Genomic DNA, 135,454 nt, shown 5'->3' with positions numbered 1-135,454 from the left:
TATTTCGATGGAGGTGTTATTTGCAGGTTGCTGAGAGAAATGAAGGGAGTTCACCTACACCGGGCCATCTGCAGGGTCTGCAAGAGGAAAAGAGAGGACGCATTGGCTGGATCCATATGTCCATTTTGCAGATAAGAATACTGAAGCTTATGGTACTTATTGGCACTAAAGCCTTAAGTATCAATAAGAGACAGAGTTGGCATTCATGCCCCTTGGGAGACCCATTTTCTTTTCACCCCCTTAGCAACACCCCCCCCAACACACCCACACACTTACCAGTAGGGGCTGCTGTATGTCTTTGCTGCCGCAAGGGGAAGGTAATGTAGGCATCATAGCCAAAGAGGCATGCAGCGATTAGGCCCAGCACCTGGGGATGGGGATGGGAGTGAGGTGGGAGTGGACTAGGCTAGTCAGCCTATTCGGCCTCCTTGTATCCACCACCTCCAGTGACTACCCCATGCAGGGATGGTAGCTAAAGCCCCAGGTTGGCAAGCCAGAGAGCCCCAGGGAAAGGCCAGAGACTGGACTCTACCCCACCCTCCCTCTTCCTAGTACCTTTCAACACAGTGCAGCCACACAGTGGCCCCACATATAGGGGACGCCATTCATACTGTACATTGAGACAAAGCTCTAGCAGATGGTATAGTCTAGTGTATCGACAAAGGGGCCACCTCTCTGTGCTTCCCACAAAAGTCCCTGTGTCGGACAAGGGATGGCCCTTTACAGCAAATGATTTGGGGAGGACAACCAGGGCCTGGGTCAGACTTTCCTGCAGGCCCTGAGGACAAGTGTGACCTACTGTGGGTCACACACTTTCTGGCAGAAGCGGAGGCAGAAATGACCCCAGGATCCTCAAACCCCTCTCTCTGTGCTTTGGAGCTGACTCCACAGCCTTTACCCCTGCAACGATTTTGGAGTGGTTTCCTCTCTCAACAAGCACAACAATGGAGGTGATCAGGTAGAGGATGACCGCTACAAGGGTTCGGAAGAAATCCTGTGAGGTGTAGGGAGAAGAGGGAAGTCAGTGTCCAGAATTCCCCCCACAATCCCAACTTCCCGAGCCCCTCCCTAGCCTTGCCATTGTGGCCCCTTTCTCACACTCCAAGGCCAGTTGATGAACTGTATCTTGGTGTGCAGGTCACACATGTAGACGACAAAGAAGATAGCAGCAAAGATCATCTCTATCACCGACAAGAAGGAGTATCCTGATGTCGAGGCACCGAAGCAGATCAGAATCACCAGGCACAATATCTGGAAGGATATGTGAAAGGGGGCCTCGATCAACTCCCAGGGCTGAGGGGACTGGTTTAAATTGGGGGCCTCAAACTCAGATGCATACCAGGACTGTAAAAATGACAAATAATAATAGCTAAACACTTATTGTGTGCACACTGTGTTGCAAATGTTGTTCTAAGAGCTGTACAAGTATCAATTCACTCAATCGTCACATCAACCTAATGAGCTGGGTACTATCATTAGTATCTTCATTTTATAGATGAGAAAAGTGAGGCACAGAGACATGAAGTGACTTATCCAGGATCACCCAGCTAATAAGGAGTAGATTTAGGTGCCTCAGTTTCCCCTCTTTTCCCTTCTAGGATGGCCTGCCGGGAGTGGTGCCTTCAGGTGTTTTTTAGTGAGCACTCGCGGCGCCAGCTTCAGGGCTTTGACAGGGCGGGACGTGCGGTTCTCCCAGCAACCCCTTTGGGAAACGGTGAGAGCGATACCAGAGGGGCAGGGCTCCATTAAAGGCGCCGCACCCCTTTTACAAGTGACTCAAAGGAGGCGCCCACTTTGAGAGGGACGGGAAACCAAGGCTCCCAAATAGCTGAGGACCTCCCACCCCACCACAGAGAGGCGAGGAAGAACTGGGGGAGGGCTGGTCACCCTACCCCGCGGGACTAGCGCGCGGGGGCTCCACCCCAACAGGTCCCGCCCCTGGGCGCTCTGCCAACCCTCCCGCCAGTGCCCAGGCCGCGCCACGCCCTGCCACGGGATGCACCCCAACACCCAGCCCCTGGGGACCCCTCCGATGAGTCCACCGATAAGTCTATGGGGTCTCTCTCCATGGGGGCCCCCATATGCCCCTATGGGCCTCTTGCCTGACCCCGTGGGCCAGCAGCTCCCGACCACCTTCTCCAAACTTCACTGACTCGTCCTCCGTGCGCCCCTGGTTTCGGGCCTGCGCCACCAACCCACGCACCCCTCGCTCCACTGCCAAGAAGCCCGGGCCACGCGCCTGCCTCCCCCGGAGCTGCCCCACTCCGCGTAGTCCAGCCACCCTACCCCGCCTTTGCCCACCCGCCAGTCCCGGGACGCTCACAATCTCAGCAAACAGGAGAATTCCCTTTCGGGTGCGTGAGAAGTTGGTGCAGGCGGCCCAGCAGCCGGGGGCCGAGAGGCGCTCGGAATCCGCCATGGCGTGGACCGGAGTCCCGAGAGGCGCGGAGAATCTGCTCGCTTGCTCGTGGGTTCGAGGACGGTACACACCCAGCCGTCTTGCCCGCCGTCTGGCCGGGAAGGGGGCCCCGGGGCGAAGGAGGGAGTGAATCACCGCGCGGAGCAGAAGCGGGCGGGGCCGGAGCGGGCCGGGCCAGGTGGCCGCCGCCCCGGAAGCCCCCTTGCCCCTCCCGCCAAGGATTCTACCCGCCCGGCGCACAGCCCCCAGGGCGTCCCATCTACGGGGTCGCCAGCCTCTGAGGCTTGGCAGTTCTGCGAGCCATGTGTTGCACTGGAGAGGCCCTTCACGCTTTTAGAATACCAATGCGCCTAGGGCTGCCTCAACTCAGAACCATGGGGATTTGGCTTTGGAAGGGAATGCCTCAGTTTCCTTAGCTGTAAAAACGGCTGAGGCCAGGGTTAAACTCAGGTATGTTTCCAGAATTCGGAATATCTTGGATTTTAGAAAGTTTTCTCAATACGTATAAGGCATATTATTTAACACTCTCAGCGGGGTCTGAGACTGTCCCGTTAAAAAACCAAACAAACAAAAACACGTTAATATTTCCTCAAGGAATGGTGTGGACATTCACAGTAAGAGGGATAGGCCAGGACCAAAAATCTTTCCTGGTTAAGTCAGGTCAAGTTTTGTAACCAAATTGTGCCCAACTTGTGGGAAAACTGTTGGTTTCCAAAGCTTTTTGGATTTTGGAATTGTGGATAAAAGATCGTGGACCATGGAATTAACCTCTTAGCAGTGATGGAATGAGACCTCGCCAGTGCACAGGCTGAGAGAGAACAAAGCCTGTTGAGCATCAAACTGCTCGGTAAATGAAGGGTGGACGTTATTAATAGTGTCAGGGCTCAGGGTCTGTTTCTCTGTTCTGCAATTCTAGGGAGGCCCTGGCCCCAAATGTTGGGCTTCCATTTCCTGGTTCTAAGTAGAGGGGCTGTCAGCCCAGTCTTAGATGAAGAATGGGGAAGGAGCACAGCTTTATTTATTGCCGTGAGCTTGGCAAGATGAGGGGAAGGCTGCTGGGTGCCAGACTGGGTGAAAAGGCTGATGACATCTGAAGAGTGTGTTATCCTGAGCGAGTAATTTCTCCTGACTCAGCCTCAAGTTCTGCGTCTGAGACATGCACCTGGTCATGGAATCAGGATCTCCCCCAAGATCTGCTGAGGGGCACACTCTCTCCAGAGTGAGTGTTGGTTTCATTCTCATCTCATCTGAGGAGAGGAGAGCCATGGCTGGAAGGCCAGGATGGTTCAACCCAAGGGCCTGCCTGCTTCCCCCCCACCCCCGAACCTGGGGTCCCACAAAACTAAGGGGCTCCCCTCTTTCAGCCCAGGTTGCTGAAAGAGGGATTGGATAGTGGAAGGCATGAAGCATACCTTTCCCAAGGCTGAGTGTTTGCTTTCCAACTCTGTGAGGCCATGCCAGAGTTTCTAGAACAGAACAAACTCTGCTCTGTATCAGGGCCTTTGAACTTGCTGTTCTTACTGCTGTCAATGCCCTTCCCCCAGTTCTACAAACATCTAGCTTCTGGTCACTCAGGTCCCAGATCAAATATTATGTCTTCAAAGAGGCCAGCAGCCCACCATCATTACCTCCCCCACCATAACCTTTTGCTATCTTCCTAACTCTCACTTCTCTCTGAAATTATCTTTTATTTATTCATCTTCTTGTGTATTTTCTTTTCTGACATCTGTCTACCCCCCCCACTACCTCAGCTACACAATCGTTAGAAATCTTTATATTTCATTCCTCCAGCATCTCACCAGTGCCTATCACAGTGCAAGGTAGACAGTTGGGGCTCAATTAATACTTGTCAAATGCAGGTGAGATTAAGAGGACAGGCTTGGGAATCGGGCAATATTAAATACTGCCTCAATCCCCAACTTCCTCAAGCTATTTATACTCACTGGGCCTCATTTCTCTCTGTGAAATGGTCACATCGGGATTGTTGAGTCGATGTGTAACTAGATGGAAACAGATAGTGCCAGTAAAGCCGGTAGCCAGGATAAGACCAAGTAAATGGTGGCTGGCAGTACTATCGATATTATTAGTCTCCTGGGTGTGACTGCTTTTATAGGACTGGGGCTCTGGAGCCCTTTCCTGACTTCCCTAGAGCCACACTTCTACCAGGCTCTGAGTTAGGGTCAACTAGAAGCCCCAGTGCACTCCCCCACAGTGCCTACAGCGCTAATCATTCAAGGGTTCACCTCTTCACCTCTTTATACGCCAACTCCCAGCCTAGTTTTACAGTCCCTCTCTCCTCCCCAGCGCCACCTTGGACACTCACACTCCGGCCCTTTCCCTCCCTCACCTCCCCAGCCCCTCCCCATAGGGGGTAGAGTTGCCCATTCCCTCCAGACCACAGCTTCCTTCGTTGGGGGGATGGGACGAAGTGTTCAGGATGTGGTGACAGCGGAGGTGACTGGACATTTCTGGCCTCGGTCAGCGCCCGCACTGGGGCTACACCGGAGTCCAGCTGGCCATATAAGCCCCGGCTTTGGGGCTCTGTTCCCAGGACGGAGGAAACTCGGGCCTCTCCCAGGACCGGGAACGCCCAGCGTGTAGCGTGTGCACACAAGCCCAGCTGCGGTTCCTCACCATCTATGGAAGAGGGGGGCGCGGCCCAAGGGTTCTAAAAGCCTTTTTTAGCCCGGCCCGCTGACTCACACCTTCCTGGCTCCGCCCCGAAGGGGGCTTCGGGGCCCCAGCCAGTGCCGTAAGGGTGGCAGTCTACAGCCAGCCAAAGCTGGCAGACCAGGCTGGAAGTGAGAGACCGCAGGTTCTCGGCGAAGGAAGCCGCCCCGGTTCTAGCCTTGCTATCCAGCCCAGCTGAGGGTCTGGACGACTCTTGGCCGGGGTTGTGGGTACACTGGTGCACTCCCCGCCACAATAGGCCCACCTCTGCATTCCCCACGCCACGCGCAATAATTAACTTTGAGCCCTGCACACGTCCAAAACAGTGAAATGAATAAATGGGGAGAGAAGCAGGAGTTGGCGAAGGGGAACGGCGTGGGGCTATGCCGGCAGAAGCGAAGACCTCTCTAGAGGCATTAAAGAAACAGCAGGAAGTAAGCTTGACAATGGTTGCTAGAAGAGGCCCTCCTCACAACCAGGTCGACCCACCCGCTGCTTTACGGGTAGGACTCGGGAGCCCCACCCAGCCTAGAGCACCTGGCAAGTTAAGACCGGATCGAACCATTTTATTACCTCCCCCGCCCGAAGCAAGTTGCGCAGGGCTGGCCGGTCCGGGAGGGCCGTACCACTGACGCCTCGAGGGGAGCAAGGGCTGGTCGACTGCGAAGCAGGAGGGGGGAGAAGGCCAAGGAAGCTCTCCCCATGATGCTAGTGAGCGGCGGGCGGGGCACACCAGATCCAGGTTGGGCAGTACCAAGTGACCCGTCTGCTACACGCTCAGTGCCTCCGCCTTCCGGCTGCCATCTCCAGGGCTAGCTGCGCGGACCCCGGGACCCCTAGGGCTCGCGAGAGCCGTTCCTCGCTCGGCACCAGCCAGGGTCCAGGGGAATCCGGGGTGTGGTCGTTGGGGTCCTCTGTGCGGCCCTCAGGAGGAGGAACCGCGGGGTCGTCCGCCACTCCTGGGCTAGACTCCGGGCTGCCCCGGGTTTGGGGCGTCGTACGGGGTCGAGGGTGCTGAAGTGGGGAAGTGCTGGAGCTTCGAGACCTCGTCACCTCTGGTCCCCCAGGATCTGCACTGCGATCTGGGGATGGCAAGACTGCAGATTAGATTAGGCGATAGGGTGGGGAACGGAGATGGGGCCCCTTGGCTGAGGGTGGCCGGCAGACTCGAAGGGCTGCGGGAGACAGAGACCCCAGTACTCAGAGAAATCTCCGTCAATGAATGGACACGCCCTTCGGGAACCCGAGCCACTCCTCAAGACCCGACACCTCCTTTCCCGAGTCCCCTCCCTTCCTGGATGCAGAACACTCCCCTCAGGAATCAATTCCCACAACTCCCAAAGGAAGTCAAATCCCTCCCATACAGGATCCCAGACTCTCTCCCTTGCTCATCCCACCTTCCTCAACTCCCAATCCTTTCCCTAATGGATCCCTCGTCTTTTGGGACCAGACCCCCTACCCTCTGGATCCCCATTCCATCCCCTCTCCACTGAGACCCACTCTGCTTTCCCATCTGAGGACCATGACCCTTCTTTCTGAACAACCACTTTTGCCCCAAACCCCTCTTTTCTCTTCCCTCACAGTACCTCAAAAGCCTCCCCTCTGAAATCCACCCTTATTCCTATCCTGGGACCCTGGTCTTCCCATCCCCACTTTTGAAAATATCATGACCCTCACAAACACCAAGCCCTGATCCTCCCCATTGTGACCACCAAACCCTTCTCACCCAGGTCCCCAGCCTCTCCACTCTGCGACCCTCTTCCTCTCACAGATCCCTGACCCCAATCCTCTGAGAAACCCACCATCTTCTTTCCAGGGCCCTCCCACCCGCTCAGGCTTGCCGGGGTGGGTCTCAGGAGGCCTGCTTAGCACAAGGCAGAGCCGGGGACCTCCTGTGCGAATCCGATCCATGACCTCAGCATGCGTGAGGCCCTGAGTTGACTCTCCATTGATGTGGAGCACGAGGTCGCCAGGCTGCAAGAGTGCAAGGCAAGGGGTGTTGTAGAAAGGTCAAAACGGAGAGCACATCGACAACAGGATAGGACAGGGCTGGCACCGTCGAATGGAGGGTGCTTTATGCTTCACCTGCAAGCGACCGCAGCGCTGTGCTGGCCCGTCCTTCAGCAGCCCGCGAACTGCCAGCGGAGCGTCCCCGTCTGCATCTCGGCCTCCACTTAATGTGAAGCCAAAGCCCACGGAACTGCGAACGAGTTCCACACAGAACTGACCAGAGGCCTGGGGCGGCTTCGAAGCACGACGTGCCTTACCCTCGGTCACTTGGGGTGGCGCGGTACGTGTACCCAAGGTCTCTGACCGACGATGCTGGAGTAAGGACACAAGTATACATACACTGCCGGTCTCGAGGCAGGTGGCCTCGAAGGAGGACAAGGTGGTACCTGGGGCCGGTGTTCCACGAAAGTGGCATGAGGAAGGCGACTGTCTGTGACCTCTATGTCTGCAGAATCCAGCACGCTATTGTCTGGGGGATGAAAAAGGCAGTCGGAAGGGTACTATAAAGAAACTATCTAGGACCAGCCTACTGAGTTAATGTTTCTAGCCTCATCTCATCTCCTTGCCTCTAGGATGCAGAGACAGACATGCTCATCCATTTAACTAGGCTCCGCCCACACGAATAACTATCCTGATCCCGCCTTCTTAGCTAATAACCCTGGGACCAGCTATTTGAATAATCCTAAACACCTTCCTACCTCCCTCTAATAACACGCAGATCCCGCCCCTCATATTAAACCCTTAGGCTCACCTTGCAGGGTGCTACTCCAGGATTCCGCTGCTGAAGATTCCAGGCCCCGCCCTCCAATCAGCCTATAAACTTTAACCTACTCCTAACCTTTCGAGCCGCTTCCCCAGGGCGCTTATAGACTCCACCTCCTTGACTAACATTCCAGGCCCGCCCTTTAGCCTAATGCCTGCCCCCAACCCTCTCCAGGCCCCACCTCCTCCACTCGAAACCCCGCTGACAAAAGTAAAGATCAAGCTCCGCACCCACAACTAACCTTGCAACGTTCACCTACTGCAGTAACCCTCTGTGTCACCTCCTAGAGGAATAGTCTAGGCTAACCCCAGCACCCTCGAATCACCGCCGAGGCCCGTCCTCCTAACTCACACCCATTGGCCCCACCCAGGGGAGTAACTAACACTCCTGGGCCCGCCCCCCCAGAACCCCGCTCCACTCCGACCACGCCCCCTGGAGGCCCCGCCCCCATCACGCACCCTCCTTGGGGCGCAGGCGCAATGTGGCGCCGGCCCGGCGTACCAGCGCCGCCACGTCGGCCGCAGCTCGGGCCGCCAGGGGGCGCGCGTCCAGCCGCGCCAGGAGCTGCCGGGCTCTGGGGCCCGCGGGCGGGGGAAGGCCACGGCCTGCGCGAGTGAAAAAAACAGATCAGGGCCCACCCTGAGTCTCAGCGACCACCTACAGCCCCCCCCCCGCCACGACCGAAGACCTAGAATGCCCCTCAAGATCCCGGAGACCCGAGACCACTCCCTCGATAGTTCTGAAAGTCACCGACTGCCCCTCTCATCTCCCGCGACCCCCGACCATCGCGGGTATGCCCGTGGACCCAAAACTGCACCCACCCTGGACAGCTATTTAACCCCAATATTCCTGGACACCTCCGAACACCCTGTGAATAACTCTGAAGGTCTCTCACTGCTCCCCTATAACTCCAGTTTCCAGACTCTTCCCCCGAACATCGAGAAGTATCCCGATTCCCCCAGATGTCCCAACACAATACGGTCTGCCCCCTGTGGCCCAGGCACCCCCGATTCCCCTCCAGTTATCCTAGGCAGCCCTGCTGGCCCACATATCCCCGGAGCCCCCAGCCTAACCCCCCACAATTCACCAAAGACCCCGAGTGCCCAGGTGTCCCCAGTGACCCCGGGCAGACCCCTCCGGCACACCTCCCCGGAGAGACCCCCGGGTCTGGTGCGCCGCCCCACAGCGCGGGTGCGGGTAGGGCGCCTCGAGCCCAGCCCGGGTCGCTGGGCCCCTGCCCTCCCCCGCCGCCGCCCGCAGCCGCTAGGGCGCCAGGGCTGCTTTGTTTACCACCTGTCAGAAGGAAAAGGTGAGAAGCAGACAGGCGGGGCGAGGGCTGGCAGGGACGCGCCCACTACCCTCCCACCCCGCGCCCCGTACCTCCTCTGCTCCCCTTAGGGTCCGTGGCGCCCCCCGCGCGTGGCTCCATGACCCGTACTTGGCCTGGTGGACGCACTGCCGCCAGCGACGCGTTTGGAGCGCCCGGGAGCGCTCACCTGGCGGCCCGCCCGGGCTTGGACGCGGCTGAGGCCGGCCGGTCCCGTGCTTGGCGCCCCAACCAGCGCGGTGACCTACCTGGCGGCCGCCAAGGAGGCCTGGCCCTGGGAGCCAGCGCGAGCTCTTGGCCTTGCTCTGCCTCAGGCGCTGCCTCTCTTTCCCAGCATCATGGGAAAACTCTTTCCGCCCAGGGGATGTTGTTATTCCACCTGTGAGAGGGGGAAGTCGAGGCCCAGAGAAGTTAAGGGCCCCACCCGAGCTCTGATGACTAAAAACGGGGTGAGAACCGGAACCCACGTTTACCAGGGTATTCTGCAGCCTCCACCAGAGCTTTGCACATCGTAGGCACTCAGTAAATTTGCAGTGAATGTTTCCCTACTGGGGGACTGGAAGAGTACGGTGGGCTGGGGAGGAGGGTGCCCTTGGAGCCTTTGGGAGCTCCGGGAGGTTTCAGGGGCCTGAGCATGATAGGGTTGGGGGACTCAAAAAGTAGGGGAGGGCAGGTCTCCTGGAGAGTGGGGAGGCAGTAGGAGCCTGGACTTGAGGAGCCTTTGAAGGCACATGGTGGGGGAGGGGACACTAGCCAATGAGAGGGGAGAAATGAGGCCCTTCCTAGGTTTGAAAAGGGGTGGGGCGTGTCTGGAGACAAAGCCCCCAAGGGTGGAGCACTTGGGCAGAGTGCTACTGAAGTGGAAGGAGGAATGGGGAGCTGTGAGAGAAGGCCTGTGGCCACCACTTTGTCGAGGAAGAAACAGGCAAAAGATTTGAACACAAACTTTACCAGAGAACATATACACATGGCAAATAAGCGTGTAAACAATGCTTAATATTATTAGTCTTTTGGGTAATGCAAGTTAAAATCATGATGAAATACCATTACACACGTATTAGAATGGCTAAAGTTAATTAAAAATCTGACCATACCAACTGTTTGTGAAGATGTGGAGGAAATGGAACTCTCATATACTGTTTACTTTTTTTTGGTTGTGCCGTGGGACTTGTGGGATCTTATTTCCCCAACCAGTGATTGAACCCAGACCCCAGACAGTGAGAGCACCGAGTCCCTAACCAATGAACCCCCGGGGAATTCTCTCATATACTGTTGATGGAAATGTAAAATGATCTATAGCATCTTTAGAAAACAGTTTGGCAGTATCGGGTTTTTTTTTTGGTTTTTTGTTTTTGGCTGCACCTCACAGCATGTGGGATCTTAGTTTCCAAACCAGGGATCAAACCCACATCCCCAGCATTGGAAGCACTGAGTCTTAACCGCTGGACCACCAGGGAAGTCCGGCAGTATCTTTGAAAAGTTAAAGTTACATGTATGATCCAGCCTTCCACTCCTACGTATTTACCTAAAAGAGATGAAAGCATATGTCTACACAAATATTTGTAAATGAATGTTCATAGAAGCTTTATTTGTTGTCTAAGTCATCTCAGGCTGCCATAACAAAATACCATGTGACAACAGAAATTTATCTCTCACGGTTCTGGAGGCTGGGACATCGAAGACCAAGGTGCTAGCCAGTTTAGTTCCTGGTAAGGCTCTCTTCCCAGCTTGCAAATGGCCACCTTCACTCTGTATCCTCACATGGAAGAGAGAGAGAGAGATCTTCCTCTTCTTATCAGGCCACATCTTATCAGATTAGGACCCCACTCTTATGACACCATTTTTTAAAATTTTGGCCATGTCCTGTGGCTTGCGGGATCTTAGTTCCTTGACCAGAGGTTGAACTCGGGCCAGCCACAGCAGTGAAAGCGTCAAATCCTAACCACTAGACCACCAGGGAACTCCCGTCTTATGACATCATTTTACCTTATTTTCCTCCTAAAGACTCTATCTCCAGATACAATCACATCGGGGGTTAGAGATTTAATATATGAATTTTGGGGAGACATGAGTCCATAGCATATGTTAATAGCCCCGAACTGAAAACAACCCAAATGTCCATCAACAGGTGAATGGATCAACAAACTGGAATATTCATGCAATGGAATACTACACTGCAATAAAAATGGATGTAAAATTTGGATGGATCTCAAAATAATTCTGTTAAGTGAAAGAAGCAAGACCTACCTCCCCACGCAAAGAGTACATTCTGTATGATTCTGTTTATATAAAAATCTAGTAAAATGCAAACTAATGTACAGTGAAAGAAAGTAGATTGGTGACGACGGGGAGGGACCAGCAGGCAGGAAAGAGGAATCACACAGGGGCAGGAGAAAACTTTTGGCAGTGAGGATTGTGTTCCCTAACTTGATTGTAGTGATAGTCTCACAGTTGTAAACAGTTTGAAACCATGCCCCATAGGGTTAGTGTTTCTGTTCAGGTGCCTAACAGAAATTCTTGAGCTTGTCTTACAGAACAGCAGGTAAGGGAACAGCTTGTTAAAAACCCCTCTGCTTGTAACCTGCCTTCACTGACCAAACTCGCCTTAATTATTTTTGACTCCTTTACCACCCCCTATAGATAACACCTCTGACATATGGGTTGCTATAGTAATGGGGCTTACCACTGTTTTCCAGGAACTTGGAGTCAGCTCTTGTCCCATTCGAGCCAGCTAAGACTGGTTGGGACCACCGACCCCAAAACTGGGCCTGCACAGGTGTTTGATGAATGACCTTTTGACATCAGAGGGCCGAAAACTCCACCCTCAGATCATGCTAAGCACCTCCATTTTTGAACATGCATTCCATGAAGAAGCATGTAACTCATATACACCTGTGCAGAACATCGATTGCCTCACCTTTTCCCTGCCTCCAAACACTTTACCCTGGGCCTGAGACCACCCTGCTTCTTTATCCCATAAGTATCTCAAGCCCTGTGCCTTTGGGGAGGTGGTGAATAAACCCTTTCTCTGCTGCAGACCTTGCTGTCTCAGCGTTTGGCTTGCTGAGTGTTGAGCAAATGAACCTCGTTCAGTAACAAGTTCAAAACCTATCAAATTTTATGTCAATTAAACCTCAATCCCCTTAAAAGGGATCTATTTCTTAAAAAGAAGAAATATTTGATTAAATCAATAAGAACTGGTGGGGTTGTGAGAGGGACTGACTTAAATCCATGAATTAGGTGACGCTAAAAGGGGCAAAAGGCTTATTTTCATGAATGGATGAGGCTAAGAATGCATTGGTTTAAACCCACAATGGAGAGGACTAAGAGGGGGTTTGGCCTGTCCAGCTGATTGTAATCAATATTGATTAAAGATAAGCACCAGAGCTGCTACCACAGTTTGGCTGGGCACAATGCAGGTGGTTTGGAAGGTTTATTCCTAATCCTTTGGCAATTTTACCATGCACACTTCATTACCACCACTTCCCAGAGGGGTACACTGAGGGTCCAGACAAAGCAGTAGCTAGGATTCCACATTCTGTAGCTAGGGTTTGCCTTTTGTCTGGCCCCCCCAACCCTGCCAGCTGCCTTGGTGACCTGAGCATGGCTTCCTCAACCCCAATCCTTGCCCCTATCCCCAGATTTGTGGCCCTGCTGGTATCAGCTCTCAGCAAACTCTCACCCAGGGTCCCGTCCCTACCATTCATCCCTGAGGCCATCCTTGGACACCCCATTCCTTTGCAAACTCCCCTAAGACTGAGCATCTCCCAGTCTCAAACAATCCCCCATCTCCAAATACTTGAGCCCCCATCCAGTTGGTAAGCTCTTTGCCCCATTTCTGAAACATCCAGGCTGCCGGATACTTGGAAACCTCCCTTCACCATCCACCATCCCGAACTTTCGACAATGCTCCTCTGCAAGGCCCTCCCATCAAGCAATCTATAGAACCTCAGGCACCCATTCCTCAATCTTTAAGCACCCCTCTACCACAATCACTGGTTCCCCAAGACCCAAACCCCAGATTGGAAGCTGCCATCTCCATTTTCAGTGCTTGAAGTCTCAGTAAGAACAGGGCCAGATGATGGTAAGTTGCTTACACTCTCTGGGCCTCCTTCTAATTTATAAAACTGGGGTAATAATTGTGCCTTGTGTTGCCTTATTTCTCATTCCACAAGCCATACGTAAGAGGTTTACACAGCATTATACAAAGAGAGCATCTTGGCTTCTCTGAAGAGAAGGTGGGCAGATGTAGCCATCTTATGCTGGGGACTGCTGGGGACCCCTGGGAGCGCACACATCAGCTGGACTCCCAGGGGTGGCCAAGAGGGACAGAGCGGATCCCAGTTCAGGCAGGCAGATGCCCAGAGAAGCCAGTGATCCTGGTGACCAGCACTGCCCTGCAGGATTGGGGAGGTCCCTGGGGGAGGGAAAGGGGACTGGGCCCTGGAGGAGAGAGTGGAAAGGCTTCCCAGTGGAGGAGAGGATATGGATTCCTGGGGCTCAGCCTTGGTTTTTCTCCTCAACCCAGTTCTCTTGGGAAGACTCAGGAAAAGAAAGCAGCTTGGACTCATCCCCACAGACAGAAGCACTTTGGTTTACAATTCTGCAGGGACAACCATCCATCGTCTGCATATAAACATGTGTTCTTTCTTTTCAGAAATAGAAGAACGCAGGGTTGAAGACTTTGAATTGGGCCTTGATAACATGCAGTCACCTTCCAGGTAGACAAAAGGCTGGGAAAGGCCGCCTAGAAAGAGGGAACAGCATAGGCAAAAGCAGGGAGATGGGAAGAACAGTGGGCATATTTAGGGAGTTGTGAAAGCCCCATTCGGTCACAAGAACAGGGCAGAGCAGTGAAGGAGGTCCAGTGTGTTCCCCCACAGACAAGGTCAGGTCAGAGATGGGAGGGGCATGGGACTACAGGAGGAAGGAAAGTAGGGAGCATTCAGCCCTTTCAACTACAACAAAACCAGGACCCTGAAAGGTGGATGAGAGAGGTTGCACAGCCTGCCAGAAGGGACATCAGGACACAGTGTGTTCACATCCCATAATGAAACAGTCATGGACCAGATGACTGTTGGGGGTAAGCTACCTGAGACCCCCACTGTTGCTGGCTGACTGTGCAACCCTGGGCCCCTCCCATCCTCAGTTTCTTCTTCCACAAAGTGGTGGCCACAGGCCTTCTCTCACAGCTCCCCATTCCTCCTTCCACTTCAGTAGCACTCTGCCCAAGTGCTCCACCCTTGGGGGCTTTGTCTCCAGACACGCCCCACCCCTTTTCAAACCTAGGAAGGGCCTCATTTCTCCCCTCTCATTGGCTAGTGTCCCCTCCCCCACCATGTGCCTTCAAAGGCTCCTCAAGTCCAGGCTCCTACTGCCTCCCCACTCTCCAGGAGACCTGCCCTCCCCTACTTTTTGAGTCCCCCAACCCTATCATGCTCAGGCCCCTGAAACCTCCCGGAGCTCCCAAAGGCTCCAAGGGCACCCTCCTCCCCAGCCCACCGTACTCTTCCAGTCCCCCAGTAGGGAAACATTCACTGCAAATTTACTGAGTGCCTACGATGTGCAAAGCTCTGGTGGAGGCTGCAGAATACCCTGGTAAACGTGGGTTCCGGTTCTCACCCCGTTTTTAGTCATCAGAGCTCGGGTGGGGCCCTTAACTTCTCTGGGCCTCGACTTCCCCCTCTCACAGGTGGAATAACAACATCCCCTGGGCGGAAAGAGTTTTCCCATGATGCTGGGAAAGAGAGGCAGCGCCTGAGGCAGAGCAAGGCCAAGAGCTCGCGCTGGCTCCCAGGGCCAGGCCTCCTTGGCGGCCGCCAGGTAGGTCACCGCGCTGGTTGGGGCGCCAAGCACGGGACCGGCCGGCCTCAGCCGCGTCCAAGCCCGGGCGGGCCGCCAGGTGAGCGCTCCCTGGCGCTCCAAACGCGTCGCTGGCGGCAGTGCGTCCACCAGGCCAAGTACGGGTCATGGAGCCACGCGCGGGGGGCGCCACGGACCCTAAGGGGAGCAGAGGAGGTACGGGGCGCGGGGTGGGAGGGTAGTGGGCGCGTCCCTGCCAGCCCTCGCCCCGCCTGTCTGCTTCTCACCTTTTCCTTCTGACAGGTGGTAAACAAAGCAGCCCTGGCGCCCTAGCGGCTGCGGGCGGCGGCGGGGGAGGGCAGGGGCCCAGCGACCCGGGCTGGGCTTGAGGCGCCCTACCCGCACCCGCGCTGTGGGGCGGCGCACCAGACCCGGGGGTCTCTCCGGAGTCTCCGGGGAGGTGTGCCGGAGGGGTCTGCCCGGGGTCACTGGGGACACCTGGGCACTCGGGGTCTTTGGTGAATTGTGGGGGGTTAAGCTGGGGGCTCTGGGGATATGTGGGCCAGCAGGGCTGCCTAGGATAATTGGAGGGGAATCGGGGGTGCCTGGGCCACAGGGGGCAGACCGTGTTGTGTTGGGACATCTGGGGGAATCGGGATACTTCTCGATGTTCGGGGGAAGAGTCTGGAAACTGGAGTTATAGGGGAGCAGTGAGAGACCTTCAGAGTTATTCACAGGGTGTTCGGAGGTGTCCAGGAATATTGGGGTTAAATAGCTGTCCAGGGATATCGTGGGTGCAGTTTTGGGTCCACGGGCATACCCGCGATGGTCGGGGGTCGCGGGAGATGAGAGGGGCAGTCGGTGACTTTCAGAACTATCGAGGGAGTGGTCTCGGGTCTCCGGGATCTTGAGGGGCATTCTAGGTCTTCGGTCGTGGCGGGGGGGGGGGCTGTAGGGGGTCGCTGAGACTCAGGGTGGGCCCTGATCTGTTCTTTTCACTCGCGCAGGCCGTATCCTTCCCCCGCCCGCGGGCCCCAGAGCCCGGCAGCTCCTGGCGCGGCTGGACGCGCGCCTCCTGGCGGCCTGAGCTGCGGCCGACGTGCTGGCGCTTGTACGCCGGGCCGGCGCCACATTGCGCCTGCGCCCCAAGGAGGGTGCGTGATGGGGGCGGGGCCTCCAGGGAGCGCGGTCGGAGTGGAGCGGGGTTCTGGGGGGGCGGGCCCAGGAGTGTTAGTTACTCCCCTGGGTGGGGCCAATGGGTGTGAGTTAGGAGGATGGGCCTCGGCGGTGATTCGAGGGTGCTGGGGTTAGCCTAGATTATTCCTCTAGGAGCTGACACAGAGAGGGTTACTGCAGTAGGTGAACGTTGCAAGATTAGTTGTGGGTGCGGAGCTTGATCTTTACTTTTGTCAGCGGGGTTTCGAGTGGCATTTCTGAGGAGGCGGGGCCTGGAGAGGGTTGGGGGCGGGCATTTGGCTAAGGGGCGGGCCTGGAATGTTAGTCAAGGAGGTGGAGTCTATAAGCGCACTGGGGTAGCGGCTCGAAAGGTCAGGAAAAGGTTGAAATTTTTAGGCTGATTGGAGGGCGGGGCCTGGAATCTTCAGCAGCGGAATCCTGGAGTAGCACCCTGCAGGGTGAGCCTAAGGGTTTAATATGAGGGGCGGGATCTGCGTGTTATTAGAGGGAGGTAGGAAGGTGTTTAGGATTATTCAAATAGCTGGTCCCAGGGTTATTAGCTAAGAAGGCGGGATCAGGATGGTCATTCTGGTGGCCGGAGCCTGAATGATTACTTGAGGGGCACTGCCTAAGTAGTAAATGGTGAGTGAGGCCCGGATGAGTTCAACGAGATGAGGCTAGAATGTTTATATAGGGGGAATGGCCTATGCTGTTTCATTGGAGGGTCATTAACGGTTTTCTTAGCCTCTTTCATCCTTCAGCCCTTCAGTGTTGGAATGTAAGGACAATAACATCATGGATAGTCACTTGTTCCAACATCCCCTTGCCTCCCAGCCAGAGTTCTTAGCATGGCAAATGAAGTCGGTTTTTAAAACCTTGTGTACTTTTGGGAAGCTTGAACAGTCCATCCTGCCAAGACTTCCTTAATGAATCTTGGGTTCCTGGATGTGGAGAGAGGGTGGTAGAGAAGGATGGGTGCTGCAGGAGAGCAATGGACAGGGCCAGCTGAGAATCCAGCACAAGCCTTGAGTCAATATTGGATGTCTCTCCATTTATTTGGTCGTCTTTAATTTCTTTCAACATTGTTTTGTAGTTTCCAGAGTACAGTTTTTACGCCTCTTTTGTTAAATTTGTTCCAAAGTATTTTATTGTTTCGAGGCTGTTGTAAATGGAATTATTTTCTTAATTTCTTTTTTTTTTTTTTTTTTTTTGCGGTACGCGGGCCTCTCACTGTTGCGGCCTCTCCCGTTGCGGAGCACAGTCTCCGGACGTGCAGGCTCAGCGGCCATGGCTCACGGGCCCAGCCGCTCCGTGGCATGTGGGATCCTCCCGGACCGGGGCACAAACCCGTGTCCCCTGAATCGGCAGGCGGACTCTCAACCACTGCGCCACCGGGGAAGCCCCTTAATTTCATTTTTGTCTATAGAAATACAGTTGATTTTTGTATATTGATCTTCTATCCTGTAACCTTGCCAAACTTGTTTATTAGTTCTAATTGTTTTTTTAGTGGATTCCTTAACATTAGTTTGCAAATAGAGATGGTTTTACATCTTCCTTTTGTTAAAAAGAAAAAAGTAGCCCAAAATGGAGTGACTTGTGCTAAGCCCCACTGATACTTAATAACTAACCTAACTGTAGTTTCAGGCTATCCTACATTTGAATTTTAAGCCAATCAGTCTGTGATTTTTCCTGGTCTGCACTAGTGAGGTAATCTGCCTAAAACACTCTCCCTTGTCTTCCCCCTAAGTGAGGGTGACCTTGCCAGAAATAATTCACTCTTTTAACTTCCTTGTCCTTCCTTTCTTAACACTTTCCAATCTGGACGCCTTTTATTTCTTTTTCTTCCCTACTTTTCCTGGCTAGATCTTCAAGTACAATATTGAATAGAAGTAGCAAGAGCAGACATTGTTTTTTTCCAGATCGTGGGTGCAGAGTATACAGACTGTCACTATTAAATAGGATCTTAGCTATTTTCTGGACCCACTGTTTCTGATAAGAAGCCTGCTTGTAATCTTATTGGGGTTACCTTGTATAATAGATGATCAGTCATTTTTCTCTTTGTTCTTTCAAGTTTTCTCTTGGGGTTTTAATATTTTTGATTATGATGTGCCTAGGTATCTATCTCTTTGTATTTTATCCTGCTTGGAGTCGGTTAAGCTTCTTGGACATGTAGATTAAAGTTTTTTTCATGAAATTTAGAATGGTTTTAGCTGTTACTTCCTTGGATATTTTTCTCTGCTCCTCTCCCTGTCTCTACTTCTTCTGCTACCCCTGTTACACATATGTTGGTGCACCTAATGGTGTCCCATACTTGTCTGATGCTCTGTTCATTTTTTCTTGATTCCTTTTACTGTCTGTTCTGCAAATTGCATAATCTGTATTGCCCTCTCTCCTAGTTCACTGCTTCTTTCTTCTGCTAGCCCATATCTACTTTTAGCCCCTCTGGTTAGTTTTTCATTTTGGTTATTGTACTGTGGATGAAAAACTAATCAATCAATCTAAGAAAGAAATTGAAATTTTTATTCAAGCCAAATTTGAGGATTATAACCCAGGAAGAGCATCTCAAAGCTCTGAGAACTGCTCCACCCCTTAGAAGTCAAGGCACAGTTATATGTTTTTTGAGAAAGAGGGCTGTACATCAAATGGTGTATTATTGATGGTTTACATAATCCATATCTAAGCATCATCATGGTAGGTCATGTTACAAGATCAAGAAGGAATATTATCTTTTAAGGAGTTGTCTTGTTGATGCTGAAACCTGCACACCTGGTCTGATTAGATTAGAACACAATCGCACCTCATATGGGATTCAAACCCAGCCAAAACTCAGATTCAGACTTGAACCCATGGGCTAGGACTCAAACCCACTGTCTTTTAATTAAAGTCACTCACCTCGTGTCAAGACTTACTGAAGCTCAGGTTCTTTATGTCTCAGCACAGAAGGAATTCAGCAAGAGTCAAAGCAATAGGCAAGAAGTAGACTTATTAATATTGGACTCTTGTGAGGGATACAAGTGGGCAGGCAAGGGGGCTCTGCCCCAAGAAGGAAAGTAGGTTTATTTAGGGAGATACATACACAGTCCATAGACTCCATACACACTCCACATAGAGTGTGGTCCCAAAACATGGGGTGGTTAGTTTTAATGGGCTTGGTAATTTTATAGGCTAACAACTGGGAGGATTATTCCAACTCTTTGGGGAAGGAGTGGAATTTTCCAGGAATTGGGCCACCGCTCACTTTTTGCCCTTTCTTAGTCAGCCTCAGAACTGTCATGGTGCCTGTGGGTGTGTCATTTAGCATGCTAATATATTACAATGAGCATATAATGAGGCTCAAGGTCTACTGGAAGTCAAATCTTCTGCCATCTCCAGCCTAATTGGTTCTACTTTTTGTCCTATCCACAATGGCTATATCATTCTTTTTTTTTTTTTTTGGTTGTGTTGGGTCTTTGTTGCTGCGTGTGGGCTTTCTCTACTTGAGTCGAGTGGGGGCTACTCTTCATTGCGGTGCATGCGGGCTTCTCATTGTGGTGGCTTCTCTTGTTGTGGAGCACGGGCTCTAGGCATGTGGGCCACAGTAGTCGCAACACACAGGCTCAGTAGTTGTGGCTCGCAGGCTCTAGAGTGCAGCCTCAGCAGCTGTGGCACCCAGGCCTAAGTTGCTCCATGGCATGTGGGATCTTCCCAGACCAGGGATTGAACCAGTGTCCCCAGCATTGACAGGGGGATTCCCAACCACTGCGCCACCAGGGAAGTCCCTGTTGTTCTTTTAAAGTTTGTGCCCTGCCCACTTCCCTCCTGTTTCAATGCTAGGAGAATGCTGCTCTTTATGGCTGAGCAGGTATTCCTGCTGACGGGACAGGTTTGGTCAATGCATAACGAAGATACAGAATGCACAGTGCAGGGAGAGAGGAGGCCAAAGGACAGAGAAGAATTTTTATGTTTAAATTTTTCTTGTCTTGCCATGAAATATGAATTTTATTTCACAGTACTTTTCAGCTCCTGGAATTCCACTTGGTCCTTTTGTAACTTTACTTCTTTATTGATGACCTCTATTTTTGAGATACTCTTATCATACTTTCCCTTACGTCTATTTTTTTTGAATTTAATTTTATTCTTTTTTTTAAACAGCAGGTCTTTATTAGTCATCAATTTTATACACATCAGTATATACATGTCAATCCCAATCACCCAATTCATCACACGACCACCAATTTCCCCCCTTGGTGTCCATATGTTTGTTCTCTACATCTGTGTCTCAATTTCTGCCCTGCAAACCAGTTCATCTGTACCATTTTTCTACATTCTACATACATCCATTAATATATGATATTTGTTTTGCTCTTTCTGACTTACTTCTCTCTGTATGACAGTCTCTAGATCCATCCACGTTTCAACAAATGACTCAATTTCGTTCCTTTTTATGGCTGAGTAATATTCCATTGTATATATGTACCACTTCTTCTTTATCCATTCGTCTGTCAATGGGCATTTAGGTTGCTTCCCTGACCTGGCTATTGTAAATAATGCTGCAATGAACATTGGGGTGCATGTGTCTTTTTGAATTATGGTTTTCTCTGGGTATATGCCCAGTAGTGGGATTGCTGGGTCATATGGTAATTCTCTTTTTAGTTTTTTAAGGAACCTCCATACTGTTCTCCATAGTGGCTGTATCAAGTTACATTCCCACCAACAGTGCAAGAGGGTACCCTTTTCTCCACGCCCCCTCCAGCATTTGTTGTTTGTAGATTTTCTGATGATGCCCATTCTAACTGGTGTGAGGTGATACCTCACTGAAGTTTTGATTTGCATTTCTCTAATAATTAGTGATGTTGAGCAGCTTTTCATGTGCTTCTTGGCCATGTGTATGTCTTCTTTGGAGAAATGTCTATTTAGGTCTTCTGCCCATTTTTGGACTGGGTTGTTTGTTTCTTTAATATTGAGCTGCATGAGCTGTTTATATATTTTGGAGATTAATCCTTTGTCTGTTGGTTCATTTGCAAATATTTTCTCCCATTCTGAGGGTTGTCTTTTGGTCTTGTTTATGATTTCCTTTGCTGTGCAAAAGCTTTTAAGTTTCATTAGGTCCCATTTGTTTATTACTCTAGGAGGTGGATCAAAAAAGATCTTGCTGTGATTTATGTCAAAGACTGTTCTTCCTATGTTATCCTCTAAGAGTTTTATAGTGTCCAGTCTTACATTTAGGTCTTTTTTTTTTTTTTTTTTACATTTAGGTCTTGAATCCATTTTGAGTTTATTTTTGTGTATGGTGTTAGGGAGTGTTCTACTTTCATTCTTTTACATGTAGCTGTCCAGTTTTCCCAGCACCACTTATTGAAGAGACTGTCTTTTCTCCACTGTATATCCTTGCCTCCTTTGTGATTGATTACTTGAGCATAGGTGCGAGGATTTATCTCTGGGCTTTCTATCTTCTTCCCTTGATCTATGTTTCTGTTTTTGTGCCAGTACCATATTGTCTTGATTACTGTAGCTTTGTAGTATAGTCTGAAGTCAGGGAGTCTGATTCCTCCAGCTCCGTTTTTTTTCACTCAAGACTGCTTTGGCTATTCGGGGTCTTTTGTGTCTCCATACAAATTTTAAGATTTTTTGTTCTAGTTCCATAAAAAATGCCATTGGTAGTTTGATAGGGATTGCATTGAATCTGTAGATTGCTTTGAGTAATATACTCATTTTCACAATATTGATTCTTCCAATCCAAGTACATGGTATATCTCTCCATCTGTTTGTATCATCTTTAATTTCTTGTATCAGTGTCTTATACTTTTCTGCATACAGGTCTTTTGTCTCCCTAGGTAGGTTTATTCCTAGGCAATTTATTATTTTTGTTGCAATGGTAAATGAGAGTGTTTCCTTAATTTCTGTTTCAGATTGTTCATAATTAGTGTATAGGAATGCAAGAGATTTCTGTGCACTAATTTTGTATCCTGCAACTTTACCAAATTCATTGATTAGCTCTAGTAGTTTTCTGGTGGCATTTTTAGGATTCTCTATGTATAGCATCATGTCATCTGCAAACAGTGACAGTTTTACTTCTTCTTTTCCAATTTGTATGCCTTTTATTTCCTTTTCTTCTCTGACTGCCGTGGCTAGGACTTCCAAAACTATGTTGAAAAACAGTGGTGAGAGTGGACATCCTTGTCTTGTTCCTGATCGTAGAGGAAATGCTTTCAGTTTTTCACCATTGAGAATGATGTTTGCTGTGAGTTTGTCGTATATGGCCTTTATTATGTTGAGGTAGGTTCCCTCTATGCCCACTTTCTGGAGAGTTTTTCTCATAAATGGGTGTTGAATTTTGTCAAAAGCTTTTTCTGCGTCTATTGAGATGATCATGTGGTTTTTATTCTTCAATTTGTTAATATGGTGTATCACATTGATTGATTTGTGTATATTGAAGAATCCTTGCATCCCTGGGATAAATCCCACTTGATCATGGTGTATGATCCTTTTAATGTGTTGTTGGATTCTGTTTGCTAGTATTTTGTTAAGGACTTTTGCATCTATATTCATCAGTGATATTGGTCTGTAATTTTCTTTTCTTGTAGTATCTTTGTCTGGTTTTGGTATCAGGGTGATGGTGGCCTCATAGAATGAGTTTGGGAGTGTTCCTTCCTCTGCAATTTTTTGAAAGAGTTTGAGAAGGATGGGTGTTAGATCTTCTTTAGATGTTTGATACAATTCACCTGTGAAGCCATCTGGTCCTGGACTTATGTTTGTTGGAACATTTTTAATCACAGTTTCAATTTCATTTTTTGTGATTGGTCTGTTCATATTTTCTATTTCTTCGTGTTTCAGACTTGGAAGGTTATACCTTTCTAAGAATTTGTCCATTTCTTCCAGGTTGTCCATTTTATTGGCATAGAGTTGCTTGTAGTAGTCTCTTAGGATGCTTTGTATTTCTGCGGTGTCTGTTGTAACTTCCCCTTTTTCATTTCTAATTTTATTGATTTGAGTCCTCTCCCTCTTTTTCTTGATGAGTCTGGCTAATGGTTTATCAATTTAGTTTATCTTCTCAAAGAACCAGCTTTTAGTTTTATTGATCTCTGCTATTGTTTTCTTTGGTTCTATTTCATTTATTTCTGCTCTGATCTTTATGATTTCTTTCCTTCTGCTAACTTTGGGTTTTGTTTGTTCTTCTTTCTCCAGTTCCTTTAGGTATAAGGTTAGATTGTTTACTTGAGATTTTTCTTGTTTCTTGAGGTAGGCTTGTATAGCTATAAACTTCCCTCTTAGAACTGCTTTTGCTACGTCCCATAGGTTTTGGATCATCGTGTTTTCATTGTCATTTGTCTCTAGGTATTTTTTGATTTCCTCTTTGATTTCTTCAGTGATCTCTTGGTTATTTAGTAACATATTGTTTAGCCTCCATGTGTTTGTGTTTTTTACATTTTTTCCCCTGTAATTCATTTCTAATCTCATAGGGTTGTGGTCAGAAAAGATGCTTGATATGATTTCAATTTTCTTAAATTTACTGAGGCTTGATTTGTGACCCAAGATGTGATCTATCCTGGAGGATGTTCCGTGCGCACTTGAGAAGAAAATGTAATCTGCTGTTTTTGGATGGAATGTACTATAAATATCAAATCTATCTGGTCTATTGTGTCATTTAAAGCTTCTGTTTCCTTATTTATTTTCATTTTGGATGATCTGTCTATTGGTGTAAGTGAGGTGTTAAAGTCCCCCACTATTATTTTGTTACTGTCGATTTCCTCTTTTATAACTGTTAGCAGTTGCCTTATGTATTGAGGTGCTCCTATGTTGGGTGCATATATATTAATAATTGTTATATCTTCTTCTTGGATTGATCCCTTGATCATTATGTAGTGTCCTTCCTTGTCTCTTTTTTTTAAAGTCTATTTTATCTGATGTGAGTATTGCTACTCCAACTTTCTTTTGATTTCCATTTGTATGGAATATCTTTTTCCATCCCCTCACTTTCAGTCTGTATGTGTCCCTAGGTCTGAAGTGGGTCTCTTGTAGACAGCACATAGATGGGTCTTGTTTTTGTATCCATTCAGCAAGCCTCTGTCTTTTGGTTGGAGCATTTAATCCATTCACGTTTAAGGTAATTATCGATATGTATGTTCCTATTACCATTTTCTTAATTGTTCTGGGTTTCTTTTTGTAGGTCCTTTTCGTCTCTTGTGTTTCCCACTTAGAGAAGTTCCTTTAGCATTTGTTGTAGGGCTGGTTTGATGGTGCTGAATTCTGTTAGCTTTTGCTTGTCTGTAAAGCTTTTGATTTCTCCATCGAATCTGAATGAGATCCTTGCCAGGTAGAGTAATATTGGTTGTAGGTTCTTCCCTTTCATCACTTTAAGTACATCCTGCCACTCCCTTCTGGCTTGTAGATTTTCTGCTGAGAAATCAGCTGTTAACCTTATGGGAGTTCCCTTGTATATTATTTGTCATTTTTTCCTTGCTGCTTTCAATAATTTTTCTTTGTCTTTAATTTTTGCCAGTTTGATTACTATGTGTCTCAGCGTGTTTGTCTGTGGGTTTATCCTGTATGGGACCCTCTGTGCTTCCTGGACTTGGGAAGGAAGATGGTCCTAGGCCGTCTTCATTTCTTTTCATTCTTTTTTCTTTATTCTGTTCCACAGCAGTGAATTCCAGCATTCTGTTTTCCAGGTCACTTACCCGTTCTTCTGCCTCAATTATTCTGCTGTTGATTCCTTCTAGTGTAGTTTTCATTTCAGTTATTGTATTGTTCATCTCTGTTTGTTTGTTCTTTAATTCTTCTATGTCTTTGTTAAACATTTCTTGCCTTTTCTCCATCTTTGCCTCCATTCTTTTTCTGAGGTCCTGGATCATCTTCACTATCATTATTCTGAATTCTTTTTCTGGAAGGTTGCCTATCTCCACTTCATTTAGTTGTTTTTCTGGGGTTTTATCTTGTTCCTTCATCTGGTACATAGCCCTCTGCCTTTTCATCTTGTATATCTTTCTGTGAATGTGTTTTTTATTCCACAGGCTGTAGGGTTGTAGTCTTCTTGCTTCTGCTGTCTGCCCTCTGGTGAATGAGGCTATCTCAGAGGCTCGTGCAAGTTTCCTGATGGGAGGGACTGGTGGTGGGTAGAGCTGACTGTTGCTCTGGTAGGCAGAGCTCAGTAAAACTTTAATCCACTGACTGCTGATGGGTTGGGCTGGGTTCCCTCCCTGTTGGTTGTTTGGCCTGAGGCAACCCAACACTGAAGCCCCCCTGGGCTCCTTGGTGGGGCCAATGGCGGACTCTGGGAGGGCTCACCCCAAGGAGCACTTCCCAGAACTTCTGCTGCCAGTGTCCCCGTACCCACAGTGAGCCACAGCCACCTCCCACCTCTGCAGGAGACCCTCCAACACTAGCAGGTAGGTCTGGTTCAGTCTCCCCTGGGGTCACTGCTCCTTCCCCTGGATCCCGATGCACACACTACTTTTTGTGTGCCCTCCAAGGGTGGAGTCTCTTTTTCCCCCAGTCCTGTCGAAGTCCTGCAATCAAATCCCACTAGCCTTCAAAGTCTGATTCTCTAGGAATTTCTCCTCCCATTGCCAGACCCCCAGGTTGGCAACCTGACGTGGGGCTCAGAACCTTCACTCCAGTGGGTGGACTTCTGTGGTATAAGTGTTCTCCAGCCTGTGAGTCACCTACCCAGCAGTTATGGGATTTGATTTTACTGTGATTGCGCCACTCCTACCGTCTCATTTTGGCTTCTCCTTCGTCTTTGGATGTGGGTTGTCTTTTCTGGTGAGTTCCAGTTTCTTCCTGTCGATGATTGTCCAGCAGCTAGTTGTGATTCTGGTGTTCTCGCCAGAGGGAGTGAGAGAACGTCCTTCTACTCCGCCATCTTGGTTCAGTTCTGGAGGTCAGAGTTCCTAAATTCGAGGTGTTGTTAGGGCTAAATTCCTCCCGGAGGCGCTAGGGGAGAATCAGTTTCCTTGCTTTTTCTGGTTTCTAGTGGCCGCCTATATCCCTTGGCTTGTGGCCCCTTTTTCTATCTTCAAAGCCAGAAGCATAGCGTCTTCCAATCTCTTTATCTTTGCTCGTGTCATCACATCACTTTTTCCTCTCATGTCTTTATACATGATTTCTTACTTCTTTGAACAAATTTAATAGCTGTTTTTGAAACCGTACACCTCAGACTGGAACTCAAGTCCAGCTGAAACCCAGATTGGGACTTAAACCCACTGTCTTTTAATTGAAATCACACACCTGGTCTCAGGACTTAATGAAGCTCTAGTTCTTTATGTCTCATCACAGAAAGAATTCAGTGAGAGACAAAGTGATAGGTAAAAAGTGGATTTATTTAGAGAGATACACATTCCATAGACAGAATGCACTCTGTCTCAAAAGGTGAGAGTGGCCCTGGGAGAAATACACTCCACAGACAGGGTGTGGACCAGCTCAGAAGGCGAGAGGCCCTGAAATATGCGGTATTTAGTTTTTATGGGCTGGGTAATTTTGTAGACTAATGAGTGGGAAGATTATTCCAACTATTTTGGAGAAGGGGCAAGGATTTCCAGGATTTGGCTACCACCTACTTTTTGGCCTTCTATGTTTAGCCTCGGAACTGTCATGGTGCCTATGGGTGTGTCATTTAGCTTATGCTAATATATTAAAATGAGCATATAATGAGGCTCCAGGTCTCTTGGAAGTTGAATCTTCTGCCATCTTGGACCTAGTTGGTTCTAACCAGTTTATGTCTTATCCTCAACTGGTGTGTCATTCTTTTAAAGATTGTACCCTGCCCCCTTCCTTCCTGTTTCTCTTTGAAGTCTTTATCTGTTAGGTCCTACATTTGGGCCCTCTAACAGTTTCTGTTTCCTGTTCTGCCTGCTCCTGCCATGTATGGGTCACATTTTCTTGTTTCTCTGCATATTTCACTGAACATTTTAGATAATATATTATAGCAACTCTAGATACTGATCTGCCCATTTTTGTTTTCATTTGCTTGTTTATTTGTTTAGTGACTTGACTGGACTAATTTAGTCATATCTATTTCCACCTGATGTCCTTCTTCAAAGGGTTCAGGCTTGGGCATGAGCACAGTCACCCTGGAATGACCTTGCTTTTATCCAGGCTCTCTTTGTTTCTTTCCCTGATCTCCTGGTTTAATTTCTGGCTGGTCTGCCTGTATTGATACCATACCTAGCTTAACCGGTACTAATTTTTTACAGTACCCTGGTGCATAATTTTTTCCAGTTAACCAATTAAAGTCTTATTCAATTAAAGTCAGGCCCCTTTTTCAATTAAAATATGGGGTGGTCTTTTTTTTTTAATATATATTTATTTATTTATGGCTGTGTTTGGTCTTCGTTTCTGTGCGAGGGCTTTCTCTAGTTGCGGCAAGCGGTGATCACCCTTCATCGTGGAGCGCGGGCCTCTCACTATCACGGCCTCTCTTGTTGTGGAGCACAGGCTCCAGACGCGCAGGCTCAGTAGTTGTGGCTCACGGGCCTAGTTGCTCCGCGGCATGTGGGATCTTCCCAGACCAGGGCTCGAACCCGTGTCCCCTGCATTGGCAGGCAGATTCTCAACCACTGCGCCACCAGGGAAGCCCGGGGTGGTCTTTTTTTTAATCTTTTTTTTAAATTGAAGAATAGTTGATTTACAGTGTTTCAGGTATAAGTATGGTGTAGTCTTTGAGAGCAGTCTTTGTGGCTTGCTCTGACCCTAGAAGGATTCTTCTTAGCTGTTTCTCTCTGTTTTGCTTGTTGCTATCTTGGAGATACCAGCCGCCTCTTAATTGCTCATAAAGCCCTTATTCTTTAACTTCTTGACTTTCTGTCCAAGTAAATCAGTCCCCTTAAGGAGAGCTATTAAACTCTCTGTTCTTTGCACTCCCCCTCAAGAGCTGGGGGTGGATCAGAAGCCCACTTCTCTTGGAGTGACTGACACTCGATCTTCTATGAGCAGGGCGCTGGGGAGGTTATATCCCTTGGTATTATCTGCTTGTCTTTCCCAGTGTGGAACCCCCACTCTAACAGTAAGCTGTGGAGTGGGCAATTGGGGCCCAGTATGCTTGGTCTGCCACACTGGGGTAAAGCTTCCACCCTAAGAATGGGGTCTGGGTGGTAGAAGAGAGCCCCAGACCTATTAGTCATGCATTCCCAGAATAGAGCTTCTGTAACATGGGGCTGGAGGAGATGAGACAAGCTGGTAGCCTACCCCTCATGAGGAGAAACCACTGCTGTAGACTGGGAACTGGAGGGAGAGAGAGCCCCATGTTCTTGGCCACACTGTCCTGGAGTAGAGCTTCTTTTTGTCACACTGCTCTGGGGTTCAAGGAGGGAGCAAGTCATGGCTCAAGTGCCAGACTCTTGGTGTTCTTACAGTGATTTATTGGAGTTTCTTGAACAAATGTTTCGCCATTTCCTGTATGCCCTTACGCAATTCCCAGAGACTTTAAAGTGTTGTTTTAAAAAATAATTTTCAGTAGTTAGGGTTGCTTTGTTGAGGACAAGGTCTACCAAGCTCCTAGTGCTACTATTCTGGAAGTGCTTCTCTATTTTTTAAAAAAGTGAAATATACCTAATAGAGAAGAACATGCATACAACATACATGAACAGTTTGACAAATTGTAAAATCAGTACAGTACCTGTGTGACTCTCACCAGGTTAAATAAGAGAATGTTATTAATTTCCCAGAAATCCCCTACATATTCCTCAAATTGCTTTCTCCATTTAACAAAATATTGTAGCTATTGTTCCTTGTCAAGCCATGAAGAATTTTTAAACCTTTTTAGTAAAAGTATGACATACATTCACTCATTAGCATACAGAACATCCTGCCCCAATTTTCCATTCTTTCCTTCAGATCTAGTCTTAGAAATGGAGTCATTGAGTCAGGAAAGGCATAGATATTATTATACTGCCCCTGATAAATGTTGAATCAATTTGTGCCCTTATCAGCAGTGTATGAACGTGCCCATTTTCTTCCATCTTTAGTAACTCTGGGCATCATCCATAGTACTTACTATTTTGTGATCTTGGCCAACTCAGTTACCCTCTCTGTGCTGCAGTTCTCTTATATGTAAAATGGATTTTTAAAATAGTTCCTACATCACAGAATCCTTTGGAGGACTAAATGAGTGCTTAGTTGGGCAATTGGCATAGAGAACTTACCACAGAAGTAGTTGTCATTTTTACTTTTGGTCTTTACCAATGAGTTAAATGAAGAACAACATTTTATTATTTATTTATTTGCATTGCTTTGAGTATTAGTGAGGTTGAGAATCTTTACATGTGCTTCATGGCTATTTGTATTTCCCATTTCGTGAACCACCTAGTTATGTCCACTGCCCATTTTTCAGTTGGGGGTTGCTTGCCTTTTATAGTTATTGAACTACAGGAGTTCTTTGTGTATTGAGTACATTGTCCCTATACCTTTGATATACATTACTTTTTTATTTTTATTTATTTATTTAAATTTTTGGCCACACGGCCTGGCATGCGGGATCTCCCCGACCAGGGATTGAACCCATGCCCCCTGCAGTGGAAGCCAGAGTCTTAACCACTGGAGTAACCACTGGAGTACCAGGGAAGTCCCTATATTGCTTTTTTTTTTTTAATTTATTTTAGCTGCATTGGGTCTTCGTTGCTGCACGTGGGCTTTCTCTAGTTGTGGCGAGTGGGGCCTATTCTTCGTTGCGGTATGTGAGCTTCTCACTGCGGTGGCTTCTCTTGTTGTGGAGCACAAGAGAAAAAATTTCCTGATTTTGTTTTCAGAATGAAGGAAAGATAGGAAAAAAAGTGTCTTTTCTCCCATTACATTTTCACCACAAAGTTTTGCATCAGGACTTGGCATGAGCTCTGTGGCACATGTCAGGAGTGAGTCAGAGACCAGGTGTGAACCAACCCAGAAGGCAAGACCCTCAGGGACCTCTGGCCCTAGCCTGTGTAAGCCTGTATTGTGCACACTATCTCAGGTGGCTGCTTCAGGAAATGGGTATCACTTCAGCCATGGACAGTTCACCTCCCAGGCAATGTTCACATCATTAGTAATAAGATATAATATTGTGAACCCTCTGATATGATGTGATGAGAAGGGCACATTACCTTTGTGTCATTCTTGCCAGGAACCCATAACCTCAGCCTAATTGTAAGAACTCATCAGAGAAGCCCAAACTGAGGGACATTCTACAAAATAACTGAACTGTACTTTTCAAAAATGTTACGGTCATGAAAGACAAGGAAAGAACAGGAATTTTCACAGATTGGAGGAGACTTAAAAAGGCATTACCGGGGCTTCCCTGGTGGTGCAGTGGTTAAGAGTCGTACTGCCAATGCAGAGGACACGGGTTTGATCCCTGGCCCGGGAAGATCCCACATGCCGCAGAGCAACTAAGCCCGTGCGCCACAACTACTGAGCCTGCGCTCCAGAGCCCACGAGCCACAACTACTGAGCCTGCGTGCCACAACTACTGAAGCCCACACGCCAAGAGCCCGTGCTCCACAACAAGAGAAGCCTGCGCACCTCAACGAAGAGTAGCCCCCGTTCGCCACAACCAGAGAAAAGCCCGTGCATAGCAACAAAGACCCAACGCAGCCAAAAATAAATAAAATAAAATAAAAATTTTAAAAAAGGCATTAGCATTATATGCAAAGTATGATCCCAGATTGAATCCTGGAACAGAAAATTATCATTTAGTTAATTGTATTGCATCAATGTTAATTTCCGGATTATGATAATTATACTATTGTTATATAAAATGTTTAGGGGGGATCTAGATACACAGGGACTCTCTGTACTATTTTTTCAACATTTCTTTTAGTCTAAAAGTATTTCAAAATAAAAATTTAAAGTTTTTTTTGTTGTTGTATATTTTGAAAACCAAAATGGCTTCTCCCTTGAGATACCAGGGCCCATCCCAGGATGCCCAGGGCTTGTAAGCCTCAAAACATGGCCACAAAATTGATTGAATATTGGGCTTCCTGTTTTCAAGAGCAACCTCTGACCCACCATACTATTCTACTTTCCAAACATTGTGACTATGTCCCCATTTCATTTAATTATATGTATAGCTTCACATTTAAAGGCTCTAGTATATTCATTCCACCCAAACCACGTGCTATAATTCATTTAGCCCATCCCCTTTTGTTGTTCATTTAAGTGGTCTTCAAGCTTTTGTTACAATAAATAATACTCTGATGAATCTCATATAAAAATACTTTTACACATCTTGGATGATTTCCTTGGGATGAATTTTTAGCGGATTTGTAGTATTCTTTCTTGTGACTATTTGTTTAAGTATCACTCTTCTACTTCACAAACTCTTAAGGTCCTACTCAGAGGCGTCTGTCTCATTAATCTTCTGAGGGCTTAGGACCTGGCTCTCACAACATATTTAAAGTTGGTAGGAACTATTTTTTTTTAAATCTGTTTTGAGTGTCATTGTTCCCCACTAGACTTGGAACCTCTAGAGAGGAGGCCAGACTATTTTATTAATACAGTTGACCCTTGAACAATGTAGGCATTAGGGGCACTGACCCAGCGCAGTCTAAAATCCCTATATAATTTTTTTTTTTTTGGCTGTGTTGGGTCTTCGTTGCTGTGCACAGGCTTTCTCTAGTTGCGGCCAGTGGGGGCTACTCTTCATTGCAGTGCGTGTGCTTTTCATTACGGTGGCTTCTCTTGTTGCAGGGCACTGGCTCTAGGCACGCAGGCTTCAGTAGCTGTGGCACGTGGGCTCTGTAGTTGTGGCTCGCGGGCTCTAGAGTGCAGGCTCAATAGTTGCGGCGCTTGCGGCATGTGGGGTCTTCACGGACCAGGGCTCGAACCCGTGTCCCCTGCATTGGCAAGTAGATTCTTTTTTTTTGAATTTTATTTTTTTATACATCAGGTTCTTATTATCCATTTTATACATATTAGTGTATATATGTCATTCCCAATCTCCCAATTCATCACACCACACAACCCCCCAGGTGGATTCTTAACCACTAGGCCACCAAGGAAGTCCCTAAAATCCCCGTATAATTTTACAGTCTGCTCTCCATGTTCTGCATCCTCGTATTCAACCAATCTTGCACCATGTAGTACTGTAGTAGGTTATTTAGTGAAAAATATCCACGTATAAGTGGACCCTCGCAGTTCAAACCTGTGTTATCTAAAGGTCAACTGTATTTGAATCTAGAGTTTGTCCACTATTAAATCTGTCATCTTGTAGGTACCACTTACATGTCTATTATTTATTATTGTACACAACTGGCACTCACAGATTTTTTTCTTTCTTTTTTTTTTAATAAATCTATTTAATTTTATTTATTTATTTTTGGCTGCGTTGGGTCTTTGTTGCTGCACGCGGGCTTTTCTCTGGTTGTTGCAAGCGGGGGGCGGGGGTGGCTACTCTTCGTTGTGGTAAGTGGGCTTCTCATTGTGGTGGCTTCTCTTGTTGGGAGCATGGGCTCTAGGTGGGTGGGCTCAGTAGTTGTGTCTCGCGGGCTGTAGAGCGCAAGCTCAGTAGCTGTGGCGCACAGGCTTAGTTGCTCCGCGGCATGTGGTAATTCTCCTGAACCAGGACTCGAACCCGTGTCTCTCGCGTTGGCAGGCGGATTCTTAACCACTGCACCACCAGGGAAGCCATATTTTTTTTTAAATGATTTATTTTACCTACATTTCCCACACCAGTAGGGCACAGTAACGTGCACACTGTAGGCGACCAATAAACGCCTACACGAAGGAGTGACGAGTTAGCAAGAAGGAAGCCACCTTCCACCACGCCTACCTTCCCCAAGAACTACATTTCCCTGTACGCCACGCGCTCTTGTGAAGTAAAAGGAGCGGCAATTACTTCCTACTGCCCCTATCCGCCTTCGCCTGGCGGTGCCACAGTGTTTCCTGGGAAAGGTAGTTGTAGCGCTGGTGGTCAAGCCCCAGCAAAGCGAGCGCAAACTAAACTTCCCAGCAAGCAGCGCGCCGGCCTGGGACGAGGGGAAGATGGCGGACGCCAAAGATGGTGTTTTGTGGCCTGCGGGAGCCTCCAGTGCCCCAATTTCATTCACCTTCAGTCGCACGTCCGCCCGGAGATGGCTGGCGGGAGACGCGGCTCCGGAGAAGGATTTCTTGAAGACCGAGAAACGGAGGGAGCTGCAGAGGTGAAGCGCTGGGTGTTTCATCCCTTGGCAAGCGGTGCGGTGGGTGCCTGCGGGAGGGTGGAATCTTGAGTTGATTTTCTTGGTGACAGTGGCCTGGGAAGTCTGAAGCACAGCCGGAGAAGATCCGTGGAGGTCAGAAGGCGGGAGTTAGTGGGGGAGGTGGGGAAATTGGACCTGTTGGCCGAGGGGATTGAGAGGAGAGAATGTATTCCTGAGAGGGTGTGTCTTTAGGACTTGGGGACCCTGAGGAGCGTGCGTTCTGAAAGAAGGAAAGGAGGGGAGAATGACAGGACTCCTAGTGTCCCAGGTGAAGCGTTGGGGCTTCTCCCATACGGGGAGCAGGATGGAGTGGCAGATTCAGGTTCGGGGAGGCTATCGTCAGCTTAATTCGGAAAGGAAAGTCTGAGGGAGGGACTTCCAGAAGAGAATCAACCATCTAGGAGGCTGGTGTGGAGCCCGGAGCTGGGGAGAGTCTGGGCTGAAGATGGTGATTTTTAGGTCATAGTGGAAGCCACAGAAGTGGGTCTTGAGATGAACAGAGGGTCCAGAACTGAGGACTGAGTCCTCGAAGGCACTGACATTTAAGAGTTGGGGGTGGGGGAGAGAATCAAAAGAAAGCACCACCAGAGGTATAACAGGAGAGCCAGACAGGAGAAGGGAGGGTGTAGTCAATGGGGCTGGGGGTGTGTTTGGCTCTTGTGTTTCTTCTGAATGAAGGGTTGTGGCTCAGAACTCACTGATTGTGCTACTCTCCCAACTTCACCCCTCTGTGTCCACATCAGTGTGCAGCCCTCAGAAGCCCCCAAGGAACTTGTCATCCCTTTGATCCAGCATGGCCACCTGAGGCAGCCACCGACCCAGGCCCCTGGGCCATCCACACATACTGAGGTCTTGGTGGATGGGATGCTGTCCCAGGCTGTGAAGGAGCTCATTGAGGGTGAGTGCTCCCTCCTTTGCCTTGCCCTAGTGAAGGAAGAAGGGGAGGAAAATGGAAGGATAGGGTGGAACCTCATTGCTCCCTCCCATTCTTCTTTAGAATCCACGAAGTCTCTGGAGGAGAGAGAGAATGCGGGTGTCGACCCCACGCTCGCTATCCCCATGATCCGGAAAGGATGCACCCCCATCGGGGAAGGGGCAGACAGCGAACCCCGGGCTGAGACAGTGAGCTGGCCCCTGGCCTCCCTCCTTCTCCAGTCTCTCACTGCCCTGTCTGCTAGGACTTGTGTCCCTGCACATAGCAGGCAAAGTCTGTGTGTGTACTAAAGGCCTGCTGCCTCGCCCTGCCTCCTTCCATCCTTTTTGGAAGCATTAACAAATGAATCCAGATATTGGGGTGTGAAAAGATACTTGGATTCTGGGATTATCTGAAGGAGCTGAGCAAAGGGAACAGGAAATATAAAGATCCTGAGGGTAGACTCTTCCTGGAGTACTTGAGGAACATCAAGGAGACCAACGTAGCTGGAGTGGAATGAGTGACAGGGAAGAGTAGTAGGTTAGGTCAGAAGTGGGCCATGGTGAGGACTTTGGCTTTTACTCTGAGTGAGGTGAGAGCCATGGGAGGGCTCTGAGCAGAGAAGGGACAAGACTTATGATTTGACAGGCTCTCTCTGGCTGCTACAAGCAGAACAGACTAGTAAGCAGAGGTGGAGGCAAGGAGAGCAGCAGTCCAGGCTAGAGGTGATGGAGACTCAGATCAGAGTGGTAGGAGCGAGGCCGGGAAGACAGGTAGGGTTTAGTGAGAGGGAAGAGGAGGGTGAGTGCTCCTAATGGCAGCAACCACCCAGACAGTGGCATGGTGGCAGAAAATCGGTGTGGTGTGTGTCCATCAGTGACAATCTGTGGTGTGTCTAGAGCGAATATAAAGAATTGAGGGAGTGATGATGGGAGGTGATAACAGGAGAGGTGAGGGGTGTGTCCACAGAAGTAACCAAGTCTGTCTTTCATACCCATGGACCCTACTTTTCACCTCTTCGTTCACAATTTTTTGGCAATGCTTGTTTGGGTCCTAGTTCTCCTATAGCCCCAAACCAGAGAGACTCTTTCGACTGAATGGTTCTCATCAGCCTTCAGACATCCTCTGGTATCTTTCATCTTAAAAAAACCTTCACTTCACTCTCCTTCCTGTTCCAGCTTTGGCCTCCTTTCTCTAATTTTCCCTCTTCTCAGAGCCTTCTGCATCTCAGTTGATCACAGTTCCATCCATCCTTCCTCTCCAAAATACAACCAGAATCTGACCACTTCTCACCATCACCACTACCACTTCTCTGGTCTGAGCCACCAGCATTTCTCATCTGGACTATTGCAGTAACTTCCTCACTGGTCCCCTTGTGGCTGCCACCCTATCGTGGCTCCTGCCCAGCTCTCCTGATTAATCCCTTACCACCCCTCTTTGCCTCCACATCTGTTTCAGTCAGATTGACTTTTATAATGCTCTCCACACATAGCAGATCTTGTCCTGCCTCAGGGCCTTTGCTCTTACTGTTCTCTCTGGAGGACTCTTATCTTCAGGGTTCCCTCTGTCTCTCCTTCTGGTCTCTGCTCAAATATGAACTCAGTGACACTCCTTTCTTCAGCCCTCTGCATCCCCTTAGCCTGCTTTATTTTTCTTCATATGACTTACCACTACCTGGCATATCATGTTTTATGAATTTTATTTATTCTGTCTCTACAACTAGAATGTAAGCCACACAAAGGGCAGGAGTTTTTGTCTACTTTGTTCACTGTTTTATCCCCAGCACCTAGAACGGTAGCTGGCACAGAATAGGTGCTTTATAAAGATTTGTCCAAGGACTAAACATGGAGGAATAAAGTGAGGGATGGCAAGAGGAAATAAAAATTCACCCTTGAGCTGACTGGAAAAGAAGTCTCGAAGGTCACCCAGTGGGTGATAGCAAGTACACTTCAGAGGGCCCACTGTAAGCCAAGCCTGACCGTCCTTCCTCTGCCTAAACCCATAGGTGCCGGAGGAGGCTGATTATGAGGCAGTCCCTGTAGAGGCCTATGGGCTGGCCATGCTGCGGGGCATGGGCTGGAAACCTGGCGAGGGCATCGGCCGTACCTTCAATCAGTGAGTTTCTAGGGTCGGGGCAGGGGACAGCAGACGGGCCAGGGAACAGACCCCCATGGTTACCGCCCACCCAGAAACATCCAGGCAGGGAGAGGGCACATTACCACCCTATGTATTTCAGTAGCCCCTTCCACTACTCTTTAAGCCTCCTATTTGCCCTTTGAAACTCCATTAAGAGATCCTATTCTGTAAAGATTGCCTCTCTGGGCATCAGCTTCCTTATCTGAAAAATGGGGATAATAACAGTACTGACTTCCCAGGGCTGTTGTGAGAGTTAAGTGAAATGATACACATAAAGCACTTACAGTAGGCCCTGGCCCCAGATAAGCATAGGCTAAACACTTGCTATTATCATGATCATACAGATTACAATCCGTTCTCCACAGTTCCAAACTCTAAAGAATTCTGAAAACCAAACTTTTTTTTTCATAAACTATTTGGCAGCCAAATGGGAACTGAATTGACATTGAGCTTTTTACAATCTGTTTCTCTTGCTTGGTATGAATAGTCATGGTTTCCCCTGTAGAAAAATTAGTATATTTGGTTGTTGGGATCTGCCTCATATCCCACTGTAAATACTGTGTCATAGATGTTATACACCGTAGGTTATTAGGTTGAACCAAATAAAATTGCCATTTTTGCAGGTCAGAAATAGTCCCTAATATGAGATTGGGAAAGATACTCTCAAACATATTGATAGGTTGGGATTTGGGTGGTGGTTGGGGGTAGGGGTGGGGAACGGAGCGCTGAAGACCCATGCATCCCCCCAACAAGCCCATATTCTGTGTTTCCTGCAGAGTGGTGAAGCCCCGTGTCAACTCACTGAGGCCCAAGGGGTTAGGGCTGGGCGCCAACATGACTGAGTTCCAGGCCCTGGCCCCCACTGGCCCCCACCACCTGCTGAGGCCAGATGAGGAGCAAGAGAAGGATAAGGAAGACCAGCCTCAAGGACTGGTGCCTGGAGGAGCTGTGGTGGTTCTTTCTGGCCCTCACCGAGGCCTCTATGGGAAGGTAAGGAACCAAGATGTGCCTGGAGCCCAAGACAGGCAGCACGGGAAATTGACATGAGGGTCAGAGGGAGGCAGAAGTGGGTTTGGGGTATGAAGGCTGGAAGTCCTTGTCTTTCAGGACTGCCTGGCCTGCCACCTCATTCAATAACTCAGGACTACTTGCTGGGCCTTTCTGAGCCTCAGTTTTCAGCTAAAAGGGAGAGAATGCCATATGCCACAAGTCCCTGAGGATTACATACTTAAAGTGTATCCAAGCCCCACAGTCTGCCGGGAGAGGCACAGGGGTCAGGCCTATTAGAAGTAAGGGTGGACAGCGTGGTCCTAGGAACGTGGGTCAGGTCCACTCACTTCTTGCCCCCCAACACTTTAGGTGGAAGGCCTCGACCCTGACAATGCTCGGGCCATGGTCCGTCTGGCTGTGGGGAGCCGCGTGGTGACTGTTAGTGAGTACTGCCTGCGGCCTGTCTCCCAGCAGGAGTTTGACAAGAACTCCTTGGATCTGAGTGAGTGAGCCTCTTAACCTAGCTGGGGGAGTTGGAGAAGTATTCCTGGGGCGAGGGTTAAATCTGCAGAGGGGCAGGACAGTGGTCTGCCTGGCAAGAGTGACTTCTGGTCAGAGTTAAGAGGTGAGAATGAACATAGTGGTTTATTCAGTTTGATTGAAGAGAGGTTGATCTAGTACCCTTGGGTCTTTAGCCTCTTTCTGAGGAAGAAGGAACAAGTGTGGAAACCAGTTCCTACCCTTGGGATGTCTTTGTCTCTTTGGGGTGGTGAACCTCTCTTTTGCTAGGGACTGACAGCAGCTAGGACTAGGGCATGATGGGGAGGAAGGCATTCTAGGCACGTCAGTAGGATGGATCCGTTTGGCACATAGGAGATGGGAGCCGACAGCCCTCCAGGAGTCCCTAGCCCACCCTAGGCAGATGACTCAGGTAAGCACTGACAGGACGGGCTAAGGTGGTTGAGCAAGGCTTCCTGAAGGAGGCTGAGACAGTTGAAAGGAAGGGGAGAGCATTCTAATAGCCCAGACAAAGGCTTGATGGTGAGACGGGCACTTTGGCAGTTGGGAGGTGGCCTGAGGCTGAGGTGTGGCCTGGAAGGGAAGAGAGGGAGACATTGAGGTTGTTTCCTGGTTCTCCCCACACCCCCTTGAACAGGCCAGGTGAGCAAAACTTCCCCAAGGCAACAGAATGGAACAGCCTCGTCATGGAAGGCCCTTCAGGATCAGGACCTCCACGTCCGGCAGGAGGACTCAGCGAGGAAGCGGAAACACCATCCAGACCGGTGGGACCCTGAGCATCTCAGATGGAGGTAGGGGTCAGGGCTGTGGGGAGGCTCCAGCGGTCAGAGAAGGCTTCTAGGGCAAGGCACGTGCCTAGAAGGAACTAGGAATGGCATTATGAGTGGGTTTTAAGACATCGGCAAAGGTGGGATGACCAGAATGTGCCTCTGATAAAGAACTAAGCCTGGTGTTGGCCCCGCTCCACAGACAGGATGAGCCTGCAGCCAAGAGTGAGAAAGCAGCTCCCAGGAGTCAGCACTGGCTGCACAGGGACCTGCGTGTGCGGTTTGTGGACAAGCTGCACAAGGGTGGCCAGTATTACAACACCAAGGTGGGAGCCCTGCACCTGGGTCCGCTTCCTCCCCAGGGACTGGGCCCACTTAGCTCTCTAACATTCTCATATCCCCTGGCCCTTTCCCCAGATGACAGTCGAAGATGTCCTGAGCCCAGATACCTGTGTGTGTCGGACAGATGAAGGCCAGGTCCTGGAAGGTGAGTCTGAGGGATGGCCATTGGGTCATTATCATCCTGGAGGCTGATCGAGAGGGCTGTCTTGGGCCAAGAGCCTGGCTAAAGGCGGGAGGTTGGACAGAGTTAGGTTTTTTGCAAGGCCCAGCATCCTCTAACAGATCATTAGACGCTTCCATGATGGTGAATATCTGAGCCTCACTTTCCTCTTCTGCAAAATTAGCATGGAGATAACCTATTTCTCCCTCTTATAACTGGTCCCTTGTAGGGATGTGTGTAAGCTCCCCGTGCAGGGCCGGGCATACAGCATGCCCACAATAAATGGTATCTGTTATCACCCCCACCCATCATCATCATACATAAATGCTCCCTTTATTACAACTATTGCCAGGAACCGCTCCTTAGGTTTCCTCCTCTGTGAAATGGATGTGGGGGCCTCGCATCTGTCAACAGGCACAGAGTGGCACCAGAAAATACAGGAAAGGCCCTTCTGACAGGACCCTGACTGGGCTGACCCTTGCTGCGGGCCTCACTCCCCTCTCCTTGTCCACAGGCCTGAGGGAAGACATGCTGGAGACCCTGGTCCCTAAGGTCCAGGGCAACCGGGTGATGGTGGTGCTGGGGCCATGGGCTGGAAGGGTGAGTCCAAGACCTGGGAATGGGCATGGGAGCACTCAGGGAATGTCCCTGAATCTGGGTTGGCCTTGCTGACTCCACCCGCCCCTACTCTAGGTGGGCCGTCTGCTGGACCGGGACAGAGAGCAGAGCCGGGCTCTTGTGCAGCTGCAGAGAGAGAATCAGGTGGTGGAGCTTCACTATGATGCCATCTGCCAGTACATGGGCCCCAGCGACTCGGAGGACTGACCTGTGGACACACTCCCATCCCCCAGGTTGTTACCAATCCCGTACAGTGTGAAAAGCCTGCCTTCACGAAGGTGGGGGGGCGGTCGTGGTTCCGCCCTCCACTTGCAGTGCAGCCCTGGGACAGGATGGACCAGAAGGGAGGCTAGAAACAAACCCAGTATTTACCAGAACTTAGTATATAATAAAAACCAGTTTTGGGCTTTCCTGGTGGCGCAGCGGTTGAGAGTCCGCCTACCGATGCAGGGGACACGGGTTCGTGCCCCGGTCTGGGAAGATCCCACATGCCGCGGAGCGGCTGCGCCCGTGAGCCATGGCCGCTGAGCCTGCGCGTCCGGAGCCTGTGCTCCCCAACAGGAGAGGCCACACAGTGAGAGGCCCGCGAACCGCAAAAAAAAAACCAACAAGAGATCATAAATGGTGTGCTGAGCTGTGAGTGGAGATGGGAGCTGCGCTGATTGAGGTGGGAACCAGTCCTTTTTTCAGCCCCACCGCCCAGCTTGGGCTGCTCACCAAGTGGAAGGATCCATCCGCTCCCGAGCTCACTGTCGGAGTCCAGAAGCTCTGAACACTGTCCCCGAGCAGAGACTAGGGATTCTGGAACACCACATCTCTGGACAACTTTCTGAGCGAGAATCTAGCAGGCTCTGCTTTTACTTTTGGTCCAGAGCAGATGCCCAGAGGATATCTTGAGCCTGTGACAGGAGTCAAGTGGAAGGGAGGCTTCTCCCCACCAATGGGACGTGTTAGCACTATTTCCAGAGGAGTCAGTTAATCTCGGCGCCCCCGTTTTAGTCCCAAAACTTTGAAGGTGAAAAAATTTTGTCTATCTCGGGTAGAATTTCTCTGGTTGCTCCAGGTAACTGGGTTCTCAAAAAGGTTATCGTTTTTCCATTAAAGGGTTCCAGAGAATCCTTTTTCCTGTTTAATGGCCTAAGATACAAAATCAACAAGGGAAGAAAAAAAAATCAGGGGAAGTCAGAACTTTAGGCCCAAGTGTTTCTAAATCATCCCCAGTCACTAAGTCATTGATGTAATTAATGGTATTTGAGTTAGATCTAGGCTTCTGGTATAAACTCCTGATGCTTCAGAACACGGCACAGCTGTGGAGAATTTAAACACTTCCCCCTCAAGCAGGATAATAAAGGTGAGCTTCTGTCCTTGCCAAGCAGAGGCAGACTACCCTTTTGAGCCAAAATGAGCAGGTATAGAAAGACAGTGAGTTGGCCAGATCAGTGTGCCTAGTAAGGCAAGGGATGATTAGAAAACCTTCCAGTATAGTAACCCCAATATGAGGGACACTTACACAGACCGATTTACTTTTTTTTTAATCGTCCCTGCTTAATTCCAGAACTCTGTTTTCAAGATTAGCCAAACAGGGTTGTTAAGACAGATACCAGAGAACAAACCCCCACCCCCAGTTGCTCGTTCTCAAGTCATCATCGTGATTGCACATGCTGCCCTGGTATTCCAGGCTGAGTTGTATTTTTAATCTTGGGAAGGGTTAGGGGACTTCCCTGGTGGTCCAGTGGATAGGACTCCACGCTCCCAGTGTAGGGGGCCCGCGTTGGATCCATGGTCGGGGAACTAGATCCCACATGAGTGCTGCAACTAAGAAGCCCGCATGCTACAACTAAAAGATCCCACGTGGGGCTTCCCTGGTGGTGCAGTGGTTAAGAATCCACTTGCCAATGCAGGGGACACGGGTTCGAGCCCTGCTCCAGGAAGATCCCACATGCTGCGGAGCACTAAGCCCGTGCACCACAACTACTGAGCCCGCGCTCTAGAGCCCGCGCGCCACAACTACTGAAGCCCACGTGCCACAACTACTGAAGCCTGCACACCTAGAGTCCGTGCTCTGCAACAAGAGAAGCCACCCAATGAGAAGCCCACACACCGCAATGAAGAGTAGCCCCCGCTCGCTGCAACTGGAGAAAAGCCCGCGCGCAGCAACTAAGACCTAACGTGGCCAAAAATAAAAATAAATAAATAACTTTATTTAAAAAGATCCCACGTGCTGCAACTAAAGACCTGGAGTGAGCCAAAAATAAATATTTTTTAAAAATCTTGGGAAGGGTTGGGAGTTCTAGAGGTTCCCAATTTGGCACACCCAGAAATCACTTTCCTATGCTGTTATGTGCTTCACCCAGTCAAGAAGGCCGCCTCCTTTCTCCAAATCATAATAAATCCATCTTGGTAATGCCCTTGAGAAGGACAGAAAGCTCCTCGGGGAATGGCCCTGGTCCCATGTGTCTGCCCTGCAACGTGGCATAACCTGGCAGTTTCAGACAAATCCCTCCATCTCCTCTGTGCGCCATGACACTTAAAACAGATCTTTCACCAGATCTGATTTCCTAGAGTTAATGTTTCTCCCGAGCCTGCCTTTGGAAATGGGGCCTGAAGTTCTTGAATACAGCCCTGTGTCCAGAAGGCCTAGCCCTCGGCAGAGCGCCTGGTCCCCCCGGGGCAGATCATCGGTGCTTTACATGCTTGCCCTGAGAGGATCCCTCCTGATCCCGCAGTTTGAGGACAGGGCTGCTTACATTCCTGGAAGCGTAGACAGTATCAGGAAGCTTTCCCAATCTGCCCCTTGTTCATTGTGTACAAATACCCTTTGAGTCTGTGCAGTTTTCTCGGCTGCTGTGCTTGCTGCCAGTGTTGCCCCTTAGGCAGTGGTTACTGCAATGACAGCTTCTGTGAGCCCATGAACTCTCCACAGACCACTCACAAGCTGGGGACCGTGACCTGTACAATTTGTCCAGACTGGCTTCTTCCACATCACAGGGTCTGAGCAAGATGGGGGTGAAAAAGCATCTGCCTCTTCTGCCAAGTCTCCAGAAGTTTCCCTGGCAGGGTGCAACCTCTGTTAAAAAACTGTCCAGACACTGAACCAGGAATGTGTGGCAGCAGACTCAAGAAGCAGCTTCTCTGCCTTTTGAGAGAGAAGTGAAGTATTTGGGTGATTGGGACTACTGCGTGGGGCTGAGCTTGGTGGAGAAATATACAGGTAGGCCCTTCGTTTCTGACGTTGCTTCCTCAGCCGGGGGATGTGCCCCTCCACTCCCACACTGGGACCTCTTAATCTCCATGTTTGTAGCATCAAGCAGAGAGAGAAAGTATCCAACAACTTGGAAAGCTACATCCTCACCAGGTTACCCCTATTTCTCCAATTCATTCATCAGGCATCTGTGGGGAACCCCTACTGTATGCCAGATACTATTCTGCATGCTAGGGATACAGTAAAGGGTAAATCATTCATTCAACAAGTATTGAGTCTCCACTCGACGCCAGACATGATTCTAGCTACTGAAGATTTAAACACCATGAACAAAACAAAGATCCTTGCCCTTGTGGAGCTGACATTCCAGTGGGGCTGAGAGGCAATAAGCATAAGAAGTAAATGATCCAGTATGTTAGAAGATGCTAACAGCCATGGGGCTGGGTGGGGGGGAGCGGGGAGAAAGTACAGCAGGATAAAGGGGATCCAGAGTGGGCAATATTCATAGGATGGCCAGGGAAGGCTTTACTACAAAGGTGACATTTGAGAAAATATATGAAGAAGTGAGGGAGAGTCATGCAGCTATCTGGAGAGTGGTCTGAGTCAGGAAACAGAAAGTGCAAAGGCCCTGTGGTGTCACCATTGCTGGTGTGTTTGAGGAATAGTGAGGTCAGTGTGGCTGCAGGGGAGTAAATGAGGGAGAGGGGATGTAGGAGGTCAGGTCCGAGAGGTACTATGGTGCTTTGAGGGCCACATGCAATGTTCTGACTGAGGTGACAATCATAAACCTTCATGCAGCCACTGCCAGAGACTGCCTGTTGATGCCACCCCCACCCCCACAGCCACATTAAATACAGCTGCCCGCCAAGTGCTTTGGTCAGTCTGGCTGATTTCCACTGTCAGGAACTGACTCTCCCACTGGCTGCCCAGTGGGGCTGCTGGAACTTCCTGGAAGGCTTACTTCTCTGTCAGTGCCAGTGGGGTACTTTGAGGCATTGCCTCAAACTTGGGAAGCAAGTTCCTTCCCAGGCCTCGGAGGAATCCTCAGCACTTCCACACCCCACCCCACCCCACCCCACCCCACCCCACCCCCATCTTTAACCGCTTCTCTGGAAGAGTTATTGTCTGAAAACAGACACCACCAGCTAAAGAGGAGAAGCACTAAATGTATCCTGTTTCCCCACAGCCTCTCAAAAGAGGACTAAATGCCACAACGTTGCTCACTAATCTTTTGGTAGTACTGATTTTCCTTATAACCTCATCCCATCCTTGTCTTCAAAAGTGCTTTAAGTCCTTGGGGAATTGCAAATTAAAAACAACAATGAAAAAAATAAAACAACAATGAGCTACCACTACACACCTATGAGAATGGCAAACATCCAACACACTGACAATACCAAATACTGGTGAGGATGTGGAACAACAGGAACTTTCATTCATTACTGGTAGGAATGCAAAATGGTACAGCCACTCTGGAAGACCGTCTGGACATTTCTTAAAAAACTAAACATACTCTTACCATATGATCCAGCAATCACACTCCTTGATATTTACCCAAAGGAGCTGAAAACATATCCACACAAAAACGTGCACATGGATATTTATAGCAGCTTTATTCATAAGTGCCAAAACTTGGAAGCAACCACAATTGTCCTTCAGTAGGTGAATGGATAAAGGAACTGTGGTACATCCAGACAATAGAATATTATTCAGTGCTAAAAAGAAATGAGCTATATAGCCATGAAAGGAAACTTAAATGCATATTACTAAGTGAAAGAAATCAATCTGAAAACGCTACATACTGAATGTTTCCAACAATATGACATTCTGGAAAGGTCAATACCATGGTGACAGTAAAAAGTGGTTGCCAGGAGTTAGAGAGTAAGGGAGGGATGAATAGGCAGAGCACAGAGGATTTTACTGCAATGAAACTACTTTGTATGCTACTCTAATGGTCGATATGTGCCATACATTTGTGAAAACCCACAGAATGTGCAACACAAAGCGTGAACCCTAATGTAAACTAGGGACTTTTGGTGACAATGATGTACTATTGTCAATAAATGTAGGTTCATTGATTGTAATAAATGTACCACTGTGGTGCAAGATGTCAATAGTGGGGGAAGATGTGCATGGAGGTAGGGGCAGGGGTGTATTTTCTACTCAGTTTTGCTATGAATCTAAAACTGCTCTAAAAAATAAAGCTGATTCTTTTAAAAAAGCGATTTAAGAATCTTTATGAAAATTAGAGATACACCACCCCTTTTGTCTTTGCCATATCCTATTAATAAACTGTTTTCAAAAAGCAGTTCTTATTTTTTATTTTTTTTTATTATTATTATTTTGCGGTACGCGGGCCTCTCACTGTTGTGGCCTCTCCCACTGCGGAGCACAGGCTCCGGACGCGCAGGCTCAGCGGCCATGGCTCACGGGCCCAGCCGCTCCGCGGCATGTGGGATCTTCCCGGACCGGGACACGAACCCGTGTCCCCTGCACCGGCAGGCAGACTCTCAATCACTGCACCACCAGGGAAGCCCAAAAAGCAGTTCTTATATATTCTAGATACAGATACTTTATCAGATACATGCTTTGCAAGTATTTTCTCCCAGTCTCTGGTTTGTCTTTTCATTCTCTTAATGTCTTTTGAAAAGCAGAAATGTTCAATTTTGATGAAGTCAAATTTATCAATTTGTTCTTTCTGGATTGCCCTTTTGATGTCATATCTAAGAAATCTTCACCTAATCCAAGATCACAAAGGTTTTCTAGAAGTTTTATAGTTCTAGATTATATGTTTAGGTCTTTAATCCATGTTGAATTAATTTTTGTGTGTGGTGGGAGGTATGGATCCAGGCTCATTCTTTTGGGTATGGATATCCAACTGTTCCAGCACCATTTGTTGAAAAGACTACCCTTCCTCCACTGCATTGCTTTCCGCTTTTTCAAAAATCAGTTATCCACCACAAAGGAAAGAAAAAGATCAGTTGTCCACATATTTTTGGATTGATTTCTGGACTCTGTTTTGTTCTATTGGTATATTTATCTATCTGTATGCCAGTATCATGCTGTATTGATAACTATAGCTTTATAATGATTCTTTTTTTTAATTTAATTTATTTTCAGCTGTGTTGGGTCTTCGTTGCTGTGCGCGGGCTTTCTCTAGTTGCGGAGAGCAGGGGCTACTCTTCACTGCGGTGCACGGGCTTCTCATTGTGGTGGCTTCCCTTGTTGCGAAGCACAGGCTCCAGGCCTGCGGGCTCAGTAGTTGTGGCTCGTGTGCTCTAGAGCGCAGGCTCAGTAGTTGTGGTGCACGGACTTAATTGCTCTGTGGCATGTGGGATCTTCCTGGACCAGGGCTTGAACCTGTGTCTCCTGCATTGGCAGGTGGATTCTTAACCACTGCACCACCAGGGGAGTCCTATAATGATTCTTGAAATCAGGTAAGATTAGCCCTGCAACTTTGTTATTCTTTTGCAGAGTTGCGTCGGCTATTCTAGGTCTTTTACATTTCTATATGAATTTTAGAATCTTTTTGTCAATTTCTACTACAAAAGAGCCTACTGGGATTGGATCAAATCTATAGATCAATTTGGGAAGAATTAACATGTTAATAATATTTAGCCTTCCAACCCATGAACAAGGTCCATTTATACATGTCTTTAATTTGTCTCAGCAGTTTTTGTAGTCTTCGGTGTATAAGTATTGTACTGAAGAAAAAAAGGATAAATGTCTTGTCAGATTTATCCCTAAGTATTTAATACTTCTTGATATTATTGTACATATTATTTTTTGAATTTTATTTTTTTTTATACAGCAGGTCCTTATTAGTCATCAATTTTATACACATCACTGTATACATATCAATTCAAATCGCCCAATTCAGCACACCACCATCCCCCCCCGCGGCTTTCCCCCCTTGGTGTCCATACGTTTGTTCTCTACATCTGTGTCTCAACTTCTGCCCTGCAAACCAGTTCATCCATACCATTTTTCTAGGTTCCACATACATCCGTTAAAACACAATATTTGTTTTGCTTTCTGACTTACTGCACTCTGTATGACAGTCTCTAGATCCATCCACGTTTCAACAAATGACTCAATTTCGTTCCTTTTTATGGCTGAGTAATATTCCATTGTATATATGTACCACTTCTTCTTTATCCATTCGTCTGTCGATGGGCATTTAGGTTGCTTCCATGACCTGGCTATTGTAAATAGTGCTGCAATGAACATTGGGGTGCATGTGTCTTTTTGAATTATGGTTTTCTCTGGGTATATGCCCAGGAGTGGGATTGCTGGATCATATGGTAATTCTATTTTTAGTTTTTTAAGGAACCTCCATACTGTTTTCCATAGTGGCTGTATCAATTTACATTCCCACCAACAGTGCAAGAGGGTTCCCTTTTCTCCACACCCTCTCCAGCATTTGTTGTTTGTAGATTTTCTGATGATGGCCATTCTAACTGGTGTGAGGTGATACCTCACTGTAGTTCTGATTTGCATTTCTCTAATAATTAGTGATGTTGAGCAGCTTTTCATGTGCTTCTTGGCCATGTGTATGTCTTCTTTGGAGAAATGTCTATTTAGGTCTTCTGCCCATTTTTGGACTGGGTTGTTTGTTTCTTTAATATTGACCTGCATGAGCTGTTTATATATTTTGGAGATTAATCCTTTGTCCATTGATTCGTTTGCAAATATTTTCTCCCATTCTGAGGGTTGTCTTTTGGTCTTGTTTATGGTTTCCTTTGCTGTGCAAAAGCTTTTAAGTTTCATTAGGTCCCATTTGTTTATTTTTGTTTTTATTTCCATTACTCTAGGAGGTGGATCAAAAAAGATCTTGCTGTGATTTTTGTCAAAGAGTGTTCTTTCTATGTTTTCCTCTAAGAATTTCATAGTGTCCCATCTTACACTTAGGTCTAGAATCCATTTTGAGTTGATTTTTGTGTACGGTGTTAGGGAGTGTTCTAATTTCATTCTTTTACATGTAGCTGTCCAGTTTTCCCCACACCACTTATTGAAGAGGCTGTCTTTCTCCATTGTATATCCTTGCCTACTTTGTCATAGATTAGTTGACCATAGGTGCGTGGGTTTATCTCTGGGCTTTCTATCTTGTTCCATTGATCTATGTTTCTGTTTTTGTGCCAGTACCATGTTGTCTTGATTACTGTAGCTTTGTAGTATAGTCTGAAGTCAGGGAGTCTGATTCCTCCAGCTCCTTTTTTTCACTCAAGACTGCTTTGGCTCTTCAGAGTCTTTTGTGTCTCCATACAAATTTTAAGATTTTTTGTTCTAGTTCTGTAAAAAATGCCATTGGTAGTTTGATAGGGATTGTATAGAATCTGTAGATTGCTTTGGGTAGTAGAGTCATTTCCACAATGTTGATTCTTCTAATCCAAGAACATGGTGTATCTCTCCATCTGTTGGTATCATCTTTAATTTCTTTCATCAGTGTCTTATACTTTTCTGCATACAGGTCTTTTGTCTCCCTAGGTAGGTTTATTCCTAGGTATTTTATTATTTTTGTTGCAATGGTAAATGAGAGTGTTTCCTTAATTTCTCTTTCAGATTTTGCATCATTAGTGTATAGGAATGCAAGAGATTTCTGTGCATTAATTTTGTATCCTGCAACTTTACCAAATTCATTGATTAGCTCCAGTAGTTTTCTGGTGGCATTTTTAGGATTCTTTATGTATAGCATCATATCATCTGCAAACAGTGACAGTTTTACTTCTTTTCCAATTTGTATGCCTTTTATTTCCTTTTCTTCTCTGACTGCCGTGGCTAGGACTTCCAAAACTATGTTGAAAAATAGTGGAGAGAGTGGACATCCTTGTCTTGTTCCTGATCTTAGAGGAAATGCTTTCAGTTTTTCACCATTGAGAATGATGTTTGCTGTGGGTTTTTCATATACGGCCTTTATTATGTTTAGTTAGGTTCCCTCTATGCCCACTTTCTGGAGAGTTTTTCTCATAAATGGGTGTTGAATTTTGTCAAAAGCTTTTTCTGCATCTATGGAGATGATCATATGGTTTTATTCTTCAGTTTGTTAATATGGTGTATCACATTGATTGATTTGTGTATATTGAAGAATCCTTGCATCCCTGGGATAAATCCCACTTGATCATGGTGTATGATCCTTTTAATGTGTTGTTGGATTCTGTTTGCTAGTATTTTGTTAAGGACTTTTGCATCTATATTCATCAGTGATATTGTTCTGTAATTTTCTTTTCTTGTAGTATCTTTGCCTGGTTTTGGTATCAGGGTGATGGTGGCCTCATAGAATGAGTTTGGGAGTGTTCCTTCCTCTGCACTTTTTTGGAAGAGTTTGAGAAGGATAGGTGTTAGCTCTTCTCTAAATGTTTGATAGAATTCACCTGTGAAGCCATCTGGTCCTGGACTTTTGTTCATTGGAAGATTTTTAATCACAGTTTCAATTTCATTACTTGTGATTAGGCTGCTCGTATTTTATATTTCTTCCTGGTTTAGTCTTGGAAGGTTATACCTTTCTAAGAATTTGTCCATTTCTTCCATGTAGTCGATTTTGTTGGCATAGAGTTGCTTGTTGTAGTCCCTTAGGATGCTTTGTATTTCTGCGGTGTCTGTTGTAACTTCCCCTTTTTCATTTCTAATTTTATTGATTTGAGTCCTCTCCCTCTTTTTCTTGATGAGTCTGGCTAATGGCTTATCAATTTAGTTTATCTTCTCAAAGAACCAGCTTTTAGTTTTATTGATCTCTGCTATTGTTTTCTTTGGTTCTATTTCATTTATTTCTGCTCTGATCTTTATGATTTCTTTCCTTCTGCTAACTTTGGTTTTTTTTGTTTTTGTTTTTGTTTTTGTTTTGCAGTATGCAGGCCTCTCACTGTTGTGGCCTCTCCTGTTGCAGAGCAGAGGCTTCAGACGCGCAGGCTTAGCGACCATGGCTCACGGGCCCAGCCACTCCGCCGAATGTGGGATCTTCCCGGACCGGGGCACGAACCCGTGTCCCCTGCATCGGCAGGCGGACTCTCAACCACTACGCCACCAGGGAAGCCCCTAACTTTGGGTTTTGTTTGTTTTTCTTTCTCCAGTTCCTTTAGTTGTAAGGTTAGATTGTTTATTTGAGATTTTTCTTGTTTCTTGAGGTAGGCTTGTATAGCTATAAACTTCCCTCTTAGAACTGCTTTTGCTGCATCCCGTAGGTTTTGGATTGTCGTGTTTTCATTGTCATTTGTCTCTAGGTATTTTTCGATTTCCTCTTTGATTTCTTCAGTGATCTCTTGGTTATTTAGTAACGTATTGTTTAGCCTCCATGTGTTTCTGTTTTTTACGTTTTTTTCCCCTGTAATTCATTTCTAATCTCATAGGGTTGTGGTCAGAAAAGATGCTTGATATGATTTCAATTTTCTTAAATTTACTGAGGCTTGATTTGTGACCCAAGATGTGATCTATCCTGGAGGATGTTCCGTGCGCACTTGAGAAGAAAATGTAATCTGCTGTTTTTGGATGGAATGTACTATAAGTACCAATTAAATCTATCTGGTCTATTGTGTCATTTAAAGCTTCTGTTTCCTTATTTATTTTCATTTTGGATGATCTGTCTATTGGTGTAAATGAGGTGTTAAAATCCCCCACTATTATTTTTATTTTTATTTTTTTGCGGTACGCGGGCCTCTCACTGTTGTGGCCTCTCCCGTTGTGGAGCACAGGCTCCGGACGCGCAGGCTCAGTGGCCATGGCTCACGGGCCTAGTCGCTCCGCAGCATGTGGGATCTTCCCGGACCGGGGCATGAACCCGTGTCCCCTGCAACCATCTTAACCATTTTAAAGTGTACAGTTAAGTGGCATTAAATATATTCACACTGTTGTATAACCATCATCACCATCCATCTCCAGACCTTTTCATCTTGCAAAATTGAAATTCTGTACCCATTAAACAATTACTCCCCATTCTTTCCCCTCCCCAACCCCTGGCAACTATCTGTGTCTTCTTGAGTGAGCTCTGGTAATTTGTGTCTTTCAAGGAATTTGTACATTTCAATGAAGTTGTGGAATTTATTGGCATAAAGTTGTTTATAATATTCCTTTAACCGTTTTAGTATCTGTAGAATCTGTAGTGATGTCACCTCTCATTTCTGATATTGGTAAGTTGTGTCTTCTCCCTTTTTTTTTTCTTGTAAGTCTTCACGTTTATCAGTTTTGTTGATCTCAGTCAACCGCTTTTGATTTCACTGATTTTCTCCATTGTTTTTCTGTTTTCTATTTTTATTGATTTCCACTTTGATCTTTATTATTTCCTTTCTTCTGCTTACCTTAGGTTTACTTTGCTCTTCTTTTTCTAGTTTCTTATGGTGGAAGCTGAGATAATAGATTTTAGACCTTTCTTATTTAGTTCTTTCTTCTTTTCTAATATAGGCAGGCATTTAATGCAATAAATTCACCCCCGAATACTGCTTTAGTGGCATTGACAAATACTAATATGTTGAGTTTTCATTTTCATTCAGTTCAAAATGTTTTCTAATTTCCATTCTGACTTCTTTGATCCATGAATTATTTTGAAGTGTGTTACTTAGTTTCCAAATATTTGGAGATATTCCAGAGATCTTCCTGTTATTAATTTCTAATTCAGTTCCATTGTGGCCAGAGAAAACAATTTGTATAACCTGAATCCTTTTGCATTTACTGAGATTAATTTTATGGCCCAGAAAATGGTCTATCTTGGTAATACAGGGAAGCTGCTTCATGCTGGTGCCTTGACCTTGCATAGATCCTCATAGTTCCTGTAGGTAATGCTTAACCACAGCTGATCTATCTAGGTCTTGGCAGAAGCCTTGTGATCCTCCCAGAACATGAGAGCATGGGAAGCTTGTGAAGAACTGCTACAAGGCCATTTCCCACTCACTTTTTTATTTTCATGGGAAGCTGTCATGAGAGATTCTTATCACCTCCCAAATTCTGAGGAGATATGAGGATTTCTGTCTGAACCTTAGGGTACAGCTGCAGGGTATACAAATGCTTACCTGCAGCATGAAATCAGCTCCTCAGCAACAGGGTGTTCCACCACTTGTGTTGCAGCCATCTGGACCCTTTTGTTTCAGTATCATCCTGTGGTACAAAGGATATGGGGAACTGCTGTTGAGCCCCTCTAGTGAATTTTCATTTCAGTTATTTCATATTTATTTTCTTTATATTATTTTCATATTCTATTATTTTTTTATTTACTTTTATCATACTCAACTATTTTAACTCCTGAATTTGTTTTTTTTTTACTTTCTATCTTTTTGTTGATATTCTCTATTTGGTGAGACATCGTTATTATACTTCCCTTTAGTTCTTTAGATATGGTTTCCTTTAGTTCTTTGAGCATATTTATGCTAGTGATTTAAAATCTTTGTCTAAGCTGCGTGTAAATCAGTGAAGTCAGAACACTCCCTCACACGATATACAAAAATGAACTCAAAATGGCTTAAAGGCTTAAATATAAGACATGACACCATAAGACTCCTAGAAGAACACAGGCAAAAGATTCTCTGACATAAATCATAGCAATGTTTTCTTAGGTCAGTCTCCCAAGGCAATAGAAACAAAAGCAAAAATAAACAAATGAGGCCTAATCAAACTTATACACTTTTACACAGCAAAGGAAACCATGAACAAAACAAAAACACAACCTAGGGACTGGGAGAAAATATTTGCAAATGATGCTGAAACTGTGCAACTCAGATTGGGACTTGAACACACATGCCAGGACTCGAACCCAGCCAAAACCCCGACTGGCACTTGAACCCACGTTTTTTTAACTGAGATCACACACCTGGTCTCAGGACATAATGAAGCTGAGGTTCTTGATGTCTCATCACAGAAAGAATTCAGTGAGAGACAAAGTAGGTAAGAAGTGGATTTATTTAGAGAGAAACACACTCCACAGAATGTGGGTCATCTGAGAAGGCGAGAGCAGCACCAGGGTATGGGGTTGTCAGTTTTTATAAGGGTGGGTAATTTCATAGGCTAATGAGTGGGAAGAGTATTCCAGCTATTTTGGGGAAGGGGTGGGGATTTCCAGAAATAGGGCCACCGCCCACTTTTTGACCTTTATGGTCAGCCTTGGAACTGTCATGTCACCTGTGGGTGTGTCATTTAGCTTGCTGGTGTGTTACAATGAGCAGAAAATGAGGTTCAAGGTCTAGTGGAAGCCATCTTGGACCTATTTGGTTCTAATCAGTTTATGTTGTGTCCTTGGGCTATATCATTCTTTTTTTTTTTTGCAGTACGCGGGCCTCTCACTGTTGTGGCCCCTCCTGTTGCGGAGCACAGGCTCCGGAAGCACAGGCTCAGCGGCCATGGCTCACGGGCCCAGCCGCTCCGCGGCATGTGGGATCTTCCCGGACCGGGGCACGAACCCGTGTCCCCTGCATCGGCAGGCGGACTCTCAACCACTGCACCACCAGGGAAGCCCCCTATATCATTCTTTTAAAGGTTGTGCCCTGCCCCCTTCCCTCCTGTTTCATTCTCCTCTCAGAGATTTTACTCCCATATTCTTACGGGAAGCAGAGGGGCAATGGTCCATCTTCTGTAACTGCTTCGAGGCTGAGTAGGGGTGTCGACCCTACCTGTCAGGGAGTAAAAACATCTCTGGATGCCTGATCTAGGGGCCCCAGGGGCAAGACAGCTACTTGTTTTAAGTCAGTGTGGGCTGGAATCCTCACATAGCCATCATCTTGATGTGGAACTGTTGTAACTGCTTCCATAGCCTTCCTATGAATCTCCTTGATGATGAAGCACGGTTTGGAACAGCATCAGAGTACAAAAATAACTATCTATAAATGACAAAAGAATTAAAAGGCATGGTTAAACATCTGATTACAGTGTAATTGGTAAAGAAACTTGGTTACAATAACCAGAATTACAAATGATTGCATTTCACTTAACATACCAAATAACCCTAGTTAAATATTTTCTCTTTGAGATACTTCAGGGGCCCTCTACAGAATCCCAAAATTAGCTGGAAATCAAAAGAACTTTAATGAAAATTTGATATTTGGGAAGTTTGTCAAAAAGTTTTAAAACACTTGGTAAAATAAGATCATAGGTCACTGTGAGATAATACTTATTCTGTAATCAAAGTGACAATAAAAGATTTCAAAGACAAATACAACACAGATCATTTAAAAGGTAAAGAAACTTAATATCTGTTATCAAAGGCAGTTCAACATTTTAAGAAAACCTGTCCTCTTGGGACTTCGCTGGTGGTGCAGTGGTATCTGCCTGCCAATGCAGGGGACACGGGTTCGATCCCTGGTCCAGGAAGATCCCACATGCCGTGGAGCAACTAAGTCCGTGCGCCCCAACTACTGAGCCTGTGCTCTAGAGCCCACAAGCCACAACTACTGAGCCCGTGTGCCACAACTACTGAAGCCTGCGTCCCTAGAGCCCGTGCTCCACAACAAAGAGAAGCCACCACAATGAGAAGCCCGTGCACCGCATCCAAGAGCAGCCCTTGCTTGCCACAACTAGAGAAAGCTCACACACAGCAATGAAGACCCAACACAGCCAAAAATAAATAAATAAATAAGCAAATTTATTTTAAAAAAAAAAGAAAAAGAAAACCTGTCCTCTTAAAAGAGAGAAAAGCCACATTCAAGTCTTGCACCAGCTTACTTTTAAAATTCATTTACTCAATTAAATTTATTCTAAACTTAGTCAATCCTGACTGTGCACAAAACACTTTTCTCACAGTCCACTTTCCACAAACTTTTCATTACTTTCTGTAACCATCACTTTATTTTTTTGCAACCAGAAACAACCATCTGGGTTCAAGTAGCAATCTGAGTTGCATGGTTTCAATGCAACCAACAAAGGCTTAATTTCCAAAATATACAAACAGCTCATACAACTCAATAACAAAAACAAAAAAAACAACTGATCAAAAAATGAGCAGAAGACCTAAATAGACATTTCTCCAAAGAAGACATACAGATGGCCAATAGGCATATGAAAAGATGCTCAATGTTGCTAATTATTAGAGAAATGCAAATCAAAACTACAATGAGGTATCACCTCACACCAGTCAAAATGGCCATCATTAAAAAGTCTACAAATAATATATACTGGAGAGGGTGTGGAGAAAAGGGAACCCTCCAACACTGTTGGTGGGAATGTAAATTGGTGCAGCCAGTATGGAAAACAGTATGGAGGTTCCTTTAAAAATTAAAAATAGAGTTACCATATGATTCAGCAATACCACTCCTGGGCATATATCTGGAGAAAACTCTAATTCAAAAAGATACAGGACTTCCCTGGTGGTGCAGTGGTTAAGAATCTGCCTGCTAATGCAGGGGACATGGGTTTGATCCCCGGTCCAGGAAGATCCCACATGTCATGGAGCAACTAAGCCCATGCACCACAACTACTCAGCCTGCACTCTAGAGCCTGTGAGCCACAACTACTGAGCCCACATGCCACAACTACTGAAGCCCATGTGCCCTAGAGCCCGCATGACGCAACTACTGAGCCCACACGCCACAACTACTGAAGCCCACACACCTAGAGCCCGTGCTCCGCAACAAGAGAAGCCACTTCAATGAGAAGCCCGTGCACCACAACTCAGAATAGCCCTCGCTCGCTGCAGCTAGAGAAAGCCCAGGTGCAGCAATGAAGACCCAATGCAGCCAAAAAAGAAAAAAAAGATACATGCACCCCAATGTTCATGCAGCACTATTTACAATAGCCAAGACATGGAAACAAGTTAAATGTCCATTGACAGATGAATGGATAAAGAAAATGTGGTATATATATACAATGGAATATTACTCAGCCATAAAAAGGAGTGAAATAATGCCATTTACAGCAACATGGATGGACCTAGAGCTTATCATACTAAGTGAAGGAAGTCAGACAGAGAAAGGCAAATACCATGTGATATCACTTATATGTGAAATCTAAAATATGATATAAATGAACTTATTTACAAAACAGTAACAGACTCACAGACATAGAAAACAAATTTATGGTTAACACAGAGGAAAGGGGATGGGGGAGGGATAAATTAGGAGTTTGGGATTAGCAGATATATATATATATATTCAGGAATTCCCTGGTGGTCCAGTGGTTGGGACTCTGTGCTTCCACTGCAGGGGGTACGGGTTTGACACCTGGTCAGGGAGCTAAGATCCTGCATGCCACGAGGCATGGCCAGAAAAAAAAAAGAGAGAGAGAATATGTATATTCTTAATCACTTATACTGTACACCAGAAACTAACACAACATTGTAAATCAACTATACTTCAAAAAAACCCTAAAATCTTTGTCTAGTACATCCAATGTTTGGGCTTCCTTAGGGATAGTTTCTATTTAGTGCTTTTTTTTGCCCTGTGTATGGTTCATACTTTCTATTTTCATTGCAATTTTAAAATCTGGATATTTTAAATAATGCAGCAGCTCTGGAATTCAGATTCTCTCCACCCCAGGCTTTATTGTTGCTGCTGTCTGTTTAGTGACTTTTCTGAACTAGTTTTATAGTCTGTATTCTTTGATATGTGTGGTCACCAAAGTCTCTGCTTCATTAACTTAGTGGTCAGCTAATGGTTAGAGAGAGATTTCTTCAAATCCTTTGAACCAATAAGTCTTCAACCTTTGCCTAGGGTTTCTCTGTGTGTGTTGGAGCATGCTTGAACACTCCAGCAAGGTAGTTTACAACTCTGCCTTAGCAGAGTTCTCCACAGAGCTTCAAGATCACCCAGAGGTGGAAATAATGCCATCTGCAGCAACATGGATGGACCTAGAGATTATCATACTAAGCGAAGTAAGTCAGACAGAGAAAGACAAATATACAATATTGCTCATATGTGGAATCTAATTTAAAATTATACAAATGAACTTATTTACAAAACAGAAACAGACTCACAGATCTTGAAATCAAACTTATGGTGACCAAAGGGAAAACGTGGGGGAAAATGATAAATTAAGAGATTGGGATTAACATATACACACTACTATATATAAAATACATAACAAATAAGGACCTACTGTAGGGCTTCCCTGGTGGCGCAGTGGTTGAGAATCTGCCTGCCAATGCAGGGGACATGGGTTTGAGCCCTGGTCTGGGAAGATCCCACATGACACGGAGCAACTAAGCCGGTGCACAACAACTACTGAGCCTGTGCTCTAGAGCCCGCACGCCACAATTACTGAGCCCACGAGCCACAAATACTGAAGCCCACGTGCCTAGAGCCTGTGCTCTGCAACAAGAGAAGCCATCGCAATGAGAAGCCTGTGCACTGCAACAAAGAGTAGCCCCTGCCCCCCGCAACTAGAGAAAGCCCACGGGCAGCAATGAAGACCCAACGCAGCCAAAAATAAATTTTATAAAAGACCTACTGTATAGCACAGGGAACTCTACTCAGTACTCTGTAATGGCCTATATGGGAAAAGAATCTTAAAAAGAGTGGATATATGTATATGTATAACTGATTCACTCTGCTGTACACCTGAAACTAACACAACACTGTAAATCAACTATACGCCGATTAAAAAAAAAAAAATCACCCAGAGTTGAAAGCTTAGGGCCTTCTCAGTTCTTTCCTTGGCATGCTTGTAGCCCTGCACTTGCACATGCATATGGCCTTCCAGAATCCCAGAAGTATGTCAGAGCTTTTCAAGGTCCCTCTGGATATCTTATTCCCAGTTTTTCATGATTTTTGGTCAACTTGTTTTCTCCAGCTGTTATCACAACCTCGGGCAACTGTGATGTTAAACAGTTTTCACCAGTTATTTTTTAAAAGGCTATTTGACCTGAGAGAGCTCTGAATCAGGTCAAATAAAGACAAGCCCTATAAGTGAAGGTTTCCAGGGAACTGCTATACAGGTCAAGAATGACAATTTTCTGGGCCTCACACCCATTAGAATGGTTACTATAAAAAAAAAAAGAAAGAAAAGAAGTGTTGGTTGGGATGTGGAGAAAATTAGAACCTTTGCACACTACTGGTAGGAATATAAAATGGTGCAGCTGCTACGGAAAACAGTTCCCCCCAAAATTAAAAAAACGATTACCATATGATCCAGCAATTCCACTTCTGGACAAATATCCAAATTAATTGAAAGCACAGTATCAAAGAGACTTTGCACACCCATGTTCATAGCAGCATTATTCCCAATAGCCAAAAGGTGGAAGCAATCCAAGTGTCCATCGATAAATGAATTGATAAGCAAAACGTGGTATATTCATACAATAGAATATTATTCAGCCTTTAAAGGGAAGGAAATTCTGACACATGCTTCAACACGGATGAACCTTGAGGATGTTATGCTAAGTGAAATAAGCCAGTCATAAGAAAACAAATACTGTATGATTCCACTTATATGATATATCTAAAGGTGTCAAATTGGGACTTCGCTGGTGGTCCAGTGGTTAAGAATTGGTCTTGCAATGCAGGGGACACCGGTTCAATCCCTGGTCAGGGAACTAAGATCCCACATGCCACGGGGCAACTAAGCCTGTGCACCACAACTAGAGAGCCCGTGTGCTGCAACTACGGAGCCCACATGCTCTGAAGCCCATGTACCATAACTAGAGAGAAGCCCGTGCGCTGCAACGAAAGATCCCGCGTGCCTCAACTAAGACCCAATATAGCCAATAAAGGAGTCAAATTCATAGAAACATAAAGTAGAAAGGTGGTTGCCAGGGGCTGGGGGAGGGGGAAATGGGGAGATGTTTAATGGGTCTAGAGTTTCAGGGTTTTTTTTCAAGTTTCAGACTATTTATTAAGCAGTGTAAACCCCAACACAATACACCAACATGATTTCGTGCGTTTATTTATTTATTTTTTACTTTTTGGCCGTACCACGCAGCACGTGGGATCTTAGTTCCCCAACCAGGGATCGAACCGGCGCCCCCTGCAGTGGAAGTGCCAAGTCTTAACCTCTGGACCACTAGGGAGGTCCCTGATTTCGTGCATTTAGAGGGGAAATGTTTCCTGGTTAAGTGGAAAATTGTGCAGATGGCTTCTGGAAGACCTTCATTCTAAGCAGCTTTATAATGAAACATTTCATTTAGAAGTCTGGACCTTCTTTCTTCAATTTGCTGTAATCTACATTCACTGAGTAGAACTTGTACTGATCATTGGGACCCAGTTTTTTCCAGGGTTCTGGGTTACTCTTTCTGTCCCAACTGACATCTGGATTGAACAATGCCTGGCGCAAGACATACAGTGTTGCTCCAGTACCTCCCGCTTCAATAAATATGAAGAGGGGGATCAAGCTAAGATGCTTCTTGGCCTGACCGATGATTAGGCGGAGCATGGTTGTGACAGAAGCCTCGAGTCCAGACGGAGAGAACAATAAACTTGCAAGACCCAGGACTAAACAGTCTCTGCGCCGAGCAGAGTTTCAGTTTTGCAAGATGAAAAAGTTCTGGAGATCTGTTTCACAACAATGTGAATATTCTTAACATTCCTGAACTGTACATTCAAAAATGGTTAAGGCGGTAAATTTTATGTTATGTATACTTTGTTACAATTAAAAGTACATGGACACCTACTATGTGCCTGGCATTCTGGTTCATCTTTGTACACCCAGTGCCTGCATATCATGAATACTCCTCATCTTCCCTCTCAGCAACTTTTTAAATTTATTTATTTATTTATTTATTTTTGGCTGCGTTGGGTCTTCGTTGCAGCGAGTGGAGGCTGCTCTTCGTTGTGGTGCGCAGGCTTCTCATTGCGGTGGCTTCTCTTGCTGTGGAGCACGGGCTCTAGGCACGCGGGCTTCAGTAGTCGTGGCTCGCGGGCTCTAGAGCACAGGCTCCATAGTTATGGCACACGGGCTTAGTTGCTCCGCGGCATGTGGAATCTTCCTGGACCAGGGCTCGAACCCATGTCCCCTGCATTGGCAGGCAGGTTCTTAACCACTGCGCCACCAGGGAATTCCTCCCTCTCAGCACCATTTGACTCCCTTCTTGAAATGCCTTTTCTCTTGACTTCCAGAAATCCTTTCTTGGTTCTGTTCCTGCCTCACTGGCTGCTCCTACTCAATCTTTTGCCAGTTCCTCCTCTTTCCCCTGATCTTTGTACCTTGGAAATGCTTCAGGGCTTAGGCTTCTAACCTCCCCCCACCTACTTTCACTCCCTAGGTGATCTCCTCTGTCTCCTGACTTTAAATGACTTTGATATACTGATGCCTCCTAAATTTGTTATCTCCAGCCTGTACCTCACTCCTGACCTTCAGTTATATCCAATCACCTACCCAACATCTCTATATGATATTTCATAAGCATTTCAGAGTTCACAAAAATAATACAAAACTCCCAATTCCCCCTCTTAATCTGTTCCTCCAGCTGACTCTCAGCTTAACTAAAACCTTCAGAGTCATTCTTAACTCCTATCATCCACACACCCTATATCTAACCCATCAACATATCCCTGCAGCTCTACCTTCAAAATAATTCCAGAATACATCTTGTCTCCTCCACTTCCCAGTGTCCAAACCACCAAAAACCATTGCCTGATTTACTGAAATAGCCTCCAACTTCCCTCCTTGCTTTACCTTCTCCTGCTCCCTGCCTTAGTCCACACACAGAAGCCAGTGCTATTTTGAAAAGGCAAGTCTGGTCGTGTCTCTCTCCTGTGCTCCAAACCCTCCAAATGGCTCCCTATCCCACTCAGAATAGTAGCCAAAAGCATTTTTTTATGATTGTACATTTATTTGGTTCAACAAACATTTTCTTGAGCATCTACTAAGTATTAGGTTTGATGAGGGGCACTGGGGATATATAACATCTGCCCTTGGAGAAGTCTCAAGCATAGCAAGTCAACTCTGTACCTTGTAACATTGTGGGGGGTGCAGAGCACCATGGGGGAGGAATTTTTAATCCAACTTTTATATTAGTAAAGACTCTCAAGAAAGTATAATGCAAAAACTAAGCCTTCAGGAATTGGTACAAGTTATCCAGAGGATGTGGCCAAGGGATAGTAGGGAACAACAGAGGGATGTGAGAAAGTTACTCAGGTTTGGGAAACCACATGTTCACAATTAGCCAAAGCATTTTAATGGCCTACAAGGCCCTGCATATTCTGCCCCCACTCCACCCCTCTGTGACTCATCTGCTCAAGCTGCACTGATATCCTGTTCCTTCTGCCAAGAATGCTCTTCCCCCAAATTTCCACAGGGTTCATTCCCTCCCTCCCTTCAGGTTTCTGCTCCAATGTCACCTTATCACAGAAGTTTCTTTGATCATCCAAATAATATACAACTTCCTACTCTTACCTCAACCCTTCCTGTCTCCTAATCCATCTTATCTCTAATTTATATATAAATATAAATATATGTATATTCATTCATTCATCACCTTTCTCCTCCAAGGACATTGCTCTGTTTACTGTTTGATCCCCCAAATTTAGTACAGTGTGCCTGGTGTGTTGGAGGCACTCAATATATTTTGGATAAATGAATGAATGAATGTTCAATAATTAGTTGTTAAATGAAGGGGATTAGTATGCTACTTTTCAAGACATCAGAGCAAAACTTAACCAATTTCTCAATCTACAAACAATCCATTTTCCAGGATGCATTAGAGAAAATTAATTCATTGAGCCACATCCACAAAAGAAGGTGAAATGTTCCAAGGAGCAATTCTAATATTAAAGTTGACCCAACCGGGTCTGAGCAGAGCCATGCTTAACTTCCAGATTTATGTTTTGAGAAAGATTTTTACTGAGACATAGATACTTACAACTCATTCCCACAAATCTGGAATGTCTAAACGTTCATCCAAGTTTGGATTTCTTCCACTGGTTACTCAGTCATTAGATCTTGGTCCTTTTCAATCCTGACACCCTTCCCCATGACAACTTTGTATGACAGGCATGTGCATCATTCTTCATTCTCTGGTGACTGTCCTATTAATATACAGCATTAAGTAAATAACCAGACCACTGGTTTGAAAAGCAAACTAAAAAGGATTTAAAGACTTAGGAACCCATCTTAATTCAAATAAGATGTTAAATCCTAGGGACTTCCCTGGCGGTCCAGTGGTTAAGACTCCACGATTCCAATACAGGGGGTGCGGGTTCGACCTCTGGTCAGGGAACTGAGATCCTGCATGCTGCGCAGCCTGGCCAAAAATTAAAAAAAAAAAAAAAGATGTTAAGTCCTATTTGCTCCAGGAGAAAAGGTGAGGTAAAACACTCATTGTGGAGGTGAAGGTGGGTGATACTTCTATAATCAGAAGTTATAACAGCACCAGGAAGGTTGAAGGCCAATTATACTTCAAAAACAAACACATAGAAAAAGAGATCAGATTTGTGTTTACCAGAGGTGAGGGTGGAGGAGGGGAAATTGGATGAAGGCAGTCAGAAGGTACAAATTTCCAGGTATAAGATAAATAACTACTAGGAATGTAATGTACAACATGATAAATATAATTAACACTGCTGTATGTTATATATAAAAGAGAGTAAATCCTAAGAGGATCACAAGGAAAAACTTTTTTTCTATTTCCTTAATTTTGTATCTATATGGGATGATGGATGTTCACTAAACTTATTGTGATAATCATTTCATGATGTATGTAAGTCAAGTCATTACGCTGTACACTTCAAACTTATACAGTGCTGTAAGTTGATTATATCTCAATAAAATTGGAAGAAAAAATAAACAAAAAAGATTTTCTCTGTATCATTGGTTTGGAGCAGTTTTATAACAATGTGCCTTTGTTTGTTTGTTTTTAGGCCACAGCACGTGGCTTGTGGGATTTTAGTTCCCCAACCAGGGCCCTCGGCAGTGAGAGCACAGAGTCCTAACCACTTGATGGCCAGGGAATTCCCACAATGTGCCTTTGTGTAGTATTTTTCATCTACCTTTTGCTGATGTTCATTGAACTTCTTGGATCTGTGAATTTATATCCTTCATTAATTTTGGAAAGTTTCAGAACTTTACTTCTTCACGTACTTTTTCTGTCCCCCTTCCTCTCCTTTGGGGATTCTATTTCCTGCATATTAGGCCACATGAAATTGTCCCACAGCTCATTTATGCTTTTTTCTATTTTCATTTTTTGGGGATTCTTTTTTCCTCTGTTCCATTTTCTTAGTTTCTACTGCTATGATTTAAACTACTGATGTTTTTCTTCTGCAATGTCTAGTCATTAATTCCATCTGGTGTATTTTTCATCTTTAGGATTTCATTGTGGGTACTTATATATATTCCATGTCTCTGCTCAACTTTTTTAACATATGCAGTGTAGCTTTAATAACTTTTTTAGCATCATTGTCTCCTAATTCTAACATCTGTGTCCATTCTGTGTTAGTTTCCATTGATTGATCATTATGGTTCATGTTTTCCTGCTTAAAAAAAACCAACACTCTTTTATTGAGATATAGTTCACATGCCACACAATACACCATTTAAAGTGTACAGTTAGGACTTCCCTCATGGCGCAGTGGTTAAGAATCTGCCTGCCAATGCAGGGGACATGGGTTCGATCCCTGGTCCAGTAAGATCCCATGTGCCATGGAGCAACTAAGCCCGTGTGCCACAACTACTGAGTCCAAGCTCTAGAGCCCACGAGCCACAACTACTGAGCCCACGTGCCACAACTACTGAAGCCCACGCACCTAGAGCCCATGCTCCACAACGAGAAGCCACCGCAATGAGAAGCCCACGCACCACGACGAAATGCAGCCCTCGCTCGCTGCAGCTAGAGAAAACCCGTGCACATCAACAAAGACCCAATGCAGCCAAAAATAAAATAAATTCATTAAAAAAATAAAGTGTACAGTTAAATGTTTATTTTTAGTATACTTACTGAGTTCTGCAACCATTACCACACTCAGTTTCAGAACATTTTCAACACCCCAAAAAGCAATCCCCTACCCCTTAGCAGTCATTGCCTTTTTTTCCCCAGTTACCTTCCTCCCCCACCCCACCAGACCTACTAATCTACTTTGTCTCTATGGACTTGCCTATTCTGGACATTGTCTATAAATGGGATCATACAATATGCGGTCCTTTGTGACTGGCTCCTTTCACTTGACATACGTTTTTCAAGGTTATTCCATATTGTGGTATGTACCTCTTGCTTCTTTTTGTGCCTAATCATCTTTGTTTGGATAATAGACATTGTGAATTTTACCTTAGGTGCTAGGGTTTTATTATTAGTATTCCTATAAATCTTCCTGATCTTTGTACTGAGATAGTTAAGTTACTTGGAAACAATTTGATCTTTCAGGGTCTTCCTTCTATGATTTGTTAATTGGGTCTGCACTGGTACTTAGTCCAGGGCTAATTATTCCCCACAACCTTCCTGTGTATTCTATGCCCTGTGAATTATGTTCTTCCAATTGACCTATGTGCCAGGCCTAGTTCTAATCCAGTTGGATGGTTCTTTCCCTGGACTTGGGTAGTTTCTTCATATGCATGCACTTATCAGTACTCTGCTGAATATTCAAGGGGGACTCTTTGCAGATCTCTTTGGTTCTCTCTCTGTGAAGCTCTCTCCTGATATTCTGTCCTTCGAACTCTAACTGTCCTTGTCTCTCTGGATTATTTTAATTTAGGGAGGCCACCAGGCTCTACCTTCTCCCCTTTCTGTGCCACAGCATGAAAACTCTCCAAGTCCTCCCCACAGATACACCAGAAATACATCTACACGTGGAAAAACTCCTATAGAACACCTACTGAACGCTGGCAGAAGACCTCAGACCTCCCAAAAGGCAAGAAACCCCCACGTACCTGGGTAGGGCAAAAGGAAAAAATAAACAGAGACAAAAGGATAGGGACGGGACCTGCACCAGCGGGAGGGAGCTGTGAAGGAGGAAAAGTGTCCACACACTAGGAATCCCCTTCGCGGGCGGAGACTGCGGGTGGCAGAGCGGGGGAGCTTCGGAGCCAAGCAACAGGGGTGCAGAGGGCAAAGCGGAGAGATTCCAGCACAGAGGATCAGGGCCGACCGCCACTCACTAGCCGAGAGACTTGTCTGCTCACCCGCCAGGGCGGGCGGGGCTGGGAGCTGAGGTTCGGGCTTCAGTTGGAGCGCCAGGAGAGGACTGGGGTTGGCGGCATGAACACAGCCTGCAGGGCGTTAGTGCACCACGGCTAGCCGGGAGGGAGTCCGGGGAAAAGTCTGCACCTGCCGAAGAGACAAGAGACTTTTTCCTCCCTCTTTATTTCCTGGTGCTCGAGGAGAGGAGATTAAGAACGCTGCTTAAAGGAACTCCAGAGACAGGCGCGAGCCGCGGCTAAAAGCGCGGACCCCAGAGACGGGCGCGAGCCGCGGCTGAAAGCGCGGACCCCAGAGACAGACATGAGACGCTAAGGCCGCTGCTGCCGCCACCAAGAAGCCTGTGTGCGAACACAGGTCACTATCCACACCGCCTTCTGGGGAGCCTATGCAGCCCGCCACTGCCAGGGTCCCGGGATCCAGGGACAACTTCCCCGGGAGAACGCACGGTGCGCCTCAGGCTGGCGCAACGTCACTCCGGCCTCTGCCGCCGCAGGCTGGCCCTGCACTCCGTGACCCTCCCTACCCCCGGCCTGAGTGAGCCAGAGCCCCCGAATCAGCGGCTCCTTTAACCCCGTCATGTCTGAGCAAAGAACAGACGCCCTCCAGCGACCTACACGCACAGGCGGGGCCAAATCCAAAGCTGAGCCCCTGGGAGCTGTGAGAACAAAGAAGAGAAAGGGAAATCTCTCCCAGCAGCCTCAGAAGCAGCGGATTAAAGCTCCACAATCAACTTGATGTACCCTGCATCTGTGGAATACCTGAATAGACAACGAATCATCCCAAATTAAGGAGCTAGCTGTGTGGATGAAAGGCTCTTGGTGCTGCAGCCAGGAGTTAGTGCTGTGCCTCTGAGGTGGGAGAGCCAACTTCAGGACACTGGTCCACAAGAGGCCTCCCAGCTGCACATAATAGCAAAGGGCGAAAGTCTCCCAGAGATCTCCATCTCAAAGCAAGCACCCAGCTTCACTCAATGACCAGCAAGCTACAGTGCTGGACATCCTATGCCAAACACCTAGCAAGACAGGAACACAACCCCACCCATTAGCAGAGAGGCTGCCCAAAATCATAATAAGTCTACAGTCACCCCAAAACACACCACCAGACGTGGACCTGCTCACCAGAAAGACAAGATCCAGGCTCATCCACCAAAACACAGGCACTAGTATCCTCCACCAGGAAGCCTACACAACCCACTGAACCAACCTTAGCCACTGGGGGCAGACACTAAAAACAACAGGAACTGCGAACCTTCAGCCTGCAAAAAGGAGACCCCAAACACAGTAAGATAAGCAAAATGAAAAGACAGAAAAACACACAGCAGATGAAGGAGCAAGATAGAAACCCACCAGACCTAACAAATGAAGAGGAAATAGGCAGTCTACCTGAAAAAGAATTCAGAATAATGATAGTAAAGATGATCCAAAATCTTGGAAATAGAATAGACAAAATGCAAGAAACATTTAACAAGGACCTAGAAGAACTAAAGATGAAACAAACAATGATGAACAACACAATAAATGAAATGAAAAATACTCTAGATGGGAACAATAGCAGAATAACTGAGGCAGAAGAATGGATAAGTGACCTGGAAGATAAAATAGTGGAAATAACTAATGCAGAGCAGAATAAAGAAAAAAGAATGAAAAGAACTGAGGACAGTCTCAGAGACCTCTGGGACAACATTAAACGCACCAACATTCGAATTATACGGGTTCCAAAAGGAGAAGAGAAAAAGAAAGGGACTGAGAAAATATTTGAAGAGATTATAGTTGAAAACTTCCCTAATATGGGAAAGGAAATAGTTAATCCAGTCCAGGAAGCACAAAGAGTCCCATACAGGATAAATCCAAGGAGAAATACACCAAGACACATATTAATCAAACTGTCAAAAATTAAATACAAAGAAAACATATTAAAAGCAGCAAGGGAGAAACAACAGATAACACACAAGGGAATCCCCATAAGGTTTAACAGCTGATCTCTCAGCAGAAACTCTGCAAGCCAGAAGGGAGTGGCAGGACATATTTAAAGTGATGAAGGAGAAAAACCTGCAACCAAGATTACTCTACCCAGCAAGGATCTCATTCAGATTTGATGGAGAAATTAAAACCTTTACAGACAAGCAAAAGCTGAGAGAGTTCAGCACCACCAAACCAGCTCTACAACAACTGCTAAAGGAACTTCTCTAGGCAAGAAACACAAGAGAAGGAAAAGACCTACAATAACGAACCCAAAACAATTAAGAAAATGGGAATGGGAACATACATATCGATAATTACCTTAAATGTAAATGGACTAAATGCTCCCACCAAAAGACACAGATTGGCTGAATGGATACAAAAACAAGACCCATATATTTGCTGTCTACAAGAGACCCACTTCAGACCTAGAGACACATACAGACTGAAAGTAAGGGGATGGAAAAAGGTATTTCATGCAAATGGAAACCAAAAGAAAGCTGGAGTAGCAATTCTCATATCAGACAAAATAGACTTTAAAATAAAGACTATTAGAAGAGACAAAGAAGGACACTACATAATGATCAAGGGATCGATCCAAGAAGAAGATATAACAATTGTAAATATTTATGCACCCAACATAGGAGCACCTCAATACATAAGGCAAATAGTAACAGCCATAAAAGGGGAAATCGACAGTAACACATTCATAGTAGGGGACTTTAACACCCCACATTCACCAATGGACAGATCATCCAAAATGAAAATAAATAAGGAAACACAAGCTTTAAATGATACATTAAACAAGATGGACTTAATTGATATTTATAGGACATTCCATCCAAAAACAACAGAATACACATTTTTCTCAAGTGCTCATGGAACATTCTCCAGGATAGATCATATCTTGGGTCACAAATCAAGCCTTGGTAAATTTAAGAAAATTGAAATTGTATCAAGTATCTTTTCTGACCACAACGCTATGAGACTAGATATCAATTACAGGAAAAGATCTGTAAAAAATACAAATACATGGAGGCTAAACAATACACTACTTAATAATGAAGTGATCACTGAAGAAATCAAAGAGGAAATCAAAAAATACCAAGAAACAAACAAATGACAACAGAGACACGACGACTCAAAATCTATGGGATGCAGCAAAAGCAGTTCTAAGAGGGAAGTTTATAGCAATACAATCCTACCTTAAGAAACAGGAAACATCTCGAATAAACAACCTAACCTTGCACCTAAAGCAATTAGAGAAAGAAGAACAAAAAAACCCAAAGTTAGCAGAAGGAAAGAAATCATAAAAATCAGATCAGAAATAAATGAAAAAGAAATGAAGGAAACGATAGCAAAGATCAATAAAACTAAAAGCTGGTTCTTTGAAAGGATAAACAAAATTGATAAACCATTAGCCAGACTCATCAAGAAAAAAAGGGAGAAGACTGAAATCAATAGAATTAGAAATGAAAAAGGGGAAGTAACAACTGACACTGCAGAAATACAAAAGATCATGAGAGATTACTACAAGCAACTCTATGCCAATAAAATATACAATCTGGAAGAAATGGACAAATTCTTAGAAATGCACAACCTGCCAAGACTGAATCAGGAAGAAATAGAAAATATGAACAGACCAATCAGAAGCACTGAAATTGAAACTGTGATTAAAAATCTTCCAACAAGCAAAAGCCCAGGACCAGATGGCTTCACAGGCGAATTCTATCAAACATTTAGAGAAGAGCTATCACCTATCCTTATCAAACTCTTCCAAAATATAGCAGAGGGAGGAACACTCCCCAACTCATTCTACGAGGCCACCATCACCCTGATACCAAAACCAGACAAGGATGTCACAAAGAAAGAAAACTACAGACCAATATCACTGATGAACATAGATGCAAAAATCCTCAACAAAATACTAGCAAACAGAATCCAACAGCACATTAAACGGATCATACACCATGATCAAGTGGGGTTTATCACAGGAATGCAAGGATTCTTCAATATACGCAAATCAATCAACGTGATACACCATATTAACAAACTGAAGAAGAAAAACCATATGATCATCTCAATAGATGCAGAGAAAGCTTTTGACAAAATTCAACACCCATTTTGATAAAAACCCTGCAGAAAGTAGGCATAGAGGGATCTTTCCTCAACATAATAAAGGCCATATATGACAAATCCACAGCCAACATCGTCCTCAATGGTGAAAAACTGAAAGCATTTCGCTAAGGTCAGGAAAAAGACAAGGTTGCCCACTCTCACCACTCTTATTCAACATAGTTTTGGAAGTTTTAGACACAGCAATCAGAGAAGAAAAGGAAATAAAAGGAATCCAAATCGGAAAAGAAGAAGTAAAGCTGTCACTGTTTGCAGATGACATGATACTATACATAGAGAATCCTAAAGATGCTACCAGAAAACTACTAGAGCTAATCAATGAATTTGGTAAAGTAGCAGGATACAAAATTAATGCACAGAAACCTCTGGCATTCCTATACACTAAGGATGAAAAATCTGAAAGTGAAATCAAGAAAACACTCCCATTTACCATTGCAACAAAAAGAATAAAATATCTAGGAATAAACCTACCTAAGGAGACAAAAGACCTGTATGCAGAAAATTATAAGACACTGATGAAAGAAATTAAAGATGATACAAATAGATGGAGAGATATACCATGTTCTTGGATTGGGAGAATCAACATTGTGAAAATGACTCTACTACCCAAAGCAATCTACAGATTCAATGCAATCCCTATCAAACTACCACTGGCATTTTTCACAGAACTAGAACAAAAAGTTTCACAATTTGTACGGAAACACAAAAGACCCCGAATAGCCAAAGCAGTCTTGAGAACAAAAAACGGAGCTGGAGGAATCAGGCTTCCTGACTTCAGACTATACTACAAAGCTACAGTAATCAAGACAGTATGGTACTGGCACAAAAACAGAAATATAGATCAATGGAACAGGATAGAAAGCCCAGAGATAAACCCACGCACATATGGTCACCTTATCTTTGATAAAGGAGGCAGGAATGTACAGTGGAGAAAGGAAAGCCTCTTCAATAAGTGGTGATGGGAAAACTGGACAGGTGCATGTAGAAGTCTGAGATTAGATCACTCCCTAACATCATACACAAAAATAAGATCAAAATGGATTAAAGACCTAAATGTAAGGCCAGAAACTATCAAACTCTTAGAGGAAAACATAGGCAGGACACTCTATGACATAAATCACAGCAAGGTTCTTTTTTGACCCACCTCCTAGAGAAATGGAAATAAAAACAAAAATAAACAAATGGGACCTAATGAAACTTCAAAGCTTTTGCGCAGCAAAGGAAACCATAAACAAGACCAAAAGACAACCCTCAGAATGGGAGGAAATATTTGCAGATGAAGCAACTGACAAAGGATTAATCTCCAAAATTTATAAGCAGCTCATGCAGCTCAATAACAAAAAAACAAACAACCCAATCCAAAAATGGGCAGAAGACCTAAATAGACATTTCTCCAAAGAAGATATACAGACTGCCAACAAACACATGAAAGAATGCTCAACATCACTAATCATTAGAGAAATGCAAATCAAAACTACAATGAGATATCATCTCACACCGGTCAGAATGGCCATCATCAAAAAATCTAGAAACAATAAATGCTGGAGAGGGTGTGGAGAAAAGGGAACCCTCTTTCACTGTTGGTGGGAATGTAAATTGATACAGCCACTGTGGAGAACAGTATGGAGGTTCCTTAAAAAACTACAAATAACACTACCATATGCCCAGCAATCCCACTACTGGGCATATACCGTGAGAAAACCATAATTCAAGAAGAGTCATGTACCAAAATGTTTATTGCAGCTCTATTTACAATAGCCCGGAGATGGAAACAACCTAAGTGTCCATCATCGAATGAATGGATAAAGAAGATGTGGCACATATATACAATGGAATATTACTCAGCCATAAAAAGAAACGAAATTGAGCTATTTGTAATGAGGTGGATAGACCTAGAGTCTGTCATACAGAGTGAAGTAAGTCAGAAAGAGAGAGACAAATACCGTATGCTAACACATATATATGGAATTTAAGGAAAAAATGTCATGAAAAACCTAGGGGTGAAACAGGAATAAAGACACAGACTTACTAGAGAATGGGCTTGAGGATATGGGGAGGGGGAAGGGTAAACTGTGACAAAGCGAGAGAGAGGCATGGACATATATACACTACCAAACGTAAGGTAGATAGCTAGTGGGAAGCAGCCGCATAGCACAGGGAGATCAGCTCGGTGATTTGTGACCGCCTGGAGGGGTGCGATAGGGAGGGTGGGAGGGAGGGAGACGCAAGCGGGAAGAGATATGGGAACATATGTATATATATAACTGATTCATTTTGTTGTGAAGCTGAAACTAACATACCATTGTAAAGCAATTATACTCCAATAAAGATGTTAAAATGAAAAAAACAAAACAAAAAAACTCTCCAAGTGGTAACTTGGGGCAGTTTGGGGCTCATCTTCTTTCCCATTTCTCAGGGATCACTGTCCTTCACTGTCTGATGTGTATGTCTTAAAAACCGTTGTTTCATGTATTCTTCCTTTTGGGGGGGGCAGTGGTTGGTTGTTTCATGTGAGAGGACAAATTTGTTCCCTGTTACTCCATCTTGACTAAAAGTGCATGAGCCAGGGGTTGTATTTGTGATACCACTTGGACAGTGGGACCAACAGAATTTGCCAATGACAAATAAGGAGAATCAACCATGATATATCTGCTGTTTGGCTCAAGTGACAGACTGGGTGTTATGGTGCTATTGGCTGAGATGAGGGAGACAGGAGGTTGGTTGAGCCAGGGAAATTCAAGAGATCTGTTTGGATGCGTTAAATGTGAGATGCCTTATGAGACATCCAGGTGAACACGTCAAACAGGCCATAGCATATATGTCTGGTGTTCAGGAAAGAGGTCTAGGCTAGAGGCCTAAATTAGTGGATCTTCCAAATATTTGCAATAATTAAGGCTATGAGACAACATGAAGTCACCTAGGGAGAGAATACTGACTACAAAAGTAAGGCGGCCAGGATCATACCCAAGGATACCACAGTATTTGGAAATTGGATAAAGATGGAGGAGTAGCCAGAGATATAGGAGAAAACAAAGAGAGTGAGAGCAAGAAACTGTGGAATATGCTGGGTGGTTACAGGAAGGTGTAGAGAAGTGACTGCTGGTTTGGGAAGATTGTTACTCATCAGTGATCTGGTTAAGAACAGTCTCAGAGACATGGAAGTGACAAAAGCCAAACTGAATTAAGTTAAATATGCTCTGGGAATTCCCTGGTGGTCCAGTGGTTAGGACTTGGCCCTCTCACTGCCAAGGGTCCAGGTTCAATCCCGGGTCGGGTAACTAAGATCCCATGCCGTGGCCAAGAAAAAAAAAAAGCTAAATGTGCTCTGGGATGTGAGGAAGTAGAGACCGAAGAAAGCCAGAAGATTGGCTTTGCTGAGGAGCACAGCGATGGAGTCACGCCTAGGGTAGTACATGGGGCCAAAATTCACAAGTAAATATGTCTGTGGATGTTGACAACACAGTACATCAAACAACCTAGATGGCCATCAGTAGGGGAACAGCTGAACAGTTATACATTTATTCCACGGAATATCATGAATCAATTAAAAAGGATGAATAAAACAGATGCCCATTATATATTAATAATTTTTTAAAGCATCAAAACAATATTTGAAAAAAAGTAAAGGATGGGTGGATTGTGTCAATATCACAACTGTGTGATACTCAGTGTCACAACTGTGTGATACTTAGTATCACAACTGTGTGAACATTCTGAGTGTAGTATTTTACTATACAACATGTTACCTTCAGGGGTAAGTGTTAAAGCACATGGGATTTCTCTATTATTTCTCAAAACTACACGTTGAGTCCACATCTCAAAATTTATAAGTTGAATACAAAAATATTTCCAGTATGTACATAATTGGGGTCTTTTTTCCTCCCACACTGAACACTTATAACCTCTTGCCATCAAAAATACTTTTTCACTTTGTAAATAAAACGAAGCATGGGTGGGGTGGGGAATCCCATCCTGGCTTCCCCTGGCTATGGGGATAGACTCAGCTTTGAAGGTCTCCAGGCTCACCCCCGCCTCGAGGCTCCCCGGTCGCTTCCCTAGAAGTCTGGGAGAACTACAAATAGCTAACAGGGGCGGCCCCTCTTGGACCTCGGAGGTCCGAGTCTTGTTAGCCCAGAAGGTAACGCCGCTAGCTCTCCGAGCAGGACCCAGTTACGGAATTCTCGCCCTTTTCCGCTCAGCGAGGGGAAGGCTCTCTCTCTCCCACCCGTCTTCGGTTCCTTCAGACAGTCATGCCGTGGCGGAGCGTCCTCTGCTCCCCGCTCTCTCCTGGGGGAACGCCGCGCTCCCTCTCTTTGCTCCAAAGACCCAGAAGCTGGTTTAGGAAGACTGCAGCCGCGCTTTCCAGCGAGGGTGAGTCATTTCCGGTCACAGACTCCCTCCCCCGGAAGTAAGGCCTGATGTAAACAAGGGAGTGGGGCTTTAAGGCCCGGGAGGTCAGAACGCCGGGCCGTGGGCGGCACCGAGAGCAGGGGACGCGCAGAGGTCAGGTCAGTGCAGGCGGCAGGGAGCTGGGGCATGGTGCAAGAATTGGTTGCGATCTGGGGGACGGAGGGGTCTTTTGAGCAAGGGTCTTGGTGGATGGGGATGTATCTAGGACAGGGATCTTGAGTAGGTGCTGGCACTGGATGGAGTATGAGGGTGGTCTTAGACATCAGTGGTGGTAGCGATGTGTGAGGCATCCCTGGGCAGGGTTCCTGGGTGGCAAGTGTCTTTGGAATGGGGGTCCCAAAAAAGGGATCTTGCAAGGTGGGGCTGTCTAAAGAATGGGTCTTTGGGGGCGAGGCGGTCCGGTGGAGGTGGTACAGGGGGGAAGGGAGGACGTTTGGAGAGTGGGAAGGGGTGTGCCTGGGCAAAGGTTTTGGGGAGATGGGGGTTTGAAGGGAGTATGGGGACTCTGGGACAAGAATATTAGGGGGGGTCTAGGGCAGGTGTCTTGTGGGGGGGATTGAGTTGTCCCAGGTAGGGGTTTTGGGAAGTGTGTGTCCTGGGCAAGGGTTTTGAGGGGTTGGGGTGCCCTGGAGCAGGGTCTTGGGGAGACGATAGGGGGTCTGGAGGAGGAACCTTAGGGGGATGCAATTCTTGGGGGTACGTCCAAGCCAACCCATGTCAGAGTCAGGGACAGCAGAACATATGGAAGTGTATGTCCCAGGGGTGGGGGATTTGGAGTGATAAGGGAATCCTGAAGTAGGGTCTTTAGGGCATACAGGGGTCTGGGGGAAGGTCCAGGTTGTCCATGGTTGGACAGAAGTTAGCATGTCATGAGAAGGGGTTGTGTGGAGGTGGGAATGGGATCCTGAAGGGATTTCAGGAAGCCTGTGGGGAAGGAAGGTGTGAGAGAGCTCTGGAGTGGTAGAATAGGTTGGAGTAGAAGGACGTGGCGGGGGAGTTCCTGTGAGCGGTGGACCAACTGTAGCAGGTCTCAGGGCCAGGTCAGGGAGGTGCAGGAAGAGGTGGATGTTTGAGCCCCCTTTCCCCATTTATTGACAGGCAGACTTAGGTGCTGGGTCCAGGTGTAAGGATGAGAAGTGGGTAGGGGGTGGTTCCAGGCCATGTTGGGCACTGGGGCCAGGATTGGCTGAGGGTAGAGAGGAGATATCACTGGGATACCCCCTACCCCATTATCTCTTGATAAGCAGTCAGTCAGGGAGGGAGTAAGGAGGAGGTGGGGATGTCCAGGTCAGGGTAGGCCGAGAGAGCTGGAGTCAACCAAGTGTAAGAAGATGCGAATGTTCCTGTCCATGCTCTTTGGGGTCTTGGGAGCTTAGAGTGGAAACCCTAGGATTCTCCCCCTGATTTTGTCTTCTTTGCAGTCCTGCTGGGGTTAGGTAGCAGAGTGGGAGGAGGAAGAAGAAATCAGTTGGGGACAGGAGTTCTAGGACTCAGAGAACAGACCCCAGGACTCTTCCCAACCCTACCCCCATTTGTGTCCAGGGAAGCAATCCTGGACCATGACTCAGCAGCCACTTCGAGGAGTGACCAGTCTGCGTTTCAACCAAGATCAAAGTGAGAGAGGCTGTGCCTGTGCCCTTTTGGGAGGGAGGGAGGGAGAGAATGGCCAGAGGTGGGTGTTAAACCCCTAGCTTCCCATCTGGACATCCTTTGAGGCAGCCCGGATTCCTCCCGTCCCCAGGCTGCTTTTGCTGCGCTATGGAGACAGGTGTGCGCATCTACAACGTGGAGCCATTGATGGAGAAGGGGCATCTGGGTGAGCTGTCGGTGGGGGAGGGGCAATGGGCAGAAGGGCTGGGCTGGGCATTGGCACCCACCCCTACTGACACCCTGGTCCTTGTCCAGACCATGAGCAGGTGGGCAGCATGGGCCTGGTGGAAATGCTGCACCGCTCCAACCTGCTGGCCCTGGTGGGCGGTGGTAGCAGCCCCAAGTTCTCAGAGATCTCAGGTAAGTGTCCTCATCCGGTCCCACCCTTGGCCCAGATTCCCCGGAATCCTGGCCTCCCGGAGGCTCTGGCAAATGAAGATGTCAGAGTAACTCAGAGTCACACAGTGAGGCCTACATCTTACAAGTCCTGGATCTTATCACTTGAGAAGCTTGGTGTTTTGTCTTCATTTAACAGACACTTGTTGAATGCCTCCTGTATGCCATGTCCTTACCTATGGAGCGCTTGCTGTGAGCCTGGTGCTGTTGTTACCACTTTACATGTATTAACTCATTTAATCCTCACATGACTCTGTGTGGTAGGAAGTATCATCATCCCCATTTTTGCAGATGAAGAAACTGAGGCCCAAAGAGGTTAAGTGATTTATCCAAGGTGACACAACTAATAGGTTTTAAAATCTCGGGGCTGTTTCCCTGGTGCCCTCTTGCTTTGAGTCTCAAGCACCATCTTATTTTAAGGGCTTTTGTTGATCCCACTGGGACATGGCAAAAGATGCCCTAGGATTCCTCACAGAAATCTTCTGGGGGGTATGAGCTGGGACCCTGGAGGCAGAAATAGTTACTGATGAGAAGTTACAGGCCTGGATGTGAGTCCCTGCTTGGTTGCTGATGGGTTGTGAGGTCCTTGGCTAGATAGAAAACCCCTTCGAGCCTCAGCTTCCTCATCTGTAAATGAGTATAACGGTTCTAGAACCTGTCTTCTCAGGAATCACATCTACAAGTGCTCATGCTGTGTGAGGTCATATTGCGTGTTAGCAAAAGGTTAAGCAAGTGGGTTGAGGTCCCATGGGGAGTAGGGGTAGGTCTTGTGTCACCAGGGCTTCCCCTCACCCTAAACCTTGGCCCCGACAACCCACCTGCCCAGCAGTGCTGATCTGGGACGATGCCCGGGAGGGCAAGGACTCCAAGGACAAGCTGGTGCTGGAGTTCACCTTCACCAAGCCAGTGCTGGCTGTGCGCATGCGCCATGACAAGTGAGCCTGAGGTGGGCTGGGGGTGGGGGAGGTCGGAGGTCCCCACAGCAGGCTAGAGGGTTAGTCCTGCATGGGCACCCTGCCCTCCCCTCACGACCATCCTGTGTTGTGTGATGCCCACAGAATCGTGATCGTGCTGAAGAACCGCATCTATGTGTACTCCTTCCCCGACAATCCCCGAAAGCTGTTTGAGTTTGACACCCGGGACAACCCCAAGGGTGAGAGGACCCAGAGATGCAGGTGTAGTGGCAGGAGGCAGTGGATGGGGCAGAGGGGCAGAAGAGAGATAGAAAGGGGCACACAACGAGTAACTGGGAAAGAGAGGCAGGGAGAGAGTCTTTGCATAGAGATGCTCCAATGGGCTGAGATGCCCGTACTCCCATTCTATCCATTTTCCCATCCTTAGCCAGTTCTTTCTCTCTACTCTCATCCCCGCCTCACCCCTGGCTGCCTCAGATAGCAGAGCAGAAAGGCTCATTAAGGACATTAATGGGTATGCCAGGGATTCCTGGGCCTCCTGGGGCTGCCACAGCTGCATAGGGAGGCAGGGAATCTGCCTTGATGGTGGGGAGCACACCTGAGGACAAGCCCCCTGTGGGTTCTGTGGGTAGCATGTATCGTGGAAGGTTGAAGTCCGGCCCTTATCCAGCTCTGTCCATCCTGAGACCCTGCCTGGCCCCAACGTCCTCTTTACCAGCCCCCCACCCCACCCTAGGGCTCTGTGACCTCTGCCCCAGCCTGGAGAAACAACTGCTAGTGTTCCCAGGACACAAGTGCGGGAGCCTGCAACTTGTGGTGAGCTGTCCAGTGGGCAGGGGTGGGTAGGTGGGCTGGCTCTCCCTGTGGACTCTTGGCAACTTACCTCCTTACCACCTACCCCAAGCCCAAACTGCTCCTTCTACCATAGGACCTGGCAAGCACAAAGCCCGGCACCTCATCTGCTCCGTTTACCATCAATGCACATCAGAGCGACGTGGCCTGCGTGTCTCTGAACCAGCCAGGCACGGTAGTGGCCTCGGCCTCTCAGAAGGGCACCCTTATTCGCCTTTTTGACACGCAGTCCAAGGAGAAGCTGGTGGAGCTGCGCCGAGGCACTGACCCCGCCACCCTCTACTGGTGAGCACAGGGTATGCCTGGTGGGCTCCTGACCTCACACCACATGACATGGGCGTCGTCATCGCTGGTCTGTCTTTCAGCATCAACTTCAGCCATGATTCTTCCTTCCTGTGTGCGTCCAGTGATAAGGGCACAGTCCACATCTTTGCTCTCAAGGATACCCGCCTCAACCGCCGCTCTGCGTGAGTGCCTCCTGCCCCACCCTGCCTCACCCCCATCCCCCTGCCCATATATCACACCTGGGCTTAGCCAGTGTTGCCTGCAGGCTGGCTCGCGTGGGCAAGGTGGGGCCTATGATTGGGCAGTATGTGGACTCTCAATGGAGCCTGGCGAGCTTCACCGTGCCTGCTGAGTCAGCCTGCATCTGTGCTTTTGGTCGCAACACTTCCAAGAATGTCAACTCTGTCATTGGTGAGTGGGAATAGCCCTTGACTGGGGGGTACTGCATGGGCGAAGGCCTACAAATTGGACCTGAAAGAATTTTAGGGCATGGGAGGCCTGAGGGAGCCAAACGGTTGGTTCACTTCCACCATCGCTAAGGGAGATGGCACGTGGCAAAGACCTGGAGATAGACCCTGAGCCACGGGACACCTGAGAGGACTGGAGTGTGTGGCTTTGGCAGCATCTAACCTTTTCCAATCCTCCCCCCTCCTCCAGCCATCTGTGTAGATGGGACCTTCCACAAATATGTCTTCACTCCCGATGGAAACTGCAACAGAGAGGCTTTCGATGTGTACCTTGACATCTGTGATGACGATGACTTTTAAGGACCCTGTGGGTTGTGCTAGGGACCTGCAGTGGCAGACTGCAAAGCCTGTGCGGGGGTGGGAGTGCTGTGGAAGCTACCAGCCAGCAAACATTAATGGAGCAGGTGCCCACTTTTCACTCTTAAGAGCAATGCCTAAACAGCTCAGTCGCCCCAAGCACTTCTTGATGACTGTGTGCCCGCAGAGCCAGGCCAGGGACTCAGAGAGACAGCGGCCCCCCTGGGGCTCCCAGCCTGGAGAAGACTGCTAGGGACCCAGAGTGGGTGCCCTAATCCAACCTGTGGGGATTTTTAAAAGACTTCCTAGAAAGAGACGATCTCTGATATGATGAATATGAATAAAAGGCCCTTAATAGTATTTATGGCTGGACCTCGGGAGTGGGGCCTGGAGGAGATGAGGCTGAAAAAGCCCTGCAGGAGTTTCCTGGAAAGGTGTGAACCTCTTGGACCCTGACAGGAAGGAAGTGGGATCCTGCTCGGGTCCTTCTGACAGTCTCTGCATGTCCTCTAATGTCTGGCCACTGTGTGCCAGAGACGCCAGCACCGCCCAGAACCGTCCCTGTGGCGCCCCCGCCTGGGGGTGGACGGGAATGCCTCGCCCCGCGGCGGAGACTTAATTTCCCAGCGGCCCCTGCTACCTTACAGTTCCGGCGTGTTGTTGGTATTTTTGGTCACGTGTGCTGCTGCGCCTGCTCAGTCCACTAGGTCGTCAGGGTAGTGGTTGCAGGGCCCAGACTCCGTTTCCCGGTGTGCCCCACGGTGGCGCGGTGTAGAACGGGTGTTGTAGTCCGGCCGCTCCTCTGACTGGTCCAGCTACATCGACCGGCAGGATGTCGGAGGTGCGGCTGCCACCGCTACGCGCCCTGGACGACTTCGTTCTGGGGTCGGCGCGTCTGGCGGCCCCGGATCCACGCGACCCGCAGCGATGGTGCCACCGCGTCATCAACAACCTTCTCTACTATCAAACCAACTACCTTATCTGCTTCGGCCTCGGTCTCGCTCTGGCCGGGTGAGGGAGGGAGGGAGGGAGGGAGGCGCAGGTTGGCCGGGGGCGCCCGCTGGGCATGGAGGGTGGACCCGCAGGATTTTGAGGGGGCTGCAAGACCTTGAAGGGCGAATTCAGTAGAGTGTGAAACTGAAGGGGAAACTGGGAGATAGAAGGCCTGGAAGAGGAATCTGAAAGGATTGGCCTTTGCAAAGGGTGGGTTTAGGGGCAGGTTGGGATGGGGGGGTGGGCCGGCTGGAGTGGGTCCTGCGGGGGTAGGGGGAAGTGTGGACCTGAAGATTAGGAGGGCCCGAAAGTGGGACACGACTGTGCCTGAGGTGTGATGGGGCCAGATTAATATGGCCTTGGAGGACTTACGACAGGGACAGGACGTGGTCAAGTTGAAGGGTGGACTTGTGGAGGATCTGGGCTTGGAGAGGGGCCTGGCTATAATTGGAATGCTCCAGGAGCAGGTACCTGTTGGGGAACTTGAGTCTAGAGGGAGGACCTGGGGATGGAAGGCCTGAGACCAGGGAGGGATGGAGAACCTGGAAGAGGGACTTGGGCAGGACTGGAAGTTAAGTGGCACTGAAAGCCTGGAAGGGGTTCTAGTAATGATGGAGGGAGGAATCTATAGGAAATGGGAATCTGGAGGGGGAATTTGAAGGGAAGTCTGGAAGGGACTCTGGGCCTGGGGAGAGGGAAATGTATGGAAACAGAAGGACTGGAAGAGGAATTTGCAAGGGCTGGGCCTTTGCAAAGAGTGGGTTTTGGGGCACGTTGGGATGGGGGGCCGGCTGGAGTGGGTTCTGCAGGGGTAAGGTCGGAAGGAAAGAGAAGGGAAAGGCTGTGAGCCCTGGGGCCTAGCGGAATGGGAGGGCCTGAAGCAGGAGATCTAAGGAAGATGGGACTGTAGGATTGACAAGAAATAAATGAGGGTCCACAGGGGAGCCCAGGGCTCCTGGGAGTTGGAATCCCTGAAGGGTGGACCTGTTGGAGACAGGGCTGACGGGAGTATTTGCCGGGCTGGAGGGTCCGGAGCGGGGGCGGGGGGTGGGGGTGGGGTGGGAACCAAAGCTCTTGGGGCACGGACTCTGGTGGACGGTGGTCTGGGAGGCACGGGGGCCAGGCGGCCCTCTCCCCGCCTGCCCGGCTAGCTTAGTTCCATTGTCCCCGCAGGTACGTGCGCCCGCTGCACACCCTCCTAAGCGCGCTGGTAGTGGCGGTGGCCCTTGGCATGCTGGTGTGGGCGGCTGAGACTCGAGCAGCCGTGCGCCGCTGCCGTCGCAGCCACCCAGCCGCCTGCCTGGCCGCAGTGCTTGCCGTCGGCCTCCTCGTTCTCTGGGCCGCGGGCGGCGCTTGCACCTTCCTGCTCAGCATCGCCGGGCCCGTGCTTCGTGAGTCTCCACTACCCTGAGATGGCCGGGAAGACGGCCACCGCTCGCAAACGGCGCCAGGCCCGCCCTACCCTGGTTCCTGGGCTGAGAGGGGGCTGGGACACCCGGCGGGCAAGGCCACACCTCCTTTACAAAGCGCCTTCCCTGGCTTTGCTCCCCTCCCTGGGAACGCCTCTCTTACAACCGCCCTTCTGGGCGTCACTGCTAGTATGAAGTGCCTTCCACCGGCCACGTCCCCATTACTGGGCACCCTCCCTGGCCACGCCCCTGTTGCGAAGCTCATTACTCCGCCACACTAGCAGGGTTCAGAGGCGTCCTGGCTACCGACCACGCCATTGGTCTGCCTGTGCTCCAGTTCCCTTCTCTGGGCCCCCATTAGCTAAAGGCTGATGTCCCATCCCACTGACCCCGCTCCTCTCGGTATTGCCCACAGTGATCCTGGTGCACGCGTCACTGCGCCTGCGCAACCTCAAGAACAAGATTGAGAACCAGATCGAGAGCATTGGTCTCAAGCGGACGCCAATGGGGTTGCTGCTGGAGGCGCTGGGACAAGAACAGGAGGCTGGATCCTAGGGCCCTGGGATCTGTACCTAGGACATGGAGAATGCCATCCCCACCCTGGCCCAGACCCAGAGCCCTTTCCCAGTCCTTAAAATAGGAGCCCCTGCCCAGTTCAAAAAACAGGACAACTGCAACCCTTCCCCCAGGTCCCAAACTGGGATATTCCCTCATACCCAGCCCCCCAGTTTAGGAAACCAGAGTCTTCCCAGCCCTGAACTTGGGAACCAGAGACACCCACGTCCAGCCCAAAACTGGGGCTTAGAGACCAGAGCATCCGTGGCCAACCTCAAACTCTGGGCCCAGAGACACTCCCCCTCAACCCCAATCTGGGACCCACCTATCTCCCACGCTCAGCCCCAAAGCTGGGGACTGGGCCCAAGGCATTCTCAGATCTTGAACCCTGGACCAAGGCTTTTCCAGACCCCACCCCAGCTTTGAACCCAGGATCCAAGTGTTCTCAGCCCCCATCTGGGTGGAGGATTCAGGTATCCTGACCCAGTTGAACTCTTGGTCCCAGGTGACCCCAACACTCACCAGTCCCACTTGCCTCCCTCCAGCTCTGCTTAGGGATTCTGCCACTCCCCAGCCCACCCCCCACAAAGTTCCACAGTGACAAGGACCAAGGGGTGGGATGGGGTGGGGTGGGGTGGGGGTAGCCCTGACCAGGAATGGGGCATATATATCAGTGTTGCTACAACAATAAAGGCTGTTGCATTGCTCAAGCCCATTTGGACCTCCTGGGTAAAGTCTGTGTGTTTCAATGGCCAGAAGTGACCTGCTTTTCAATTCTACCAGAGACTTTCTGACTGGGTCCCTGTCAAATATGTGGGCTGAAGGAGGAGCTCTCAGTTCCTTTCTTGAACCTATTACCTCTAGGGTGGCACTAACACACAAGGGAGTTAAGGGCACGGAGTGTTTGCTGCCCGCATTTGTATTACTAAGAGCTCTTGGCTAGGAATCTGAGCACGGACAGGCAAAGAAGTTGCCCCACATCACAAAGCAAGTAAAACCAAAGCAGATGACATTATCACAGGCTGTTTCCATGATGCTATATATTTTTTTCTTGTAAAAATACATTACCTAGTCTTAGCTAAAGATGTGGGCCCCCAAGGCAAGGCAGACAGGGAAGCAATGCATGGGTTCAGTTTACACATTTATTACAGAAATCCCCTTCCAGTGTGGGTAGTGTCTTGGGCCCAGATCCATTAGTACAAAAAGAAAAGTTTAACACTAGGTAAAGGGGGTAGGGGAACCCCCAGCTCCAGAAAGCCACAGACAGGTATCATAGAAAACACAGCTTGTGTGGATTTGTTTAAAAAGTGGTGGATGGAAGGAAAGCCAAGGAAGGTGTGACATAACCCGTGGCGAGACGTCACTTGAGGATTTCATTGGCATCTACCAGACGCCAGGTTCCACCACCGCTACATCCCAGGACACAACACACCCAGTGGTTCTGCCCTTTGGTCCTCCTGCGGGGCCTCCTGATTGGGGATAGTCGGGGCAGAGGAGGCTGCCGCCAAAGGCTGGGTCGTCTCACTCTGTGGGCAGAGGCAGCGGGCACAGACAGGCAGACAGGGACTGGGGCGCCTTCAGGCACCCTGGGGGAGAGAAAATGAACACAAGCCCCCCACCCAGGCTTCATTCCTTCCAAATGTGGGCAGAGACTTCATTCCTTCCAAATGTGGGCACCTCCCCAAGAAAAACTGCCCCAGTGGGGGGTGGCAGGGAGTTCTGTTCACACCAGAGTCTCCTGGCTGCCCCAAAGTGGGCCCTGAGACCCTATATGGTTTGTTTTGTGGAGGGGGCTTCTGAATGGAACAGGCTGGTCATGGGGACAGGAATGAACCCAACCAGGACGAGATCACAGTTTCCTTTTTTATAAAACGTCTAGTGTTGAGGGAAGACAGTGAATACCTAGATCACAACTGTAAACAGAAATGGAGGAAGGGGCTTGGAGTTCCCATTACATCATCCCCTCTCCTCTCTTTTAAGCTGGCGGAGGGCCCCCAGTCCCCAGCACAGTGTGAGAGGAGACACAGGGTGTCAGACACCTTCGTGGGCCCACGGGGAGCCAGGGGCCTTGGAAGATCACATTGGTGCCCCCCAGGACCGAGAGCAGCCACACCCCAGGGCTCAGCGAGGTCAGCTGTGTGCTCCCCAGACTGAAGTCATTCCCAGGCCAACAAGGGGCATATGAGAAGGGGTCAGACCAGTGTCCCCGGGGTCTGGGGGTCAGAATCGGAGGACTGCTCCCCCTCTAGCGTCAGGTCACTTAAACGAGCGCTCAGCTCCGGGGGGTACAGGAAGTCCGCGTAGTATCTTTAGAAGGGGTAGCAGGAATCCGGAGGACAGGGTGGGAAGACAGAGGAGAGAGGAAAAGACGGACAAGACACAGAAAGAGAGAGGAAAAGAGGCTCGTTAAAGAGGTGGAGGCAGGCACAGGACAGCACCTTTAGGCTCGCAAGCGTGGGGCGTGGTGAAAAGAGGAAGAAAAAGGCAAGGGGCACAGGACGTCCCTTCCTCCCAGCACCCTAGTTTCAAGGCTCATTTTCAGCTGACATGCACTGGTTGTTCAAATATTAAAATTCTTGTATTAGCTTGGTGAAGAACTGCTGCTACCAGGACCCAAGATACCCCTCCACCGAGACCCCACGGACTAATGCGAGTCAGGCAGGGCCCAGTGACCCCGGGCCAAGGCTGCACCTACTTCTCTCATGGTCCATGTCATTAGCTACCATGACTAGCTGGCTCCCTGGCCTGGACACCTTTGCCATCTGCCTCAAGAGACCCCTACCCATCAGTAAAAGCACCCCCCATACCTGCCGGAGACAGGGGGCGCCGTGAAACTCCTTGAGTGCGGGAGTGGCGCCTGGCTGGGGGCCCCATACAGCGCCTGGCCCACCTCATAGCAGCGGGCGTGGAGGAAGGGCGGGTGCTGCGGGCCCATGTGGGGGAGCCCAGGCCGGCGCTGGGGCCCTGTGGCCAGTCCCGAGTTCCGGATGTACCAGTCCCGCAGCCCCTCCAGGGCAAGGCTCTTGTGGCCGCTGCGCTCACCAGCTGGGGGGATACGGGCGGGTGGGGGCATCCACAGCAGAGGGTTGGGATGCACCTCTGGGCCCTCAGCGGCCTCCAGGGGCAGGCCACAGGGCTTGGTGCGGGTGGCACGGCTGTGGGGGTCCTTGCTGCGGAGGAGGGGGCTGCTGCCGTCAGCTGCATACACAGGTGGTGGGCCTGGGAGCATGGTGAGGAGCCCATCCCGGCGAGAGAGGGGTCCTGGGACCTCAGCTGTGGGCAGCAGCTCCCCCCAGCCTGTCCCGCCGCCACCGCGGGGCAGGCCCCGGTCCAGGGAGTAGTCCAAGAGGAAGTCCCCACACACAGGCGGGAGCCGGGGGACCCCGCGGGAGGCAGGGGCGGCTGAGCTGGGCCGGGCAGCCCGGGGAGGGTCTGGGGGGCCAGCCGTGCGGGAGGAGAAGGCAGGAGTTGGTTGGGGGCGCTCATATAGCACCTCACTGCTCTTGCAGGCTGGGGGACCAGTGGCAGGGGGAACCAGAGGTGCAGGCGGGGAGCCAGCTCCCCCACTAGCTGCCCGGTCCACCAGCAGGGCCTCGGAGCTATTGCTGCGGCGGGTGCGAGCTGCGAAGAGGGAGGCACGGTCGGAGACAGGGTCCGCCCGGGGGAAGCCCATCTGGGAGTCCTGGCTGCCGGACCACTGGCGAGAATGGAGGCCTTCAGGTCTGGGGGCGCAGAGGTGGGGGTGATGGGAGAAGGGTCAGAAATATCAGGGAGATGGGATGAGTGCCCTCCCTATCCTGCCTCTCTCTGAGCCTTCACTTCCACACCTCCAAAATGGGCCCAGGATTAGCAGCTGTGTGTATAAAGGTGAGAGGTAGTGGCCTGTAAAGAGCAGCAGAGGTTCTGCCATGGACTGGGGAGCCGAGGGGTTAACAATGTACGGGGCTGCCTGGGACTGTTAGCTCCGAGGGAGATGTAAGTGTGTGTAGGGCTCAAGAGGAAATACTAGCAGGGGAGGGCGGAGGGCTCTTCCTAACACATCTGACCCCTCATTCCCTGCTAAGGTGCTTCTCAGGGCTCCCCGCCTCCTCTAACATGAGGTCCTAAACCTTAGGCCAGGAATTCAAGACCCTTCCTGAATCCTCTGTCCCATCATGTGTATGAACCACCCAAAACTATCATCCCAACAGCCACTATTCATAGAATGCAAGTGTCACAAGAATGGGGACTTTGTTTTGTTCACAGCCCGGAAAAAGTAGGCACTTAGTAAGTGCGTATTTGTTTAAGAAGTAGTAGAGTACCATGGTTAAAAGTATGGACTCTTGAGTCAAACTTGCCTGGGTTCAAATACCAGGTCTTCAGTTTACTAGCAAGTTACTTAACCTCTCTGTGTCTCAGTTTCGTCATCTCTAAAATGGGAATAATAATAGCACCTACCTCACAGGGATGTTGTGACAATTAAATGAGTTTGATACCAAGTAAAGCACTGATTCCTAGCAGATGGTAGGTACGTGGTACATGTTAACCAGAACTCATTTATGCCTACAGTATCTTCCACAGGCAGATATTATTATCCCCATTTCACAAATGAGGAGACAAAGATTCAGAGAAGGGAAATGACTTGCCCAAAATGTACAGAAAAGCTCATTCTCAAACTTTGGTGCTTTTGCCCCAGATCCCCACCCCCTTCTCCACCAAGACAACTCCTATTCACCTTTCAAAACCCAGCCTTTCTTTTCTTCTCTCTTTTTTTTTTTTTGGTCAATTAAAAAATTTTTATTTATAATGTGATTATACACATATGGCATATTCCAAAAGATATTTTACCTATATTTCTTTATCATGCAATAGGGTGCATTATGAAAAAAAGTTCTGAAACAAAAATAAAATTCTTGCATTTTCATACAACCTACATAGAAGATCAGAATAAAACTGATAGATTCAAAGCCCAGTCTTTCATGTCCCACACCCTTTGATAATGCTCTCCCCAACACGCCCAGTTAGAACTACCGGTTCCCTCCTCTGGTCTTCAATCTCACCCTCAGAGTCCACTTACTTGCAGAGCTGGGGGCCAGCGCCCCGGGTGAGGACAGGGGTGGCAGGCACACTTCGCCCCTCAAAACTGGAGGCACTCCTGGGCAGCGAGCGTGTGGGGCTAGACAGAGACGAGCAGGCATAGGTGGGGGTCCAGGTTAGAGACTGTACCTAGCAGCAGGCCCTCCTGCCAGCCCAGGCTCAGCTCCCACTCCTGGCTCCTGGGGAAGGAGGGGAGGGGCTCACCCTCACCTGGTGGGGCTGGCCACGGAGTTCCGCCGGCTCTTCAGATCCCCATAGAGATCTGACGGGGGTGGTTTCCACGGGGTTCGCCGCTCAGGGCTGCCCCCAGATACTGCCCGCAGCTGGTCCCAGGCCTTCGGTGGTGAAGGGCGCTCAGCCAGAGGGAAGCAGCCACGGGGCTCCTCTGAGTGGAAGGGAGAAAGTGGGGGAGAATCCAATGGGAGGGTGCCTGAAGGGTTGTGGGCAAAGCAAAGGGCAGGGGCTAGGGAGGTAGGGAGGGGCAGAGGGCTAAGCAGGTAGGACAGGCTGAGGAAGAGCTAAGGGATGAGGCAGGAACCGGGGCTGATGGGGTGGGGTGGGGGGACTGAAGCAAAGAAAATGGGGGCCCCATTGGAGGATGGGTCATGGCTAAAGAGGAGCTGAAGAGGGAGGGTGGGGGCTAAGCATCAAAAAATGGGCGGATTTGGGAGACAGGGGTCCTCACCATTATCATGGCTGGCCCCAGACTCTGAGAGGGAGCTGCTCTCCGAGTGCAGGACTACGTCCTCTACAGATAAGAAGGGGAGACCCCGGCCTATCAATGCAAGGTCTGGGCGCCATCCCCTTACACCACTGGGCCGTCTCCTCCCCATCCCGTACACTTCCCAAGCATCCACCTTTACCTAAATCCAAGACCACCAGAGGCTTGGTCCCTCACTTTCCTGATGCCTATTCCCAATGGCCCCACCCTTGCCCAGGAGCCAGTTTACACAATTCGTCTTGCTCGTAGGGTCCCTTAAGTTCTACCTACCTCCCACTTTTCACTGGCTGCTCACCCACTCCACCTCTACCATGTCCCTTAGCCAATGCCCACCTTCCCGCTTTCATCGGTGTGGTGACAGGGCCTGGCTCACCTTGGCTGAGCTGAGCAAGGCGCGTGCCCAGGCAGACTCCCTGGGCAACGATAACTGCCCCAGTGGATAGCGGCAGGGGCTGGGGCGGCGGGATCCCCGGGAGACCCAGGTGGGCCCGGACGTCCCCGAGCTGCTCCTCCAGCTCATGCAGCCTCCGCAAAGCATCTGCCTGGACCTGGCGCCGACGTCGGCGCTGCTCGGCGCTGAGCTCAGGGGCCAAGGCCAGGCGGCGGGCAGCTGCCGCAATCTGCTGCTGCACTGACACTTCGCGCTCCAGGGCCTCGAGCGCCAGCTCCTGCGGGGCCTACCCGAGAGGGTGGGACAGGACCAAATGTTGGAAAGGGAAATGGCCAAGCACCAGGACCAAGTGGCGGCAGAGCCCGGCTACGCTGCAGGCGGGGCCTGCCCCTCCTGGGGGTGGCCTATTCTCCCCCTGGGGGCAGGGCCTGTGTGGATTAGGGCTGGGCCTCTTCATCTTCCTGGGGGTGAGAGGCCTATCCTGACAGGGACCAGCATCCTCTCTCAGACCTGGAACCCACCTCCCTCAAGCTCCTTCCCTCCTCACCTTAGCCTCTCCTTCTCCTGGCTGCAACCCGCTCTCGGCTTCCTCCGGGCTCCTGTCCCACCCCCATGTTGCTCTGCACGCCCATCTGCTCACCTTGGCAGGGCACAAGGAGTGGTGTGCTGGATTGGGGTGCGGTGGAGGGTAGGCGCGGGCTGCAGGCGGCCGCCGGCGGACCAACTGGGGCCGTTCACCAGGCTCCAGTGGGCACTCGGGGGGCAGCTGGCCAGTCAGCTCCTGGGCGGGGGCAGGGGTCAGAGACTACCAAGGGTTAGTTGGGGGGATGTAGCAAAGCAGTAACGACCCCCGAAGGTACAGAAGTCCTACTAGGAGCCCAGCCCTGCTCAGCACCCATGCCTGTTATTTCTCTTCCTCCTCCCAATTCTCCACCAGGTGGGTGTGCAGCAGAGACTCTCAGCCCCTCAATGGCCCAAGTCCCCAGGGCAGTGGGCACGGGAGGCAGGGAGATCTGCTTTGGAATACAGAATTTCATAGTTTTTATAAAGGTGACACCATCTGTACACTGCATATTATATGACATTCCATTCAGGGCCTGGGCTGCATGCTCTGAACTGCATTATTATTTCTGGCAAACGGTGTGGACGTTCACAGCAAGGGGGGTAAATCGAAACTATAAATCACCCCATGTCAGTTCAGGTCAGGTTTCACTGCCAAGTTTTGGAAATAACTTGTTTTGTTTTGTTTCTGAGGTTTTTTGGATTTCAAACTGTTGATAGGGGATGGTGGCAAAATATCACCATATTTTACTGATTCTCAGACATGCAAGCTGAGCTTTGGGGAATCTATACCTCGGACAAGTGGCTCAGCCATCACCACCGCAGTCTGCCTACCTCGTGCCTGCTCCTCACCCCCCACTGACACCCTTAGGGTACGGCCCTCACCGCCTCCTGGAGACACACTTTTCGTAGCTCCTGAAGTTTCAGGCTCAGGGCCTCCTGCAGGGTCCGCTGACGGTCGAGCAGCCCCCTCAGACGCTCTGACTTCACCTGGGGGGCAGCCTCTCCAAACAGGGCAGCTGGACACAGAGGGAGCAAAGATCGGGGGGCAATCAGGGCAGCCTGCAGCAGCTGTGGGGCCAGGGACCAACCCTTCCCCAGTGGGCAGGTGGTGACTCAGAGCAGGAGAGGAGGCAGCAGGAGGGGGAACCAGATACTAACCTGAGGCACTGAAGGTGGGAGAGCTGATCAGCTGACCTTTGACTTCCATCCTGGTGTTGTCAAGAGGCTGTGGCTGATGGCTGGACAAGGCCTAGCAGTGATGCACGGGAGCCACTGAGGAAGCACATCCGGTGTGCACCGCCAACTGCCCCCTCTACCCAGGTTCCCACACCCCAGCTGGGAATAAGGGGTACCCTGACCCCGCCCAACTGCTTGGCCTGCCCTCTCATAATCTGTGTCAATGTCAAGGCCCTGGTACCTTTGTTCCCTTCCCATTGAGTGGGAGCACAGCAAGTGGGGAGCTGGGCGGACTTACAATGCCTCCTCAGAGGCCCATGGGCCACAGTCAGGAGTCTTGCCTGGGAAGGGAGAATTAATGGTACAGATTCAACCAACTACAAGAACAGTAGGCATTTATTAAGCACCTGGGTGCCTGGAACAGTTACGTTCTATGCCACATTTAATCTTCACAACCACCCTGTGATGGCCGTTCCGTGATTATTATTACCCCCATTTTAGAGATGAGGAGAGTAAGACACAAAGAGATGAAATAACCTGCCCTTGGCTACAGATGCAGCCAGGCCCACCCCTCCGGTCCAACACTCCCCCTCACTAGAGGTGCTGAACCCCACCAATCCCTCATAAGCTCCCAGCCCACCAGGCCTCCAGGCCTTTGTGCAGGCTGCCACTGCTGTCCGGAGTGCACTTTTCACCTCTCGCCACTCCAGCCCCTGGTTCTCTCTTACATTCTGGGGCTTCAGTGTCACTTCCAGAGGTGGGCCCCCGCATTTTGTCCCCTCACAACTGCTGTCAAACAAGACTGTGCCTCCCTTGTATATTTAGGAGGACAGAAAATGTATCAGTATCTCTGGCACTCAGAACACTTCTGTGCACACATCAAGTGCTCAATGAGAGTCTGCTGGGTGAATAAAAGAATGACTGTGGTCTGTGGGTCGCTACTTGTCCCAACTCTATCCCGCGGCCCTGGTGCGGCAGGGAGAGCATTCACTTGGCCTCAGGACCCCTCCAGCCCCTCCCCACATGCCAGCCTGTCCTGACCCGGCACAGGGAAGTCAGCCTGCTGGGACTGGGAGTGGCAGAGCCCACAGCTGCAGATAACAAGCTGACTGCCTCCTGCCTCCTCCTCTGCCCCCAGACACCCTGGCTGATCATGGAGCCGGCCTTGGCTGGCTGCCAGCCCTGCCCTCATCCCTTCCTCTGGAGTTTGCTCCCTCTGTCCCACAGCCTGCTCAGTCCCCAGCTGGGCAGCCAGGTGACATCACCTCCCACCACCTGGCCTGACCTCGGTGGCAGGCGATTGGGAGGACCTCATGAGGCCAGAGAGGTCCCATCCCCACCTGCCTCGCACTTTGTCATGACATGGTGGCCAGGTGTGAAGACCCAGGCAGCCACAGAGGGATGGGTTCAAGCCCCTTCCCCATCTATGCATTGGGGGTGTGGCCAAGCTGCTAATAGGGTGCCACCAGCTTATCAGCAGTGCTCCCACCCACCCCATGGGGTCTGTGCCCCTCCCACAAAGCAGGGGCTCCTTGTCCTCAACATCAGGGGCGGGGTCAGTCCCTAAAGCCTTTTTGCATATCCAGGCAGCAGCATGTGCCCTGCAGAGGTGCTCACATGCCCTCACCACCCCCCTCCAAGGTCTGACATTGGCGGCATGGCAGGCTTTCCTTGAGGTCCCAGCTTAGCCTCCTCTGCCCCTCAGCTCCTGGGGTTCCTTCTTCCCCAGCCCCCATTTGGGTTTGAGGAACTCTAAACCTTCCTCCACCTCAACAGGAACCTCAACTCCTCCCCAGTGGGCCCGTTCACCAGGATTGGTCCCACATCCCATACTGGGATGTCTCGAGCCTTCTTTCCCTGGGAGCTCGTGGCATCCTGGAAGTCCACATGGGGTATAGGCAGGAACACCGACTCCACCCTGTCAGCCTGACCTCGGGGACATAGCTAGGGCCTGAGTCATGGGGTCATCGGGCAGGGTCCACGCTCCACACCCCCAACATGCTCACACCCACTCCCAAGCCTCTGCCTCTGCTCACCTACCCTCTGCATATTGGCCTGGGGTCCTGGGACTGCCTGGTTCCCACCCAAAGATGGTGAGAAGGGGGAATCCCAGCAGTCCCCTCCCCAACACACCCCCACACCAGCCCCTGGGTCTCCCCACTGGTGACCCTGTGTCCCTGTCCCGTCCCAGGATGGGCTGCAGCAAGATAGCTGCAGAGGGCACCCCCCACACCCAGAGGCGGGCCCAGCAGGTTTTTCAGGTCTGCCCTTCTGACACCACAGCCGAGAAAGAAATTCCTGGCTGTAATGACTGTTTACAAGCAAGACACCTCACCTGGGTGGCACCCCAACACCTCAGTGGGACCCCCATTTCCACATCCCACCACCTTCGGAGCAAATACAAACTCCCAATGTCTGGGACTGTTCCCCACACCGCCCCAGAGGTCCTCCCCCACTGCCCTCACTCTAGGGGAACAGTGTGGAGGACCAGGCAGGTGCTGGGAAGTAGTTTCTCAACAGCCTAGTCTGGGCTTTCCTAGAGGGCTAGGCCCCAGGTTGAAGGAGGGCAGAGGCTACCCCTGCAGGGGAGGAAGGGGGAGAGGAAGTAGCGGGGAGTAGAGAAGGGGGACGCTGGCTTCTCTTCTCCCCCATCCCTTCCCCTCGTCCACTTCCGGCAAGGAATTAGCTTCATGCCAGGAAAGGAAATTGGACATTTTAGGCTTCGCCCCTCTAGCCAGGCCCTCCTTCCTCGCTGTGCCTCTCACATAGACCTGGCTCTCTCCCGCAGGGAACTTCAGCACACCCTGTGCCCTTCTCCCCCCCACCCCTCGCCCCTGGGCCCATTGTTCCCAGGTGCTCACCAATGCCAGAGCAGAGAGGTGCTGTGGAGTGGTCTCAGGTACCTCAAAAAAAAATAGTTGTATCGACCAGGCCCTGCTCCGGCTGGTAGTGGCAATAAGTGGGTGAGCGCAGTGGCGGATGCCTAGGCCGCCTCCCACTAGGCAATGGCCCAGCCTACCTGGCCAGGGACTGGGCCGGCCCATACCTTTTAACCCTTGCCTGCCTGACACCAGGGCTCCGGCCACCCTTAGGAGCTGTCTTGGAGCCAAGTCCCCTCAGGGTGTCCAGCACGGCCAAGAAGAGAGCCTGGACCTCCCCCCTCACCCCATACACCTAACAGAGGACTGAGGAAGAAGGGCTAAAGGTTGTGGGAGTGGCGACTGCCTCTGGTGCTGTCCAAGTACCCAGATCAGACCCTGTCCACCCTAGGGTACTACCTGGGAGCCAAGGGATGGAGGTCTGGGGAGTTGTAAGCACAGGAGAGGACTTGGGGTACCTCGGGTGTGCGTCTCTTGGCAGCACTCCACGTTCCTGACACCCCTACCCTTTCCTCCCAGGGCAAGGCAGGGGTGGGAGAAGGTCTTAGGGCAATTCCCACCCTCACTGGGGTAATAGTTTCCCAAGTTGGGACAGACAAGGTCCACTTTTCTAAGGAGAGACCATGTCTCAAGACCCTACCACCTTCTGCAGCTTCAGAAGAAATCATCCTAGCAAATGGAAGAAACACACTGGTGGTTTAACCCCTCCTGACCCCTACAAACCTGGGAGGATGGCACAGACCCAGCTCCTCATAGCCAACTTGGAGAGATGAAATCTGGGGCTCGCAGAAGTGAAGAGGCCCGATTCTGATCACAGAGTCATGAGAGCAGGTAGAATCAGAACTCAGGGGGCTGGGTCCTGGGTTGCAAGTTGACAGAGGCAACTCCTGCACGGGAGGAGGAGTGGGAAACGGGGCTCATGCTTCTTCACATCCAGGCTGGGTCTCCCCAGTTCCTCCCCCAACCTCCTGGGGCATTTCTGGTCAGGAGTCAAGGAAATGGAGGGCTCTAAGTCTCTGCGATGTACTGTTTTCCCCACACCACCACCTGGGCTTCGGGCCTGCCCTGGCACACACCACACATCTTGAGCTCCATTTGGGACCATCTGCTCTGTGACCTCAGGGCCCAAGCCCAACCCAGGCCCCGACAGCAGCCCACGCCAAGATGTGATAGAGCAGAGTGAGGAAAGCTCCCTCTCCAATTGGCAGGTGGGCCAAGCCTGGAGAGGAACTTGCTCTGTATCAGCAATGCCCAGTGTACCCCAGTGTACGTGTTACTGAGGCTTCCCGCCACCCTGCCCACCTTTCTTTCTGGGTGTGAGATTTCCGGCACGGGACCCAAAGGCCCCTTTCATCACCCCCCTTCTCCCTCCCTTCACTGCCTGGGGCTGATGGAGGCAGCAGCCTCAAGGTGGGCAGCTGGGTGTTGGTGGGGAGTATCCTCTCAGCCATGGCCTCTCCCACCTCTTATGGGACACCAAGGAGGCTGGGAAGGGGGATGTTTATAAAATCAGAGCTGAATTCCCTGGTGGTCCAGTGGTTAGAACTCTGCACTTCCACTGCAGGGGGCACGGGTTCGATCCCTGGTCGGGGGACTAAGATCCTACAAGCCGTGTGGCACGGCCAAAAAAAAAATCAGAGCCGAGAGGGACAAGTGTATCTGGCCAGCAATGCAGATTGAGTCTCAAGGCTTAGATTTCTGCATTTGGAAACGGTGCTAACAGAGCCAATGGAGGCCAAAGTAACTTTGGAAGACATTTCAAAGTGCAAGAAAACTCATACCACATCATTAACAACTGTTAATAACTACAATAATAAACTCAGGCAGAGGTGGGCTGGGGCGAGAGTAAGGAGGGAAGAGCAGGTAACTGGGTCTCTTGGGCCAGGCAAGGCGGAGTCACCACACACATCATTGCCCTGGTCCACAGCTTTTAACAGTCTGGAAGACAACCACCTCTAAGCCCCACCCCAGCGGGGACCTGAGCCTCCTGTGGCCTCCCATAGGGCTAGCAAGTGGTGGGTCTGAGATTCAACCCAGCTCTGCCACTTCCCGGCTGTGTGACTGCTTGGACAAGTCACTCAACTTCTCTGTGCCTCAATGTCTTCATCTGTAAAATAGGGGTGCTGACAGCAGTATAAAACTCACAGCGGGGTTGGGAGCATGACAGGAGCTAAGACATTCAAAGATTGCTTAGGACAGTGCCTGGCCCACGGTAAGTGCTCAGTATGTATATGTAATATGTCATACATAATTACAAGTATTCCTCCCAGTCCGAACTCAGGAATCAAACACACACACACACACACACACACACACACACACATACACACACTTTGAGACACAGCTGGTATCCCTCAGCCTCGAAACCCTCCCCACTTGCCGCCCAGATATAGAACCCTCCTTACTTGCCAAACCAGACATATTTGAAACAGAGCTGTTTTCCCTCATTATCCAACCTCTCCCTCCTCAACATCAAAAATGCAGGAACCAAATATATTCAGAAAAATTGTCTGAACTCTCACTATCCAAATACAGGAACTGAATGGATTCGGATACATTTTTGAGATAGGACTGGTATCCCTCACTCTCTGAGCTTTCCTTACTCACCAGGCAAAATAGAGGAACCAAATACATTTATATAATGCGGTACCCTTACTATCCCAACTCTTGCCACTGGAGCACAGGAAAATGAATAGATTTGAATACATTTCTGAGTTAGAGCCATTACCCCTCGTTATCTGAATTCTCCCTACATTTCTCACTCTGCAAAATGCAAAAACAAAATAACTTCAGATAACTTAATATCTTTCACTGTCTGAACTATCCAAACTCTCCCTCTCAGAACTTGTGTACCAAATATACTGGGACAGTGAGGGATGTATGTGCTGTTATTAATAGGTTTGGATACCTGTTTTGGATAAATGAAACAGGTCTGATATTTCATTATTCAAACTCTCACTATTCTCTATGAGAAATACGGTAATAAAACATAATTGAATGACATGTTACTTCCTCACTATTCAAATTCTCCCTGTCTGTCCTCAAAATCAAGGTGATTCAGACAGTAAGAGAACTTCTTATTTTTCTTGTTGTTGTTATTGTCACTACTGGATGAGCCTGATTCTAACAGAGCCCCCCCAATACACACAGACCTGCCCACAGAGGTAGAATGGACTCAGCATCAAGATTTATACTGCTTACTGCTGACAGGAGGAGGATAAACTCCTGCCCCCATCCTACCCCTACCAAGCCCTGAAGCCTCTGGCCTAGGATGGACTTTTTTCCAGGCCAGAAAAGCAGGGATCACTGCACCTGGGATCAAGACCAGGAGACGGGGGTAACGTGATCTAGAAGACTCACACATACCCCTGAGTCCCCCACCCCTACATGGGGCAGCCCCCAACCTAGCAAGGCTGGAAACATGACCCAGACCTCAAAGACTCCCAGAGAGTCATTGAATAATTTAGGGTGTTCTTTCACACTTGGAGAGGGTAGGGGGCACAGGAAGAGTTCCATGCCCTCCTGGGGCAGGGAGAGAAATGCAAGCTCTGTGTGAGATCACTGGGTGGGGGAAATCACATGTGAAAACTCCCTCAGCCTCACGGGGCCCACAAGGCTGCTTGCTCTTGCTCATGCTAAAAGAAGCATTTGGGATGAATTTCAGAGATAATAGGTACAGTGGAACCTCCAAGTTCATGGCCAGGGTATAATGGAACCCCTGTCCTTCTGGGCTCAGAGGAGATGGAAAGTGGGTGTTACGAAGGAGGGAGATCTGAACAGCGTGGAGGGGCATGGGAAGGGGCAAAACAGGGGCCTGGGGTTGGGGCAGAATGAAGACTCAGGACAGGAAGGGGTATAAGGGACAAAACAGAATCAGAGTTGTAGGATGGAGGTCAAAAGATAAGACAGAGAAGAATCCAGGACACTGGCCAGGGGCTAGGATGGACAAAGGCCAGAGAAAAAGTAGGGGATAGTAGGGGACAAAAGAGGAGGGCAGGGATCAGGATCAGTATAAAACGGTAGTCAGAAGACATGATGGGGGACAGGCCAAGACAGCGGTTCAAGGAAGAGGATAGGGAAAAGAGCAGGTTCAGGGTGGAGGTAAGGAACAGGAAAAGACCACGACAGAATGAGAATAGGAATGAGGACAGTGATGGGCCAAGAGAAGACAAGGGAAAACAGCATAGGTTTGGGGGCAGGGACATGGCAGGAGGCAAGAGGGACAGTCTAAAGGTGGTGGGCCAGGATGGAGTTCAGGAGACAGGAGGGGGACCCGGGGGATAGTACTGGGTGGGGAGAAAGTACATAAGTCAGAGGTCAGGAATTGGGACAGACCTGGATCAGACTGGGGTTAGGGGTACAGGACATGACTGGAAGGCGTTCAGGGACTGGACAAGAGAATAGGCAGGTCAAGCATCAGGACAGAAACTGGGGAGATCAAGACAAGGCACGATGAGCTTCAGAGATGGAACAGGGTCAGGCAAGGATCTGGGGTCAGGTCAAGGATGCTGAGAACATAACTGGATGGGGTTTGGGGTCAGGACTGGATTTAGAGGTACAAAACAGGGGTTGAGGATCACACCAGGCCAAAATATGGTTAGGTCAGGGGTCAGACCAGAGCTCCTGGGGCCAAGACTGGCCGGGGTTCGAGGTTAAAAAAAGATGTAGCCAGGTAAGGCAGGGGTCGAGGGGGAGACCACGGGGTCAGAGGTCGGGGGTGCACGAGCAGGTACATCGCAGGTCAGCGTTTCCGGGCCTTCACCCCGCCGTCTCCTCCCTTCCAACCCCAAGCGGGCGTTACTCACCGAGGGTCCTCGCCCCGCGGCGTAGGCGGGGTCGGTGCAGGCCTGAAAGAGTGGTGGGAGCGCCCCTCCCTCGCTGCCCCCAGCTCGTTCCCGGGCTCGTGCCTACTACCCTTCCGCGCCCTGCCTGTGGGCCGCGTTCGGCCGTGCGACTATTAACCCTGGGGGCCAGACGGGGGGCGCGGGGAGGGTGGGAGGGTAGCAGCCGCTCGGCCGAGGGCAGTGGACCCCGGCCCCCCACCTTCAACTCAGGTCTGTCCGCTCCCAGCGGCACCGCCACCTCCGCCGCTGAGCGCGAGCCTGGAGGGGCGGGGTGGCGGGGGGAGAGACAGGGGGCGGGGCGCGAGACCACAGCAGCGGCGGAGACCAAGTGCGCAGGCGCCAGTTCGAGTCTTCTTTTTTTGTTTTTTTTTTCTTTTCTTTTCTTTTTTTTTTTTTTCCCTGCCCTGGGAGCGCCAAGAGCGAACCAGTTCGGAGCGCTTGCGCACACGCTTTCTCGAGGGCCGTGGAGCTGTCCCCTACCGAGGCCACGCCCCCTCAGTAATCAGACTAGCGCCCCTCACCCCAATTCACCCCGCAATGAGCACCCAAGAATTACCCACAGACTGCCTTCTATCAGCCACCACCACACTTCTAAATTCCCCCAACTACCCTCCGGTGCCCCAAATGCTCTCCAAACCACACTCCATCATCTCCCAAATTGTATCCCCAAACTATTGTCCATTGATCCCAAAGCAGTACCCCCAATCTGCCTTCCTTGGACACCCAAGCTGTACAAATAAGCTACCCTCCAATACCCCCAAGTTGTTCCCCCAAACCATCTGCAATCAGCCCTGAAACTGTTAACCTCCGACGATCACTTCCAAATCACCCTCCCTCTACCCCCAATATGCACCCAAAACACCCTCCATGACCCTAAACCACTCTCCATGTACCGTCCTAACCATACTCTATTGATCCCCAAATGGCACTAAAGAGCCCTCAACACCACCCCAAACATTCTCAACTACCTTTGGAGTGGCCCCCACCTGCACGCCAGATCAATTCCAACAGTCACGTGCTCTACCTCCAAACCATGGTCCATGAACTCCCACCACCACCACCACCACCAAACCTTCCACTGACTAACCCCACTCCTGGCAAAACTCCCATGTACTCCCAACTACTCAAGGTGGATCCCCCAGCCGCACTTCAAACTACCCTCCAACACCCTCTCCACCTCCAAACCACATTCCACTGATCCAAACTCCGACCCCGAAGTTGAGGGACTCTCCAACAGTCCTCAACAAACCTCCATAACCACTAACTTTCTGTAGTTACCCAACTGAACCTCCAAATCATACTCCAGTGACCCCAAATGTGTCCCTCAAGCCCTCCAATGACTCTTATCCACACCCTAATTCATTCTTCAGTGACTCTAATATATTACAAAGCATCCTCCAACAATCTTTTTTTTTGCAGTTATTACATTTTTCTTTATTGTGGTAAAATATCTATAACATAAAATTTACCGTTTTAACCATTTTTAAGTGTACAGTTCAGTGACATTAAGTACATTCACGTTGTTGTGACAATGATCTTTTCTTAAAACAACTTAACTGAGGTATAATTTGCGTATCATAAATGTCACTCATTTTAAGCACGCAATTCAATTCAATTATTTTAGTAAAGTTACCAAAGTGTGCAGCATCACCACAATCCAGTTTTAGAGCATTTTCATTATCCCTATAAGATCCCTCATGCCCAAATACCTTTTTTGTTGTTGTTTTTTGTTTTTGGTTTGTTTGTTTGTTTGTTTTTGTTGTCCCTGTTGTTGTTTTTGGTGGTACGCGGGCCTCTCACTGTTGTGGTCTCTCCCGTTGCGGAGCACAGGCTCCGGACGCGCAGGCTCAGCAGCCATGGCTCACGGGCCCAGCCACTCCACGGCATGTGGGATCCTCCCGGACCGGGGCACGAACCTGCGTCCCCTGCATCGGCAGGCAGACTCTCAAACACTGCGCCACCAGGGAAGCCCCCAAATACCTTTTTAAATTAATTAATTAATTAATTTGGTTGCATCGGGTCTTAGTTGCAGCACCAAATACATTTAATCTCTGTTCCCCTTTCCTCAACATAATAAAGGCCATATATGACAAGCCCATAGCCAACATCATCCTCAATGGTGAAAAACTGAAAACATTTCCACTAAGATCAGGAACAAGACAAGGTTGCCCACTCTCGCCACTGTTATTCAACATAGTTTTGGAAGTTTTAGCCACAGCAATCAGAGAAGAAAAGGAAATAAAAGGAATCCAAATCGGAAAAGAAGAAGTAAAGCTGTCACTGTTTGCAGATGACATGATACTCTACATAGAGAATCCTAAAGATGCTACCAGAAAACTACTAGAGCTAATCAATGAATTTGGTAAAGTAGCAGGATACAAAATTAATGCACAGAAATCTCTGGCATTCCTATACACTAATGATGAAAAATCTGAAAGTGAAATCAAGAAAACACTCCCATTTACCATTGCAACAAAAAGAATAAAATATCTAGGAATAAAACTACCTAAGGAGACAAAAGACCTGTATGCAGAAAATTATGACACTGATGAAAGAAATTAAAGATGATACAAACAGATGGAGAGATATACCATGTTCTTGGATTGGAAGAATCAACACTGTGAAAATGACTCTACTATCCAAAGCAATCTATAGATTCAATGCAATCCCTATCAAACTACCACTGGCATTTTTCACAGAACTAGAACAAAAAATTTCGCAATTTGTATGGAAACACAAAAGAACGCGAATAGCCAAAGCAATCTTGAGAACGAAAAAAGGAGCTGGAGGAATCAGGCTCCCTGACTTCAGACTATACTACAAAGCTACAGTAATCAAGACAGTATGGTACTAGCACAAAAACAGAAAGACAGATCAATGGAACAGGATAGAAAGCCCAGAGATAAACCCACGCACATATGGACACCTTATCTTTGATAAAGGTGGCAGGAATGTACAGTGGAGAAAGGACAGCCTCTTCAATAAGTGGTGCTGGGAAAACTGGACAGGTACATGTAAAAGTATGAGATTAGATCACTCCCTAACACCATACACAAAAATAAGCTCAAAGTGGATTAAAGACCTAAATGTAAGGCCAGAAACTATCAAACTATTAGAGGAAAACATAGGCAGAACACTCCATGACATAAATCACAGCAAGATCCTTTCTGACCCACCTCCTAGAGTAATGGAAATAAAAACAAAAATAAACAAATGGGACCTAATGAAACTTCAAAGCTTTTGCACAGCAAATGAAACCATAAACAAGACCAAAAGACAACCCTCCGAATGGGAGAAAATATTTGCAAATGAAGCAACTGACAAAGGATTAATCTCCAAAATTTATAAGCAGCTCATGCAGCTCAATAACAAAAAAACAAACAACCCAATCCAAAAATGGGCAGAAGACCTAAATAGACATTTCTCCAAAGAAGATATACAGACTACCAACAAACACATGAAAGAATGCTCAACATCATTAATCATTAGAGAAATGCAAATCAAAACTACAATGAGATATCATGTCACACCGGTCAGAATGGCCATCATCAAAAAATCTAGAAACAATAAATGCTGGAGAGGGTGTGGAGAAAAGGGAACACTCTTGCACTGCTGGTGGGAATGTGAATTGGTTCAGCCACTATGGAGAACAGTATGGAGGTTCCTTAAAAAACTACAAAGAGAACTACCATATGACCCAGCAATCCCACTACTGGGCATATACCCTGAGAAAACCAAAATTCAAAAAGAGTCATGTACCAAAATGTTCATTGCAGCTCTATTTACAATAGCCCGGAGATGGAAACAACCTAGGTACCCATCATCGGATGAATGGATAAAGAAGATGTGGCACATATATACAATGGACTATTACTCAGCCATAAAAAGAAACGAAATTGAGCTATTTGTAATGAGGTGGATAGACCTAGAGTCTGTCATACAGAGTGAAGTAAGTCAGAAAGAAAAAGACAAATACCGTATGCTAACACATATATATGGAATTTAAGGGAAAAAATGTCATGAAGAACCTAGGGGTAAGACGGGAATAAAGACGCAGACCTACTGGAGAACGGACTTGAGGATATGGGGCGGGGGAAGGGTGAGCTGTGACAGGGCGAGAGAGAGTCATGGACATATACACACTAACAAACGTAGTAAGGTAGATAGCTAGTGGGAAGCAGCCGCATGGCACAGGGATATTGGCTCAGTGCTTTGTGACAGCCTGGAGGGGTGGGATAGGGAGGGTGGGAGGGAGGGAGACGCAAGAGGGAAGACATATGGGAACATATGTATATGTATAACTGATTCACTTTGTTATAAAGCAGAAACTAACACACCATTGTAAAGCAATTATACCCCAATAAAGATGTTAAAAAAAGAAAAAAAAAATCTCTGTTCCCATTCCCACTCCCAGGCAACTGCTAATCTACTTTCTGTCTCTATAGATTTGCCTTTTAAATCCAATATGTGGATTTTTGGTGTTTGGCTTCTTTCACTTAGCATAATGTTTTTGAGGTTCAGTCATGTTGTAGCATGTATCAGCAGTTTGTTCCTTTTATTGCTGAGAATAGTATTCCAATGATCTTTCACTGCCCCCCAAATCACCCACTAATAGCTCCTCAACTATAACGCATAAAATCCCTCTGACATCCAGACCTCAAAACAGGCCGCTAAACTGCATCCCAGACTGTACCCACCAACCTTCAACTATATCCCCAAACCACACTATTGTTCCTCAAACTTCCTCACTAAACTACCCAACCAGGTCCTCACCCTCATCCCCAAACCTTCCAACTGACCCTACTTTACCCTCAAACTGCCCTCTAAATCCCAAGAATATCCCCAAAGTGCCCTTTCAGTGATACCCAACTCTAATCCCAAGCTACTCTCCAACAATTACAAACCTCGCCCCCCCAATTTCCCTTCCGAGAGCCCCCAACTCTGCCTCTAAATACCCCTTAACTACCTTCCCTTGGTCCCACAGCTACAGCCCCAAACTATACCTCCAAACCACTCTTCAATGACAGCTATAGCTGTCTTAAATTACAGTTGGCCTCCATATCCACTGGTCCCACATCCAGGGATAGGGAGGACTAACTGTAGTATGCTATTTTATATAAGGGACTTGCACATCCTTGGATTTTGGTATTCACACATGGGGGTGTCCTGGAACCAATCTCCCCATGGATTCTAAGGGACATGCAACTATATCCACAAAACATCTTCCAGTTTTCTCCAATCGTACCACCCAAACCACCCTTCAAGAACCATACCTCCAAACCACCCTCTGGTGACTCCCACAACCCCACGTCGGTCTTCCCTTTGATGGCTCCAACTGCACCCAAACACTTTCAAATGCCCCAATTATACCCTCAAACTGCCCTCAATCACCTCCAAGCATACCCCTAAGTCCCTCCAACAACCCCAAATCTACCCCGAAGCCATCTATATTAGCTTCCTGTGGCTGCTGTGATGAATTACCACAAATTTGGTGGTTTAAAACATAAGAAAAATTTTAAAACAACATAAGAAATTTATTCTCTCAGTTCTGGGGGCCAAAAGACCAAAATCAAGGTGTCAGCCAGGTCATGCTCCCTTCAGAGGCTCTAGGAGAGAATCTGCTTGTTGCCTCTTCCTCTTTTGGTGGCTATCAGCATTCTTTGGCTTGTGGCCACATCACTTCAATCTCTGCTTGATTGTCACATTGCCTTCTTTTCTGTCAAATCTGCCTCCGCCTCCCTCTTACGAGGACACTATGGTTACGATTAGAGTCACCTGGATAATCCAAGATAATCTCCCCATCTCAAAATTCTTACCTTAATCACATCTACAAACTGCAAAGTCCCTTTTCTTTTTCTTTTCTTCTCTTTCTTCCATCTAAGTTACATTCAAAGGTTCCAGGAATCAGGATGTGCATATCTTTGGTGGTGGCATCATTCAGCCTACAACAGTACACCATTTGGCCTCCAAAGATGCACATCCACTCTATGTGAAAAACACATGTACCTTATCCCAATACTCCAAAATTTCAACCCATTACAGCATCAACTCAAGTTCAAAATCTGACTTTAATATCATCAGCTCAGAAGTTTCAAATCTCATCATCTAAATAATCTAAATCAGGCACGAGTGAGCCTCTGGGTATGATCCACCCTGAGGTAAAATTACTCTCCAGGTCTGGACTTGTGGAACTAGAAAACAAGTTATCTGTTCCCAAAACACAGTGGTGGGACAGGCATATGATGAGAGTCATAGACATTCCTATTCCAAAAGGGAGAAAACGGAAGGAAAAAAAGTGTCACTGGTCCCAGGAAATGGTGAAATCCAGCAGGGCAAGTTTCATTCAGTTTCAAGGCCTGGGAATAATAAATCCTCTGTGGCTTGATGCTCTACCTCTGGGCTCAAGGCTGTGTCCTCAGAGTCATTCTTTCTTTCCCTTGAAGGGTAGCACATGTTTGCTGCTGAGTAGTTTTAGCCTGTATCCTTCCAGTAAAATTTTGGGAGTCCAAAATCCTTCCTTAATTTCATCCTATCTCTTTTTTTTTTTCAAGCCAATCAGGCAGTGTTTCCATCAGTATAACATTCTGAAAAATCTTTTGGATCTCCCATGGAAGGCACAAGGATTCACATCATTAGACAAGAGGGTCCTCCTCAAATTTTTCATGGATAATCCCATCTCTATTCCTGACTTCTACTGAGATGGTTGAGAGGATCCATGAGTCACACACAAAATCTCTTTAGTACTAGCAAAAGGCTGTCCAGCCACACCCTTGGCTTTCTCTCCAGAGCATACTTTCCTGACAGTGAATCTCCTAAATTTTATGTCTTTTACAATCTGGACAGCCTGAGAATTTTCCAAATTATCAAATCCTGGCTCCATTTTGCTTAACAGTTCTTCCCTCAATTTATCTCTTTCCTTTCACATTTTACTATAAGCAGCAAGAAGAAACCAGGCAGTACCTCAACATTTTCGTTGGAAATCTCCTCAGCTAAATATTCAAGTCCATCACTTACAAGCTCTGCTTTCCACACAACTGTACGACACAATTCAGCTAAGTTTTCTGCCTTATATAATAAGGATTTTCTTTTCTCCAGTTTCCAATAACATGTTCATTTCCTTGAGCCCTGTTAACAGCAGCACCTGTAACATTAATATTTCTACCAATATTCTGTTTATGATGATATACGTATTCTCTGAGACAATGTATGCTTTCTCTACTGTGCTCCTCATTTCCTTCTGAGCCTTCACCAGCAGTGCTTTTAACATTCATATTTTTCCTAGCAGTCTATTCAAGGCAATCTAGGCTTTTTCTATCATGTGCCTCAAAATTCTTCCAGCCTCTACCCACTATCCAATTCCAAAGCCACTTCAATTCTTTTAGGTATTTGTTGCAACGCGTTATGGAATTAATTGTGTTCAACCCCCCCAATTCATTTGTTGAAGCCCTAACCCCCCAAATGATTGTATTTGGAAATAGGGTTTTTAAGCAGATGATTAAGGTTGAATGGGGTCATAAGGGTGGAGCCCTTATCCAATAGGAATGGTGTCATTATGAGAAGAGGAAGAGACACCAGGAGTGCACATGCACAAAGGAAAGACCACGTGAGGACACAGCAAATATCAGTCATCTGCAAGTCAGGAAGACGGTTCTCATCAGAAATCAACTCAGATGGCACCTTGATCTTGGACTTCTAGCCTCCAGAACTGTGAGAAAATAAATTTCTGTTGTTTAATACTACAGTCTGTGGTATTCTGTTATGACAGCCCAAGCAGACTAAGACACAGCAGCATCACATATCCAGGTACCAAAATCTATATTAGTTTCCTGTGGCTGCTGTAACTAATTACCACAAATTTGGTGGATTAAAAATATAAGAAATCTATGGGACTTCCCTGGCGGTCCAGTGGTTAAGACTCCACACTTTCAATGCAGGGGGAGTGCATTTGATCCCTGGCCGGGGAACTAAGATCCCACATGCTGCGTGGCACGGCCAAAAATTAAAAAAAAAAAAAAAAGAAATCTACTCTTTCATGGTTCTGGGGGCCAGAAGTCCAAAATCAATTCCACTGGGCAAAATCAAGGAGTCGGCAGGGCCATACTCTCCCTGGAGGCTCTAGGGGAGAATCTGTTGCCTCTTCCAGCTTCTGGCGGCTGCTGGCATTCCTTGGCTTGTGGCCATATCACTACAATCTCTGCTTCTGTGGTCACAATGCCTTCTCCTTTATGGTTTGTCAAATCTGTCTCTCTTCTTTCTTCTTATAAGGACTTACAATTAGGGGTTACAATTAGGTTCCATTCAGATAATCCAGGATAATCTCTCTATCTGAAAATCCTTAATTTAATCACATGTGTAAACCATTTTTTTTTTGACGTATAAGGTAACATTTACAGGTTCCAGGGATTAGGACATGGATATCTTTTGGGGGGGGCATTAGGCTACCACACTATCCTATGACAGTTAACAGTTTTATTAACAACTCCTTAAACTACAAAAGACTACACACTAACCTTCCATAGTCCCTCCAACTGCATCTCAAACCATCTTCCAACCCCCCAGAGAGTATTCCCAATTTACCCTCCAAAAGCTGCCACCTGTACTCTTAAACGGTCCTCTAACAGCCCCATTCCTCTTGAAGACGTGGTGGTCCTTTAGTTGTGTGCCAACTGTCCTGTAATAGACCCCAACCTCACCCCAAACCACCCTCAATCACCCCTCATATCTCTCTATAAACATCCCCAATTTCACCATCCAACTGCCCTCTCTTCTCCCTACGTATCTCCCATTCACCCCGCTCCTCAGTTGCGTTGCAATGAAACCCCAGCTTCCAGAGAGAGACAGAGACAGAGACAGAGAGCACGCAGCAATGAAGACCCAATGCAGCCAAAAATAAATAAATAAAATAAATAAAATAAAATAAATGGAAAAAAAGATGGCAGCCTCGGGCTTCCCTGGTGGCGCCGTTGTTGAGAGTCTGCCTGCCGATGCAGGGGAGGCGGGTTCGTGCCCCGGTCAGGGAAGATCCCACATGCCGCGGAGCGGCTGGGCCCGTGAGCCATGGCCGCTGGGCTTGCGCGTCCGGAGCCTGTGCTCTGCAACGGGAGAGGCCACAACAGTGAGAGGCCCGTGTACCACAAAAAAAAGAAGAAGAAGAAGAAGAAGATGGCAGCCTCATTCAAACTAAGAAAAATACAAAAAAATTTTTTTTTAAAAAGTGTGCCTGGGTTCCAATCCCAGGTTTTATAAACTGGTGTGACCTAGTAAAAGTGACTTAACTTTGCTGTACCTTGGTTTCCTAATCTGTAGGTTGGGAAAATAAATGGAACCCTCCTCAGAGGTCTGTTTTGAGGATTAAAATGAATGAATACAGATAAAATGCCAAGAATGACCGGTAAATGTTGCTTATTGTTACTTTTCTTTATAGCTTTTGCTTTTTGTATCCTGTTTAAGAAGGCCTACTTTTTTGCCAAAGACTTAAACATAGTCTCCAAACATATTTTGTTCTGATATATATATATATATATATATATATATATTTTTTTTTTTTTTTTTTTTTTTTTGCGGTACGCGGGCCTCTCACTGTTGTGGTCTCTCCCGTTGCAGAGCACAGGCTCTGGACGTGCAGGCTCAGCGGCGATGGCTCACGGGCCCAGCCGCTCCGCGGCATGTGAGATCTTCCCGGACCGGGGCACGAACCCGTGTCCCCTGCATCAGCAGGCGGACTCTCAACCACTGCGCCACCAGGGAAGCCCTGTTCTGATATTTTTTATAGGTTCTTTTTTAATGGTTAGGTCTTTAGCCAATCTGGAATTAATTTTTCTGAATTGAGTAAATTAGGGATCTAATCCCTCCCCCCAAAAGACAGTCATTTCTCCCCAAACTACTTTAGTAAATAGTTCATCTCTCTCCCAGTGACTTGAAATATCACTTTTGTCATTTATGAATTCCCACAATACCTAGGTCGATTTTTGGATTTTTTTTTCTGTACCATTGATCTAGTTTTCTATTCCTACTCCCATATCATGATGTTTCTTTTTATGTTTGTATTTCCCTGTGCTTATTTTATTTTATTTTATTATTTTTGGCTGCTCAGCACACGGGATCTTAGTTCCCCGACCAGGGATCCACCCGCTCCCCCTGCAGTGGAAGCGTGGAGTCCTAACCACTGGACCTCCAGGGAAGTCCCACAATGTTTTAATAACTAGAGCTTTGTCAGATATTTTGAATCTGGTAAGATGACGCCCTCCTCTTTCTTTTTCTTTTATAAAATTAGATATTCTTGTGTATTTAAGGCACCGTAGGAATTTTAACATCAGGTCTACAAGTTTCATTTTGCAAATTTTATTGGTAATGTATTTTTTTTTAAAGATTAATTTTGGGAAGAATTGTCTTTATTATGTGGGTAATGTTTGTGTGTGAGCGTGTGGGGATGTGCGTGTTTACCAAGCCAACTTGGGAAATAAGGGTGCCAATACAGGAAGGTGCAAGGCAAATGGGCGCTCAGCGAAGTTCCCAGTGGTCCAACTGATGGGCATGATCTCGGGATGTTGGGAGGGATAAAGGGAAGGTCGTGGGTCTGGGTATTTTGTGAGCTGACTGTGCATCTGAACGTATGGGTGGGACCCTCTGCTGTGTGCAAGCCGGCTTGCATGTATCTAGCACACAGAGGAGCTCAATGAATGTTAAATCAGTGCACAAATGAGTCAATCAATTTTTGGAGAGATTATTGTATGTCAAACAACCTGCTAGCACTATTCAAAAATAACCTCCAATCCTCATAACAACCCTGTCAAACAGGTATTATGACTCCCATTTGACAGACCAGTAAAGCTGAGGCTCAGAGAGGGTAAGTCCCTTGCCCATATTCAAACCTTGGTCTTTATAATTCCAGAAGTCAACCACAGAAGGGGCCAGATCTAATTTCCATCCTTCCACTCATTCATCCATCTGCCAAGGATTCACTAAGCACCTACAGTGCAGCGCAACGACCTAGTACAACAACCGCTCTAAATGACATAGAGTAGGCGGACCGCTTCCAGGAAAACCAGCTGGGCGGCTGGACTGTAGGTACCAAAAGGGTGGGGTTTCTGGCGCGCACCTTCCGGGAATGTAGCTGCCTAGGCCTCAAGGCTATGGCTTTGGCTGAGGAGGCACCGCTAGATCAAAGTTGGAGCGCGGTTTAGAGAGTGGATACTATGAATATTGGCCTATAGAGGGCGCGTTTCCGAAGCTAGAAGCGTGTCCTGGAGACCCTCCGCGCGCAGACTGGCCATCAGTACGCAGGCGCAGAGAACCCAAGGAGCGGCTTAATATCTTGCGGAGGGATAATTTGAGAAGAGGAGGCGTGGTTCAATCTAATTACCTCTCATTGATTTGCCTCTGTCTCTGAGGGCGTGGCCTCGGTGCCCCCTTCTCGGAATAAGGGCCTGCGGAATCTAGTTCTCTCTCGGCTTCGGAGGCGTAGCTTAGGGCGGGCCCTTGAGCCACCCCTCAACGATTGGCCGCCTCACCCGGAGGGCGTGGCCCAGCGAGCTGTCTATCTTCAGTGCGGTCACTTCCTGTGGAGTTTCCCCAGCCCAGGGAGGAGGGGGAAGAGGACGAGGGGGAGGAGGGCGGTCGTCCGGGGTTAGGTTGGGGGGGCGGTTTGGTCCGTTCTGGGCGGGGGATGACTCACAGCCCATCCCATCTCCCCGACGCCGCCCGCCCGCCCGCGCAGAGCTCGATCCATGGCTTAGCGGAGGAGGCGGTGGCGAGCGGGGGAGGGGGACTCTTATTTTGTTAGGGGGACCGGGCCGAGGCCCGACCGGCCTGGCGGGGCTCGCCCGGGGCCGGGCGTCATGTCTCATGCGGCCGAGCCAGCTCGGGACGGCGTAGAGGCCAGCGCGGAGGGCCCTCGAGCCGTGTTCGTGCTGTTGGAGGAGCGCAGGCCGGCCGACTCGGCCCAGCTGCTCAGGTGCGGGACCGCCTGGGACCGGTAGTGCTAACTGGGGTTCCCGGGGGCCTTATCTGGGGGCAGCGGGGGCCCAGGACTGTGATTGGAGGCCCCGGCCTAGTCTTGGAGGACGTCTGAGCGCCTGACTTGGGGGGGCACCTAAGGAATCTGGCGGTGGCTTGCTTGGACTGAGGCTTAAAGGAGTCGTGGAAGTGCAGTAAGGGAGGCCTAGTTCAGATTTGGCGGGGGCCCTTGACTCGGTCTCGAGGGGCTGATTCTGTTGTGTCCAAAAACTAGTCTAGGGTAGCTGAACTTCAGGGACTGAGACTCTGACTAGAGGCTGAATTTGGGGTCTTTGAGTCAGATATGAGGGGAATGAATTTGAGGGGGCACTCTGTAGGTGAGGCACTGATTTTTAAGGGACTTTTTCCCTCAGAGAAGACGTCCTGGGAGATAGAGGTGCTGTCTTGGGAGCTTGGTGACTCCCAGTGGCTGGTTGCTGGAGGCTGTGTTTGGGGATAAAATGACTCTGGAGGGATTTGGGGGTATCTCGGATATACTGCGTGGGACCAGCCTTGTGAGTGTGTGTGAGTGAACAAGAAAAGCAACATTCATCAAGACTTGATCAGAATAATCCCTTCGCCTGCCCACCCATCCAGCTGGGTAGTGGAAAAGCCCTCTTCCCACACCCCATAGGGGCTTGAATGGGAAACTAGTCAGACAGACAGGCAATGGAGATGGTGCTACCTCTTAGCCCAGAGAAGGCCTCAGACCTTATTTGGGAACCCACAGGAGGGTCTTGTTCTTGTTGCCACCTGCCCTAGCCTCTCAGCCAGCTCTTTTCACCCCCTACACACACACAGACACAGAGGTTTTTTTTTTTTTTTTTATCTCACCTTCCCAGTCTGTCTCTCAGGCCCTGGAGGCAATCTTGAATCTGACCCTAGAGCTGGAATGAGCACCAATTGCACCATCCCTGCCTGGGTGGGTCCTCTCTGACCTCTTAGCCTCACTTCCATCAGTGGGCCTGGAAGCCCCAGCCTTCTCTGTCCATACCCTGCTCATTTCAGTGCCCACCTCTTCCAACTTCTGTGCAATGGAAGTGTGAGCATGGGAGGGGGCTTCGCCTACTTTCTGCCTGGGATTGTGCTGAGCTCAGCGGCTCCCCAGCTTCCTCTTCCCGACTTCCTGGGGTGGTTTTAGGGCCCCGTCTGTGAGTGAGGAAAGGGAGGAAGACAGATTCTTGGGGAGGGGCAAGTCAACGACAATCTCAGGATTATAAATCTTTGACTAAATTCAAGGATGCATATCTATCTGCCTGCATGTTAATGTCCCCTACACACTAGGGTCTTGCAGCCAGCATGGAGGGTTGAGCAGGAGCCTTTCAATATATGAATTTACCATCTCCTGATGCCTTTATAGCAACCTAGATCATCACAGTAGTGGCGATAGTTGAAAGGGACTGGTGTACATGGCTTCTTAGTTTGTGTGTCAGTGGGTGTTGGTATTGGAGGTGTGTTTGTGTTTTGATCTGTCGAAAAAACTGGAGAGTGCTGGGCAAGCTCCTCTGACCAAGAAAAGAATGTTCCTATAAAGCAGATCATCCACCCAAATTCTCCCTCTTGTCAATCCAAGATTGTTGGACTGAGGGGAGCCTTTGTTATTTCCATCTTGTTTTTGGATGCGTGTTCACATCCCACAAACTCTGGCTGGGGCAGGGTTGGTGGCCGGGAGCTCTTTTGGGAAGTAGTGGATCCTTCAGTAAAGTGAATCAGCTACCCCAGTTCTCTTTGTGATGCATTCAGTTTGTGTTACAATGGACTGTTCTGCCGAGGGAAGCCCCTACCGTGCAGTATGCCTGTGGACCTATGTGGTCTCACATTCAGCAGCCAGGAAAACAATGGGGGGTGTGGGGGCTGGGAGAACTCTGAATGCAAAGTCAGGAATCCCACAAAGTGAATTGTCATTCCTCAACTCTTCGTTTCTATTCTCCTGAAACCCAGGTTGTACACCCAGGTGATTGTTAGATCGAGGATCTGGGGTTCAAGCTTATTATTTTTAATCTTAAGGAACTATGGGTAACACGGAGCAAAAGAGAGTGGAGAGGGGAGAAGACATGGGAATTCATGGTGGTGGTTTCAGCAAAGTGGCTGAATGTGAGGGATACACTCTATTCTCCTCTCTCCTGGTGTATGCTTCTCTTCTCTTCTTTTCTCTTCTGTCTCTGTCTCTGTCTCTCTCAGGGGAATGACGTCTCCGTACAATCACTGACCATCACCCTGCCTTCCCCCCACCCTCAGCCTGAACTCTTTGCTTCCGGAATCCGGGATTGTTGCTGACATCGAATTAGAAAACGTCCTTGATCCTGACAGCTTCTACGAGCTCAAAAGCCAGCCCCTATCTCTACGCTCAAGGTATGTCTCTTCTCTCTGACTCCCCTCCCAATTCCTCAGGCCCCTCCATCCCCTCTTGATGGGCAGAGGCCCTCAGTGCCAGCCCAACCCATTCTCTCACCAGCCTGAATTTTCCAGATAGTAAAATTAAGAGCCAGAAAGAGCATGTGGAAAGCAGGAGGCCAAGCTAGGATTCTAGTATCTCAGACAAAATCTCCCCTGCTTCCTCCCCCACCTGCACATCCATTCATAGATAAAAATTGCAGCGTGCCTGGAGTTCCCAGACACAGGGCGTGGCCTGCTCAAGCCCAGCCCCCAAGTAGGCGGAGCCATTCCCATAACCCCTGGTCACCCCCCCCCCAACTCAACAAATTCACCCACTCCCAGCCCTTGAAGAACCCCTGCTGGTCTCTTCTTTCCCCCAAGCTTGAAAGTCTAAATGTGCTGAGTCATGGGCCTGGGCTCTAAGAGAGGGGAGGGGACCTGGAAGAGGGGCAGGAAGGGAGGATTGTGAAATCTCTGAGATTTTCGAGACTGACTAGCTCCTGGGACCAGAGGCCCAGGCAGGGGAGGAAGAAGGGCCTGCGGTTGCCCATATAGATTGATGCCCACCCCCAGGAGCTCAGGGAGCATCTCCAGCCCCAAATTGAGCTTAATGAGCCCTCTGTGTCTGTATCTACTCCCACAACCTCAATTCTGTTTCCTTCTGCTCTCCTGTAAATAGCTCGCAGAGCTGAACAATGGTATCTCCGCTTGATATACGAACAGGCCCAAATCCAGGCTTCACCATAAGGACTGCAGGCTAAAGTTCCCCCACCAGACTGTGACCCCTGAGGGTTGTGACCAGGTCTGGTTCCTTTATCTCCCCTCCACATTGTGGCTTCTGAAGGCAGAGAACAGGCCAGGTTCGAATGTCTGCTCCATCGCACTGTGACTCCTTAGGCTTGGGCCGAGACTTTTAGCTTACCTGTGGCCCCGTATTTCCCATTCCACAGCCTCCCAATATCACTGCAGGCCACACCAGCCACCCCAGCTACACTCTCTGCATCATCTTCTGCAGGGGGCTCCAGGACCCCTGCCATGTCGTCATCTTCTTCATCGCGGGTCTTGCTGCGGCAGCAGCTAATGCGGGCCCAGGCCCAGGAGCAGGAGAGGCGTGAGCGTCGGGAACAGGCTGCAGCCTCTCCCTTCCCTAGTCCTGCACCTGCCTCTCCTGCCATCTCTGTGGTCGGCGTCTCTGCTGGGGGCCACACATTGGGTCGTCCTCCCCCTGCTCAGGTGCCCAGGGAGGTGCTCAAGGTAAGGTGACATCCAGAGGCCCTGGGAGGGGCTCCTGGTGACTGAGGATTGGTCCTGGTGGCTTTGGGACGAGGTCCTAGGGGCTCTAAGGAAGGTCTCAGGTACTGTTAAAAGGGGGCTGTGCTAGTATCCCATTGTGTTTAGGGTTTCCAAGGCATTCTTGTGGAGTTGTGAGGGGTTCTTGGGGGCCATAGGATGTCTTGGTGGATCATGGAGGCTCATGAGTGCCCTGAGTGGGCCCTGGAGTCTGTGAAGTGGCTTTGTAGGAAGCACTTCACATATGGTTATGCATTAGGAATTCTTTGGTCATTGGAGTGTCTTGGGAAGCCATGTATAGTTCCCATGTCTGTTAGGTGGGGTCACCAGCTTTGCGGGGGGCCTCTTGGGGACTGTGACAGGGTGCTCCAGAAACTGTGAAGGATTCTGCCACCCATGGGTAGATCTTGAGGGCTGTGAAGGATCTCTGAGAAACGGAGTTTGGGTCCTAGGGGAGACTTTAATCAGTATTTGGGGGTGGGAGAGGGTTCTCAGATTCTGGGCCTGGTTTGCCATCTTGAGCCTAGGAACAGATGACTTCTGTGGGGCAAGCTGGGGCTCAGAGTCACCCCTCTGAGCCCTGTTCTACCTTGTTCCCTCCCATCCTGTCTCCCCCACATTCCACAGGTACAGACCCATCTGGAGAACCCGACGCGCTACCACCTGCAGCAGGCGCGCCGGCAGCAGGTGAAGCAGTACCTGTCCACCACACTTGGGCCCAAGCTGGCGTCCCAGGCCCTCACCCCACCACCGGGGGCTGCTAGTGCCCAGCCACTTCCCGCCCCTGAGGCTGCCCATGCTACTGGCCCCACTGGCAGTGCTCCCAACAGCCCCATGGCACTGCTTACCATCGGGTCTAGCTCAGAGAAGGAGGTGAGTGGCTGCAGACGACCCTCCCATGCTCCCCCTGCCCCAGCTTCTTCTAAGGCTCTTCCATATTTCTTCTCCCAGATTGATGATGTCATCGATGAGATCATCAGCCTGGAGTCCAGTTACAACGATGAGATGCTCAGCTATCTGCCTGGAGGCACCACGGGGCTGCAGCTCCCCAGCACGGTGAGGCCCTGAGATGGGAGGTTGGTCTAAAAATTAGCGCATCCGTCTATCACTGAGGGATATCTTATATACACTCGGGCAGGCTAGCTGTGTACATAAGAGACTGTCACCTTGGATTGTACTGAGATAGAGATAGAGGCTGTATGTTGAGAATGGGGCACACCAGTGCCCTGGGGCCATGTTGCACTGCATGGAGAGGTGAACCTTGTAGATTTTGATATCTACACGGTGGGGACTTCATGGAGCTATTAGGGCATACCGAAGCACTGAAGCTTCACTGTGGGAGGGACCAAGAGGTGGGGCTCTTGTAGCATTTTGTTTGTTTGTTTGTTTTGAGTATAAGACAGGTTTTTTTTATTAAGTTTTCCTAAACTTGTCTCATGTTTACTGAATGTTTTTCTTTGTGTAAGAATGTAACCTGGAGCTTTAACAAACCAATTTGGACAATGCAACCTGGATAAATGCTTGTCTGCACACAAGTCATCGATTACCATTCTCTGGCCTGGCCTCCATGTAAATCCAATTGGTCTTAAAGCCTATCTAAACAGAGAGCAAGCAGACCACATCATCTTATTTCTAGTTTAAACTTTAAACCTCAAATTCACCCCTATCCCAAGACCCACACCCTCCTCCACACACAAAAGAAACTTTTTAGAAGAAATGGCCATTAAGAACTGAGTCAGTTGCATAAGAATTGGCTTAATCCTGCAGCCAGCACTCCAAAGTAGCTCTTGGCTTCACAGCAGGCCAGCTGGAACTCTTGAAGCAGGACAGGTAGAGAATGGATAGAGGATGCTCTAAGAACAGGGCCAAGTCCTGGTGCTGCGAGGCTTCCACACATGCTTACACTCCAACATAAATACACTTCCACCTTCCTCCCCTAAGTGATGTTTCTCTATAGCACTTTAGAGCTTGTAACTCTCTAAATTTTTTAGTGCAGAGATGGACAGAAACTTACTCTAAACATGCAAGGTATAATCTTATTTCTAACAACATAGGCCAAAATTAACAGAGAAGCTCTCTGTTATACAGATTATCTTGTAGCGTTTTGAATGTACCAGGACATTCAGGTCATGAAGACACACGCAGACCATGAAGTGATTGGAACATAATATGCCAAAGGTGTCCAGATTTGATGTGGTTGGACCTTGAAGTGACTAGAACATACCACATCTCTTAAAGTGAACTGTGCCGAGAGGCTGGGTCCTTGTAAAGACTTGATAAAACTTTCTAGAGCAGGAGCTGCACCAATGAATTTTAACATTCTGGTTCTGAACATTCCAAGAGTCTCATAACTCGTTTTGGGACATACCAAGTGCCTATAAGCTTTACTTCTTTCCAACTTACCAAGAGGATAGAAGCACATGTAAAAATGGTACCAATTTATCAGAATTTTTCATTGATTTGGGCACAGCTAGAGATTGGATGGATCCAGCAGTCTAGTGGGGGTTTCAGGAGATGAAAACTCATCAAGAGGTGGGACTGATTACTTATGGATTAGTTCATTGCCCTAGGATGTATCCAGGAGAGTGTGAAAGAGAAAAAAAAAAAAACTAGGCTGACATAAAAACAGTGCTTGTTGAGTAGTTGGACAAGAAATCCTGAGAGATCAGAATGTGCAAGAGGGTGCCAGATGAGAACTTCGGTGCATGGCAGCCGGAGACTATATGCAACGCAGTCACAGCAGAAGACCGGAGATTGGGCTGGAACTCTCCAAAAGGCCAGATTTTGGGTGGAATGTTGCCATGACAATTTCCCAAGGTCTGAGAAGACTGGGTTGGAGTGTTCCAAGAATGCTGAGTTGGAATGTAGCTCTAGGAGGGGCTGAAATGTTGCATTGGAGCTGACAAAGACCTGAGAAGGGTGGTTTTCTAGCACTTCTCAGAGCCAATGCCGGGGTTTGAGAGAGGGGCTTCAGAAGTCACTGGGGGATTCGAGGGGCTATGGGGACACGATGAGCAGGCCAGGCAGGCTCTAGTCCCCCAGCAAAGCAGGGTAGGTCCCCTTGACCCTGTCTTCCCTGTTGAGTGGCTGTGTGAAATTCCCTTGAAGGAGAAGGAAGGGTTTCCATGCTGGGCCAGCCAATCCTTGCATGAGGGAGCCCATCTTTGGGGTGTGTGGAGGGTCAGGAACCTGGTCGAAGAAGGGGCCGAGCCTGGGGTCTGTTTCCAACCATCATTTTTCCGCTCTCCCTGCCTGCAGCTGCCTGTGTCAGGGAATCTGCTTGATGTGTACAGTAGTCAGGGTGTGGCCACGCCAGCCATCACTGTCAGCAACTCCTGTCCAGCTGAGCTGCCGAATATCAAACGGGAGATCTCTGGTAAGGGCTAGGGTCTTGGCCCCGTGCAATTATCATATACCCCAGGGTGAGCCCCATATCTACCAGGTCTGGGGGTCAGGCCTGATTCTAAGGGAAGAGGGTTTAAACAGACAGAAATGGGAGCTGTTTGCCATCTTTGTCCATATGGCCCGTGGTCCTGCTTTCACTCCACTCCCTCTCCTCTTGGGTTTAACAAGTGGCCTGTCACCATGGCTTCTTTAAAAATTGTAAAAATGGTGGCACTCCCCTTGCCTGCGCCCACCAAAGCCTACCCCAGTGGCTGCACATGCTGCCCACCATCGTCTGTCATCTTTCCCAGGCCCAGAGGCCCTGACCACCTCCTGCACTCTCTTCCAGAGACAGAGGCCAAGGCCCTTTTGAAGGAACGGCAGAAGAAAGACAATCACAACCTGAGTGAGTGAGAGCGCGTGCTCCTGCCCACGTGCTGTGCAGCCCAGCCTCACTCTGCGCCCGGCCTTCCTTGGGGGCCTCTCCCTGCAGCAGCCTCCCAATTCCCCAGTTTCTCCTCTTCGCTTCTCAGCCTATTGACGACTCTTTCCCACTTTCTCTTTCTCTCCCCCGCCTTCAAAGTTGAACGTCGCAGGCGATTCAACATTAACGACAGGATCAAGGAGTTGGGCACCCTCATCCCCAAGTCCAGTGACCCGTGAGTCTGGGCCAGGAGCCCCAGGCCGGTGGAAGGTGGGGTGGGGGCCCCACTCCCTGAAAGTCATTCCCGGGTGGGCCCGCCCTAAGTGGGAACCACCCAGGCAGTCCTGCTCCTTTGCCCCTTTCTCACCCAGCTTTCCTCACCCTGAGCAGGGTGGCAGCCCCTCACCGTGTTCCCATCTAAAATTTTAGGTGCATGACATTATGGTCCATGACATTATGGTCCATGGTCCATGACATTATGGTCCACGTCATCTGCCCCCCTGTACGACATAGACAGTTTTCCGCTTATTTAGTACCTCCTTTATTTACTCAAAAAATGTATTGAGCTGCTTCTGCTTTGTGCCAGGTACCATGCTAGGCCCTGAGGATACCAGAGGGAACAAAATGCACAAAAATCCCTGACCTCATGGAACTGATGTTTTAGTGGGGGCAGACAGACAGCAAAGAAGATAAATATGTAAACTCCGGTGGTTATGATGAGTGTTGTGGAGAGGAATCAAGAACGGAGGGAAGATGGGATATTGGGGAGGGTCACAGTTTGGGGTGAGGAGGGTGGGGACAGGGCAGGCCTCAACTGATGAGGAAATACTTGAATAAAGAGCCTAAAGAGGTGAGGCAGGAACCATCTGGGTGTCTGAGAGAAGAGTGTTCAAGGTGGAGGGCAGAGCTGGGATGGAGGCCCTGAGGTGGGAATGATTTTCCATGTTCTAGGAGCATTGAGAAGCCAGTGTGGCTGCAGTGAGATGAATCAGATGGGCATGGGTAAGAGGAGCAGTATGGGATCAGGTCAGAGAGGGCTTTCTGGGTTCGGGGTGTGATGGGGCATCACTGGAAGGTTCCAGGCAGGTGGTTTTCATCCGAGCATTCTGTACCCTTGATGTCCCTCTGCCTCAAGTTGTAGGCATGTGGCGGGGTGCTCCATCTACCTGGTGCAATCGCCCCCTTCAGCTCCCGAGAGACTCCATGTGCAGCATTCCCTTCTTTCCTCCCCTTGGGCCCCACAGGGAGATGCGCTGGAACAAGGGCACCATCCTGAAAGCCTCTGTGGATTACATCCGCAAGTTGCAGAAGGAGCAACAGCGCTCCAAAGACCTGGAGAGCCGGCAGCGATCCCTGGAGCAAGCCAACCGCAGCCTGCAGCTCCGAATTCAGGTCTGGAAGGAGAAGGCGGTGGCAGGGGTGAGGGGGGCTTCCTGGAGGCAGAGGCAGAGGGAGAACAGGCTAGGATTTCTCCTCCTGGCATATTTGGGGGATCCCCGGGCTTCCTGACTCACATGATGATGATGATGATAAGTAGTAATCATAACATTAGCAAAAATAATAATGAATATTGGTTAACGGACACAGTGTTTTATCTTGTGCCATGCACTATGACAAGAGCCTTATCTCCATTTACTAAGTTAATCCTCACAACAATCCTGTGAGACAGGGACCATTATTATACCCACTTTCTAGGTTGGGACTCTGAGGCTCAGAGACGGTAAGCAACTTGCCTGAAGTTACGCAACTAGTGAATGGCAGAGGCTGAATTCGAACCCAGGCAGCCTACCCTTTTAACTGTTATATCCTCTGCCTCTGAGGGACTCTGAACTCCATCTTATCCCACCCCCACCACCCACCCCGCTACGTTTTGCAGGAGCTAGAACTGCAGGCCCAGATCCATGGTCTGCCAGTGCCTCCCACCCCAGGGCTGCTCTCACTGGCCACAACTTCAGCCTCTGACAGTCTCAAGCCAGAGCAGCTGGATGTTGAAGAGGAGGGCAGGCCAGGCACAGCAACATTTCATGCAGCGGGGGGACCTGCCCAGAGTACTCCCCATCAGCAGCCCCCAGCGCCACCCTCAGATGCCCTTCTGGACCTGCACTTTCCCAGCGACCACCTGGGGGATCTGGGGGACCCCTTCCACCTGGGGCTGGAGGACATTCTGATGGAGGAGGAGGAGGGGGTGGTGGGGGGACTGTCAGGGGGCGCCCTGTCCCCACTGCGGGCTGCCTCCGATCCCCTGCTTTCTTCAGTATCCCCTGCAGTCTCCAAGGCCAGCAGTCGCCGCAGCAGCTTCAGCATGGAGGAGGAGTCCTGATCAGGCCTCACCCCTCCCCTGGGACTTCCCCACCCAGGAAAGGAGGACATGTCAGGATGAGGCCCCGCCTTTTCCCCCACCTTTTCATGAGATTGCCCTGCCCAGGTGTACTGGGGGAAGAGGAGACTGATGAGGCCCCACCCCTATAACCAGGCAAGGAGGAGGAGTCAGATGAGGCCCCACCCCTTCCCCACAGGACAGGCCAATGCAGGTATTTCAGACATGGAGAAGGTAGGGGCATCAGGGCCTGTCTCTTGCAGAACGCAGCCTCACCCCTGCCCCGTGGGACCCGCCCTTGCCCAGGTGAGGGAAGGAGACAGGATGAGGTCAGCCCCTGGCCCCTAGGGACTGTCCTAGCCATGTTTCCTGGGATACAGAGTGTCAGGATACTGCTCCATTCCCTCTCTTGGAACCAACAGTCTAGTCTATCCTGGCAAGGAAGAGGAGTCAAAATGGAGGTCCCACCCTGGGGGTTTAAGCGCTGCCCCTTCCCCATGAACCCTGCCCTGCGCAGGCAAAGAACAGAAGTGAGGATGAGAGCCAACCCCTTTACCTGGGAACTTAGTCCTGGCCTTCTAGCAATGGAGGAGTCAGGCCCCGCCCTTTCCCTATAGGAACAGCCCGGCGCAGGTATTTCAGTGGAGGAGTCAGTAAGATCAGGCAACTTTGTGGAGATCACAGCCCTCGTCTCTTAGCAACATCCCATCCAATCATTCCACACTGCAGGGAGGAGTGGTACTTAAGCTCCCCCGCCTTAACCTGGGACCATTGTGACTTAACCTAGGAGGGCTCTAAGCCGACCTGGCCCTTGAAGAAGGGGGCAGATCTTGAAATCTTGTGGGTTGACATTCCAGACCTAGATCAGGAGTGAGTGAGAGTTAGACCCCCACACTTGGGCAGAGTTTTACCTCCTTCCTTGAAGGGTAGATTGGGGAGGTGATGGAGATAAGGGGGTACTGGGTCCATGTTCCCAGAACCAGCACCCCAGTACTCTTTTACAACATGTAGAGGAACAAGATAAAGGAAGGGGCCTTTCCAGGGAGTTCCCCAGCCCAGGAACAAGTAGAAGCCTGTCTCACCAAGGCAGAGGCTTAGGGGGAGGATTGCAAAAACATATATACACCCTCTTTATGAAATTTTTTTACTGACCCCCTACTCAGAAGCTAGGTCACCCCCAACCTCTGGCCTCCACCTAGTTCTCCATTTGGAGAAATCTTCCCCATTTCAGAGTTATCAAGAGACACTCCCTGCCCATCCCCATCCCTCCTACCCCATACACCCAAGGTTGTCAGCTTTGGATTGTTGGGGCCGAGCCCCGAGGAGGGTGTACTAAGGGGTCTGTAGGTTTGTGATTAAGATAATAAATGCTAGGCGTGTTTGATGCGCTTTTAACTTTGGCAAAGAGTCTCCTGTCCTTGCTTTTTGTCTGTGCAATGAGCATGGCTCATGAGGTTCTTGGAAGAAACAGATTTGAGTGGGATGGGTACAAGAAGTTAGATAGAGGGGCTGGAGAAAACAGTGTACAAACAAAAGCAATCAGTCCTTAACTATCTGCTAGGCAGCCTCCTAACTGTTTTACCCAATTTATTATTCTAAGGAATATTCATCAAGAAAGTACTGATTCTTACTCCTATTTCACGTTTGAAGAAACACGAATAGAACAGGGTTTAAGTAACTATCTGACGATATACAGCTGGTAAATGGATGAAGCGCTAAATGGTAAAGTTAGGTAAGTGAGGGCTCTGGTTTGAACAAAGTCATTGAGGACAGACGGGCCAATGAAGATTTTCGTGCAAGTTCACTTTTTTTTTTTTTTTTTTCGGTACGCGGGCCTCTCACTGTTGTGGCCTCTCCCGTTGCGGAGCACAGGCTCCAGACGCGCAGGCTCAACGGCCATGGCTCACGGGCCTAGCATGTGGGATCTTCCCGGACCGGGGCACGAACCCGTGTCCCCTGCATCCACAGGCGGACTCTCAACCACTGCGCCACCAGGGAAGCCCGCAAGTTCACTTTTGAAGCTGATAAGGAAGTATATGAGGATATCTCCTGGCAGACAGTAGAGGTATTCCAGATGGTGGAAATGGCAAAGACAAAAACCGTAAAGGTAGAGGAACAAGCAAACAACTCGGTTTTGGAACAGGTGTTGACATTTGTGGGGAATTTAAATGGAAGTGAACAGACACAAGTATCTTAGGCTGGGGAAAAAATATTCCTGGAATCTCTCAACCGAACTGACTCCCAGGACAGGTATCAGGCCTGATCCTGTGTCACCCCCATCAGGCTGTGACCACCACACTTGCTGCCTGCCCCTTTCTAGCCTAACGTACTGTGAGCCCTAGGGCCTGGTTGCTGAACCTCTACCACCAGACTGGTGGCTCCCTGATAGCTTTATTTTTTTTCTCCTCAAATTGGATATATTCTCTTTATTTTACAAAGATAACATGTAATACCCAGAAGTGTTTTTTTTTAACTTTGTATTCTGAAATAATTTTAGATTTACAGAAGTGTGGCAAAGACAGTAGAGAGTTCTCATACCTGTTATCCAGCTCCCCCTAATGTTAACAGCCTGAATAACCATGGCACATTTATTAAGGCTAAGAAAATCACATCGGCACAGTACTAGGAACTCCAGACTTTATTTGGATTTCACTGGTGTTTCCATGAATGTCTTTTTTCTGTTCTAGGATCCAAATAAGGATACTCTGTTTGTTATCTCTTTCTGTGTAACGAATTACCACAATCTTAGTGGCTAAAAAATCATGCATTCATTATCTCCCAATTTTTGCAGGTCAGGCAGCCAGGCTGGCTTAGCTGGCTCCTCTACTCCAGTGGCTCTCAAGAAGGTACAATCAGGGGAGGTGTGGACAGGACTGAGGACTCATCTGAAAGCCAGACTGGGGAAGAATCTGCTCCATACTTGCACTCACATGCAACTGTTTGGGGCAGTTCTCAGTTCTCTGCAGCCTGTTAAACAGAGGGCCTCAGTTCCTTGCTGGCTGTCAGCTGGAGGTGCACTCAGTCATTACCATGTGTGCCTTTCCTTCCATGAGGCAGCTCACAGCATATGTACTTTGCTTCATCAAAGTCAGCAATAGAAGAGTCTGCTAGCAAAACAGAAGTTACTATCTCTTGTAATCTAATCATGGAAGTGACATACCCTGACCATTGAGGCATTCTGTTGGTTATAAGCAAGTTACTCACGGGAGAGGATTACACAAGATCATGAATAGCAGTAGGACCACTGGGGGGGGACATCTTAGAAGCTCCCTACCACATTGGGTTGAGCTGTCATATCTTCTTGGTCTCCTTGGACAGTTTCTGTCTGCCCATTGAGAAGGCCTAGACATTGTGCTATTCCAGAAGCAACAAGCACATCTAGTACCTACATCTTGGTTTCTAAATGCCATTCTCCAATGAAAGGAACCAGGGCTCCTTGGAGAAATGGCTGACTTTAAGGCCGGGGCAGGGAAACACATGATGAGCCTGGAGCACTGTGTGGTACCAGAAAGTAAGGAAGAATCTAAACAAAAAAAGATGGGAGTGTGTCATAAAGATGCAGGAGCCAACCTGAAAGAACTCCCAATAACCAAATATGGAGCAATTTGAGCAACAAAAAGATGGTAGTGCTGTATTGTAGTCCAAAAACTAAATATCCATGATTCCATGCTTATATATATCAGTGATATAATTGGGTAAGTAAATAAATGCTGGAGATGGGACAACTCTTGCTTGCATTAGAATTCCAAATAATAAATATAGAAGGAATGAGATAAATAGAAAATTACCATTAGAATACCACAGTAATACTTACTGGGGAGTGGATCCACAGCTAAACGCTAAATGTTAAAATTAGTGGGCAGAAGAGATAAACCCACGCACATATGATCACCTTATTTTTGATAAACGGGGCAAGAATATACAACGGAGAAAAGACAGCCTCTTCAATAAGTGGTGCTGGGAAAAGTGGACAGCTCCATGTGAAAGAATGAAATTAGAACACTCTCTAACACCATACACAAAAATAAACTCAAAATGGATTAAAGACCTAAGTGTAAGGCCAGACACTATAAACCTTTTAGAGGAAAACATATGCAGAACACTCTATGACATACATCACAGCAAGATCCTTTTTGACCCACCTCCTAGAGAAATGGGAATAAAAACAAAAATAAATAAATGGGACCTAATGAAACTTCAAAGCTTTTGCACAGCAAAGGAAACCATAAACAAGACCAAAAGACAACCCTCAGAATGGGAGAAAATATTTGCAAATGAAGCAACTGACAAAGGATTAATCTCCAAAATTTACAAGTAGCTCATGCAGCTCAATATCCAAAAAACAACCCAATCCAAAAATGGGCAGAAGACCTAAATAGACATTTCTCCAAAGAAGATATACAGATGGCCAACAAACACATGAAAGGATGCTCAACATCACTAATCATTAGAGAAATGCAAATCAAAACTACAATGAGATATCATCTCACACTGGTCAGAATGGCCATCATCAAAAAATCTAGAAACAAATGCTGGAGGGGGTGTAGAGAAAAGGGAACCCTCTTGCACTGTTGGTGGGAGTATAAATTGATACAGCCACTATGGAGAACAGTATGGAGGTTCCTTAGAAAACTAAAAATAGAACTACAATACGACTCAGCAATCCCACTACTGGGCCTATACCCTGAGAAGACCATAATTCAAAAAGTCATGTACCACAATGTTCATTGCAGCTCTATTTACAATAGGCAGGGCATGGAGGCAACCTAAGTGTCCATCGACAGATGAATGGATAAAGAAGATGTGGCACATATATACAATGGACTATTACTCAGCCATAAAAATAAACGAAATTGAGTTATTTGTAGTGAGGTGGATGGACCTACAGTCTGTCATACAGAGTGAAATAAGTCAGAAAGAGAAAGACAAATACCGTATGCTAACACATATATAAGGAATTTAAGAAAAAAAATGTCATGAAGAACCTAGGGGTAAGACGGGAATAAAGACACAGACCTACTAGAGCATGGACTTGAGGATATGGGGAGGGGGAAGGGTAATCTGTGACAAAGTGAGAGAGTGTCATGGACATGTATACACTACCAAATGTAAAACCGGTAGCTAGTGGGAAGCAGCCGCATAGCACAGGGAGATCAGCTCGGTGCTTTGTGACCACCTAGAGGGGTGGGATATGGAGGGTGGGAGGGAGACCAAGAGGGAGGAGATATGGGGCTATATGTATGTATGTATGTGTGTGTGTGTGTGTGTGTGTATATATATATATATATATATATGATTCACTTTGCTGTAAAGCAGAAACTAACACACCATTGTAAAGCAATTATACTCCAATAAAAATGTTAAAATAAAAATAAAGTTAGTGAGCAAAACTTTAAGGTGAGCAAACAGTAAGCCTAGACTGTACTTTCTTTCTACCTGGGTCAGTTTCAGGAGCCCCTTGGAGGGAAGTGGAGCCTAGGAAGAGAATAGCAATATAACTGAGCCGGGTGGGAGAGACCAGATTTCGGGACTTCGGTCTAGCAGGCATGGTATTGGAGAAAAAAGAGCTTTGTAGAGGCAGACTTCCAGAAGTCACCAAAGGCATTGCTTTAGGTCTTTGGCCAAATATTAGGCTGTGCAGGCTTAGAATGAGACACTGCGAGGCCAAGCAGAGATCAGTCCTGGGCTAATGTGAACTGAATCGATGCTTGCACAATTCTGGGAGACACAGGGATTTTGACCAGCCTGAGTGCAGAATCTTCACCCAATACCCCACTGAGAAACAGACACTCCAGAAAGACCATGCCTTAAGAGTAGGCTACTTCAGCCCTAGAGTAAGGGTTACTGTAGATCTTCTCCAAAGTATCCTAAAAACATGCTTCAAATGGATCAAGCTGAATTGTAACATAAAATGTGTATAGCTATAGCATACATAACCATAACACAAAGGACAGGATTTGGGAAATGAAACTATACTTTTGCAAGGTTTTTCCATCTCATATGAGATAGTAAAATATTAACTTTGAGTCAACTGGGATAAATTAAGGATGCATTTTGTAATCACCAGGGCAACTGCTAAAGAAAATAATGAAAACAGGTACAGATGAAAAGCCAATAGAAGAATAACAATGGAATATTAAAATATATTTGGTTAACTCAAAAGAAGATGGGAAAGGAGGAACAGAGGATCAGAAACCAGAAGGAACAAATAGAAAACATATTATAACCAGATAGAGCTTAATCTGACCATATCAATAATTCCATAATATGTAAATGGACTAAAAGCTCCCATTAAAGGCAAGGGTTTTTTAAAATTAATTAATTTATTCTTTTTTGGCTGTGCTGTACAGCTTGTGGGATCTTAGTTCCCCAACCGAGGATTGAACCCGTGCCCTCAGCAGTGAAAGCACAGAGTCCTAACCACTGGACTGCCAGGGAATTCCCTAAAGGCAAGAATTTTAAGGCCAGAAAAATAAAAAGCAAGACTTAACCAGAGCTAGGATTAGGGACAGGCAGGTGAGGCACTTGTCTTGAGTGCCAAATGTAAAGGGGTGCTTCCCTGGTGGCACAGTGGTTAAGAATCTGCCTGCCAATGCAGGGGCCATGGGTTCGAGCCCTGGTCCAGGGAGATCCCACACGCCGCGGAGAAACTAAGCCCTGGCACCACAACTACTGAAGCCCATGTGCCTACAGCCCGTGCTCTGCAGCAAGAGAAGCCACCACAGTGAGAAGCCCGTGGACTGCAACAAAGACCCAAAACAGCCAAAAATGAAATAAATAAAATAAATAAATTTATTTTAAAAAAGAAAAGAAATAAAATGTATGGCCAGCAATAGCACAAATATTGGGAAGGGAGAAATGGAAATACACTGTTATAAGTTTCTTATACTATACATGAAATAGTACACCATCATTGGACAGCATATTGTAAAAAAAAAGTTAAAGATGAATAAATAATGAGTTAAAAATAAGTTAAACCCTAAAACCATTACTAAAGTAAGACAAAGAGTTATAACTAATAAATCAACATAGGAGCTAAAATGGTATTATAGAAAACACTCAATAAATCCATGAGAAGGCCAAGAAAGAGGAAACAAAGAACAGATAGGACAAATAGAAAGCAAATAGTAAGATGGTAGATTTAAACCCAACTATGTCAATAATCTAATAACAGAGATTCAAAATAAATGAAGCAGAAACTGATAGGATTGCAAAAAGAAGTAGACAAGTCCATGAATAAAGTCAGAGATTTCAGCACTCCTCTCTCAATAAATGGTAGAACAATCAGTCAGAAAATCAGTAACGATGTAGGAGACTGAATCAGAACCAATTTGACCTGACTGATATTTATAGACGATTCCATCAGCAAATGCAGAATACACATTCTTTTCAGGTGTACATAGAATATTTACCAAGAAAGACCATATTCTGAGCCATAAAGCAAGTTTTAAGAAATTTAAAAGGATTCAAGTCATACTGTGTTCTCTGACCACAATGGATTTTAATTAGAAACTAATAAGAAATGTAGATCTACAAAGTCCCCAAATATTTGCAAACTAAATAATACATTTCTAAATAACCCATGGGTCAAAGAGGAAATCAAAAGGGAAATTATAAAGAGAATTTTAAGAAGAAATTATAAAATGAACTGAAAAAAATGAAAACATATCGGAATTTATGTGATGCAGCTAAAGCAATACTTAAAGGAAAATTTATAGTACCAAAATGCTTATACTAAACAAGAAAGATCTAAAATCAAATACCCCAACTTCCACCTTAAGGAAAAAGAAAAATAAGAGAAAAATAAGCAAAAGAAACAAAATAATAAGGATGAGAGTGGAAATCAATGACATAGAAGACAGAAAAACAATAAAGAAAACTAATGAAACCAATATTACTGAGAAGATCAGTAAAATTGATAAACTTCTAACCAGATTGATCAGGATAGAAAGAGAGAAGATACAAATGATCAGTATCAGGAGTGAGAAAGGTGACATCATCACAGGTTCTACATATATTAAAAGGATAATAGGGAATACTTGTACACCAACATTCATAGCAGCATTATTCACAATAGCTGAAAGGTGGAAACAACCCAAGTGTCCATCAACAGATGAATGAATAAATAAAATGCGGTATATACATATAATGGATTATTATTCAGCCATAAAAATGAATGAAATTCTGACACATGCTGCAACATGGGTGAACCTTGAGGACACTCTGCTAAGCAAAATAAGCCAGACATAAAGGAACATATATTGTATGATTCCATTTTTATGAAGTATCTAGAATAGGCAAATTACCAGAGAAAGAAAGTAGAATAAAGGTTACTAGGGGTTGGGGGTTGGGGGACAATGGGAAGTTCATGCTTAATAGGTACAGAGTTTCTGTTTGGGATGATGAAAAACTTCTGGAAATACACAATGGTGATGGTTACATAACACTGTGAATGTATTCGGTGCTACTGAATTGTACACTTAAAAATGGTTAAAATGGTGAATTCTGTTATGCATATTTTACCACAATTTTAAAAAGAGAATAATAGAATATTATGAGCATATTTATGACAATAATTCTGGCAACAAATTTCATGAAAGACACAAAATACCAATGCCTACTCAGGAAGAAACAGAAAACTTGAATAACCTTGTATCTATTAAAGAAATTGAATCTGTAATAAAACATCTTCCCACAAGGAAAAGTTCAGGCCCAGATGGCTTCCTTGGGGAATTCTACCAAATACTTGAGGAAGAAATAATATCAGTTCTACACAAACTCTCCCAGAAGATTTAAGAGGAGGGGATACTTCCCAACTCATTCTATGATACTAGCATTACACTGATACTAAACCAAAGAACATTGTATAAGAAAACCATATGGAACCATTCTTCACAAACAGAGATGCAAAAGTTTTAATCATTTTACTAGATCTAATCCAATTGTATATACAAAAGATAATACATCAAAACAAAGTTGAATTTACCCCATGCAAGAAAAAACATGTGATTATCTCAAAGATGCAGAAAAAGTATTTGACAAAATCCACCATCCATTCCTGGCTTAAAAAAAAAAAGAAAGAAAGAAACAACAAAAAAGAAACTCTCAGAAAACTAGAAGTAAAAGGTAATATCTCCTCAACATGATGAAGAGCATTTATGAAAAAACTTACAGTAACATCAAACTTAATGGTGAAAGACTGAATGCCTTTCCCCCTAAGATCAGGAAAAAAGCAAGGATGTCTACTCTCAGCCCTTCAGTTCAACGTTGTACTGGAGGTTCTATCCAGTGCAATAAGGCAAGAAAGAAATAAAAGGCATGAAGATTGGCAAGAAAGAAATGAAGCTGTCTTTATTCGGGGATGACATGATCATCTGTGTAGAAAATCGTATGAAATCTACAAAAAAGCTACTAGAGCTAATAAGTGACTTTAGCAAGATTGCAGGATACAAGATCAATATATTACATTTAACTGTATTTCTAGATACTAGCAATGACCCATAGAAAATTGAAATTTTAAAATACCATTCATAATAGTGTCAAAAATATGAAAGTACACGCCCAAGACCTGTACGCACAGTACAGGTCTCAGCAGTACAAAACTTTGCTGAGAGAAGTTAAAGATCTAAATAAATGGAGAGATACACATGTTCCCAGATCAAAAGACTCAATATTATTAAGACATCAATTCTCCCAAGATTGATATATAGATTCAATACAATCCCAGCAAGGTTTTTTCCTTTTTTCTCCCTTCCTTTCTTTCTTCCTTCCTTCCTTCCTTCCTTTCTTTCTCTCTCTCCCTCTCTTCCTTCCTTCCTTTCTTTCCTTCTTTCTTTTCTCTCTCTCTTCCTTCCTTCCTTCTTTCCTTCCTCCCTCCATCCCTTCTTTCCTTCCTTCCTTCCTTTCTTTCTTTCTAGACTTGACAAGTAGATTCTAAAATTCATATGGAAATGCAAAGGACCAAAACAACTTTGAAAACCAAGAACAAATTTGGAGGACTTGCACTTCCTGACGTCAAGACTTACTGTAAAGCTATAATAATTAGGATATTGTGGCATTGATATCACGACAGCCAAATGGAGGGGGGAGGAATTTGATGAAGGTGGTCAAAAGGCACAAGCTTTCAGTTATAAGATAAATAAGTACTAAGATAAATAAGTACTAGGGATGTAACGTACAACATGATGACCATAGTTAACACTGCTGTATGATATACTTGAAAATTGTTAAGAGAGTAGATTCTTTTTTTTTAACTTTTATTTATTTATTTTTGGCTGCATTGTGTCTTCACTGCTGCGCAGGGGCTTTCTCTAGTTGCGGCGAGCAGGGTCTACTCTTCGTTGCGGTGTGCGGGCTTCTCATTGCGGTGGCTTCTCTTGTTGCGGAGCATGGGCTCTAGGCACGCGGGCTTTAGGAGTTGTAGAACGTGGGCTCAGTAGTTGTGGCTCGCGGGCTCTAGAGCTCAGGTTCAGTAGTTGTGGTGCCCGGGCTTAGTTGCTCCGCGGCATGTGGGATCTTCCTGGACCAGGGCTCGAACGCGTGTCCCCTGCATTGGCAGGCAGATTCTTAACCACTGTGCCCCCAGGGAAGTCCCAAAGAGAGTAGATTTTAAGTGTTCTCATCACAGGGAAAAAAATCATTTCTTTTGTATCTATATGAGATGTGGGTGTTAACTAAACTCCCTGTGGTAATCATTCCATGATGTATGTAAGTCAAATCATTAAGCTGTACACCTTAAACTTATACAGTGTTGTATGTCAATTATATCTCAATAAAACTGGGGGCGGGGGAGACAACCAAATATGTCAATGAAGGAGAATAGAAACTCCAGAAATAGACCCACACGGGCTTCTCTGGTGGCGCAGTGGTTGAGAGTCCGCCTGCCGATGCAGGGGACGCGGGTTCGTGCCCCGGTCCGGGAAGATCCCACATGCCGCGGAGCGGCTGGGCCTGTGAGCCATGGCCGCTGAGCCTGCGCGTCCGGAGCCTGTGCTCCGCAACGGGAGAGGCCACTGTTGTGGGAGGCCTGCATACCGCAAAAAAAGCAAAACAAAACAGAAATAGACCCACACATATATGGTCAATTGACATAAGTGAGAGAGTGGCATGGACATATATACACTACCAAACGTAAAATAGATAGCTAGTGGGAAGCAGCTGCATCGCACAGGGAGATCGGCTCGGTGCTTTGTGACCACCTGGAGGGGTGGGATAGGGAGGGTGGGAGGGAGGGAGACACAAAAGGGAAGAGATATGGGAACATATGTTTATGTATAACTGATTCACTTTGTTATAAAGCAGAAACTAACACACCATTGTAAAGCAATTATACTCCAATAAAGATGTTAAAAAATAAAATAATAAAAATAAAAAAATCCCATAGATCTTTACAGCACACACACACACAAATGCATCTTAATGTATGAAAAACTTTAAAAATCAACCAGGAGGTCAGGGAATCCCAGTATGGAATGGAGGCTGTGACAATATAATCTAACTTTATTCTAAACGTATGACATAATGTCGCTGAAGAGCATGGGGAGAAGGTATGCTGATCTAAGTAACCTTGGAAAATGGTATTTTGACTGGAAACTCCAAGGCTAAAGACAAAGGGAACCATAGAAAAGCACTTAACTCCACTTTGGTAAAGTTGTTTCCCACAGGAGTACAGGTTAACAATTCTGATATTGCTATACATATACACTGGGATCAAACAATTAAGTAAATGGGTGGTGGATGGCTGGAGCTGGGCTTCTCACTGTTGGAATGGAAGGCTACAGATGAGCAAGAAGGGGAGGCTAGAATGTACTACGTGGTACTGGAATATCAGTATGAATTTGTGTTTATCTTAAAATATATAGATGGGGGCTTCCCTAGTGGCACAGTGGTTAAGAATCTGACTGCCAATGCAAGGGACATGGGTCCGAGCCCTGGCCCAGGAAGATCCCACATGTTGCGGAGCAGCTAAGCCCATGTGCCACAACTACTGAGCCTGCGCTCTAGAGCCTGCAGGCCACAACTACTGAGCCCACGTGCCACAACTACTGAAGTCTGCGTGCCTAGAGCCTGTGCTCCGCGACAAGAGAAGCCACCGCAATGAGAAGCCCACGTGCCGCAACCAAGAGTAGCCCCTGCTCGCAGCAACTAGAGAAAGCCCGTGCGCAGCAATGAAGACCCAACCCAGCCAAAAATAAAAACAAACAAATACATAAATAAATTTATTAAAAAAATATATATAGAGAGATGAATAGATACAGAAATACTTATAGATATGTGTGTATACATGGGTTAGCATGCATACATCGATTTTCTAGCTCCTAGGATCATAAACATGGTCAAAAGACAACTGAAAAAATGGGACAATATATATGCAACATATATTGCAATATAGTGTTAATATCTCCAATATACAAAGAACTCTTGAAAATTAAGGGGAAAAAAGTCCAAAAAGCCACTAGAAAAAATGGGCAAAAGATGTGGGCGATTCACAGATTAAAAAAGGATATTAAAATGGCCTTAACTTATATGAAAAGCACAATTTCACTCATAAGTAGAGAAAAACAAATTAAAACTACACCAAGAGAATGGATAAACAAATTGTGGTATATCCACAGTATGGAATTCTACTTATCAATAAAAAGGAAAAAATACTGGTACACACAACTTGGATGAATCTCAGAAGCATTATGCTGAGTGAAAGATGCCAGACACAAAGAGTATATATTGTCTAATTCCATTTGTATGAAACCCTACAAAAACACATATAATCTACAGTGACAGAAAGCCAATCAGTGGTTGCCTAAGATGGAGTGGAGGGTTGGGATGGGTCAGTAAGGAACCTTTTGGGGGTAATGGAATTTTTCCATATATTTATTGTGGTGGTGGTTACATCTTTGTATGTGTTTGTCAAAACTCATTGAATTGTACCCTCAAAATAGGTAGAGGGGTATACAGATAGAGAATATATCTCAATAAAGTTCATACGCTGAAAAAGGAAAAAAAAAAAAGAGCCCTGGCTGAAACCATTTTCCCACAGCAGGCAGATCATTTGGTCTGATGAAAATGAGCGGGAAAAAAACTACAATGAGATACCATTTCTTTGTTCTGAGATTGGAGAAAATTTAAAAATACAACAACACAGGCTATTGGCTAGTCTGTGGGGAAACAGGCACTCAAACACGTCGATAGTGGGAATGAACTTGGAACAGCCCTTTTGGGAGGGAACTTGGGAGTATCAACTAAATCCAGATATTCACTTTTTGATGCAGCAATCCCAGTTCTATGAATTTACCCTGACGATACACCTCAGATAATAAAAAAAATACCTATAGGTACAAGGTTATTCTTTTTGGCATTGTTTATAATTGCAAAATATTGGAAACCACCTACATGGGCAAACATAGAAGAGTGGCTAAATTATGATACATCTACAAAATGGGGTACTATGTACCTGAGACCGAGAGAGGGAGAAAGAAGATATTATCAAATGAAAAATGCAAAGTGTAAAAGAATAGTTATAGGATGCTACCCTTAATGTAGGATAAATAAGATAATATACATGTATGTGTCAGGGCAGAAAAAATTTTCCTTCTACTCTTCTAGGTTCTTTGCTGGTTTAATAATTAAATTGACATAAGACAGAGTAAGAGGAGAAAAACTAATTTCGTATGTACAGGATACCGATAAAAATATGAGACACAAAAGTAGTTAGGCAATTGAAGCTTATATGCCATCCTGAGCTAAGGAATGGAATAGGGGCTTCAAAGGGGTTTCAAATGGGAGGAGGGCAATTCACAGGATGATAAGAAGAGCAGATGTTTGGTAGTCAAATGTTTGCCCTGCCACGTGGGTAAGTCTTTCAGATAAAAAGTTATCTCTGATATAGCTCTCTTTCTGGGCCAGACCCCTATCTAAATTCTTCTAAGCAGTTAAAAGAGAGGTAAACGTTTTTCTTGAGTGTGCTGGGTCTTGATTGCTTTCAGCTTAAAATAAGCCACACGCCAAAGTGGAACATTTTGTAGACATTTCTTCAAAGAAGACATACAGATGGCCCACAGGTACATGAAAAGATGCTCAATATAGCTAATTATTAGAGAAGTGCAAATCAAAGCGGCATGTTTTGGTGTGGCATTTCTGCTCCCCTTCATATGTGTTCATTTGTGCGAAAAGAAACAGAAAAGATAAACCAGAAATTAAATAGATTAGTTACCTCAACAAGGGGGTGGAGGGGAGGGCAAAATGGAATTCAAACGAAAACAAAGGAACCTAACAATATTTCAAATGAATCGTGCAGCCTCATGGGGGGTGGTGGGAAGAGGGAGAACTAACCCAAGTAATTTTTTAAATTAATTAATTATATTTATTTATTTTTGGCTGCGTTGGGTCTTCATTGCTGCGCACAGGCTTTCTCTAGTTGCGGCGAGCAGGGGCTACTCTTGGTTGCGGCACGTGGGCTTCTCATTGCAGTGGCTTCTCTTGTCGCAGAGCACAGGCTCTAGGCACACAGGCTTCAGTAGTTGTGGCACTCAGGTTCAGTAGTTGTGGCTCTCGGGGTCTAGAGCTCAGGCTCAGTAGTTGTGGCTCTCAGGGTCTAGAGCTCAGGCTCAGTAGTTGTGGCGCACGGGCTTAGTTGCTCCGTGGCATGTGGGATCTTCCCAGAGCAGGGGTCGAACCCATGTCCCCTGCATTGGCAGGCGGATTCTTAACCACTGCGACACCAGGGAAGTTCCCCCAAGTAATTTTTGAACACAGTATTTTGACTACCATCAGATTAAAAACAAAAAGGAACTGCATCAAATATTGAAGCTACAATAGGCTTGTTAAACACAGTATTTTGACTACAGACCACCAGGAACCTGAAGACAAAAGAAACTGTAAAAAAGTATTGACCTGTAGTTGGTAGATTTGTTTTTCACAGTCTTGTGGGTTAGCAATTCTGGAGTTAATGTGTATTATATAATTACACAAATAAGTAAATTTATTGTGGATATTGGGAGCTAGGTTTCTTTCTGTTGGAGAAGGGACTTACAAATATGAAAAGTAAGGAAACTAGAATGAATCTTGTGTTGTTGTGTTGAAATGGAAGGTATGAGTAGTGTACTTATGTTTTTAAAGTATATATGCCTATAGCAAAATATATAAATATAGATGTGTGTTTACATGGATTAGACTATATACATGTATTTTCTAGCTCTGTACACTGAGAGGGCCTAGAAACAATTACACCCTAGTAGCAATGAATACTTTCTCAACTGGGGCTGAAAAGGAATAATGTTGAGTCTGGAGCATCTTGTAATGCCAGAAAGGAAGTGCATTAAAAAAAATGATGGGGGCATGTCAAAGGGACACAAAAGTCAACTTGAAGGAGCTCCCACTGGCCAAATCTGGGACAATTTGAGTGTCAAAGGAAATAATGATAGTGATTGATTATAATGTATAATGTATAATGAATAAAATAAGAACACGAGTCTGTACAGATATAAACACATAAATGGGGAAGAAGAGAAAGCTCTTCCTTACAGTAGAAGAGTAACTAACAAGTATCAAAGGAATGTTGGTGTTAGAAAATAATCGATGGATGCTGAAGCCAATGGTTCAAAATTTTTATATTTAGAGACAGAGAGAGAGAGAATGATAAAGCAAAGGTGGCAAAATGTGAACAATTGATGAATCTGGCAAAAGGGTACAGGGAATTTCCTTGTACCATTCTTGTTTTTCTGTACGTTTAAAATGGCATCAAAATTAAGTTTCTCCGCCCCACCCCCCGCCAAAAAATAAAGAAAATAGGGTGTATCCTAGTAGAGATATGTTGCTGCTAAACATGCTTTCTAATTTTTTTCTTTCCCACATAAAAACTACTGTTTGGGTGGCAGGGTTTGCAGAGGTGGCCGGTAAGCACAAGAGAGGCTTATAATGCATTTTAATACTTATTTGAATGTTCCCGGTGTTTCGTCATCCTATTTTTGTTTTTCAAATGCAGCTTTCCCGTTTGCGTCACTGCCATTCTTTCCTCACAGGTATTTTAAATTTATTGGTGGCTAGGCCCTTTATCTAACAACAGCATCATGTAGAAAATCAGCGTCAAATCTTTAACAACAAAACAAAACAAACAAAAAAAACGTCAACGGTTTCACCAAAGGCGGAATTCCCTTTCGGGGTCACCCGGAGGAGGGCGGGAGCAAGACGTGCGAAAGCTTCCGCTTTCTTTTCTACGGTAAAGCCACCCATTCTCCTTAAAGGAGTACCACAGAAGCGTGATTTTCGGTCGGCAAACGCATCCCTAGCGACGAGTCCACCCATGACACAGGGATGCCATAGTGTCGCATCACAATGAGTAGTCTATGAGAGCTCAAAAGCCAGAACAAATGACCTTGATTCTGGTAAAATATTACATTGCAATTCACCTAACCTGTCAGTTTCCTTCTCTTGTTTTCCAAAATGCTGAACTTCCGGAGTAGACTCCTCCCCCCTCTATTCCTGCCCAGTGGTTTGGTCCGACCTTAATACTACTGACAGGAGGGACAAACTGCGTCTGCGCAGAAAGCTCTTGGGGGGGTGGGGGGGGAGGAACATGGCGCAAGCTCTGTCTGAGGAGGAGTTTCAACGGATGCAGGTGCCGCTCGCCGGGGAAAAGACCACCGGGCTAGGCGACGGGAGGGCGGGGAAGAGAAAGATCGTCCCACCGGCTTTGTGCAGGGGTTGGTTGGGATGGACCTTGAGCCTAAGGGGTTGGTCTGGAGAAGGGAAACTGAGGCTCCGAGTGGTGAGACTACTGGATTCCGAGATACAA

General features: G+C 47.6%; 10 protein-coding genes across 23 annotated transcripts in view; 6 read left to right on the top strand and 4 right to left on the bottom strand.

The window, feature by feature from the left end:
* The window catches only part of PLP2 (proteolipid protein 2), a 3,013-nt gene extending 343 nt beyond the window's left edge, over positions 1-2,670 (bottom strand). The window contains exons 1-5 of the mRNA XM_079910487.1: positions 2,324-2,670; positions 1,099-1,251; positions 899-994; positions 277-367; positions 1-77 (exon numbers count right to left, since the gene is read on the bottom strand). The exon at positions 1-77 is cut by the window's left edge and continues 343 nt beyond it. Of these exons, the coding sequence (XP_079766613.1) occupies positions 55-77; positions 277-367; positions 899-994; positions 1,099-1,251; positions 2,324-2,419 (459 nt within the window). The 5' untranslated portion in view covers positions 2,420-2,670 and the 3' untranslated portion in view covers positions 1-54. The remainder of the gene's footprint in view (positions 78-276; positions 368-898; positions 995-1,098; positions 1,252-2,323) is intronic.
* Positions 2,671-5,448: 2,778 nt separating this feature from the next.
* Positions 5,449-7,641, bottom strand: LOC307180245 (PDZ domain-containing protein MAGIX-like). The gene is given in 4 exon segments (XM_079910365.1): positions 5,449-6,171; positions 6,892-7,063; positions 7,175-7,466; positions 7,468-7,641. Coding segments are annotated over 4 exon segments (816 nt in total). The 5' UTR covers positions 7,515-7,641; the 3' UTR covers positions 5,449-5,866.
* A 7,517-nt stretch (positions 7,642-15,158) lies between these two features.
* On the top strand, positions 15,159-16,153 carry LOC307180563 (PDZ domain-containing protein MAGIX-like; the record flags this gene model as incomplete). The annotated part of the gene is given in 3 exon segments (XM_079910949.1): positions 15,159-15,207; positions 15,999-16,075; positions 16,079-16,153. Coding segments are annotated over 3 exon segments (201 nt in total).
* A 16,722-nt stretch (positions 16,154-32,875) lies between these two features.
* GPKOW (G-patch domain and KOW motifs) lies at positions 32,876-49,883 on the top strand. Of its 3 annotated transcripts, none has more exons than XM_079911341.1 (12): positions 32,876-33,254; positions 34,037-34,191; positions 34,291-34,415; positions 36,212-36,321; positions 37,119-37,332; positions 37,702-37,834; positions 38,489-38,642; positions 38,821-38,944; positions 39,036-39,105; positions 39,635-39,720; positions 39,814-39,971; positions 49,785-49,883. In XM_079911341.1, exons 1-11 carry the CDS (start codon positions 33,097-33,099, stop codon positions 39,943-39,945), a joined length of 1,461 nt encoding a protein of 486 aa, XP_079767467.1. In that variant the 5' UTR covers positions 32,876-33,096; the 3' UTR covers positions 39,946-39,971; positions 49,785-49,883. The 3 variants fall into 3 exon arrangements, with proteins under 3 accessions (XP_079767467.1, XP_079767468.1, XP_079767466.1); XM_079911342.1 differs by lacking the exon at positions 49,785-49,883 and adding an exon at positions 42,727-42,868; XM_079911340.1 differs by lacking the exon at positions 49,785-49,883 and having other exon boundaries at positions 32,877-33,254; positions 39,814-41,897.
* A 9,009-nt stretch (positions 49,884-58,892) lies between these two features.
* On the bottom strand, positions 58,893-59,212 carry LOC307180537 (cytochrome c oxidase subunit NDUFA4-like; the record flags this gene model as incomplete). The annotated part of the gene is made up of 1 exon (XM_079910913.1): positions 58,893-59,212. One exon carries the CDS (start codon positions 59,210-59,212, stop codon positions 58,964-58,966), a length of 249 nt encoding a protein of 82 aa, XP_079767039.1. The 3' UTR covers positions 58,893-58,963.
* Positions 59,213-73,416: 14,204 nt separating this feature from the next.
* On the top strand, positions 73,417-78,632 carry WDR45 (WD repeat domain 45). Of its 9 annotated transcripts, none has more exons than XM_079910359.1 (11): positions 73,417-73,509; positions 74,954-75,025; positions 75,153-75,227; positions 75,317-75,421; positions 76,287-76,392; positions 76,516-76,610; positions 77,108-77,187; positions 77,300-77,508; positions 77,631-77,690; positions 77,774-77,919; positions 78,166-78,632. In XM_079910359.1, exons 2-11 carry the CDS (start codon positions 74,971-74,973, stop codon positions 78,273-78,275), a joined length of 1,041 nt encoding a protein of 346 aa, XP_079766485.1. In that variant the 5' UTR covers positions 73,417-73,509; positions 74,954-74,970; the 3' UTR covers positions 78,276-78,632. The 9 variants fall into 9 exon arrangements, with proteins under 9 accessions (XP_079766485.1, XP_079766483.1, XP_079766484.1 ...); XM_079910357.1 differs by having other exon boundaries at positions 77,589-77,690; XM_079910358.1 differs by having other exon boundaries at positions 76,284-76,392.
* A 358-nt stretch (positions 78,633-78,990) lies between these two features.
* On the top strand, positions 78,991-81,900 carry PRAF2 (PRA1 domain family member 2). The gene is made up of 3 exons (XM_079910277.1): positions 78,991-79,283; positions 80,439-80,656; positions 81,090-81,900. The coding sequence occupies exons 1-3, from the start codon at positions 79,105-79,107 to the stop codon at positions 81,227-81,229; spliced, it is 537 nt and encodes a 178-aa protein (XP_079766403.1). The 5' UTR covers positions 78,991-79,104; the 3' UTR covers positions 81,230-81,900.
* A 463-nt stretch (positions 81,901-82,363) lies between these two features.
* Positions 82,364-97,430, bottom strand: CCDC120 (coiled-coil domain containing 120). The gene is made up of 12 exons (XM_079909843.1): positions 96,842-97,430; positions 92,760-92,923; positions 89,399-89,498; positions 89,140-89,230; positions 88,864-88,997; positions 88,058-88,198; positions 87,400-87,694; positions 86,991-87,053; positions 86,516-86,690; positions 86,286-86,384; positions 84,037-84,951; positions 82,364-83,536 (listed from the first exon to the last, which is right to left on the bottom strand). Exons 4-12 carry the CDS (start codon positions 89,186-89,188, stop codon positions 83,422-83,424), a joined length of 1,986 nt encoding a protein of 661 aa, XP_079765969.1. The 5' UTR covers positions 89,189-89,230; positions 89,399-89,498; positions 92,760-92,923; positions 96,842-97,430; the 3' UTR covers positions 82,364-83,421.
* An 11,134-nt stretch (positions 97,431-108,564) lies between these two features.
* On the top strand, positions 108,565-122,260 carry TFE3 (transcription factor binding to IGHM enhancer 3). Of its 4 annotated transcripts, none has more exons than XM_079910274.1 (10): positions 108,565-108,833; positions 111,113-111,226; positions 112,201-112,504; positions 113,168-113,413; positions 113,492-113,596; positions 115,799-115,916; positions 116,274-116,330; positions 116,508-116,583; positions 117,593-117,740; positions 121,457-122,260. In XM_079910274.1, the coding sequence occupies exons 1-10, from the start codon at positions 108,718-108,720 to the stop codon at positions 121,637-121,639; spliced, it is 1,467 nt and encodes a 488-aa protein (XP_079766400.1). In that variant the 5' UTR covers positions 108,565-108,717; the 3' UTR covers positions 121,640-122,260. The 4 variants fall into 4 exon arrangements, with proteins under 4 accessions (XP_079766400.1, XP_079766399.1, XP_079766398.1 ...); XM_079910273.1 differs by lacking the exon at positions 121,457-122,260 and adding an exon at positions 118,225-120,293; XM_079910272.1 differs by lacking the exon at positions 121,457-122,260 and adding an exon at positions 118,225-120,293 and having other exon boundaries at positions 113,168-113,596.
* Positions 122,261-135,196: 12,936 nt separating this feature from the next.
* The window catches only part of GRIPAP1 (GRIP1 associated protein 1), a 20,756-nt gene continuing 20,498 nt past the window's right edge, over positions 135,197-135,454 (top strand). The window contains exon 1 of the mRNA XM_079910796.1: positions 135,197-135,277. Within this exon, the coding sequence (XP_079766922.1) occupies positions 135,236-135,277 (42 nt within the window). The 5' untranslated portion in view covers positions 135,197-135,235. The remainder of the gene's footprint in view (positions 135,278-135,454) is intronic.

This window comes from Stenella coeruleoalba, assembly GCF_951394435.1.
Source record: "Stenella coeruleoalba genome assembly, chromosome: X".
Classification (NCBI taxonomy): Eukaryota; Metazoa; Chordata; class Mammalia; order Artiodactyla; family Delphinidae; genus Stenella; species Stenella coeruleoalba.
This window is presented reverse-complemented; position numbering and strand designations above follow the sequence as displayed.

Coding starts and splice junctions, on each gene's coding strand:
- TFE3 (XM_079910272.1), top strand. CDS start 108,718: ATGTCTCATGCGGCCGAGCCAGCTCGGGACGGCGTAGAGGCCAGCGCG. Junction 112,505..113,167: donor TGCCCAGGGAGGTGCTCAAG/GTAAGGTGACAT, acceptor CACATTCCACAG/GTACAGACCCATCTGGAGAA. Junction 116,331..116,507: donor GAAAGACAATCACAACCTGA/GTGAGTGAGAGC, acceptor CCGCCTTCAAAG/TTGAACGTCGCAGGCGATTC.
- CCDC120 (XM_079909843.1), bottom strand. CDS start 89,188: ATGGAAGTCAAAGGTCAGCTGATCAGCTCTCCCACCTTCAGTGCCTCA. Junction 88,199..88,863: donor AAGTGTGTCTCCAGGAGGCG/GTGAGGGCCGTA, acceptor GCCCCCGCCCAG/GAGCTGACTGGCCAGCTGCC. Junction 84,952..86,285: donor GCTGGCCCCCAGCTCTGCAA/GTAAGTGGACTC, acceptor CTGCGCCCCCAG/ACCTGAAGGCCTCCATTCTC.
- PRAF2 (XM_079910277.1), top strand. CDS start 79,105: ATGTCGGAGGTGCGGCTGCCACCGCTACGCGCCCTGGACGACTTCGTT. Junction 79,284..80,438: donor CTCGGTCTCGCTCTGGCCGG/GTGAGGGAGGGA, acceptor TTGTCCCCGCAG/GTACGTGCGCCCGCTGCACA. Junction 80,657..81,089: donor CATCGCCGGGCCCGTGCTTC/GTGAGTCTCCAC, acceptor TATTGCCCACAG/TGATCCTGGTGCACGCGTCA.
- GPKOW (XM_079911341.1), top strand. CDS start 33,097: ATGGCGGACGCCAAAGATGGTGTTTTGTGGCCTGCGGGAGCCTCCAGT. Junction 34,416..36,211: donor GCGAACCCCGGGCTGAGACA/GTGAGCTGGCCC, acceptor CTAAACCCATAG/GTGCCGGAGGAGGCTGATTA. Junction 36,322..37,118: donor ATCGGCCGTACCTTCAATCA/GTGAGTTTCTAG, acceptor TGTTTCCTGCAG/AGTGGTGAAGCCCCGTGTCA.
- WDR45 (XM_079910355.1), top strand. CDS start 74,971: ATGACTCAGCAGCCACTTCGAGGAGTGACCAGTCTGCGTTTCAACCAA. Junction 76,393..76,515: donor GTGCGCATGCGCCATGACAA/GTGAGCCTGAGG, acceptor TGATGCCCACAG/AATCGTGATCGTGCTGAAGA. Junction 77,691..77,773: donor CGCCTCAACCGCCGCTCTGC/GTGAGTGCCTCC, acceptor TGTTGCCTGCAG/GCTGGCTCGCGTGGGCAAGG.